This window comes from Rutidosis leptorrhynchoides, chromosome 7 (assembly GCF_046630445.1).
Source record: "Rutidosis leptorrhynchoides isolate AG116_Rl617_1_P2 chromosome 7, CSIRO_AGI_Rlap_v1, whole genome shotgun sequence".
NCBI classification, from domain to species: Eukaryota; Viridiplantae; Streptophyta; class Magnoliopsida; order Asterales; family Asteraceae; genus Rutidosis; species Rutidosis leptorrhynchoides.
In genome coordinates, this window is record NC_092339.1 from 190,987,195 (window position 1) to 191,131,373 (window position 144,179).

Below are 144,179 nucleotides of genomic sequence, written 5' to 3' on the forward strand. Positions count from 1 at the left end.
AAGATTATTGATCGTGTCGGACCAGTAGCTTACCGACTTGAGTTACCTCAACAACTCGCGGCTGTACATAACACTTTCCACGTCTCGAATTTGAAGAAATGTTTTGCTAAAGAAGATCTCACTATTCCGTTAGACAAAATTCAAATCAACGAAAAACTTCAATTCATCGAGGAACCCGTCGAAGTAATGGATCGTGAGGTTAAAAGACTAAAGCAAAACAAGATACCAATTATTAAGGTTCGATGGAATGCTCGTAGAGGACCCGAGTTCACCTGGGAATGAGAAGATCAGATGAAGAAGAAATACCCGCACTTATTTCCAGAAGATACGACAACACCTCCAACTGCTTAAAATTTCGGGACGAAATTTATTTAACGGGTAGGTACTGTAGTGACCCGAACTTTTCCATGATTATATATATTAAATGAAATTGATTTTTACATGATTAAATGTTTCCAACATGTTAAGCAATCAAACTTGTTAAGACTTGATTATTTGAAATGAGTTTCATGAAGACAATTGACCACCCAAGTTGACCGGCGATTCACGAACGTTAAAACTTGTAAAAACGACATGACGATATATATATATGGATATACATATTTTTAACATGAGATTATGATAAATTAGTATCTCCATAAGTATATTAACAATGAGTTATATACATAAAAACAAGACTACTAACTTAAGGATTTCGAAACGAGACATATATGTAACGATTATCATTGTAACGACATTTAAATGTATATATATCATATTAAGATATATTAATATATCATAATATCATGATAAGATAATAATTTAACATCTCATTAGATATAATAAACAATGGGTTAACAACATTAAATGAGATTGTTAACTTAAAGGTTTCAAAACAATACTTACATGTAACGACTAATGATGACTTAACGACTCAGTTAAAAGGTATATACATGTAGTGTATTTAGATGTATTAATATACTTTTGGAAGACTTCAAGACATATATCAAAACACTAATACATAACGAAAATGGGTACAGTTACATTCCCATTCTTTTTTCATCAAGAATTCTAGTCGTATTCATACTCGTATTATACACAGCTTCTAGACGTACTTACTGTGGGTATATACCAATAGGAACTAGCATGGGATTCCACTCTTGATTATGTCATGTATGACTAATCAATTTTAACTTCTACCATGAACTAGTCAACTAACTAGAACTCCTTTTAACCCCACTAACCACTTACCACTCATTATTCACTCCATTTCACTTCCAATTCTCTTTCTAATTCTCTCTCAACACACACACACACTTATGAACGAATTTTTCTAGTATCTAATCATCATCTTCATCAAAAATTACTTTAAAAATCAAGCTATAATCATCTTAGGAAGAACACTTCAAGAACACTTCGAAAATCCTTTCAAGTTTACTAGTTTACATCCAAGCTTTCTAATCCATTCCAAGTAATCATCTAAGATCAAAAAACCTTTGTTATTTACAGTAGGTTATCTTTATTATTCAAGGTAATAATCATATTCAAAAGATTGATTCAATTTCTATAACTATAAACTATCTTAATTCGAGTAAAAATCTTACTTGAACTTGTTTTTGTGTCATGATCCTACTTCAAGAACTTTCAAGCCATCCAAGATCCTTTGAAGCTAGATCATTTCATGTCACTTCTAGTAGGTTTACCTACTAAACTTAAGGTAGTAATGATGTTCATAACATCATTCGATTCATACATATAAAATTATCTTATTCGAAGATTTAAACTTGTAATCACTAGAACATAGTTTAGTTAATTCTAAACTTGTTTGCAAATAAAGTGAATCCTTCTAACTTGACTTTTAAAATCAACTAAACATATGTTCTATATCTATATGATATGCTAACTTAATAATTTAAAACCTGGAAACACGAAAAACACCGTAAAATTGGTCATACGCCGTCGTAGTAACACTGTGGGCTGTTTTGGGTTTGATAATTAAAAACTATGATAAACATTGATTTAAAATTTGTTCTTCTGGGAAAATGAATTTTCTTATGAACATGAAACTATATCCAAAAATCATGGTTAAAATCAAAGTGGAAGTATGTTTTTTCAAAATGGTCATCAAGACGTCGTTCTTTCGACTGAAATGACTACCTCTTAAAAAACAACTTGTAACTTATATTTCCGACTATAAACCTATACCTTTTCTGTATACATTCAGAAAATAGAGTTCAATATGAAACCATAGCAATTTGATTCACTCAAAATGGATTTAAAACGAAGAAGTTATGGGTAAAACAAGATTGGATATTTTTTTTATTGTTGTAGCTACGGGAAATATTGTAACAATTCTATACAAATCATAACTTAACAAACTTATATTGTATTATTCATGTATTCTAATATATATTATGTAATCTTGAGATACCATAGACACGTATACAATGTTTTGACATATCATATCGACCCATCTATATAATATATTTTGGAACAACCATAGACACTCTATATGCAGTAATGTTGGAGTTAGCTATACAGGGTTGAGGTTGATTCCAAAATAATATATATAGTTTGAGTTGTGATTTAGCCTGAGGCTTGTATACACTGGGTCGTGGATTGATCCAAGATAATTTATATTTATTTCTGTACATCTAACTATGAACAACTAGTTGTAGGTTATTAATTGAACAGCTGACTTAATAAGCTTAAAATATTATAACGTATTAAAAAATGTTGTAAATATATTTTGAGCATACTTTGATATATATGTACATATTTGTATAGGTTCGTGAATCGACCAGTGGCCACGTCTTACTTCCCGACGAAGTAAAAATCTGTGAAAGTGAGTTATAGTCTCACTATTAAAATCTAATATTTTGGGATGAGGATACATGTAGTTTTATAAATGTTTTACGAAATAGACACAAGTAAATGAAACTACATTATATGGTTGAATGATCGAAGCCGAATATGCCCCTTTTGCTTGGTAACCTAAGAATTAGTAAACCGATCTACTAATTGACGCGAATCCTAAAGATAGATCTATTGGGACTAACGAACCCCATCCAAAGTATCGGATGCTTTAGTACTTCGAATTCGTTTATATCATGTCCGAAGGATTTCCCGGAATGATAGGGGATATTCTTATATGCAACTTGTTAATGTCGGTTACCAGGTGTTCACCATATGAATGATTTTTATCTCTATGTATGGGATGTATATTGAAATATGAAATCTCGTGGTCTATTATTGCGATTTGATAAATATATAGGTTAAACCTATAACTCACCAACATTTTTGTTGACGTTTTAAGCATGTTTATTCTCAGGTGATTATTAAGAGCTTCCGCTGTTGCATACTAAAATAAGGACAAGATTTGGAGTCCATGCTTGTATGATATTATGTAAAAACTGCATTCAAGAAACTTATTTTTGATGTAATATATTCTTATTGTAAACCATTATGTAATGCTCGTGTGTAAACAGTATATTTTAGATTATCATTATTTGATAATCTACGTAATACTTTTTAAACCTTTATCGATAAAATAAAGGTTATGCTTGTTTTAAAAAATGAATGCAGTCTTTGAAAAACGTCTCATATAGAGGTCAAAACCTCGCGATGAAATCAATTAATATGGAATGTTTATAATCAATATGAACGGGACATTTCATCAGTATCTTATACCCTATTTCTTCCGACACAGCCCCGATCCTATAATTAAACCGCTCTACATTCTCCATAACACGCATTCGACGAAGGAGTTTAGTAACAACGCCCCCCCAAAACCGGCACAACTGTTCTTGCTGAATTCTTATTATTAGTAAAAGCCTGGGCTAGGAGATGTACTACCTGCATATTCTGGTTGTGTATCATGGCGTGCATTAGGCGCATATCGCTAATGGTAACAGCACCGCCATGTTGGGCTTTTAGGTGAAGGGTTTTAGTGATGAGGTGGTTGAGGATTCGGTGTACGGAATTGTTGAATTTTGAAGCCTTTTTACTTGATTTTCACGGCTCATTATCTGTGGTGTACTCATGCCAGAAAGCTTGGTGGTCTATGTTATTCAAGGTGGTGAATCCCCTCTTGAATATTGAACCGGTGAGCTGCGACGGTTTGTACAACTCCAAATACCTTGCAAACCGTGCGAGAGATAGGTGATATGTGTGGTTTTGGTGCCGAAAGTAGATGCACTCTTGATCATTATAATCCTCCTGATCAACATCTGAATCAAAACTCCAAGTAGCCATAAATTCCTCGTATGGCTCATTGTATGTTGTTTCATTCACCTCAAACAAGTGTTGCCAGGCCCTGTGTGTTCTCCTGTTTGCTGGAAAGGTCAAGATTGCCCAAAGTTCGTCGGCCCATCCACACTGTTCCATGATCATCCAGTTGATAAACTTGTTACCCCTTTTGGCCGATTAATCCAAACACTCATAACCGGCTCATTATCTGCCGGATCATCTTGCCCGTGAAGATAATAGGGTAACTCATATTCGTGTGGTAAGCGATTAGCCATCTGCAAAAATCAAGTAACATAGGTTATGTTCTAAAAATTAAGACTTAGAGTCCAAAAATGCATATATTTTTTTGAAAAAAATTCGAAATGAGGGCTTTAAAAATGGCATTTTCTAAATTCCTGTTATAGTCAAATATAGCCAAAATTACCACAAACAATAACTAAACGAACTATAAACTTATTTTTGAGCAAAATTCAAAGTGTACCCGTGATTACCGTAAATAATGCTAAAAATAATAATTATAGCAAGTTATTCGTAATAAGCAATTTTGAACCAAATGTGATGATTTTAAGCATACAATGGTTCTAATGACCATTTTTGATTACCTTAAATATTTTTGATCACCAAACATGAGCTATAACATTTGTAAGTCAAAGTTTAAAGCCGTTTTACCGAAAAATATTCATTTTGTTCAAAACGTACAAAATAAGGAAAATCAAAGAATAAGCTACACTTTCATAAGCAAATCAATGATATCATCATTTGAACTAGTTTTGAGGCAATCCTAAGTTTTAAAAACGTTTTAACTATAAGAAAAACCTTAATCCCAATTACGTGTAGTTTGACCAAAATATCAATATTTAAGCTAACAAGCATAAATTGTTCTAAAATCGGTTTCTAAGCATTTTTAATGAATCACTAAGCCTAACTAAGCTAGCTAAACATCAAATTTCCAAGAATTTCACCAATTTTTACCCTAAAACCTCAACTAATGAATCGAGAGCGAAAAACTATCCAAAATGCTTCAATCAACCCTAAAAACTAACACATAGCAATCACATTATCTATCTAGGCATAAAGGAATTCAAAATTAGGTCAAAAACAAAGATTTTTTTGCAAAAGTCAAAAATTTGACTTTTCGTGAGAATTCAAATTTTAACCAAGAAAGAGTACCTTTTACACCAAATTGACGATGGAAATGCGTTTAGGAGGTACGAGAGAATAAGATTTGAGCTTTGAATCGTTGATTTTGGTCAAGATTTGATGGTGTTGGTGTGTGTGTGTGCTCGTCGACCACGAAGAACAGGGAGGGAAGAAGAGAAAAAAGAAAAGAGAAAAAGAAGAAGAAAAAGGAGAGGAAGGGAAGAAAAGGAGAAGAAAAATGGGCCCGTATGGCTCACGGGCTTATTTTCCCGACCCGACTTGCAAATTTTTATAGTTTTTAGGATTTTAAAATTTTAATGAGGTTAATAAAAGATAAGTAGAATTTTACTTCGGATTTTAATCCGGTTATTTTTATATAATTAACTAAAATAAGAAAAGACAAATGGACGGAGTAAAATTAAATTATCTTATTTTATTAAAAACACAAATTACACAAGTTCTACAACTAAATTCCAGAAATGACGTGGGAAGAAAGAAAAGTTTAAAGCTTCTTTGACCATCCAGAGTAAGTTAGCGGAGTGTACTGAAAATATTTTGAAATCACTTAACATCTTGCACTCGTGCTTTTGTAAATCTCTGATATCGTCCATAAGTTTAACCAAAGCCCTTTTAACTTTTTTAGTATTAGAAATTCCATCCCTTGGTCCAGTATCTCTATAATTAAGTTCAAAAAGAAGTTTTGACACTGTGTCTTGAAATAAAAGATCTTCCGCGCAGTCAGGATTACCGATAGTAAATTTAAAATTTGCAGATATTTCTCGAATGATCTTCCTTTGCGGAGTTGTAAATGAAAATTTTGACATAGTGAGGATTTGTACGAGTTCTGAATATATTTCTTTTCTTTTTGCGAAAAAATTCTGATGTATTCTTTCCTCGGTAGAATTCAGAAAAGCTTCAATCAATCTTTTAATGAGAAATGAGGCTGGATCAAAGTAGAAGAAATCTCGGTTTCCATATTTTCAAATAGGGTTAGGTTTCTTGCTTTCAATCCAAAATTCTAATTCAGAGATCATTGCTGTGACATAACGGTTTATATGAACTGGAGAAATTTCCTTATTGGTAAAGTGAGGGAGAAAAATGACGAATGACTCTAAATCGAATTTGAAATCAATTTCTGTATCCCAATACTTGACGAAAAGGTCATCCCCACATTCTTTTAACAGTTTGTGAAGAGAACGAATCTGAGAACGCGGCTCTTTTAACAGATTGATTTGAAATATTGAAAACGGAAAGTCTGAGGAATAGAGGTGCCTAATGAATACTCTATAGACGTCTAACCTTCTACTAGAATTTAATAGATTTCCAATAAACGGAGCTTTTGTTTTATCAGGGTGTCGTATCTCTTTGGGATTAAATTCGAACAAGTCTGGATAATTGAAAATAGTTGGATATTTTTCCCGTATTTCATCTTCCATAATCAGGAGTTCGTTAAGACTGAGCCTCCCTTTTGGATCGTGAAGAGGGTCGAATCCTGGTTCATTTGAGTAAAACTTATCCAAAAGCAATGAAATCTCTAAGTCAGATGAAATTATCCGGCTTCTTGGACTACAAGGATCAAGAATTAAGTCTTGATGAGATTCATCAGGGTTTAGATTTGTTTTAGGTTTATACAGAAAAATTTCGCCGACTTCTGAAGTTGTGGGAGAGCAACTGCCTTTCGCACTTTCTTCGTAGTCGGTTAAGTTTGAACTGGAATCTACAGAAATTAATACCATAATTAATATTTTGTTTTTATAATTTTGAAAAGGGTTTACTGTAATGATGACTTTAAATCCGATACCGACAAACTCTCTGCTTGTTAAGCATGTGTGATTCTTGTCAAGTTATCTTTTGAAACAAGTGGCCAGGCAGACAACGAAGAGGCGGGATCCTTTTGGTTCCAATATAATTGGAGACTGTTCGAAAAATCCAACAACCAAGTCCGTGTATTATTGTCTTTCTTAGAGACCACTCAAGAATCTCAGATATCTTAACAGAACCAACGATTACCTTAACAAACAGAAAATAAGTCCCCGGCAGTGGCGCCAAAAACTTACTACCTCCCGTGATATGGCCAAAACGAACGGTTTTATTTGTGCGGTGTCGTTAGGCCGCAACACATCAGAGTTAGCTACAACATGGGTGTAATGGTTTTATCATTTATATTTAGCCGGGGTTCCTAGCTATAACTCACCTACTTGTCTTCCTTTTAACGAGTAAGTGGTAAATATAACTCAGGTTCGTATTTTTGTATGTTTGCTCAGTAATGTGGGATAAAAGTGCCTATATAGTTAACCCTAATGACAAGAGGTGATAGATTAAGATTAACTCAATAAAACAGTAATTTGACTATAAAGGTAAAGATAGATAGGTATGGAGAATAGGATTCTGAAGGGGAATTATCGCACGAGTTTAACTTCCTAGGATAAACACTAAACCTCAATCAACTTGGCAATGAACCTAACTGATTTTTCACTAAGAGCTTAGGCCTTAAAGATTCTGGCAAAGACGGATATCTCTACTCCCAACGTTAACCTAAAAGGTTTAAACGACCTTACGGATATCATAACATTATCATGTGCCATGTTATACGACTCTTGTATTCTATTTAACCTCTAAAATATCAAGAAAATATTTCTTGATGATTCGGCCTTTTCCAAGGTATTCTAGTAATTTGACAAGTCAAGATCGTGCCATCACAATTTCCTTCCTAGAACATTAACAATGTTCATTCCGAAATTCATATATGTGAATTCTAGACCATTACAAGCGGTGCTTAATAGCAAGAAGAAGAAACGAAAAGACAAAACTCTGAAATAGAAATTGGGGTATAAATTGCAGCAAATAAAAGAGAGCATTAACTGTGGATGACAATGATTATAGAAGATAGAAACAGAGAGTGTGAAATATAAGGGAAGATATAAAGCCCAACAACAAATCAAAAATTATAAACCATATATATCGATGCATATAGCAATATAAAGACACGGGAGAACTAGAAACACTATAAACCCAAGAGTATAGTAGAAGTAAATAGATTCTTCCGGCGGTAGATGAAAAAGAAGAATGACCGATATGAAAGTTATAAGTATATCGAGAATCAGAACTGGATGGAGCATATTGATGAACACTTTAAAATATGAGTTGATGGAGAAAGAATAGAAGGTGATGAAACATGACTAGGAACATAGAAATCAACAGATTTAACTCACACAATGACGGAATAAGTGAATCAAACCCTCTAGTAAATAGGTTAAGCTTTTTGGGATTCATTTAGTCATACCATAACTAAATCAGGTGTGATTAGATCAACACCTAGAGCTATTATTCACCACCTGAGTGATTTGGGTTGAGAGAGAATCAGAGGAGCTCACCGGATCTGAGTGTGTGTAACAAATGAGAGGCTTAACCTAAAATGAAGAACATAAGACTTTATATACCCCTGCTGTTGACTCACCCGTACGATTCATCCATCACACATACGAGTTGGCTTCATCAGCCGTACGGGTGATCACTCACTCGTGTCTTCTCATTTAGGTTGTAATTGTGACTTAGCTCACCGTGCGTATGAGCCTATCAGCCGTACAAGTGAGGCTTCACTCGGACGTCTGACTAAGTCTAACATAGTCAAACATCCAAATCTTGTTCCTGCAGTTGCTGTAACCACATACAAACACGGATAGGATAATAACGAACGATCATGGTGGCCTGTAAACTGTTGTACCTGCAATGGACGTGGGTAGATGTCTAGGGACTTGCATAAAATGCATCAACAGAAGGTGTGAGTTGTAAGAAAATGAAGGAGGTGAATTTATAAGAAAATCTCCGATAGAACAATTAAAATGGACGATCGCATTTAAAGCGGATCCTAATTCCTTCTGTTACCGGAGAATCAAATCTTATTACAAAGATTTTCTTCAAATCCCTTGAAATCTGGAAATCAATCATATCTACGTCAAATGATAAGATGAATCTACACTTACTCATTTCACTCTTCTATGTTAGCTTCATTCGTACTCTTCATATAAATGGATTGTTTATTCAAATTATTCACTCATGATAAAACTCTAATTTTTAGCCCGTATGCATCATGAAAACATACTTATTATCATTCACGACCTTTCCATGCAAATTTCGGGACGAAATTTCTTTAACGGGTAGGTACTGTGACAACCCAGAAATTTCCAACCAAATTTAAACTTTAATCTTTATATGTTTCCGACACGATAAGCAATATTTGTTAAGTTAAATTTCAAGAATTTTAAACTATGTTCATACATTCATTCAACCTCGACCAAGTTCCAACGATTCACGAACCATTAAACGAATATGATTATATATGTATATGTGTATATATATATTATAACTTGAAACGTAAACAAAATATTAGATTAAATACTTTATATGATTGTATCTGTTTCAAAATGTTTATCAATGGAATTAGAAGATAAGATCAAATGATTGAATTATCAAATATATTGAATTATGATTACAAGTCTCTGTTGAAAGGCGCACGATTGATTTGAGAAATCTTTTCATTTTACAATATTCGAAAAATTGTAAAGTGATTTATAAATAAGAACAAATTGTCAATCATTGAGAACTAGACAAAGGATAGTGGAAGATTGAATCTCATAAAGACTCGATTAATCTATTTAGTTTCAAACGTACAAAAACGTTTTCAGTTTAAAAAGAACTTTATTATTAAAACGTATATATCTTTTTTAAATATCTAGAACCACTTTTGACAACTCATTACTTAACTAGTATGATAAAGATAACGATATTTATATTTTATTTTATTAAATATATATAACGATTTAAATTAATATTATATATTTATACGCGTATTATACGTACATAGTTTTATACTTTTACTACACTTAAACTTTACCTAAATTAATAGGTTTCATTATTTCATAGAAACTTGAAAATATTTTTCTCTAAACTCTCTCAATCGATTTACATATATATATTTACTCCGTATTATTTCAAGATATTATTAGTATACATAAAATATTACGACGGAGTGCTGTCCGAGTGATTTCGAAATTGTTTTTCGAATGGGATAGGATTAAGGAAATTATGGGTTATAGCTATGGAGGTGATTGAGTATGGTTCATGGGTATGCTCGTGAGGTCAATATAGTGTTTATCATTTCCGTTGCGTCTACGTACCTTTCCTGCAATATTGAATCTCAATATTGATACGTGAGTACTCATAATTTAACTTTTACATACTAATAGTTTATCCCTGACTAGTGCTCGAGTATTTAGGATTATGCATGCTTGTACTTTTGATATTTCCCTTAGACAGGTTAGGGTGAATCTTGAATTAGTTACACTTGCGGTTGAGATAAGGTATAAGATATGTATGTCCTTGGAAAGCTAGCGAAAAATTAAGAACTTTTCCTTTAGATATCGAATGGTTTCGATGAACGGATTAGAAGTTATAATCAATTGAATTTTCGATATTTTTATTAAAAATGATTATTATTATCGTCGTTTTTACCGTCGTTATAGTTTTATCTTATTATTATCATTACTATTATCTTTATCAATAAAAGGGATTTATCATTAAAAAAATGTTATTTTTTTATTACTATCGTTATTATCGTTAAAGTTATAATTAGTATTATTATTATTATCCAATTATTATTATTATTATTATTATTATTATTATTGGTATTATTATTATTATCATTATTAATATATATATATCATTATTTAAAAATGGTTATTGTTATTGTTATTATTATTATTACTATATTATCATTAAGATAATTATTAGTATTATCGTTAATAATGTTATAGAAACTATCATTATTAATATTAGTGTAATTAAAATAAATATTTATAACACCTAATTATTTTGATTACTATTATTATCATTATTATGAACACGATATAAAAGACGATTAAAAGCTATTAAACGAAACGATTAGGAAATAATGGGTAAGAGTATCATGATGAAATTAAAATATTATGAGATATTGATTTAGATAAAATTATCGTTCTTATTATTTTTATCATTACTATTATTATTAAAAGTATCGTTAGTATTAAAACTATCATTTTAATAGAAATGTCATTGTTACTATAAAATATTATTATTATTATTATTTTAAATAGAATTATTATTTTAAATAGAATTATTATTTTAAAGATAATATTAAAAAATATTGTAAATATTAAAGTTATCATAATTAGAATTATCGTTTTATCATAATGTTATTTAGTAATTATAAATATTGATATTTTTATAATAATAATTATTATTACAAAATAATACAACTTTTACTTACTAACATTATAGATATTATTTTATCAAATAAATATGTGATACAAACATATTTTACTACATGTAATAACTAACTTTAATAATACCTATCATATTATCTTTATGATATTAAATGAACCTTATAAATTTTATTACTTAATATATATAAAAGTATATTTTATTATATAAATCTAATATAAAATTTTATTTATTAATAAATAAATTATATTATTTACTTTAATAAATCTTTTAAAAATATTTAAAAATATAAAACGACGATATTTAAACTATATATTAATCATGTATAAATTTTTGGAAATTATTTTGAATCAAATTTACTTTTGTTGACTTTTGCATATTAGTCTCGAGCATTAGGATTGTGGTACACTATGACTTGACCTAATTTGTTAGAAAAATATTGACCAACACATAAATATATATAATTAATTTAGGTTCGTGAATCCGAGGCCAACCTTGCACTTGTTCAAAGATGTTATATGTATTTTTACTACGAAATACAGTATGGTGAGTTTCATTTGCCTTTTTACCCTTTATATTTTTGGGACTGAGAATACATGCACTTTTATAAATGTTTGACGAAATAGACACAAGTAATTGAAACTACATTCTATGGTTGAATTATCGAAATCGAATATGCCCCTTTTTATTAAAGTCTGGTAATCTAAGAATTAGGGAACAGACACCCTAATTGACGCGAATCCTAAAGATAGATCTATTGGGCCTAACAAACCCCATCCAAAGTGCCGAATGCTTTAGTACTTCGAAATTTATATCATGTTCGAAGGAGGATCCCGGAATGATAGGGGATATTCTTATATGTATCTAGTTAATGTCGGTTACCAGGTGTTCACCATATGAATGATTATTTTTGTCTCTATGCATGGGACGTATATTTATGAGAACTGGAAATGAAATTCTTGTGGTCTATTAAAATGATGGAAATAAATGATTATGATAAACTAATGAACTCACCAACCTTTTGGTTGACACTTTAAGCCTGTTTATTCTCAGGTGTTAAAGAAATCTTCCGCTGTGCATTTGCTCATTTTAAAGATATTACTTGGAGTCTTTCATAGCATATTTCGAAGAACGTTGCATTCGAGTCATTGAGTTCATCAAAGATTAATATTAAATCAATTTATAGTTAGATAGTGGATATTATAAAATGGTATGAATGCCTGTCAATTTTCGATGTAAAGAAAGATTGTCTTTTAAAAACGAATGCAATGTTTGTAAAATGTATCATATAGAGGTCAAATACCTCGCAATGTAATCAACTATTGTGAATCGTTTATAATGTATATGAATGGGTCCTTTCAGTTGGTATCAGAGCGGTGGTCTTAGCGAACCAGGTCTGCATTGGTGTGTGATTAACAAGTTAAACTTGTTTTACCAACAGCATCAACAGTACCGTCAACGTCACCAGCATCGTCAGTACAGTCAACATCAGAATCAACAACACCTATAATATCACAAACTCCGTCAGTTCAAGAATCATTGTGGACATCATTACGAATCAATAACGTGTATATTGTATCAACAAGTTATGAAGAATTAACTCATTCCCTCTGAAGAAATTATATATATATTTTATATATATATATATATTTTGAAATAAAAAATAAATCTTTCCGTGCTAAGCTATTGTGTGTGAATCTTAACTACTCGGTTAATTCATATTACAAATATGCAATAATGTACGTCCCTCGCCCGCGACTTAACCATCGTTAACTACAATCTCTGTCTCAATTCAACAAATTCCAATTCCTAATAAATCAAGTATATATTTGATTTTACACTTCATCATTAATGTAACCGAAACTTTTCAGATAACATCATTCGTACTTTGCGAAGTTCACAAGAATTTAACGAAAACCAACATCACATCTCAACAAATAACGAAGTATTGATTCATAATTTCAATATTATTGAAGAAATACTTATGTAACCTCTAAAGCCTTCAAGGAATTATTCAATTCTAGTTCCAACTGTAAATCGAATGAGTTTAATTTAGTATTAACTCATTAAAATCTATGTTACATCTGAGGAAAATATGTAAATATATATTTTCATAAAGACTGTAATAAAATTCTTATGTACAAAATATTAATTGTGAAAATTTTTTTAACGGGTAGGTAATACCCGAGAGATATATATAAATTCACAATTAATATGTTACATTCTTCGAATCAGATTAAGCAAATTATCAATTATACTTCCTACTTTCACAATAATATACATTCTTTCATAGAAATCAAAACAACCATACTCATTCAAACCCAATTACATATTCTGATTTTAAAATCTCAGAATTCAATTCGAGATATAACCGGTACCATCACTTTTAGATTCCTACATCTTTCAAAGCTATACTTTGACTTCAAAAGTGTGTTAGAACATCAAATGTATACAAACAATTACAATCTGTGTTCAAACCCTTCAAAAATCTCTGAAGACACTTCAAATAATGAGCAATCGAGATGATGATCCAACCACAAATTACCCACAGTTATGTACTTCAAAAGCTCTCGAAACCAAAGTCATAATTCAACACATATCTGTGTCAGATCTTTTGGCATTTATTAGCAAAAATAACCTTGCAATTCCTTTGCAAAGTAGCAAATTATATCACAGCTCCAGCAAGACAACTTCGATTTTTTCATTCGGAGTAGCCTTATCATAATTTTGATATATGTGATTACCCTTTTGTTACTGGAGAACCTTTCATATTCCACCACATTAGCAATAAACTTACCAACAACTTCACTGATCTTGGGCATTCCGAAGAATCTTTATATTTATCGAAACCTCATCATTTACTCATCTACATCTTGTAACGAGAATTGCCATACGAATCATTGGGAATTAGCAATCAGTATTTTGAAATCTCACAGCATGTTGACGCCAACAGTTATACATAACGTCTATTTCCAAGGCTTACATACTTCGAATGTGAAGTTTCTGAAAAACACTCTGAACCGCGAACTAGTTCTCGAAATGCTGATGAAGCAACAAAAACTGTAAACGACCTTAGCAATAAAAAGTTTGATGATAAAGATTAGTGTATTAACAAAGCTCAGAAATAGAGAAGTTTTGAAACTGGAAAACGGATTGAGCAAAGTATGAAGGAGGCTGTGGACAAATCACAAAGACTGAACCTGCCTTCAAAGAATCCAAATGATTCAGTGTCTGCTGAAGTCATTAACGAATACCTTGCTCCTGACACTAAACCCTTACAGACAATATTCTTCATCATCCTCTGATATTAGAAATTCTAAGATATCATCGTATCTTTCATTATAAATATCCTCCATATTTCTGAAGATATTTCCATAACTATTCTTATCTGGAATCATTTATCTCTTTACGCTATCTGTATTACATCAAAAAGGAAACTGTTTAGTTCCTATACTCTGTAAACCTTTGAGTTTAAAGTATGAATGTTTTTGAAGTAGTGTTGGAAACTGAAGCATGAGTTAGTATAATATAATGACACTTGATCAACGTGATTATATTACAGTAATTCATGCTGAGTTTCTAAATGGAACGTGATGATTCACATATCATAACATTATCATGTGCCATGTTATACGACTCTTGTATTCTATTTAACCTCTAAAATATCAAGAAAATATTTCTTGATGATTCGGCCTTTTCCAAGGTATTCTAGTAATTTGACAAGTCAAGATCGTGCCATCACAATTTCCTTCCTAGAACATTAACAATGTTCATTCCGAAATTCATATATGTAAATTCTGGACCATTACAAGCGGTGCTTAATCGCAAGAAGAAGAAACGAAAGGACAAAACTCCGAAATAGAAATTGGGGTATAAATTGCAGCAAATAAAAGAGAGCATTAACTGTGGATGACAATGATTATAGAAGATAGAAACAGAGAGTGTGAAATATAAGGGAAGATATAAAGCCCAACGACAAACCAAAAATTATAAACCATATATATCGATGCATATAGCAATATAAAGACACGGGAGAACTAGAAACACTATAAACCCAAGAGTATAGTAGAAGTAAATAGATTCTTCCGGCGGTAGATGAAAAAGAAGAATGACCGATATGAAAGTTATAAGTATATCGAGAATCAGAACTGGATGGAGCATGTTGATGAACACTTTAAAATATGAGTTGAGGGGGAAAGAATAGAAGGTGATGAAACATGACTAGGAACTTAGAAATCAACAGATTTAACTCACACAATGATGGAATAAGTGAATCAAACCCTCTAGTAAATAGGTTAAGCTTTTTAGGATTCATTTAGTCATACCATAACTAAATCAGGTGTGATTAGATCAACACCTAGAGCTATTATTCACCACCTGGGTGATTTGGGTTGAGAGGGAATCGGAGGAGCTCACCAGATCTGAGTGTGTGTAACAAATGAGAGGTTTAACCTAAAATGAAGAACATAAGACTTTATATACCCTTGATGTTGACTCACCCGTACGATTCATCCATCACACATACGAGTTGGCTTCATCAGTCATACGGGTGATCACTCACTCGTGTCTTCTCATTTAGGTTGTAATTGTGACTTAGCTCAGTATCAACCGTGCGTATGAGCCTATCAGCCATACAAGTGAGGCTTCACTCGAACGTCTGACTAATTCTAACATAGTCAAACATCCAAATCTTGTTCCTGCAGTTGCTGTAACCACATACAAACACGGATAGGATAATAACGAACGATCATGGTGGCCAGTAAACTGTTGTACCTGCAATGGATGTGGGTAGATGTCTAGGGACTTGCATAAAATGCATCAACAGAAGGTGTGAGTTGTAAGAAAACGAAGGAGATGAATTTATAAGAAAATCTCCGATAGAACAATTAAAATGCACGATCGCATTTAAAGCGGATCCTAATTCCTTTTGTTACCGGAGAATCAAATCTTATTACAAAGATTTTCTTCAAATCCCTTGAAATCTGGAAATCAATCATATCTACGTCAAATGATAAGATGAATCTACACTTACTCATTTCACTCTTCTATGTTAGCTTCATTCGTACTCTTCATATAAATGGATTGTTTATCCAAATTATTCACTGATGATAAAACTCTAATTTTTAGCCCGTATGCATCATGAAAACATACTTATTATCATTCACGACCTTTCCACGCAAATTTCGGGACGAAATTTCTTTAACGGGTAGGTACTGTGACAACCCGGAAATTTCCAACCAAATTTAAACTTTAATCTTTATATGTTTCCGACACGATAAGCAATATTTGTTAAGTTAAATTTCAAGAATTTTAAACTATGTTCATACATTCATTCAACCTCGACCAAGTTCCAACGATTCACGAACCATTAAACGAATATGATTATATATGTATATGTGTATATATATATTATAACTTGAAACGTAAACAAAATATTAGATTAAATACTTTATATGATTGTATCTGTTTCAAAATGTTTATCAATGGAATTAGAAGATAAGATCAAATGATTGAATTATCAGATATATTGAATTATGATTACAAGTCTCTGTTGAAAGGCGCACGATTGATTTGAGAAATCTTTTCATTTTAACAATATTCGAAAAATTGTAAAGTGATTTATAAATAAGAACAAATTGTCAATCATTGAGAACTAGACAAAGGATAGTGGAAGATTGAATCTCATAAAGACTCGATTAATCTATTTAGTTTCAAACGTACAAAAACGTTTTCAGTTTAAAAAGAACTTTATTATTAAAACGTATATAACTTTTATAAATATCTAGAACCACTTTTGACAACTCATTACTTAACTAGTATGATAAAGATAACGATATTTATATTTTATTTTATTAAATATATATAACGATTTAAATTAATATTATATATATTTATACGCGTATTATACGTACATAGTTTTATACTTTTACTACACTTAAACTTTACCTTTACTTTACTTTAACTTTAATAATTCACTTTAATAATTCATACTTTAATAATTTACTTTAATAATTCATACTTTAATAATTCACTTTAATAATTCATACTTTAATAATTCACTTTAATAATTCATACTTTAATAATTCACTTTAATAATTCATACTTTAATAATTCACTTTAATAATTCATACTTTAATAATTCACTTTAATAATTCAAAAATATATTATAAATAGAATTCAATAGGTTTCATTATTTCATAGAAACTTGAAAATATTTTTCTCTAAACTCTCTCAATCGATTTACATATATATATTTATTCCGTATTATTTCAAGATATTATTAGTATACATAAAATATTACGACGGAGTGCTATCCGAGTGATTTCGAAATTGTTTTTCGAGTGGGATAGGATTAAGGAAATTATGGGTTATAGCTATGGAGGTGATTGAGTATGGTTCATGGGTATGCTCGTGAGGTCAATATAGTGTTTATCATTTCCGTTGCGTCTACGTACCTTTCCTGCAATATTGAATCTCAATATTGATACGTGAGTACTCATAATTTAACTTTTACATACTAATAGTGTATCCCTGACTAGTGCTCGAGTATTTAGGATTATGCATGCTTGTACTTTTGATATTGCCCTTAGACAGGTTAGAGTGAATCTTGAATTAGTTACACTTGCGGTTGAGATAAGGTATGAGATATGCATGTCCTTGGAAAGCTAGCGAAAAATTAAGAACTTTTCCTTTAGATATCGAATGGTTTCGATGAACGGATTAGAAGTTATAATCAATTGAATTTTCGATATTTTTATTAAAAATGATTATTATTATCGTCATTTTTATCGTCGTTCTAGTTTTATCTTATTATTATCATTATTATTATCTTTATCAATAAAAGGGATTTATCATTAAAAAAATGTTATTTTTTTATTACTATCGTTATTAGCGTTAAAGTTATAGTTAGTATTATTATTATTATCCAATTATTATTATTATTATTATTATTATTATTATTATTATTATTATTATTGGTATTATTATTATTATCATTATTAATATATATATATATATATATATATATATATATATATATATATATATATATATATATATATATATATATATATATATATATATATATATATATCATTATTTAAAAATGGTTATTGTTATTGTTATTATTATTATTACTATATTATCATTAAGATAATTATTAGTATTATCGTTAATAATGTTATAGTAACTATCATTATTAATATTAGTGTAATTAAAATAAATATTTGTAACACCTAATTATTTTGATTACTATTATTATCATTATTATGAACACGATATAAAAGACGATTAAAAGCTATTAAACGAAATGATTAGGAAATAATGGGTAAGAGTATCATGATGAAATTAAAATATTATGAGATATTGATTTAGATAAAATTATCATTCTTATTATTTTTATCATTACTATTATTATTAAAAGTATCGTTAGTATTAAAATTATCATTTTAACAAACATTATCATTTTAATAGAAATGTCATTGTTACTATAAAATATAATTATTATTATTATTTTAAATAGATTTATTATTTTAAAGATAATATTAAAAATTATTGTAAATATTAAAGTTATCATAATTAGAATTATCGTTTTATCATAATGTCATCTTAGTAATTATAAATATTGATATTTTTATAATAATAATTATTATTACAAAATAATACAACTTTTACCTACTAACATTATAGATATTATTTTATCAAATAAATATGTGATACAAACATATTTTACTACATGTAATAACTTACTTTAATAATACCTATCATATTATCTTTATGATATTAAATGAACCTTATAAATTTTATTACTTAATATATATAAAAGTATATTTTATTATATAAATTTAATATAAAATTTTATTTATTAATAAATAAATTATATTATTTACTCTAATAAATCTTTTAAAAATATTTAAAAATATAAAACGACGATATTTAAACTATATATTAATCATGTATAGATTTTTGGAAATTATTTTGAGTAAAATTTACTTTTGTTGACTTTTGCATATTAGTCTCGAGCATTAGGATTGTGGTACACTATGACTTGACCTAATTTGTTAGAAAAATATTGACCAACACATAAATATATATAATTAATTTAGGTTTGTGAATCCGAGGCCAACCTTGCACTTGTTCAAAGACGTTATACGTATTTTTACTACGAAATACAGTATGGTGAGTTTCATTTGCCTTTTTACCCTTTATATTTTTGGGACTGAGAATACATGCGCTTTTATAAATGTTTGACGAAATAGACACAAGTAATTGAAACTACATTCTATGGTTGAATTATCGAAATCGAATATGCCCCTTTTTATTAAAGTCTGGTAATCTAAGAATTAGGGAACAGACACCCTAATTGACGCGAATCCTAAAGATAGATCTATTGGGCCTAACAAACCTCATCCAAAGTGCCGAATGCTTTAGTACTTCGAAATTTATATCATGTCCGAAGGAGGATCCCGGAATGATAGGGGATATTCTTATATGTATCTAGTTAATGTCGGTTACCAGGTGTTCACCATATGAATGATTATTTTTGTCTCTATGCATGGGACGTATATTTATGAGAACTGGAAATGAAATTCTTGTGGTCTATTAAAATGATGGAAATAAATGATTATGATAAACTAATGAACTCACCAACCTTTTGGTTGACACTTTAAAGCCTGTTTATTCTCAGGTGTTAAAGAAATCTTCCGCTGTGCATTTGCTCATTTTAAAGATATTACTTGGAGTCTTTCATAGCATATTTCGAAGAACGTTGCATTCGAGTCATTGAGTTCATCAAAGATTAATATTAAATCAATTTATAGTTGGATAGTGGATATTATGAAATGGTATGCATGCCTGTCAATTTTCGATGTAAAGAAAGATTGTCTTTTAAAAACGAATGCAATGTTTGTAAAATGTATCATATAGAGGTCAAATACCTCGCAATGTAATCAACTATTGTGAATCGTTTATAATGTATATGAACGGGTCCTTTCAAATAAGCGGAAAGGGTGATCCGTAAATTAAACTTCTAAGCCGTCAAGGTTTTAGCATGACAGTATGATCAGTTTCAGAAAAAGTATTCAACATGTAATAAACATTTGTAACAGATAGATAATCATGCAAGATGAAAGCAACTTAAGATAACAAGATAACTTCATTAAATTAAGGAAAGCGTTCACCGTTTACAGACGAGATCTGGACCATTACAAGTGCTGACATCCTTTAGACCACTCCTATTACAATCTTCGGCGTTCGCCTCCGGGTACTTAATTTTCCGCTCAGAGGTGAGAAGGTCTTGAAAGCTCTAGTGAGAGAAAGTGTATTGTAGTGAGAGAATGAAGAGAGGCGTGTCGAAATTGGATGACAAAAAGCCCTTAAATAGACTTGAAAAATGCCTGCAAACGGCTGGCAAGCCGTTTGGCAGGCCGTTTGCTAGGCAAGCCGTTTATCGAGCCCGTTTGCCTGACCGTTTGGCAGGTCGTTTGCATACTGGCAAGCCGTATGGCAGGCCGTTTTTGTGCCTGGTCAGCCTTGATTCACTGGATCGTAACTTGATTTCTTATCGTTCACCGTTTTTGCTCTAGAATCTTCGTTTTAGCTCCGTTTCTCTTGATTCTTTTTGCATCGTCTTTGTAATTACTTTATCTACAAGTTTAACCGAAAAACGATTATTTTGCTGACAAAATTTTGAACTTTATGCTTTTGGGACTCAATATCGGGGGTAAAAACATGACTTTTTAGACGATATCAATAACAATGTTGTTTTTGTGATAAGGATTCTAGCATTTGCTGTGAATCTTTCAATGGGACAGAAAGATCTTTGCTAGTGTGGCTTGTTGAGGAAGAAATTTATTTTAACCGAACTTCCACCGTGGGTTTGGCCAAGAGCTTAGGGGAGCTAACTCTTGACAACTGTAAAAGGACTGGATTAAAGAGGACTAGTTAACATCCTCCCCAACCACTATAAATCGTTGCGTATATACATTAACAAACACAACCTACTTCACCATCGAAGCTTGACTTGAGTGGTATGGTGGTAGGATCCAATTTGGGATACTACCAACCCATGTTCGATTCTCACTCTAAGAAGAGAGTTTCCAACCTTTGATGGTATGCCAATATCAATGCGATTTGAGAAAGGTATCTGGGGGTTTTTCCCAACCTTCGATTGTACTGCCAATATCATCGCGAATTGGGTTTCCTTATAACGCGTGTGTCGGTGACAAATGAGAGCATTCGATGTCGATATCGACGTTAAAAAAAACACAACCTACTTCCCTATGTCAAGTTCAAGGTCTAACAAAGAAATCAAAGAGATTTTTAAAAAGAAAATTAAAAATTAACTTAAGAACTATTCAACCTTTCCTTAGAGGTCATACAAGTCACTTCACTTATACGAAGTATTTACTGATAAAAAGAAGTAAACGTAATAACTAAGTATATTCATGATCATACTAGCTTTGACTCTTTGAAATATTTCATTAAATTTATAAAAAGTTTCATATAGAACCCACAAAGTCGCATATTATATTATAGTTTTCATTGATAAGATCACTTGTATCTAAACGCCTGATAGTCTTGTCCTCGAAGGGCACCATTGCACCAATGTCATTGCTATGTTTTAACTTTTTCCTCGGGAGGATTGTCCTGGATTATTTCTTAATACAACATATTGCAGCACGAACTAGGTAGGGGTTTTTTGTATGGGGTCATTGCTTTACACCTTGCAAACCAAACTAGAACATGTGATTGTGGTATCGTCAATCACAAACAACCCACGAAAGATAAACGAATAATTAAAGCAAAACGATAAATAAACGACACATGATTTAACGTGGTTATATCCCAACTCCAAAACATGAAGAAGGGTTTAGTCCACGGGTGTTTATATAGACAGTAGGGTGTTTATATAGACAAATCTAAACAAGGAAACAACTTAAAGAGTAAGAAAACGCGTTTTTACTCGTCAAGCTCCCGGATAGGCTTTAGCCGCGCCGTGGATGGAGGATCCGCGTCGTGGCTTAAAGCATGATTTCGAAACTGACAGCATTGTAACCTTCGAACCTCAATCCAAGTGTTAAGCCATGACGCGCCATAATGAGCCACGATGCGCCATAATGAGCCACGATGCGCCTTAAGACTAAAACGCACTTTTCTTGTTGTTTTGATATCCTTCACACATCCAACAATCTCCCACTTAAAGGATGATCTAAACAACCTTCGCCAACCCGTCACTATGTTAAAACAAACCCACGATAACTCTAGACTATACGATTACCATCTCCTTTTGATACCTCCAGATGAGACACCCGAATCACGCCACACTTCACTCGTTAGCCTACGAGCAAGTGAAGTCTTTCAACACCAAAAAATACCGCTGAGTGATAATCCAATCGCATAGTTACTAGCTTAGGCCATCTCAGTTTCTATCTCCACCATCTTCTAACACGAAGATCATCTTCTTACACCAGAAGACCAATTGAAGTATGCGACTCTTCAATTATAGGATTCTTCATGAAACTACACCACCTCACCAATCACTCTAGACATGTCCAATCCCGAACACACATGTCAATGATCAACCTCGTACAGGATTTCATCGTCTATCTATGATTTTCCTTCTCAACAATCAGAAAATCCAACAGATGCCCTGTAGACTCTTCATCAAGGCTCTAGTGAGAACGCAGTCACAACCTCGAAATTTATTAACTTTTCAACTTTCCACTTTCTCGCTGGTTAACTGACCTCCTCAGAGCTATGAATTTCACAAACCCATCTTCTCATCCCAAGCATGCTCCCACTGTACGAGTAAGAAATAAAACCGCGGCTACTCGAGAAGAAACTTGGTTTATACCACCAGTCAGTCGCAAATTAGTTTGCCATCGGAGATTAAAACAAGTACTTGAAGCGCTAGTGTTACCCGGAATCATCACACTATTCTTGAGAACATTGGAGAACAACGACGCATAATCATCTCCATAACTCTACTGGTCGACTAACTCCCACCAGCTCAACAACTTTCGTCGGTTACCAAACTCACACCAAGTTCCCGACACCCTCAACGATCATAGAAAGTTCATGTTCCAGGACTTACACGATTATTCGCTCCCATTCGTCGCCTAAAGACTCCTAACTGATCACCCTCGAAGAAGAACCGATCCCTTTGTTGAAACATCAACTAAGCCCGAGCAACCGTCGAACGCGTTCTATCCTACACCCTTCGAAAACCAATTACCCTTATTGACAAGAAGCTCAAATCAGCCCGCATACTCCATAAACCCTGGAATATTGACCAAACACCATTGGTCATCCTGTTTCCAAACCTCACAAGCACCAAACTTCCCCGAACTATCGACTTTCAACCCGATGCATCTTGTTCGTTATTCAAACGCTCTAACTGATCTGTATGGATCGTACCCGACTCCAAGAAAGAAAGAAAGAAAGAAAGAAAGGAAATTGGGAAAGTCAAAGAAAAGCCACGTTTATCATGTGGTTATTTTTCCATGAAGCCCACTATCCAATTTTCTAGCATGAATATGGGATGTGTGAAGAATGGAGCCTCAATTAGTCATTTACGTATTGATATAAATATGGCAGTAGATGAAAGAATAAAAGCATGCCTTTATTTTACTTCTTTGGTAATATGTAAAATAGGGAGAGAAAATGCCGTCAACTAGCAATCTTTGTAGTTGAAGAGAAATCACTATTAAAAACACAAAAGTCTCTAGTGTACTTTACGAATTTGTAAAGCTAGTGAGAGTAGCTAGACTTTTAATTACTCAATTCTATTTGTATGTAATTGAAAGAAAAAAAGCAACAATAATGTTTACTCATATTGTTAATGCCTCTTTGTTACTAGTAACTTACGAGTTACTCAAAGAGAGAACCAAATAGCCTTTTTGATTACTATTCTCATATATATGCAATTGAAAAGAGAGGAGAATAATAAATTTTTTATTCCCCTACATTTTGAGTTTGTTCTATTTAATGGTTTCCATTGAATACTCCAAACACTAACAAATAGTTACATCCTTGCAAGATCGTTATGTCATTTTCATCTTGTAACGGATCAAAGGTATCAAAGCTGGTCCTTCCTTTGTGTGACAACCGCTAAAGCTTTCGTGAATTTGTTCAAGTTACATTGGAATGGCCAAAAAGAAGAAAAAAACATAGCCTTCTACGTCTACCATGGCGAATGAAGATCAGGCGATGTTCTTCTTCTGCCAGAGAAAGGGAGGAGTGATCTGTATGGATCGTACCCGGCTCCGGAAAAAAAAGGAAATTGGCAAAGTCAAAGAAAAGCAACGTTTATCACGTGGTTATTGTGCCATGAAGCCCAGTATCCTATTTTCTAGCATGAGTATGGGATGTGTGGAGAATGGAGCCTCATTTAGTCATTTACTTATTGATATAAGTATGGCAGTAGTTGAAAGAACAAAAACATGCCTCTATTTTACTTCTTTGATAATATGTAAAATAGGGAGAGAGAAAAAGCCTTCAACTAGCAATCTATTTGTAGTTGAAGAGAAATCACAATTAAAAACACAAAGCCTCTAGTGTACTTTATGAATTTATAAAGCTAGAGAGAGTAGCTAGCCTTTTAATTACTAAATTGTCTTTGTATTATTGATGCCTCTTTGTTACTAGTAACTCACAAGTTACTCAAAGAGAGAAACAAATAGCCTTTTTGATTACTATTCTCATATGTATGCAATTGAAAAGAGAGGAGAATAATAAATCTTTTATTCCCCTACATTTTGAGTTTGTTCTATTTAATGTTTTCCATTGAATACTCCAAACACTCAAAAATAGTTACATCCTTGCATGATCGTTGTGTCATTTTCATCTTGTAGCGGATTACTAACCCGAGAGGCATCAACAAACCCACATCTCTGAAAACATAGCTAGCATCGCTCGAAGTTTCCGAGACAAAACCATTTCGCACTCACGTCATCAAACCCGAAAAACTTCATCCTGAAAAACTGCCCAGATTCAAAAAATCATATCTCAAGATCCAACAATCAGATCAGTCTCAACTTTTTACCACGTGTAGATCAGTAAGTCTACTATCCACACACATAATATCAAGTCCATCCAACGGTTAACGAACCCGCTACGAATTTTCTACTACAACATCTCCTGGAACTCCGAATTTGAAAGTTCAATCATTCTTTCGCACTGGATCGCGAAGAACGAGAACTCAGATCCGACACCCAGACTCCCGAAAAATCTCTCCATAACTAACCCATCGACCCGACCTCTGACTCCGTAACCCTTCGCGAAAAAATCACCATCATGATCCAATCAACGTCCCGATTACAAAATAACTTTCAAGAACCGTTACCCGAATCTTGTGTGATCAACTCTCCCGGATACATAGACATATCCATGAGTTCATCGCGACCAACTAAGTTACCTGGTCTCGATACATGTTGCAAACAAAATCCCTAGCTCGTCGTTTGATCTAACCTTGATGGAAAAAACCGAATCATCAACCATATGGAACATGTTTTCAAATTCACTATCGCTCCCAAAGTCGAAACCTTGAGCTCATGATACCACTTGTTAGGATTTAGGACCCAAACAAGAACATGTGATTGTGATGTCGTCAATCACAAACAACCCACGAACAACAAATGAATAATTAAAAAAAAAACGATAAATAAACGACACAAGATTTAACGTGGTTATATCCCAACTCCAAAACACGGTCCACGGAAACAAACCAGAGATTTTTCACTATTAATCTCGTGCACATAAGTTAGGGTTACAATAAGGTGTTTATATAGGCAAATCTAAACAAGGAAACAACTTAAAGATCGAGAAAACGCGTTTTTCCACGTCAGGCTTCCGGATAGGCTTAAGTCGCGCCGTGGCTGGAGGAGCCGCGTCGTGGCTTAAAGCATGATTTCGAAAGTGACAGCATTGCAACCTTCGAACCTCGATCCAAGTGTTGAGCCACGACGCGCCTTAATGCTAAAACTAGACCTGGCAAAATGGACCCAAAGTCTTAAAAATGGGTCCATTGGGTTTACTTGAAGACCCAAATGGGTCCAAGCATATAACATAACAAATATCTTAAAGACCCAAATGGGTCCAATCACATAATACAAAAATTACTTGAAGACCCAAATGGGTCCAAATGGGTTCACTTCCAAAGATTTGTTTTTCGGCGCGCGTTTTTCGGCGTGCGTTTTCGGGGCGCGATTTCGGGGCCCGTTTTCGGCGCGCGTTTTCGGCGCGCATTTTCGGCGGCCGTTTACGGCGGCCGTTTTCTGAGCTTGTTTTCGGCGCGCGATTTCGGGGCCCGATTTCGGGCGCCGTTTCGGCGCGCGATGTCGGGGCGCGATTTCGGCGCGCGTTTTCGGAGCGCTTTTCGAAGCGCGTTTTCCGTCGCCCTATTTCCGTCGCCCGCTTTCGGCGCCCGCTTTCGGCGCCCGTTTTGGGTGCACGTTTTTGGCGCGCGTACTCGACGCGCGTTCTCGGCGCGCGTACTCGGCGCGCGTTCTCGGCGCGCGTTCTCGGCGCCGATTTCGGGGCCCGTTTTGGGCGCTCGTTTTGGGCGGCTGTTTTCGGGGCGTGTTTTCGGCGCGCGTTTTCCGTTGCCCGTTTTCGGCGACCGTTTTCGGCGCGCGATTTCTGGGCGCGTTTTCCGTCGCCATTTTTCGGCGCACGTTTTCTGCGCGCGTTTTCAGCGCGCGATTTCGGGGCCCGTTTTCGGCGCGCGTTTTCCGTCGCGCGTTTTCTGTCGCCCGTTTTCGGCGCCCATTTTCGGCGCGCGTTTTCTGCGCCCATTTTTGGTGCGCGTTTTCGGCGCGCGATTTCGGCGCCGATTACGAAGCCCGTTTTGGGCGGCCGTTTTCGGCGCGCGTTTTCGGTCGCCCGATTTCGGCGCGCGATTTCGGGGCCCGTTTTCTGCGCGCGTTTTCGGCGGCCGTTTTCGGCACGCGTTTTCGGCGGACGTTTTCGGCGCGTGTTTTTCGGCGCGCGATTTCGACGGGCGTTTTCGGCGCGCAATTTCGGGGCCCGTTTTCGGGGCTCCTGTTCGGAAGAGATACATCAAAAAATACAAACAAGAAAATTTTTACTAACCGACTCAAGCGACCCGGGTCTTGACCCAACCCGACCCGGGTCTCGACCCAACCCGTTCGACCCATTTTAATTCTGACCCGTTTCGACCCATGACCCATTTCGACCCGAACCCATTTGATCTTTGACCCAACCCGACCCATCTCCACCCGTTTGCCAGGTATAGCTAAAACGTACTTTTCTTGTTGTTTTGATATCCTTCATACATCTAACAAAAATATATTATTTTTCTTAGTGGAAATGGGGTAAAAATACTATAGTAAGGAATGATATCAAAGAGTACATCGAAACACGAACATCACATCACTATCTATTCTATATTTGGGTCCAAAATAACATAATAATAAGATACATACAAAAGTTTTATGAATGGATTTGATAGTGCGAACATTGGGATTGCAACTTTAGTTTGTATATATGATTATAAAGTCCTCACACGATATGATATGATATGATATGATAATTAAGCGATTCTAGAAGATAACAGAGCATGCAAACAATGAGGTGTAATGGTTAAAAGAGACGATTACACACCATATATATAAAAAGAAAGATAAGATCATGAAAAGTAAAATATTAACAATCTATACTATTCTAATTAATCTGAACATATGTTTTCTCTTATGATTTATTCGCATAATATGTAATCATAAGTTCCAATTTACATATTATTTCGTTTCATATTAATAGTTCATTTTTTCGTTTGAATTATTCTAAATTAATAATCCACTTTCATATATAGATAAAAAAATAATTGATTAAAGTTCTTGATCCGTTTCATTTAAATAGTTCATCTTTCATTTGAATTATCCTATATTAATAATCCAATTTCGTAAATAAACAAAAATAATTGGTTAAAGTTTTTTTTCATACTTTATTCAGGTAAGATAAAAATATAGGTAAAAAGTAAGGGAAAATAGACAAAAAGTACACGTGATAGTCACTTTTTCTTTTTTAAACTAATTTTTTTTTTTTTTTTTTTTTTGTCTAAAAACTATAATTGAGACGCAAGGAGTATTGATTTATATATCCTAGCGATATGTAGAATGATCGGGGTACGTAACGAGTTGCATATTGTTAAAGGTGATTCAAATGAATATGTTTTAACTGTGTTTGTTGACGCCAACTAAGGAAAGACTATAATATTCAGAAAATAAGTCACCGGAGATGTTGCGTCTTTCTTAATGGGTCATTGAAAAATTGGAAGAGTATAACAGCAGCCATCTATCTCATCAGCTCATCAAAGGTGTACATCGTGGATTGGCAAAGGTTTACGTACATATTGACATATGACATGGTTAATTAATAGGAAGGCGTGTTCCCTCGGATTGGGTCGGGTTTCCTCCTAGGCAGCAGTTGAGAGCGGGTTATGCAACTGCAGGAGATGAACGCGTGGGTGGTTGAGTTCACTGGGTAATCCGATACTGCTATTAAAAAAAAAAGGAAGACGTCTCGTCCTGACGAAAGGAACTGTAAGGGTTCACTCAAAGCCGGCTAAATCGGTCTTTGTTAGTTTATGTTTTATTTGTTTGTTTGTTATTTGGGTGTTAGACTGTTAGTGTATTATATTGTGTTTGTATAGTTCGGTTTTGTTGGTTCGGTTGGGCTCGGTTTGAATTAGCTTGTTCCTAGGTGAGTCTGGTTTGTTACTCTTATCGAGCCTTTTCTTTTTCCTTGCATGATTTGCTTGTATGGGTTTTAGAACCTTCATTTGTTGAAGAAGGTTTCTCAAATAGTTATCGTTATTGTTATTTAAAAGAAGAATAAAAAATATCTCAGCTTAAGATCCACATCAAAAGTTGAGTACGTCAGTTGACAGTTGCTTATGTTTTGTTATTGATAAGGTTATTTAGATTGTAAAAAATGCTGATGATTTTGGAGTTAAGCATGCATCACGTGTTAAAGTTTTAATTGATCATAATTAATATAAACGGATTGATCCGTACACCATCTCAAATTTGCCATACACCATCAAATAAATTATTTAGACATTTTTACTCTTTCTTTTACACCATCAAATTTGTTATACACCACTAAATGAAGGGTATAAATGTCTAAATAATTTATTTGGTGGTGTATGGTAAATTTGAGGTGGTGTACGGATCAATTCCCTTAATATAAGGTTGCTATTCAAATAGCACTCATTTCTGTTTTTCATAAGAGAACACAACAATTTAAAATTGTTTTATACGGAGTACTTTGTAGGGGAAAAGATCAATCAGTAGCAGGGCCGGACTTTGGGTGGGGCTGAAGGGGCAATCGAACCTGAGCAACATAATAGAAAGGGCATCAACATGTTAGTCCATTTTCATATAACCTAGGCTCATTAAGCCCACTATTTTAGCCCAATTACAAAAATTAAAAAAAGGCCACTATTCTGCTTATTATTTCCCATCCGTAATTTATATATTAACTAATAGACAAAAGTTATGAATAGTAATCTGGAGCATTTTCGATTTTTCACCTTTTTTTTTTTAATTTTAACTAAATTTCATTTTACCAACAAAGCCCCCACACTTTTTTGAAAAATTCAAATCGACCCCTCAAACATGGGGGTAAAGTGTCAAATAACCATTTTCATAAAAAATCTTAAATAAACTCCACCCAAATATTCAACGTGTCATATCTTCTCGCTCGCAACGAGTTATATTTTTTCAACACCATCGTTAAACTCGAAATAATTTTAGGAACACAATGTCACTAGCTATACGCAAAACGGACGCTTTTTAAAAACGATAAATATTTGGGGTACTTTTCATACACGTTGATTTTGCGTTAAATTTTTAAAAGTCGACAATTCTATAGCGAAAAGCGGATATGCACATATATTGTTAATTTAAAATAATATTTAAATCTCTCAGGGGTTATACCTTTTAGTTCGACTCGAGTTGCGCTTCAACGACATCATCGTTAGCCACAAAATAATTTTACTAAACGCAATAAAATACATTGAAAATCGAACCCCCGGCGCGAAGCGAGGGTTCGATAACTAGTTGAAGCTAAAAAAATAAATAAAAAATAAATATTGAGTAAAATCATTCGCGTATACAGTTATCGTATCAGTATTTCACTAGGTAATCCAAACGTCTCCCATGTCCTCATCAATTCCACGAATCACGATATCCAATTCGGCATTTCAGATCATCAATCCATTTTTAATCTATTCTCTACAATCACTCGTTGCTTCTTTCATAATTCTGCAACAATCAATCGTTGGTTCTTTCAAAATTCTCGCAACAATCAATCGACCAATTCATCAATTGGGTTTCAATTTTTTCGTTTAGTTATGTGGTTTTACACGCTGGTCGGCTGCAAGCCTGCAACAATCGACATTTAGTCATCATTCAATCTTTCAATTCACAAATTGGGTTTCAATCGGCTGCAACAATCGACAAGACGACAATCATTCATCAATTGGGTTTCAATTTATCACCTGGTATAGTGCTATTAATCTCTAATTATGTATTTACTTCATTTATATTTTCGATTATTAGTTTTGTTAATCTTTGATTATGAGATATTGAGATTACTGTTAATTATTCTGTAATCTGTTAATTTTTGTTTATTAAACGAATATTAAGATTATTGTTAAAAAATTAATTTATTATTATTTGTTTATTAAACAAAAATTTTTCTGTTTGATATTTATTAAATATCACTTTATTGTATGTTTATTTTAAGATTATTGTTATCAAATCTTGTATGCTGAATATTAATTTACTGTTTATCTTTTCTGATTTATATGATTTACTGTTTATGTTTTCTAATTCTATGTTTGAGTTATAAACTCTGATTCAATTTCTTTTTTTGTAGGAAGAAAAAAAGATTTGAAGGGTGCTATAATTGTTATGGTCATAAGGAACTAAGAAAGATTGAAATAAGAAAACTAGAAAGATAAGGTGATATCTTTTCATTCTTTATACTTATCTGTTGCTCGCCTGCTCTGCTTAGTTGTTTATAATTTTGTGTTAATTTTTTTTAATAATTATGCCTCCTCGTATACAACCTTCTGGTGCTCAAAATAGGAAAAAAAAAAAAAAAAAAAAAAAAAAAAAGACAACAACAAGAACTCACTCAATCTTTACAAGGATCTTTGAATAAGTATTTAGTTAAACCTGAAAGTAAAACTAATGCTAATGAAAATTCGATTGAAAATGTTGAACAAAATAATGTTGAACAAAATAATATAGAAGTAAATGATGGTTGTAAAAATTGTGTTGAAGTAAATGATGGTTGTGAAAATAGTGTTGAAGAGAATAACGTTGATGAAAATTTAAACGAAAATGAAAATAAAAATGAAAATATTCGAAGTCCTATTAATGACAATAATCAAAGTCCCGTTAGTGAAAATAATCAAAGTCCTATTAATGAAGATGATAGATTTAATTGCAATATTTTTGATGCGAGAGTTTGGGATAGTTTAAGTCCAAACATAAAAGATTTACTTGTAAGTAAATGGCATGTTAGAGAAACTAATTTAATTTATCCAATAGATAATTCAAATAGACACTTTTCTGATTCATATTATGTACGTACGTTACGAAATAATGACACAATTGATAGAAAAAGGTTAGTTTATTCAAAAGAGCTTGATAAAGTATTTTGTTTTTGTTGCAAGTTATTTAAGACTGCTATATGTAAAAGTAAATTAGGAAATAAGGGTATAAATAATTGGAGAAAACTTAGTGAAAAGTTAAAGAAGCATGAAAGTAGTTCGGAACATATGAAAAATTTAGAAACTTGGGCTGAGTTATGGTTGAGGTTGAATATGAATCAAACAATTGATAAAGAGTTACAAGAGCTTATTAAAAAAGATACCGATCATTGGAAAGAAGTTTTAGTTAGAATAATTGCAACTGTTAAATGTCTAGATGTATATAATTTGCCTTTTCGTGGTACAAATGAAAAGCTTTATGAAAATTCCAATGGAAACTTTTTAGGAATATTTCAAATGATTGCCGAGTTTGATCCTGTAATGAAACAACATTTTCGTAGAATTGAAAATAAAGAAACTCATATTCATTATCTTAGTCATAAAATTCAAAATGAATTAATCGAAATGTTAGCAACCGAGGTAAAAAAGGCAATAATTGAAAAAATCAAAGAATCAAAATATTTTTCAATAACTCTCGATTGCACCCCTGACGTAAGTCACAAAGAACAAATGACTTTAATCAAAAGATATGTTGATGTCTCTAGCTCACCAAGAAAAGTGGAAAAGTTTTTTCTGGAGTTTTTAGTTGTAGAAGATACATCAGGTTTAGGTTTTTTCAAAGTACTACAAGAATGTTTGAAATCCCTTGATTTAGATATTAAATATGTAAGAGGATAAGGATACGATAATGGATCAAACATGAAGGAAAAACATTCGGGTGTAAGTACAAGATTACTTGAAATAAATCCTAGAGCTTTTTTGAGTAAGTTTCAAACCCCTAAAAATTTGTGTTGTGCTATTAATATAATTTGAGGGGGCAGGGGGCATCTTTTTGAGATGTTCGCACCGGGCATCCAAATTCTCAGGACCGGGCATTCAGTGGTGGTGTTATTCAAATTATGATGGATTCATCAACCTATAATGTTGCTTATTTGCTACTATATGTAGAAAGGGTTTTAGATTTCGGGCTAAATCTAGTTCTTTCAGTATCATCTTGGTACAGTATTCATTGATCGTTTGGTGCGCTTGTATGTTTGATTCATATATTTTAGTTCACGTATCATGTTATGTAATTAAGTAACTATATATAAACAAAAACTATAGATTACAACAACAAAAGCTCGGCTCTAGCTCCTTGAATATATTAAAGCAACAGAAAATATACATATACATATACGTAGTCTCATATATATAAAGCTGCATGACACTTCAGTTTTTAAAACCATTTAACTCGACATCGAATTGGGATTCTACTTCAATATCTTCAATCTTGGTCTTGTATTGATATCGAGAAGCAATCAAAAGATAGTAAACCAAATTCAACACCCCCAATCCAGCAATCACATAATAAAAGTAATCGACTCTCCCCTCATTAATATCCGCCGTTAACCAATCTGGTCGTCCATTTTTTCCGGTCACATTATGCACCAAACTCACCAACGCGCTACTCACATAATTCGCACAACCAGCAGTCACAAAAAACATCGCATTAGCCACACTTTTCATGTTATCAGGAAACTCCTTATAATAAAATTCCAACTGTCCTAAAATGTTAAACGCCTCTGCAAACGCCATAAGAATAAGTTGTGGTGCGAGCCACATGACCGATAAGGGTGCAACCCCATCAGGTCGGTTGTGGTACGTTGCTGATTCACGTCTCATTTTTTCAAACATTGCGGCAACAATCATTGATAAGATAGAGAAAACAATACCAATGCCGATACGTTGAAGTAGAGTTATTCCACTTTCTTTTTTTGTGATTTTTCGAAGTGATGGGACGATGATTTTATCGTAAATTGGGAGCCAAATTCCAATAGTGATCATGGATATTACACTAATTGAGCCTGCTGGTATTTGAAAGTTTGGACCTAAATGACGATTCATTTTTAGAGCTTGTGAGACGGTGAAAGTACCTTGTTGTACGATTGCAGTGAAGCAGATTATACCCGAAGCTACTATTGGCACAACTTTTATTATACACTTCACTTCTTCGATCTGTTGTACACTTGATAACCTCCAAGAACTTACTCGAGTTCCTTGTTGATTTATATCACCATCCAACATAATTGCCGCTTTATTCAAGAACCTAAGACACATGTTTAAATGTTAATAATATATAGTTTCGCGTATGGTTATATATAACATGTACAAATTTAATATGTATCTACATATTTACCTAAATCGATCGGTTAAAGGCAACTTTGGGAGTTGATATGTTCCATTACTAGGTGTGGTCGGATCATATAACCTATCTCTAATCATTGTCTTTTCATCATCAAGTTTACGTTTCTTGTAAGCCGCGACAAGTGTTTGTGCAATCCCTGAGAAGATACTTCCTTGCGGCTTGACATAAATATATACGCGCATACCCACAAAGAACAAGACAATAGAGCAAGCCATAAGTGCGGTTGGAATACCGAACCCTAATACCCAACTCACTGAGTCTTGAATGTAGACCACAAGAGTCAAGGCAATGAGCAAGATGACAGTGAAAGTGGTATAGTACCAATTGAAGAAACTATTAATGCCTTTTCTACCTTCATCTGTGGTTGGATCGAATTGGTCCACACCAAAAGGAAGGCTACATGGTCTTATCCCACCGGTTCCTATCACTAGGAACCCGAGGGCCGAGACTAGTATGCCAAATTGTCTATTTGTTGGACCTTTACATTGGTTGAGTAAGGCTTGTTCACGGCTACATGATGGTGGATGCAATATAGGTAATGCTACTATTAAGGTCATCGTTATCATTCCCTGCATGTATAAGAAATAATTTAATAATGTATTAAGTTCCGAGCAAAAATATCATTCTAAATTACTCCGTAAATTAGTTGTAATACTTTTTAGTAATGTATTTTTTTTCAATGAAGTATTTTAGCTGTAATAATATGTGTATCTGTTTTAATTTTTTAAATTCTTTCTATCTTAACTTTGACTTTAAATATATATGTTTGTATTATATAATATTTAATAAAAGTTATATGAGTGTATTGGTATTAAATTTACTTTTTATTTGTATGAGATTTTTATCAACTATTATATAACATAAATAAATATATTTGTAGTCAAAGTTGAAAAAAAAAAAACTTTAAAAAATCATAACAGAGAACACTTATTATGAGACGAAATTAATATTTAAGTATACCTTATTATATTGCAATTAATAATTAATAAATTTAATTCAATTATACATTATTGTATTGTATTTGATAAATTAAATAACTACCCTATCTGTCCCACTATAAATGTTCACATTTGACTTTCAAAGTCTTTTTTTGACAAATTTAACCGTAAATATTTTTATTTATGTTATATATTATTTGATAAAAAATTATATGAATAAATCGCGTTTAAAACATCCAATTCATTCATATAAATTTTATCAAATATTATATAATACAAATAAAGATATTTAGGTCAAAGTTGATCAAAAATACTTTGAAAGTCAAATGTAAACACACTTATAGTGGGATGGACGAAATATGTCTTTATTTATAAGAAAAGAAAATAAAATATTTTTGAGACTACTAGTGGATGACCAAACTAAAGACAACTTCTTTTAATCGATTTATACATGTCGTGATCATGTTGATTTCATATATCTCTTCACTTTATATTATTATAATAATAATAATAATAATAATAATAATAATAATAATAATAATAATAATAATAATAATAATAATAATAATAACTAGTTCGGATCCGGCCCGCGCGATGCGGCGGGGGGCTTTCGGCCTGTGTATTCATATTTAACGTAGCGTTGTGTATTTACAGAGGGGAAAACGACCCATATCTTAAGCGCCGTTTTAGATGTCGTTGTCTTAAGCGTTTTTTTAAAAAGTGTCCGTTTTGAGCGTAGTTAGTTTCGTTTTGTTCATAAAAATTTTTCGAGTGTAACGGTGATGTCGGAAAAATTTAACTTGCGGCGAACAGAAAGATACGGGCTGTCGTTGTGTTAAGCGTTTTTTAAAAAGTGTCCGTTTCGCGTATAGTTAGTCCCGTTGGCTTGTTAAACTGTTTCGAGTTGAACGGTTGTCTTGGAAAAATTTAACTCGCACCGAGCGAGAAGATAGGACTCGTTATAAATTCGGGGGAATTAGTTTATTTTATTTTAATAAAATTATATGTTTACACTTTCTACCCCTGAAAAAGTGTAAACTTGATGGACAGTTGTGTAAATTGAGCCGAATTTGAAGGGCTGATTGTAGTGTGTGAACGCAAACTAAAAACTACAATCTAAATTAACTAAAACTACACATCTATCCATGTCTTTTACTAATAATAATAATAATAATAATAATAATAATAATAATAATAATAATAATAATAATAATAATAATAATAATAATAATTATTATTATTATTATTATTATTATTATTATTATTATTATTATTAATTTAATCGATTTTTATTCTTATTATTATTTATTAACTAATATTAATATAAATTGATGATATAAAAATGAGAAGAATAAGTGAAATATAATTTACATTAATTATTTGGTTCAATAATCATATCATATCATTTTGTAGTAATTCATGTATAATGTTTGAATATATGTGTAGTGGTTAATATAATTGGTCCAATTCATTGTTCTATCATTTGGTTAATTTATAATTTACAACAACAACAACAATAAAATCCAATACCACAATTAGTGGTGTATGAGGAGGTAAGACATAGACAATCCTTTCTAATCCGAGAAAAAAGAAGAGTCACTTCTCCACCTACAGTGAAAACACTCTCAAAAGTAGAGAAAATGATCCATCTCTCTATTCGACGGATAAAGAGATTGCTTCCGAGTGGACTTCCGGTCAAAAAGTATAATTTTTGTTCAAGTAGAATAAAATTAAAATAAAATTGAGATACCATGAAAATGTTATATGTTAGAATCATATTTTCATAGGTTAATTTATAATTTGTTTGTTGAATATTGTATATGAGCCTTACTAGCTACGTACTTTATGATAATATAAAAACTTGTAAACTAATAAATACGGAGTAAGAAACATTTTTGATAGCTTTGAAAATATTTAACAAACGGGAAATAGTCGATGGGTTATGCACTTATGCTTAGTAAAATAAAGTGCCTTAAACGTAGGACTGTGCATGGTCCATACCCGGACCGGACCAACCAATACCCGGACTGGACCGAAACCCAATTTTTTATGAAAATTGGAACCGAGTCGGACCATTCAAATATGGTTCGGTTCGGTCCGGTCCGGTTCTAGTTTCGGTTGAATCGGTTCGGGTAAAAATCCGACCCATATATTTTTTAGTATACAAGAGCAATACTGGGAATGAAAATAAAGATATATTTTCATAAGGTAAACGTAGAAAAATACTAATTAATTTTACTCAATATTTTATAATTCCATTGTAGTTCTATAAAATCATCTTTAACAATACCCTTTTGAAATATGATTTTATATGAATGTTTATAATGTAATATAATACGAGTATCATCTGTTCTCGTGGAATCCGATTTTTACACATAAATTTTTTGAAAATAATTTTAATGCCATCTCTTTGTTGTTAATTGCGTATAAATTTCATTTACACAAACGCACTCCTTGCGTACATATCTTTTTCAAATGTAAGATGAAAATGGAAATCATTATTTCTAAGGAAGATACAACGTACAATAATTCGGTTCGGTCCAAAATATTGGTCTTTTCGGGTTTGGTCCGGACCGGACCGAAACCCGAAATAATGAAAATATATGAACCAACGACCGGACCAAATAATCTCGGGTATTTCGGTTTCGGTCCGGCTCCTAGGTCTTTTTCGGTTCTATCCGAACCATGCACGCGCCCCTACTTAAACCAACTGAGATTAGGAAACTTATTACTCCGTAATAATTATTCATTCAATTTTGGCAGGACGTCATTTTCCAATTAATTAATGTCAGTACGTTTGGACATTTTTTAATAATATAGCTGACCCAAAAAAATGGTTCAAATGATATTGATTTTCAAGTTCCCATTATGTCAATTAGGTATAATTAAAAAATAGAAAAAAATCACTTCACTTCACCCTCATCAATCAAGTAAAAGCGAAAAAAAAAGAAATCAATTAATTAATTACCAGAAGAGTAGCGAATGAAGAGAACGCAATGACCCAAAACTTGCCAAAATAGGAATCGGAGATGAAGGCGCCGATGAGAGGTGCAAAATTGGTAAGGCCAGACCAAATGTTGATTAGGTTTGACGATGATACTTGGCTCATATGAAATACCGTCATTAGAAACACAGTGAAGTTTGCAATTAACCCAATTGATGCTAATCTTTCAAAAGATTCATTTCCTATAAAATCATCAATCAATATTTACGTATGTACATATATACATTAATAACTTTGTACCGTGTTCAAATTTCAACAACTTTTGTAAATGGACATTAAATACCTAAAAGTATGTATAGTAGTTAGATCTTAGGTAATGAAATATTGGATCAAAGAAAGGATTACATATATTATACTCCGTAATTAATATGATGTACTTTTTATGTGTTTTAAATGTGTGACAAAGGTAGTATGGGAAAATGATATAAATAACCTTATAATATAACAGGGAGTGGCATACATATCTTATTAATTAACGATTTATCGAATGGTAAAAGTAAGAATGTTTGGTTAATTGTACCTAAAATATAAGGCATGGACTTCCAACCACCAGGTTTTCGTTGGGAGGGTTTTGGTTGTGGAGAATAGGGGTGGTGGTGACCAACTTTGCCGACTTCATTTTCCAGCAAAGAAGATGGTGGCATTGATGGATGCCTGGGCGGGGGAACAAGTGGAGACGTAGAGAGACGTTTATAAGAGGTATGTAATTGATTGTTGTTCTGTTAAAGCATGTGCTCACAATTAACTCTTCTTTCCCTTTCTACATATGCCATCTATTTATACTTGTAGGCACCACGTACTTGATCCAGGCACTCAATAGTTTCTTATTTATTTATTTTTTAATTTTATTTTATTTTATTTTTTTGGCAAAAAACAAGAAATTAAAATTAATAACAACTTTTCACAAATAGTTTCTTATTTGTATATATATATATATGTAAGCACATTTATTGCATGTGTGTACCTGACATTTTATACAAAGATAAATATCTCTTTGTATAGAGTGGACGTTTTAACATTTGAAAATGTTTATTTAATTTCTTAAATTTGATTTAATATAACTTTTTTGGCATTTTAAAAAAATTATATCAAATGAAATCACATATAAAACTTAATTGATTCTTATAAATTTTATTTCATCAGATATTATATAACAAAAAAATTTATTTAAATTAAAATTCAAAAATAAACACTTTTAGAAGTCAAAGCAGAACTATTATTTTGAGATGTAGGGAAATATCGTAATGAACTTTCAAAATTTGTAGCGATATGTAAACCGGAAGTTAAAGGCTTTTTTTCTTCGGCTGGTGTTAGTTTGAGGAACGAATAATGTATAATTTCTTTTACCTTTACATATCATAAATATTTTATTTTTCCTTATGAATTTCCACGACTTCCTACATCGATCTGCCTCATTACAAGTGTCCACTTATATTTTATACACAGTTTTAGAAAATTTAACTAACTTCATCTTTTACCTATCAAAAATTTGCTCTGTTCAAAATAATCTCTTCTGATTAGTTAAAATACAAAACGAACACTTATAATGAGACATTTGAGAATGAAAACATGGACACTTGAAGTGAGAAGGAGGTAGTACTAAACCATAGAGTACATGTGCTTTTAATTGGGTAACATATATGTTTATCTTGTCGATCCTATTTACAAAAAGTTGTAGCTCGGCAGGGACTTCAAACCAAGTGTTTTTTACAGAACTCTAATAAAATACTTCGTAAGAGTTGGTTATATGTGAAATATCTCGATCAAATACTTATACATAACTGGAACGAGAGTAATTTTACTATGAAAAGATGTCCAAATTCTTGGTAAGGAGTGGCCAAGGCCCGACTCTTGGGACTGAAACTTGGGTCATGGATCAATAAAGCACAACACGCGGGTTCAATTTCTGGTTATGACAAATTGTTCAAAAAGAGAGTGTGAATAGAAGGTGCACATAATGCGCAATTCACCCGGTATCAGGTCTCGCGCTCGGGAGCTTTGATTACCCGAGGTTTTATTTTCTATGGGGGAGCCAATATGCTCGTTAATAAAAGAGTTTCCTCGCTTACAAAAAAAAAATATATAAATAAATAATCCGGCACTTTTTGACAAATATACAAATTATGGAGATAAAAACATTCAATTTTTAAATTGAAATAAAATTGTACCAGAGTAAACATAACTATATACAAAACTAGAAATCGCATTACCTTTATATTGAATACTTTCTCGGAATTTGTCTAATAAATTCTTGCTTTTCGAAAGAAAAAAAATTGTCTAATACACGTCATACTCTAATCAAATTGTTAAAAATTGAGAATAAAAATTATCTTGTACTTGAAAGGGATTTCAACATTGTAGTTGAGAATAATCATCGGTTAAAGTGGATACTCTAAACTAAATTTATTATAATGCAATGATGGTTATTTGAGAATAAACGATTTATTATGATTATTTTAAGAAACTTTTCTATTGATAATCCTTTTAATATTATTATATTTTTATATTATATGTATTAAAAATTTTGTCGTTAATACTATGAAAAACCTACAAAGGAAGTAGTTACCTTAAGATTAGTCAGTTCGCAAAGCGAATCGAATACCTAAGTTAACCAGAAAACATTAATGTTTACATGGCTCTTTTTTATGCTTCGGACATGGCTTTCGGAATCAATGAGATGGTCCTGGATGGGGCTTGAATCCGAGTCCACATTTGGAAAGAGCTTCAACTTAGAGGAACGTGGCTTAGAAGGGAACGCGTATCATTCGAGACGAAACACCTTGTTTTGCTGGTACAATGTGTTTTAACATGTTGCAATTTTGTTGCATGAATCGACACCAAAAATGAAAATCTACTCCGAACATCGAGCAATAGAATTGTATGTCGTGCACATTGCTACAACTTGAAAGTTATTTAAGTTTTTATGTCTTTAACCAAAACTATTAGGTAAGTTTTGTTAATTTCATTTGACTATAACCAGATTTGCAGAGTTAATTACGGATCCTTTATTCAGTAAAAAGTGAAGTATATGTCTCTAAATAAATATCGGTGATATCGAGCTTAGTAAATAGTAATCGATAAGATATTTGGTGAAATATATAAAGCTTTCGTATGTCTTTGTATTGGAAGTAACCATCGAAATAGTTACTAAAACAAAAAGTTCATATACAAAAAGCGTCAGTGCGTCACCGATTACGAATTGATTCTTTGTACTCTTTTAGGTTAATTTAATTCTTACATAAAAAAATCTTTAAAAATGTTTTTTTAACGGCTATTTCAATATCATTCACAAAAATCATGAACCATCTTTGCGATCATCGTCACCCACGCACGCTACGAAGGAAACCCACCCAGATACCAGGAAGGGAAAACCTCTGATGAGATTTAAACCCGAGAAAATTCTCAAAGTTTGTCTCACCTAGGATTCGAACCCAGAAAAAAGTCCTTAAAGTTCAGCCACACATACCACTCAACCAAAGACTCGGTGATAATATATAGAAATATTATTAACACAATATATCTTTTATTAATTTTACAATTTTACAAATTGTTAATTTCTAATTTTTTAATTACATGTATAAACTAAAGGTATAAAATAGTGATAATGTTTAGAATTGTCTGATCTATTCTCACTCAAAACAACCATATATAAACAAGTTACATATCTTGGGCACCAAGCATACCATAAATATCGACATTCTAATTAGGGACTAGATACAATTCTAATTACGTAAGGAAATTTATATCTACACTAATACACCCCGCAGTCGCAGCGGGAGGAGGCTGGATGCTGAGACTGTCTCTGAAATAGTCAAATAATAAACGAAGTAATCATTTGGTGAAAATATCTGCAATTTGATACCGCGACGGAACATGGAGGACTCGGACTTCGCCACACGCAACTTTTTCTCGAACAAAATGTATATCCATCTCAATATGTTTCTTCCGTTGATGTTGAACAGAAAGATAGCAGAAACATTATCGCAAAACACGAGTGTGCACTTAGGCAAAGGACAGTGTAATTACAGCAGTAGTACCCAACAAGAGTCAGAGACAACATTAGCAACCCCACGATATTCAGCTTCGGTACTAGAGCGTGATAAGGTGTGTTGACGCTTGGAAGACCATGAGATAAGGTTATCTTCAAAATAAACATAGTAACCAGAAGTGGAACGTCTCGTGTCTGGACAGCCAGCCCAGTTAGCATCAGTATACGCAATCAAACGATGACTGGATGACTTGTACAAATGTAACCTGTATGTCAAGGTGCCCTGTAAATAACAAATAATGAGGCGTAACGCATGTAAGTCATGTTCTCGCAGATCATGCATATAAAGACAAACCTGATGTACAACATAAGAAATATCAGGACGTGTAAAAGTTAAGTACTACAATGCGCCCGGCAAACTACTATACTCAGTAGGATTAGCAACTGGCGGGCTCGACGATCCGCTTAATTTAGCCGACGTGTCAACAGGAGTACGAACTAAATTACATTGAGACATACCCGCACGTTCGGTAATTTCTTTAGCATAAGTAGTCTGCTGTAGAAAGAGGCTATTCGGTTGACGAGTCACAGCGATACCTAAAAAAGAACTCAATTGAGACGACCCGTCCTAATCCATAAGGACGAATACAATAACATATGATTACATCGCGAGGTACTTGACCTCTATATGATACATTTTACAAACATTGCATTCGTTTTTAAAAGACAAACTTTCATTTACATCGAAAGTTGACGGCATGCATACTATTTCATAATATATCCATCTATAATTGACTTAATAATAATCTTGATGAACTCGACGACTCGAATGCAACGTCTTTTGAAATATGTCATGAATGACTCCAAGTAATATCTCTAAGATGAGCAAATGCACAGCGGAAGATTTCTTTTGTACCTGAGAATAAACATGCTTTCAAGTGTCAAAAAAGGTTGGTGAGTTCATTAGTTTATCATAAATAATCATTTCATAATTTTAATAGACCACAAGATTTCATTTTCAGTTCTCATAAATACGTCCCATGCATAGAGACAAAAATCATTCATATGGGTTGAACACCTGGTAACCGACATTAACAAGATGCATATAAGAATATCCCCTATCATTCCGGGAAATCCTTCGGACATGATATAAAATTTCGAAGTACTAAAGCATCCGCTACAACGGATGGGGTTCGTTAGACCCAATAGATCTATCTTTAGGATTCGCGTCAATTAGTAGATCGGTTTACTAATTCTTAGGTTACCAAGCAAAAGGGGCATATTCGGCTTCGATCATTCACCCATATAATGTAGTTTCAATTACTTGTGTCTATTTCGTAAAACATTTATAAAAATTGCGCATGTATTCTCAGCCCAAAAATATAAAGGGTAAAAAGGTAAATGAAACTTACCATACTGTATTTTGTAGTAAAAATACATATGACGACATTGAATAATGCAGGGTTGCCCTCGGATTCACGAACCTATAACATTTGTATATTTATTAATATACATAGTTGTAATCGAACAATTATATATATAAATTTATTAGTCATATTCTTTTTATATTAATATATATATATATATATATATATATATATATATATATATATATATATATATATATATATATATATATATATATATATATATATATATATATATATATATATATATATATATATATATATGTTTCTTATATTCATTTTGTATACAAAAATATAAATTTTGTGATGTTATATGTATTAAATACCTTTTAATTTATATATATATTTGTTTATCAACACCGCAATTCTATTTATACTAAGTTAATACGAATAATTATAAAAATAATGATTGTAATATTTCTAATATACTTATGTTACTAATAATGGTTCTGAAAATGATAATAATGTTAATATTTACGAGAATACTAATAAATTATAATAATACTTTTGATGATATTAAGAATAATATTACTTAATAATAATATTAGTAGTGACATTTATATAAACTATATTAATGATACTAATTTTTACTAGCCATGTTAATAATAATAATATTGGTACTATTGAACAATACCATAATACTAATCAATAATGATAATAATAATAACAATAATACTAAATAATAATAATACTTGATATTAAAAATAATGTTAGTAATAACAATATTAATGATAAGTATAATTACTAAAATTGTAATAATAATTATTATAATAACAATATTCTTAATTATAATCATAATAACAATAATAAGTTTTATAATAACCATAATAATAATAATCATACTAATATTAATAACAATGATAATGAAATTGCTAATAATAGTTATAGTCTTAATAATAATGATATTAATAATAATAATAATAAAAACTTTGATAGGAAAACTACCTCACAAGACTTTTCCAAAGAAAAAGATTGCAACTAATGCCCAAGCTCGGGCTCGAACCCTCGACCTCTCGCATACCTAATGTGATGCCCCGTACAAAACCATCGTGTACGAATCATCAACAACAGGATCATTACAAGGTTAAGTACTATATGCTGTAATAAAAGAAGTTGCATTCACGATAGAAAGATGACGTCATAATCGACATCCAATGTTTTACACCAACAGTATGCTTCTACGAATAGCAAGCATGAATAAATGTATGTGACCCTTAGGTCGTTACAAAACATAGTTTCAAATGTATTAAAGTTTGAATGCAAGATAAACAATTCATGCGGTGATAACACTAGAGCAGCGGGTGTCTACGGCAAGACTAGTACACAGCGGAAGCAGCTAACCTTAAGCACCTGAGAAAAACATACTTAAAAATGTCAACACAAAGGTTGGTGAGCTATAGTTTAAGTATAACAGTATGTAAGGTTGGCCACGAGATTTCAGTGCTACAAAGAGCGTTTCAAAACAGTATGATAAAGTATATGTTAACCGTGGGCACTTGGTAACTAACTTAACGTTTATACCCCCTGAAAGTACACTTGGCAAGTGCGTATGTTTACGAAGTATTAAACACTCGTTAAATGCTAGCACGACTAGCCCGAGTGGGGATGTCAAACCCTATGGATCCATATCTAAGATTCGCGTTCACGGTTCAAAAACCAATGATTAAACGTTACCGAGCTAAAGGGAATGTTTATGTCGTTGTATAACCCACACATATATAAGTTTAAGTACTCATGCCTAGTATGTAAAACATAAAATCCGCATGTATTCTCAGTTCCCAAAATAAGTTAAAGTAAAAAGGGAATGCTATAACTCACAATGATAAAGTAGCGGTAAAGTTGAGTCGGGAAATAAGCAAGTGTGTAGGTCCGGGAAGTCCTCAACCTAAGTCAAATAGTACTAAGTCAGTAAATCGTCCGAATAGGTTTAAATGTATGTAAATAAGGTCTTAAGGGTCATCATCATTCATCATCAAACAAAAGGTGTAAAGTAAGTTTCGTTCATGAAAAGAGTTTAAAACAAAGGCTGAGTTCGGTCAGTCACCACGGCCTCTATACCTACTGAAATAAGGTAAGACCAGTGGCCATGGCTCCGTATATGAGTCCTTTAGTTGTGGTAAAAATTATAGAAGCAAACTCGTCTTCGTTTGACCGTGGCGACGGTCTAAGTGCGAGTAGGTCAGAATTTTCAGCACAACGTTAAATGGACATAGTGACGATCGGAGGGCCATAAATCCTAAACCGTAACTCGGATTAAGACGAGCCCTATATGAAAAAGTTATCTACTCGAACAGAGATATCTGAAAATCATAGTTACAGTAGCCTAGGTCATACGGGTCAGACATAGAAACAGTAAAACAGTAGGGTCAGTAGGTTCCGGTGGTTCTTGGTGCTCGATGCTTATCATGGTTCTCATCCTTGATGCATATAGCTTCAAGTGTACAACTCGTTGATATGTTTGCATCATTTTCACCAAGGTTTGACCATCATAACCCAAGTGTAAGTCTAAGACATGAAGCACAACTCACTTAAGTGTTGCAAGTGTTTTGATGGACTAAAGTTACATCAAAGTCTCAGATTTAACACATACATGAACTATAAAACTAATATTAAGTTACAACTTGAAAATAAACTTATAAAATCAAGATATTAAGTTGTAGAACATAGTTCTTAGTTAGATCTTGAAGATCCTAGACCCAAAAGTCTAGATCTAACATAAGTGTAGCAAGTTATAATTAAAGAAAGCTTACTTACATGTTCTTGAACTTTTAAAGTTATCTTTAGTTCAAGATTAATGAGATCAAAGTTAACTAGTAACATTTGACCAATATTAACCAACAAAAATAAATTTAAAGTGCATAATATAAAGTAATAAACTAAGTAAACAAGTAAATAAGTTTATGGGTTTCATACTTTAAAGATTCAAGCCTAAGTCTTGATCTTTAAGAAAGTAAACTTTTAAGTTTACAACATGATTCACAAGTATGATTTATACAACCATGAACTTACAATCTTTAAAACTTTAAAGGTAGAACATAAACTAGTAAGTTTATGTTCTTGAGTGTTCTTGTAAATACAAGATAAAAGAAGAACAAACTAGTAAGTTTGATCCTTGATAACATGTAAGTAAATAACAACAACATCAAGTAAGTAAATCATAACAAAGAACAAGTAACTAAACAATAATATGAAACAAGTTATGATGATGATTATGTGATGTTTAGGCCACGGTTTTGCAAGGAGAAAAAGAAGAGAGAAGTCTTGAAAGAAACTCACAAATTGAGAGAAAATTTGAGAGGAAATGAGAAGTATTTTTGTGTGTTTGAAAGATGAAATGAGAACAAGTGATAAGTAAATAAAAAAAAATGAAACTTGAATCCCTCTACTACATAAAAGCCGTCGGTTTTCAAGAGGAAGGGAGGAGAGAAAAGTCCACAAGGTCTCTACATGTATTTAGCTTAAAAGGTGGTTATTAAGGGTGCTTTCATGGGGATAAGATGTGACTAAGTAATAACTAGATTCCATGCACTAAACTAACTAGTTAAGTTGAAAGTAATACTAGCATTTTAGGATGGGCTAATTGAAATGTCCCGTTCTTATTGATTAAAAACGTTCCATATTAATTGATTTCGTTGCGAGGTTTTGACCTCTATATGAGACGTTTTTCAAAGACTGCATTCATTTTTAAAACAAACCATAACCTTTATTTCATAAATAAAGGTTTAATAAGCTTTACGTAGATTATCAAATAATGATAATCTAAAATATCCTGTTTACACACGACCATTACATAATGGTTTACAATACAAATATGTTACATCGAAATCAGTTTCTTGAATGCAGTTTTTACACAATATCATACAAACATGGACTCCAAATCTTGTCCTTATTTTAGTATGCAACAGCGGAAGCTCTTAATATTCACCTGAGAATAAACATGCTTTAAACGTCAACAAAAATGTTGGTGAGTTATAGGTTTAACCTATATATATCAAATCGTAACAATAGACCACAAGATTTCATATTTCAATACACATCCCATACATAGAGATAAAAATCATTCATATGGTGAACACCTGGTAACTGACAATAACAAGATGCATATATAAGAATATCCCCATCATTCCGGGACACCCTTCGGATATGATATAAATTTCGAAGTACTAAAGCATCCGGTACTTTGGATGGGGTTTGTTAGGCCCAATAGATCTATCTTTAGGATTCGCGTCAATTAGGGTGTCTGTTCCCTAATTCTTAGATTACCAGACTTAATAAAAAGGGGCATATTCGATTTCGATAATTCAACCATAGAATGTAGTTTCACGTACTTGTGTCTATTTTGTAAATCATTTATAAAACCTGCATGTATTCTCATCCCAAAAATATTAGATTTTAAAAGTGGGACTATAACTCACTTTCACAGATTTTTACTTCGTCGGGAAGTAAGACTTGGCCACTGTTGATTCACGAACCTATAACAATATATACATATATATCAAAGTATGTTCAAAATATATTTACAACACTTTTAATATATTTTGATGTTTTAAGTTTATTAAGTCAGCTGTCCTCGTTAGTAACCTACAACTAGTTGTCCACAGTTAGATGTACAGAAATAAATCAATAAATATTATCTTGAATCAATCCACGACCCAGTGTATACGTATCTCAGTATAGATCACAACTCAAACTATATATATTTTGGAATCAACCTCAACCCTGTATAGCTAACTCCAACATTCACATATAGAGTGTCTATGGTTGTTCCGAAATATATATAGATGTGTCGACATGATAGGTCGAAACATTGTATACGTGTCTATGGTATCTCAAGATTACATAATATACAATACAAGTTGATTAAGTTATGGTTGGAATAGATTTGTTACCAATTTTCACGTAGCTAAAATGAGAAAAATTATCCAATCTTGTTTTACCCATAACTTCTTCATTTTAAATCCGTTTTGAGTGAATCAAATTGCTATGGTTTCATATTGAACTCTATTTTATGAATCTAAACAGAAAAGGTATAGGTTTATAGTCGGAAAAGTAAGTTACAAGTCGTTTTTGTAAAGGTAGTCATTTCAGTCGAAAGAACGACGTCTAGATGACCATTTTAGAAAACATACTTCCACTTTGAGTTTAACCATAATTTTTGGATATAGTTTCATGTTCATAATAAAAATCATTTTCTCAGAATAACAACTTTTAAATCAAAGTTTATCATAGTTTTTAATTAACTAACCCAAAACAGCCCGCGGTGTTACTACGACGGCGTAAATCCGGTTTTACGGTGTTTTTCGTGTTTCCAGGTTTTAAATCATTAAGTTAGCATATCATATAGATATAGAACATGTGTTTAGTTGATTTTAAAAGTCAAGTTAGAAGGATTAACTTTTATTTGCGAACAAGTTTAGAATTAACTAAACTATGTTCTAGTGATTACAAGTTTAAACCTTCGAATAAGATAGCTTTATATGTATGAATCGAATGATGTTATGAACATCATTACTACCTTAAGTTCCTTGGATAAACCTACTGGAAAAGAGAAAAATGGATCTAGCTTCAATGGATCCTTGGATGGCTCGAAGTTCTTGAAGCAGAATCATGACACGAAAACAAGTTCAAGTAAGATCATCACTTGAAATAAGATTGTTATAGTTATAGAAATTGAACCAAAGTTTTAATATGATTATTACCTTGTATTAGAATGATAACCTACTGTAAGAAACAAAGATTTCTTGAGGTTGGATGATCACCTTACAAGATTGGAAGTGAGCTAGCAAACTTGAAAGTATTCTTGATTTTATGAAACTAGAACTTTTGGAATTTATGAAGAACACTTAGAACTTGAAGATAGAACTTGAGAGAGATCAATTAGATGAAGAAAATTGAAGAATGAAAGTGTTTGTAGGTGTTTTTGGTCGTTGGTGTATGGATTAGATATAAAGGATATGTAATTTTGTTTTCATGTAAATAAGTCATGAATGATTACTCATATTTTTGTAATTTTATGAGATATTTCATGCTAGTTGCCAAATGATGGTTCCCACATGTGTTAGGTGACTCACATGGGCTGCTAAGAGCTAATCATTGGAGTGTATATACCAATAGTACATACATCTAAAAGCTGTGTATTGTACGAGTACGAATACGGGTGCATACGAGTAGAATTGTTGATGAAACTGAACGAGGATGTAATTGTAAGAATTTTTGTTAAGTAGAAGTATTTTGATAAGTGTATTGAAGTCTTTCAAAAGTGTATAAATACATATTAAAACACTACATGTATATACATTTTAACTGAGTCGTTAAGTCATCGTTAGTCGTTACATGTAAGTGTTGTTTTGAAACCTTTAGGTTAACGATCTTGTTAAATGTTGTTAACCCAATGTTTATAATATCAAATGAGATTTTAAATTATTATATTATCATGATATTATCATGTATGAATATCTCTTAATATGATATATATACATTAAATGTCTTTACAACGATAATCGTTACATATATGTCTCGTTTAAAAATCATTAAGTTAGTAGTCTTGTTTTTACATATGTAGTTCATTGTTAATATACTTAATGATATGTTTACTTATCATAGTATCATGTTAACTATATATATATCCATATATATGTCATCATATAGTTTTTACAAGTTTTAATGTTCGTGAATCACCGGTCAACTTGGGTGGTCAATTGTCTATATGAAACATATTTCAATTAATCAAGTCTTAACAAGTTTGATTGCTTAACATGTTGGAAACATTTAATCATGTAAATATCAATCTCAATTAATATATATAAACATGGAAAAGTTCGGGTCACTACAGTACCTACCCGTTAAATAAATTTCGTCCCGAAATTTTAAGCTGTTGAAGGTGTTGACGAATCTTCTGGAAATAGATGCGGGTATTTCTTCTTCATCTGATCTTCACGCTCCCAGGTGAACTCGGGTCCTCTACGAGCATTCCATCGAACCTTAACAATTGGTATCTTGTTTTGCTTAAGTCTTTTAACCTCACGATCCATTATTTCGACGGGTTCTTCGATGAATTGAAGTTTTTCGTTGATTTGGATTTCATCTAACGGAATAGTGAGATCTTCTTTAGCAAAACATTTCTTCAAATTCGAGACGTGGAAAGTGTTATGTACAGCCGCGAGTTGTTGAGGTAACTCAAGTCGGTAAGCTACTGGTCCGACACGATCAATAATCTTGAATTTTCCAATATACCTTGGATTTAATTTCCCTCGTTTACCAAATCGAACAACGCCTTTCCAAGGTGCAACTTTAAGCATGACCATCTCTCCAATTTCAAATTCTATATCTTTTCTTTTAATGTCAGCGTAGCTCTTTTGTCGACTTTGGGCGGTTTTCAACCGTTGTTGAATTTGGATGATCTTCTCGGTAGTTTCTTGTATAATCTCCGGACCCGTAATCTGTCTATCCCCCACTTCACTCCAACAAATCGGAGACCTGCACTTTCTACCATAAAGTGCTTCAAACGGCGCCATCTCAATGCTTGAATGGTAGCTGTTGTTGTAGGAAAATTCTGCTAATGGTAGATGTCGATCCCAACTGTTTCCGAAATCAATAACACATGCTCGTAGCATGTCTTCAAGCGTTTGTATCGTCCTTTCGCTCTACCCATCAGTTTGTGGATGATAGGCAGTACTCATGTCTAGACGAGTTCCTAATGCTTGCTGTAATGTCTGCCAGAATCTTGAAATAAATCTGCCATCCCTATCAGAGATAATAGAGATTGGTATTCCATGTCTGGAGACGACTTCCTTCAAATACAGTCGTGCTAACTTCTCCATCTTGTCATCTTCTCTTATTGGCAGGAAGTGTGCTGATTTGGTGAGACGATCAACTATTACCCAAATAGTATCAAAACCACTTGCAGTCTTTGGCAATTTAGTGATGAAATCCATGGTAATGTTTTCCCATTTCCATTCCGGGATTTCGGGTTGTTGAAGTAGACCTGATGGTTTCTGATGCTCAGCTTTGACCTTAGAACACGTCAAACATTCTCCTACATATTTAGCAACATCGGCTTTCATACCCGGCCACCAAAAATGTTTCTTGAGATCCTTGTACATCTTCCCCGTTCCAGGATGTATTGAGTATCTGGTTTTATGAGCTTCTCTAAGTACCATTTCTCTCATATCTCCAAATTTTGGTACCCAAATCCTTTCAGCCCTATACCGGGTTCCGTCTTCCCGAATATTAAGATGCTTCTCCGATCCTTTGGGTATTTCATCCTTTAAATTTCCCTCTTTTAAAACTCCTTGTTGCGCCTCCTTTATTTGAGTAGTAATGTTATTATGAATCATTATATTCATAGATTTTACTCGAATGGGTTCTCTGTCCTTCCTGCTCAAGGCATCGGCTACCACATTTGCCTTCCCCGGGTGGTAACGAATCTCAAAGTCGTAATCATTCAATAATTCAATCCACCTACGCTGCCTCATATTCAGTTGTTTCTGATTAAATATGTGTTGAAGACTTTTGTGGTCGGTATATATAATACTTTTAACCCCATATAAGTAGTGCCTCCAAGTCTTTAATGCAAAAACAACCGCGCCTAATTCCAAATCATGCGTCGTATAATTTTGTTCGTGAATCTTCAATTGTCTAGACGCATAAGCAATCACCTTCGTTCGTTGCATTAATACACAACCGAGACCTTGCTTTGATGCATCACAATAAATCACAAAATCATCATTCCCTTCAGGCAATGACAATATAGGTGCCGTAGTTAGCTTTTTCTTCAATAACTGAAACGCTTTCTCTTGTTCATCATTCCATTCAAATTTCTTCCCTTTATGCGTTAATGCAGTCAAGGGTTTTGCTATTCTGGAAAAGTCTTGGATGAACCTTCTATAGTAACCAGCTAGTCCTAAAAACTGGCGTATGTGTTTCGGAGTTTTCGGGGTTTCCCACTTTTCAACAGTTTCTATCTTTGCCGGATCCACCTTAATACCTTCTTTGTTCACTATGTGACCGAGGAATTGAACTTCTTCCAACCAAAATGCACACTTTGAAAACTTAGCGTACAATTCTTCCTTCCTCAATACTTCTAACACCTTTCTCAAATGTTCACCGTGTTCTTTGTCATTCTTTGAGTAAATAAGTATGTCATCAATGAAAACAATGACAAACTTGTCAAGGTATGGTCCACACACTCGGTTCATAAGGTCCATGAACACAGCTGGTGCATTAGTTAAACCAAACGGCATGACCATAAACTCGTAATGACCGTAACGTGTTCTGAAAGCAGTCTTTGGAATATCATCTTCTTTCACCCGCATTTGATGATACCCGGAACGTAAGTCAATCTTTGAATAAACAGACGAGCCTTGTAGTTGATCAAATAAGTCATCGATTCTCGGTAGTGGGTAGCGGTTCTTGATGGTAAGTTTGTTCAACTCTCGGTAGTCGATACACAACCTGAATGTACCATCTTTCTTCTTGACAAACAAAACAGGAGCTCCCCACGGTGATGTGCTTGGTCGAATGAAACCACGCTCTAAAAGTTCTTGTAATTGGTTTTGTAGTTCTTTCATCTCGCTGGGTGCGAGTCTGTAAGGAGCACGAGCTATTGGTGCAGCTCCTGGTACAAGATCTATTTGAAATTCAACGGATCGATGTGGGGGTAATCCCGGTAATTCTTTCGGAAATACATCAGGAAATTCTTTTGCGACGGGAACATCATTGATGCTCTTTTCTTCAGTTTGAACTTTCTCGACGTGTGCTAGAACAGCATAGCAACCTTTTCTTATTAGTTTTTGTGCCTTCAAATTACTAATAAGATGTAGCTTCGTGTTGCCCTTTTCTCCGTACACCATTAAGGGTTTTCCTTTTTCTCGTATAATGCGAATTGCATTTTTGTAACAAACGATCTCCGCTTTCACTTCTTTCAACCAGTCCATACCGATTATCACATCAAAACTCCCTAACTCTACTGGTATCAAATCAATCTTAAATGTTTCGCTAACCAGTTTAATTTCTCGATTCCGACATATATTATCTGCTGAAATTAATTTACCATTTGCTAATTCGAGTAAAAATTTACTATCCAAAGGCGTCAATGGACAACTTAATTTAGTACAAAAATCTCTACTCATATAGCTTCTATCCGTACCAGAATCAAATAAAACGTAAGCAGATTTATTGTCAATAAGAAACGTACCCGTAACAAGCTCCGGGTCTTCCTGTGCCTCTGCCGCATTAATATTGAAAACTCTTCCACGGCCTTGTCCATTCGTGTTCTCCTGGTTCGGGCAATTTTTAATAATGTGGACCGGTTTTCCACATTTATAACAAACTACATTGGCATAACTTGCTCCGACACTACTTGCTCCGCCATTACTCGTTCTGACACCATTTGTTCCTTTCGTTCTATTAACCCCTGGTCCGTAGACCTCACACTTCGCCGCGCTATGACCATTTCTTTTACACTTGTTGCAAAATTTGGTGCAGAACCCCGAGTGATTCTTTTCACACCTTTGGCATAGCTGCTTCTGATTGTTGTTGTTGTTGCGGTTATTATTGTTGTTGGGATGATTGTTGTAGTTGCTGTTGTTGTTGTTGTTGTTGTTGTTGTTGTTGGGCCGTTTGTTGTAGTTGCGATTGATGTTGCGATTGTTGGGATAATTATTGCGATTATTGTTGTAATTGCTGTTGTTGTTGTATTGGTGATTCTTATCACCGTCTTCCTCCCACTTTCTTTTGACTTGCTTCACATTGGCCTCTTCAGCAGTCTGTTCTTTAATTCTTTCTTCAATCTGGTTCACGAGTTTGTGAGCCATTCTACATGCCTGTTGTATGGAGGCGGGCTCGTGTGAACTTATATCTTCTTGGATTCTTTCCGGTAATCCTTTCACAAACGCGTCGATCTTCTCTTCCTCATCTTCGAATGCTCCCGGACACAATAGGCACAATTCTGTGAATCGTCTTTCGTACGTGGTAATATCAAATCCTTGGGTTCGTAACCCTCTAAGTTCTGTCTTGAGCTTATTGACCTCGGTTCTGGGACGGTACTTCTCGTTCATCAAGTGCTTGAATGCTGACCACGGTAGTGCGTACGCATCGTCTTGTCCCACTTGCTCTAGATAGGTATTCCACCATGTTAACGCAGAACCTTTGAAGGTATGCGTAGCGTACTTTACTTTGTACTCTTCAGTACACTTACTTATGACAAACACCGATTCGACCTTCTCGGTCCACCGTTTCAATCCGATCGGTCCTTCGGTTCCATCAAATTCCAAAGGTTTGCAGGCAGTGAATTCTTTGTAGGTGCATCCTACACGATTTCCTGTACTGCTAGATCCAAGGTTATTGTTGGTATGTAGCGCAGCCTGTACTGCGGCTATGTTTGAAGCTAGAAAAGTACGGAATTCCTCTTCATTCATATTCACGGTGTGTCGAGTAGTCGGTGCCATTTCCTTCAAAATAGTTAAATGGAACAAGTTAATCATACAGAATATTAAGAGTAGTTAATAGTATTTCGTAGCATAATATGAACTCATTTATAAAAGCTTTTTCTTCATATTAGCGTTTTATAAGTTTAAATTCGGGTAGTACCTACCCGTTAAGTTCATACTTAGTAGCTAATATACAATTCAACTACTACAATTCTATATGAAAAACTGATTATAATAATATTTCGCGTTCAAACTTTTATACAATATTTTACAAACTTACAATACCGCTTATTTTACATAAAACATGAAATATAGCACACAATAACTTTGATACAAGATAGTTGTGAAGATAATTCTAGCTAGTACACAAGTCGTTCAGCAAAGGCAATAAAGACACGTAATTCATACGTCCAGAAACAAGTCATGCATTCTGGTTTTACTAGGACTACTTCCCATCCTTGGTCTTGTGCAACATAACCGTTATGGCCGTTGATAAGACAGCGTGTTGTAACGTCGTCAAAGGGACGAGGGTTACGTAATGTCCAACAGTCCCGTAATAATCTAAAAACCTCATTTCTTACCCCAATTACCGACTCCGTCACTTGTGGGAACGTTTTGTTTAATAGTTGTAGCCCGATGTTCTTGTTCTCACTTTGGTGAGACGCGAACATTACTAATCCGTAAGCATAACATGCTTCTTTATGTTGCATGTTAGCCGCTTTTTCTAAATCACGAAGTCCAATATTCGGATATATTGAGTCAAAATAATTTCTTAACCCATTGCGTAAAATAGCATTTGGGTTCCCCACAATATATGCGTCAAAGTAAACACATCGTAACTTATGGATTTCCCAATGTGATATCCCCCATCTTCCGAACGAAAGTCTCTTATAAACCAAGACATTCTTGGAACGTTCTTCGAATGTCTTACAAACTGATCTCGCCTTAAATAGTTGTGCCGAAGAATTCTGACCGACTCTAGACAAGATTTCATCAATCATGTCTCCGGGTAGGTCTCTTAAAATATTGGGTTGTCTATCCATTTTGTGTTTTTAAACTGTAAAATAGACAAGAGTTAGATTCATAAAAAAAATACTTATTAATACAAGCAATTTTTACATATATCATAAAGCATAAGAACACTATATTACATATATTACACCACACGAATACAACTATCTTATTCCGACTCGCTCGTTTCTTCTTCTTCAGTTTTGGTTCGTTTTGCCAAGTTTCTAGGGATATATGATGTTCCCCTAATACTAACTGTCGTTGTCCACATTGGTTTAGAAAAACCTGGTGGTTTAGAGGTTCCCGGGTCATTGTTACAACTTAAGGACTTCGGGGGTTGACGATACATATAAAGTTCATCGGGGTTGGAATTAGATTTCTCTATTTTTATGCCCTTTCCCTTATTATTTTCTTTTGCCTTTTTAAATTCAGTTGGGGTAATTTCTATAACATCATCGGAATTCTCGTCGGAATCCGATTCATCGGAGAATTGGTAATCCTCCCAATATTTTGCTTCCTTGGCGGAAACACCATTGACCATAATTAACCGTGGTCGGTTGGTTGAGGATTTTCTTTTACTTAACCGTTTTATTATTTCCCCCACCGGTTCTATTTCTTCATCCGGTTCCGATTCTTCTTCCGGTTCCGATTCTTCTTCCGGTTCCGACTCTTCTTCCGGTTCCTCTTCGGGAACTTGTGAATCAGTCCACAAATCATTCCAATTTACATTTGACTCTTCATTATTATTAGATGAGTCAATGGGACTTGTTCTAGAGGTAGAAATCTATCACATAATATCAAACACGTTAAGAGATTAATATATCACATAATATTCATATGTTAAAAATATATAGTTTCCAACAAAAATGTTAAGCAATCATTTTTAAAGAAAACACGGTCGAAGTCCAGACTCACTAATGCATCCTAACAAACTCGATAAGACACACTAATGCAAATTTTCTGGTTCTCTAAGACCAACGCTCTGATACCAACTGAAATGTCCCGTTCTTATTGATTAAAAACGTTCCATATTAATTGATTTCGTTGCGAGGTTTTGACCTCTATATGAGACGTTTTTCAAAGACTGCATTCATTTTTAAAACAAACCATAACCTTTATTTCATAAATAAAGGTTTAATAAGCTTTACGTAGATTATCAAATAATGATAATCTAAAATATCCTGTTTACACACGACCATTACATAATGGTTTACAATACAAATATGTTACATCGAAATCAGTTTCTTGAATGCAGTTTTTACACAATATCATACAAACATAGACTCCAAATCTTGTCCTTATTTTAGTATGCAACAGCGGAAGCTCTTAATATTCACCTGAGAATAAACATGCTTTAAACGTCAACAAAAATGTTGGTGAGTTATAGGTTTAACCTATATATATCAAATCGTAACAATAGACCACAAGATTTCATATTTCAATACACATCCCATACATAGAGATAAAAATCATTCATATGGTGAACACCTGGTAACTGACAATAACAAGATGCATATATAAGAATATCCCCATCATTCCGGGACACCCTTCGGATATGATATAAATTTCGAAGTACTAAAGCATCCGGTACTTTGGATGGGGTTTGTTAGGCCCAATAGATCTATCTTTAGGATTCGCGTCAATTAGGGTGTCTGTTCCCTAATTCTTAGATTACCAGACTTAATAAAAAGGGGCATATTCGATTTCGATAATTCAACCATAGAATGTAGTTTCACGTACTTGTGTCTATTTTGTAAATCATTTATAAAACCTGCATGTATTCTCATCCCAAAAATATTAGATTTTAAAAGTGGGACTATAACTCACTTTCACAGATTTTTACTTCGTCGGGAAGTAAGACTTGGCCACTGTTGATTCACGAACCTATAACAATATATACATATATATCAAAGTATGTTCAAAATATATTTACAACACTTTTAATATATTTTGATGTTTTAAGTTTATTAAGTCAGCTGTCCTCGTTAGTAACCTACAACTAGTTGTCCACAGTTAGATGTACAGAAATAAATCAATAAATATTATCTTGAATCAATCCACGACCCAGTGTATACGTATCTCAGTATAGATCACAACTCAAACTATATATATTTTGGAATCAACCTCAACCCTGTATAGCTAACTCCAACATTCACATATAGAGTGTCTATGGTTGTTCCGAAATATATATAGATGTGTCGACATGATAGGTCGAAACATTGTATACGTGTCTATGGTATCTCAAGATTACATAATATACAATACAAGTTGATTAAGTTATGGTTGGAATAGATTTGTTACCAATTTTCACGTAGCTAAAATGAGAAAAATTATCCAATCTTGTTTTACCCATAACTTCTTCATTTTAAATCCGTTTTGAGTGAATCAAATTGCTATGGTTTCATATTGAACTCTATTTTATGAATCTAAACAGAAAAGGTATAGGTTTATAGTCGGAAAAGTAAGTTACAAGTCGTTTTTGTAAAGGTAGTCATTTCAGTCGAAAGAACGACGTCTAGATGACCATTTTAGAAAACATACTTCCACTTTGAGTTTAACCATAATTTTTGGATATAGTTTCATGTTCATAATAAAAATCATTTTCTCAGAATAACAACTTTTAAATCAAAGTTTATCATAGTTTTTAATTAACTAACCCAAAACAGCCCGCGGTGTTACTACGACGGCGTAAATCCGGTTTTACGGTGTTTTTCGTGTTTCCAGGTTTTAAATCATTAAGTTAGCATATCATATAGATATAGAACATGTGTTTAGTTGATTTTAAAAGTCAAGTTAGAAGGATTAACTTTTATTTGCGAACAAGTTTAGAATTAACTAAACTATGTTCTAGTGATTACAAGTTTAAACCTTCGAATAAGATAGCTTTATATGTATGAATCGAATGATGTTATGAACATCATTACTACCTTAAGTTCCTTGGATAAACCTACTGGAAAAGAGAAAAATGGATCTAGCTTCAATGGATCCTTGGATGGCTCGAAGTTCTTGAAGCAGAATCATGACACGAAAACAAGTTCAAGTAAGATCATCACTTGAAATAAGATTGTTATAGTTATAGAAATTGAACCAAAGTTTTAATATGATTATTACCTTGTATTAGAATGATAACCTACTGTAAGAAACAAAGATTTCTTGAGGTTGGATGATCACCTTACAAGATTGGAAGTGAGCTAGCAAACTTGAAAGTATTCTTGATTTTATGAAACTAGAACTTTTGGAATTTATGAAGAACACTTAGAACTTGAAGATAGAACTTGAGAGAGATCAATTAGATGAAGAAAATTGAAGAATGAAAGTGTTTGTAGGTGTTTTTGGTCGTTGGTGTATGGATTAGATATAAAGGATATGTAATTTTGTTTTCATGTAAATAAGTCATGAATGATTACTCATATTTTTGTAATTTTATGAGATATTTCATGCTAGTTGCCAAATGATGGTTCCCACATGTGTTAGGTGACTCACATGGGCTGCTAAGAGCTGATCATTGGAGTGTATATACCAATAGTACATACATCTAAAAGCTGTGTATTGTACGAGTACGAATACGGGTGCATACGAGTAGAATTGTTGATGAAACTGAACGAGGATGTAATTGTAAGAATTTTTGTTAAGTAGAAGTATTTTGATAAGTGTATTGAAGTCTTTCAAAAGTGTATAAATACATATTAAAACACTACATGTATATACATTTTAACTGAGTCGTTAAGTCATCGTTAGTCGTTACATGTAAGTGTTGTTTTGAAACCTTTAGGTTAACGATCTTGTTAAATGTTGTTAACCCAATGTTTATAATATCAAATGAGATTTTAAATTATTATATTATCATGATATTATCATGTATGAATATCTCTTAATATGATATATATACATTAAATGTCTTTACAACGATAATCGTTACATATATGTCTCGTTTAAAAATCATTAAGTTAGTAGTCTTGTTTTTACATATGTAGTTCATTGTTAATATACTTAATGATATGTTTACTTATCATAGTATCATGTTAACTATATATATATCCATATATATGTCATCATATAGTTTTTACAAGTTTTAATGTTCGTGAATCACCGGTCAACTTGGGTGGTCAATTGTCTATATGAAACATATTTCAATTAATCAAGTCTTAACAAGTTTGATTGCTTAACATGTTGGAAACATTTAATCATGTAAATATCAATCTCAATTAATATATATAAACATGGAAAAGTTCGGGTCACTACACTAATATAATCCATTAAGTGTGGTATTGTGGGCTTCTAAGTCCATGTACAAAAATAAAGCCCAAGTATGTAGGTAATTCACAAGTTAATCCAAATAAATCCCAAGTAATTAACCAACAACCTTAGTTAATTAAAATGATTAATAAACTTAATCATGAATGTAAATAATACTTGAAAATATTATTCGTGCAAGTTTCGTGTGTCACAAAGACGTTTCGGGCAATTAAAGTCAAGTACGGGCAATCATGGCAACATGTAAATGTAATAACATACATTTGTTAAATCACAAGTATTAATAATAATAATTATTAATAAATAAATGTTGGAAAATCCTGGGTCGTTACATTACCCACCTGTTAAAGAAAATTTCGTCCCGAAATTTAAGCTGAGGTAGATGGAGGAGTCGGGAAAAGGTGAGGATACTTCTGCATCATTTGATCCTCTCGCTCCCAAGTAAACTCAGATCCTCATTTGGCATTCCATCGCACTCGGATGATCGGAATCTTGTTGCATTTCAAAGTCTTGACCTCACGGTCCAGAATCTCAACTGGTTCTTCCACAAAGTGGAGTTTGTCGTCAATCGTAAGTTCCTTAAGTGGTATGATAAGTTCAGGTGCAGCAAGACACTTCTTCAAGTTTGACACGTGGAAGGTAGGATGAACTGAGCTCAATTGTGCCGGTAAATCCAAACGGTAAGCAACGAGTCCAACACGTTCCAAAATTTCAAAAGGACCAATGTACCGCGGGTTTAACTTTTCGCGTTTTCCAAAACGAATCACACCCTTACAAGGTGCAACCTTCAACATTACACGGTCCCCAACATTGAATTCAAAGTCCTTACATTTAAGATCAACATAACTCTTTTGGCGATCACGGGCTGTCTTAAGTCTCGCTTGAATCTGATCAATCTTCTCTGTTGTTTCGTGGACTACTTCGGGTCCGGTGATTTGCTTTTCGCCTACTTCGGCCTAACAAATAGGAGATCGGCAATTGCGGCCATACAATGCTTTAAAAGGTGTAGCATTAATGCTCGAGTGATAACTGTTGTTGTACGAGAATTCGGCGAGTGGCAAATGCCTTTCCCAGGCCTTTCCAAAATCAATGAGACATGCACGCAACATGTCCTCCAAGGTCTGAATCGTTCGTTCACTTTACCCGTCGGTCTGTGGGTGATAAGCAGTACTCATGTCGAGACGGGTTCCCATGGCTTCTTGTAAAGAACGCCAAAATCTAGAAGCAAAACGGGGATCGCGATCTGAGATGATCGATAACGGTACACCATGATGAGATACAACCTCTTTGATGTATAATTGAGCAAGTCTCTCCATCGTATCCGTCTCCTTCATCGCTAAGAAGTGTGCAGATTTGGTAAGGCGGTCAACAATAACCCAAATAGTATCATATCCGCCCACCGTCTTTGGTAGCTTGGTGATGAAATCCATTGTGATCCTTTCCCACTTCCATTGTGGGATTTCCGGTTGCTGAAGTAACCCAGAAGGTCTCTGATTCTCGGCTTTAACTTTCGAACAAGTCAAACAGTTACCAACATAGGTTGCAACGTCTTTCTTAAGATTCGGCCACCAATACTGTTCTTTAAGGTCGTGGTACATCTTGCCCGCACCGGGGTGAATCGAATATCTCGATTTGTGTGCTTCATCAAGTATAAGGTTCCGTAGATCTCCATAAAGAGGTACCCAAATTCTTCCGGCATAACATCGGAGTCCAGACTCCCTAACCTCGAATCGAGAGACATGTATGTTCAAATGTTCATGGGATATATTCTCCCCCTTGAGAGCCACATCTTGGGCTACTCGGATCTGACTGTTGAGGTTCGAATGGATGGTGATGTTCAGAGCCCTAACACGAAGAGGTGCCGTCCTATCCTTTCGGCTTAAAGTGTCAGCTACAACATTGGCCTTGCCAGGATGATAACGAAGTTCACAATCGTAGTCGTTGAGCGTCTCGATCCATCGACGCTGTCTCATATTCAGTTACTTCTGATCAAAGATGTGCTGGAGGCTCTTGTGGTCGGTGAAAATAGTGCTCTTAGTTCCATAAAGATAGTGTCTCCACAATTTGAGCGCAAAGACAACGGCTCCAAGTTCGAGATCATGAGTAGTGTAGTTCCGCTCGTGAATCTTCAATTGGCGGGAGGCATAGGCAATAACTTTTGATCGTTGCATCAGTACACAACCAAATCCACTCTTCGATGCATCACAATAAACAACAAAGTCATCACTGCCCTCAGGAAGTGATTGGATAGGTGCGGTGGTTAACTTCTTCTTCAAAGTTTGAAACGCTGATTCGTGTGCGGGTTCCCAAATGAACTTCTTTCCTTTGTGCGTCAGCGCTGTCAAAGGACGCGCAATTAGAGAAAATCCTTCAATGAACCTTCGGTAGTAACCGGCGAGACTTAGGAATTGGCGAATATGCGTCGAAGTATTGGGAGTTTCCCACTTGCTGATAGCTTCAATCTTGGCGGGGTCAACTTTGATACCCTGGTCGCTCACAACATGACCCAGAAACTGGACTTCCTTCAACCAAAATTCACACGTAGAGAATTTGGCGTAAAGTTGCTCTTGTCTCAAGAGTTCAAGTACTAGTCGGAGGTGTTGCTCATGCTCTTCTTCGCTCTTAGAGTAGATGAGGATAGAATCTATGAAGACGATAACCAAATTATCCAAGTACGGCTTGCAGACACGATTCATGAGATCCATGAACACGGCAGGTGCATTGGTTAATCCGAATGGCATCACGAGAAACTCATAATGACCATAACGAGTTCTAAATGCAGTCTTCATTACATTGCTTTCTTTCACCCTCAACTGGTGATAGATGGATCGCAAATCGATCTTTGAGTAAACGCTCGATCCTTGTAGTTGATCAAAAAGATTGTCAATTCGTGGAAGAGGATACCGATTCTTGATCGTCAATTTGTTGAGTTCACGGTAGTCGATACATATACGGAAGGATCCATCCTTCTTCTTCACGAACAGAACAGGTGCGTCCCAAGGCGAGAAACTTGGTTGGATAAATCCTCGGTCTAGTAGTTCTTGTAGTTAACTCTGTAATTCTTGCATCTCGGAAGGTGCGAGTCTATAAGGTGCGCGAGCTACAGGTGCAGCTCCTGGCACTAAATCGATCTGAAACTCTACTGCTCTCTGCGGCGGTAATCCAGGAAATTCTTCAGGGAAGACATCGGAAAATTCGTTCACAACTCGAACATCATTCACGCTCTTCACCTCAGTTTCTACCGCTTTCACATGCGCTAGGACATCAAGACGTCCCTTCTTCATGATCTTTTGCGCTTTCACACAACTAATGAGGTTCAGCTTCGAGGTACATCTCTCTCCGTAGATGATCAGTGGCTCATCGTATTCTTGTGGTATACGAAGGGCTTTATCTCCACAGATAATATCGGCCCTTATCTTGCTCAACCAATCCATACCAACGATCACGTCAAAACTTCCCAGTTTGATGGGTATCAAATCAATTTCGAAATCTGCACCAGCTATGTTGATAATAGCTCCACGACTAATATGGTCAACCTTTTCAAGTTTTCCATTGGCGACCTCGACAAGCATACTTTCTTTTAACGGGACTAATAACCTTATCGAAAAAATGTCTACATACATAACTTCTATCCGCACCAGTATCAAACAAGACATAAGCTAAAAGATTGTTGATAGTGAATAAACCTGTCACCAAGTCGGGATTCTCGCGTACATCCCTTGCATTAACGTTGAAAGCTCTACCATGGGGTGGTCCGCCACTTTTTCGCTTGTTTGGACACGCATTTCTGAAATGGCCCTTCTATCCGCATTCGTAGCACTTTGTCAGTCCATTGGCGTTCGGCTTCCCATTCAAAGTGGTGACCTTGCAGTCCTTCCCGATATGCCCAGTCCGTTGGCACTTTTCACAAACAGCGTTACAATACACAGTATGGTGCTTGTAGCACCGCTTGCATTGTGGTAAGGTTCCTTTGTAGTTCAGGTTTGAGTTGGTGTTCGGATTGGGGTTTCCACCGTTGTTGTTTCCTCTGAAACCCTCATATCGTTTCGCCAGGTTCTGTTCATAGGTCCGTCCCCTGTTGTTATCCCATTTGCGCTTCTCACTAGTACCCGCTTCAGACTTAGTTTTCTCCGGTTCATCGATGGTTATTTGATTCATTAAAGTATGCACCATGCGCATCGCTTCGGGAACATTCGGTGGCTTGGACGAGGTGACGTTTCCCTTAATGCTCTTAGGAAGTCCCCAAAAGTACCTTTCCATACGATTGAATTCTGGGGTGACCATTGTCGGACACATCAGGGCTAGTTCCAAAAATCTCCTGTTGTAACCATCAAGGTCGTTCCCAACGGCCTTTAACTGCATGAATTCCATTTCCATCTTTTGTATCTCAGTTCTCGGACAATACTCCTCAATCATGACACACTTAAATTCTACCCATGGCGTAGCATACGCCTCATCAATGCCTTGTGCCTGTGCCATTGTGTTCCACCACGTGAGCGCGCCGTCAGACAGCGTGCAAGAAGCAAATTTGGTTTTGCTGTCCTCCGAACAGTTGCTAACTCGGAATACTGATTCTAGCTTCTCGAACCATCTAGTGAGACCAACCGGTCCCTCAGTGCCGCTGAAGTTATGTGGTTTACAGCTCTGAAATTCCTTGTACGTACACCCATTACGAATGGGCTGAATAACCGGTGGTGGTGGCGGTGGACGTGGAGCTTGGGGTTGCATTTCCGCAATGGCTGCGGCTACCCTTTGTAACATCCCGCGTTTTTCCGTTAAATTTATTTTTAACACCGTTTTTTTTTTAAATAATATATTTCGCCATTTAAATTCCCAATTTCCGTTGACTAACGTTTATAATCTTCTCGTTATTTAATTATAACATCACTCGTCTACTCGAGCGTTTTAAAAATATTTGTTTGGTTAATTCCCGCACCCGCTCTGAAACTTGAGGGACTAGTTCCGCCACTTGACCAAAGAGGTGGCTAGTAGTTGACTAGTCAACCACTCACCACCTCCACCCCTCATTCATCCATTTTTCTTCTTTCTTTCTTTCTTTTTTTCTCTCAAGAACACAAACATAAATCATCATCTAAATTCGGATCGGGAAGCAAACTTCAAAACAAATTACATATTTGGAATCCTCTCTTCATCCTCTACAATTTGATACCAACTTCATCTCGTTTGGGTAACATTTCTAAAACTCTAGATTTCTCTAAATTCGTGTTTTTGATTTGAAATGGTGTTAGTTAGTGTCTATGGCTCAAGTCTAACATGAATATATGTTTGGTTTGCTCGATTTGTTGTTTTTGGAGTAACTAGCATGAACTTGAAATGGGTTTGCTTAATCCTTGATTTTGGATGAGTTAATGTTGTTAGATTGTTAAAGTGCATGTTTTAATTGTGTTACTAGTATCACTAGCTTCGTTTTGATGCGTAGGTTGATTAAGAAAACTTCAAAAACCCGATTAATGATTTTGTGATGTTTGACTAGGGTTTGATAGTTCTTGACATGAACTTTTGGATGCTTAAATGCCATGGAATGTTAATTGTTAGTGTTTAGTAGTAATGTATACTTCATTACCTTCAAAACGGCATATCATATGTGTGAATTGGATTCCCGAAACTTAAAATGCAATTGATGAACTTGAAACTTTGAAAATGGACTTTTAAATGATCACTTGACGAGAAATCGGTTATGGAAAATGTTATTTTTGTTTGATGATAAGTGCTTAGTTGTGTTCCTTGTCAAAAGAGCTTTCCAACGGTATAAGATACGTCTTCTAGTTGTTTACGGTTTGCGTTTTATGGTTGTTTGAAGTTTTGATCAAGACTTGAACTTTTGAAACTGACCAGGCACCAGACCACGTTATTTGTCGCGCCGCGGAGCAATTTGTCGCGCCGTGGCCCAAAGGGTGATTTTAGAACATGTTTTTCAGGCTTTCTGACCTTCAAAATAGGCATTTGTCGCGCCGCGGAGCAATTTGTCGCGCCGCGACAATTGCCTGTTTCATCCGAACTTCAGCAAACTTGTTTTGGCCATAACTTTTTGACCGTAACTCCGTTTTCGATGAATCAAATATCGTTGGAAACGTAATAAGATTTCCTTTCTAATGGTAAGGTTTTGAAATGTCAACTCAAACTTTATTACAATCGTTCTAACATGTTTTTATACTTGATTCTTGCATGAAACTTGACAACGTGATTCACATGCTATACTATTTGAGTCGTAACGAGCCATAGGACTAATTGAACACATTTCACCCGACCTTGTGTCGTAACCGGTTAATTGATATAACTTACTTGTTTAGGTCAAGGCTAAGCAACTTTCATGCACACGTTTACTTGTTGAAGTACTTTTATACTCGTGCACTCGAGGTGAGATCATAGTCCCACCTTTTCAACAACTTTTTATACTTTAAATTGTGGGCTGAGAAACATATACTTTGTTACATTTGGTGCTACTTACTTTTATACTTTGAACACAAGTACAAGGAAAACAAACATTCCACAGCGAGTTAGAACAAAAATCCTCAATTCGATTATCATTAGTTACACTTGCAGGGTGTAAGCGAGAACTTATATTGTGTGGCCATACGGGTTTGACAAACCCTCACTACGGACGGTTCGCTACCGTCTACGGGTGAAATATATTTTTGAGAAACAGTGTATGTTCTAACACTATAGTGATGGGGTTCAATGGAAGGAAACGTTAAGTCTTGATAATTGGGTGCTCGCGAACAATACTTTTGGAATGCAAACGATTTTGATAATCAACTATGGGAATACTAAATCTTGTGGTTCAAAAACAACGTTTACAAATACATCTATGATTTCACCAACGTTTTTCGTTGACAGTTTTCTATATGTTTCTCAGGTTCATACATGGCTATTTGATACATGCTTCCGCATACACTCTGATTATTTGCTTGGAGTCAAGATACATACATGCATACGCTAGTGATAGCACCTTTGGATTCAAACATATTGTTTACATACTTACGCTATTTATAGCAACTGTGTTTTTCAACTTATATTATGTCGCAAGTTATTTCATTTATACTTTATGACTTTTGTAAACATAGACTTGTTGTCGAACGGTTTTGTAAACTAAACTTGCAAGCCTTGTACCTTTCAAATGAATGCGACATAATTTTGGTCAAACGAGTCTCATATAGGGACTACGACCACGTAACGGGACCTAAGTAGTCGGCGCCGTCAATGACGATTTGGTCGGGTCGCTACAGATGGTATCAGAGCGTTGGTTGTAGGGAACTAGGACGTGCATTAGTGTGTCTAACAGAGTCGTTAGGACGCATTAGTGAGTCTAGACTACAACCGGATAGTTAGCATTTGCATTCTGACATACATTTGCTATAGATAGCACTTACTTGACTACTTGTGCATTATACTTGAATCATTCTTAGGTAAACTTTTTAATGGTACCCAACCTTCATCATACGAACTCTTATTCCGCCAATTTTTGGTAAAACACGTGAATTCAAGATTCATACGCGTACGGATGACCGCGACTTCGTTAGCTACTCTAGCTCGGGAACTCAAATTCTTTGGTTGTTATCCACCCCGTCTTAGCTTACTATCCATGAGTATTGTAAAGTCACTATCACTACTCTAGGTGAGTATCGTCATCACTATTTATCGCTACGGTTGCGTACTACTCGCTATCATGACTCGTTACTCTTTTCATACCTAACTACTTTATTGTCTGATTCGAACCGCATTGACGTGAACAATCACTTATACACTTCCCTCGGGGAACGCATCTTTAGAGTTGCACTAATTCTTTCGATTCAATACGAATCATGTTTGAGACGTCGTTACATTTTGTTCATTTTAGATTTTCACGATGACACGAACTTGAACTCATGGAGTGATGTGGGAATGGAAGTATGATTTGGCGTAATATAACGACACTCGATCAACGTGGTTATATTACGGTAAGACATACCAAAGTTCTAGTGACGCGTGATGGTGGTTAGACTCGATCAACCTAAACACCACCATGTGCCATGTACATGACTTCATCCTTTCATGTTTGGACATCCGAAAACCCCGAGAAAATTGATAACAACCATACCGGGGACACCCCTTCGACTTTTGTCGAACTATACTTATGCTTCCGAATGAATTACCGATTCCTCTCGACTTCAACCGTATGTTACACGTGTATACTATCTCGTCCTCGCACAGTCTTATTGACTAATTACGATTTACTCGTTATGCTCGCACCGAGGCGGAAACTTCTTTTGCATCACCCTCGTACTTCCGGTTCAGGAGGTCCTTATTCTAAATTCCCAATGGAGAGAGACTCTCCACGTTATACTAGTATTCACCTCGAGGGTGAATAGTTCCGACGAATGTCTTTCTTTCAGAAACCGATGAGGACTTGCCCCGACGAACGTTTTTGGAAACTGATAAATCTTTCGCGACGCGAATTTTCTTGAGAAACTTGTCCTAACAAACTTGTCTAAATATACCTTACGGAATGTACCCCGTTTCGGATTGAGATCCTCGTTTCACTTCTAGATTTTGGAGTACCTTACAAAAAGCCTCGGGACCGCGTTTAGACACGAGTACCGCGTACCATCCACAACCCGACGGACCGAACAAACATGCGATTTAAACCTTGGAAACCATAATACAAGTTTGTATTACTAACTTCAAATTTACTTGAGAAAAGTATTTTCCTTTAACCGAATCCTCGTACTACAATGATTTTCATTCGAGTTTTAACGTCACTCCTTTTGAAACCACATGTGACCGGAAACGTCATTCTCCTTTGTCGAACCAAGTAAACGATGACCAATTCACCGGGGCCGAGGTTATTCATGAACAACCGAGAAAATTTATTCATATTCAAGCAAGACCCAACGCGACTCGTAATCACCAAGAGCTACGCCGATGTTAGACGTAAACCTTTCAAATTCCACGTGGGAAACCGCGTCACGTTAAGAGTCGCACCTTGGAAAGGTGCAATCCATTTCGGGAAAACGTAGGAAGCTAAATTCGTGATATTTTAATCCTTTTGAAATCTTGGGGAGTTTTGGACCCGTTGCTAGCCGTTTAGATTTTCCGACCCATTTTGAGTCTCCGTTTATCCTACATTCGATGTATCAACTCAAAGACGTGTTTTGCGAAACGAGAACTTGTTATCTCCTTTGATGAACTCACTATCGACGATAAACCTCACTTCCTAGGAGGACCGATTGAAACCATGAATCATGGAAGCCAAACCTTAAAACAACATATGATCCCGACCGTCAAAATTCGTGGAAATACTCAAGGACGTACCTTCACTTATTCGTAGAATTTACAACGCAAGATCTCGAGTAAGATTCAACAACTACTACTTCCAACTAAATTTCGGGACGAAATTTCTTTTGAGGTGTGGATAATGTAACATCCCGCGTTTTTCCGTTAAATTTATTTTTAACACCGTTTTTTTTTTAAATAATATATTTCGCCATTTAAATTCCCAATTTCCGTTGACTAACGTTTATAATCTTCTCGTTATTTAATTATAACATCACTCGTCTACTCGAGCGTTTTAAAAATATTTGTTTGGTTAATTCCCGCACCCGCTCTGAAACTTGAGGGACTAGTTCCGCCACTTGACCAAAGAGGTGGCTAGTAGTTGACTAGTCAACCACTCACCACCTCCACCCCTCATTCATCCATTTTTCTTCTTTCTTTCTTTCTTTTTTTCTCTCAAGAACACAAACATAAATCATCATCTAAATTCGGATCGGGAAGCAAACTTCAAAACAAATTACATATTTGGAATCCTCTCTTCATCCTCTACAATTTGATACCAACTTCATCTCGTTTGGGTAACATTTCTAAAACTCTAGATTTCTCTAAATTCGTGTTTTTGATTTGAAATGGTGTTAGTTAGTGTCTATGGCTCAAGTCTAACATGAATATATGTTTGGTTTGCTCGATTTGTTGTTTTTGGAGTAACTAGCATGAACTTGAAATGGGTTTGCTTAATCCTTGATTTTGGATGAGTTAATGTTGTTAGATTGTTAAAGTGCATGTTTTAATTGTGTTACTAGTATCACTAGCTTCGTTTTGATGCGTAGGTTGATTAAGAAAACTTCAAAAACCCGATTAATGATTTTGTGATGTTTGACTAGGGTTTGATAGTTCTTGACATGAACTTTTGGATGCTTAAATGCCATGGAATGTTAATTGTTAGTGTTTAGTAGTAATGTATACTTCATTACCTTCAAAACGGCATATCATATGTGTGAATTGGATTCCCGAAACTTAAAATGCAATTGATGAACTTGAAACTTTGAAAATGGACTTTTAAATGATCACTTGACGAGAAATCGGTTATGGAAAATGTTATTTTTGTTTGATGATAAGTGCTTAGTTGTGTTCCTTGTCAAAAGAGCTTTCCAACGGTATAAGATACGTCTTCTAGTTGTTTACGGTTTGCGTTTTATGGTTGTTTGAAGTTTTGATCAAGACTTGAACTTTTGAAACTGACCAGGCACCAGACCACGTTATTTGTCGCGCCGCGGAGCAATTTGTCGCGCCGTGGCCCAAAGGGTGATTTTAGAACATGTTTTTCAGGCTTTCTGACCTTCAAAATAGGCATTTGTCGCGCCGCGGAGCAATTTGTCGCGCCGCGACAATTGCCTGTTTCATCCGAACTTCAGCAAACTTGTTTTGGCCATAACTTTTTGACCGTAACTCCGTTTTCGATGAATCAAATATCGTTGGAAACGTAATAAGATTTCCTTTCTAATGGTAAGGTTTTGAAATGTCAACTCAAACTTTATTACAATCGTTCTAACATGTTTTTATACTTGATTCTTGCATGAAACTTGACAACGTGATTCACATGCTATACTATTTGAGTCGTAACGAGCCATAGGACTAATTGAACACATTTCACCCGACCTTGTGTCGTAACCGGTTAATTGATATAACTTACTTGTTTAGGTCAAGGCTAAGCAACTTTCATGCACACGTTTACTTGTTGAAGTACTTTTATACTCGTGCACTCGAGGTGAGATCATAGTCCCACCTTTTCAACAACTTTTTATACTTTAAATTGTGGGCTGAGAAACATATACTTTGTTACATTTGGTGCTACTTACTTTTATACTTTGAACACAAGTACAAGGAAAACAAACATTCCACAGCGAGTTAGAACAAAAATCCTCAATTCGATTATCATTAGTTACACTTGCAGGGTGTAAGCGAGAACTTATATTGTGTGGCCATACGGGTTTGACAAACCCTCACTACGGACGGTTCGCTACCGTCTACGGGTGAAATATATTTTTGAGAAACAGTGTATGTTCTAACACTATAGTGATGGGGTTCAATGGAAGGAAACGTTAAGTCTTGATAATTGGGTGCTCGCGAACAATACTTTTGGAATGCAAACGATTTTGATAATCAACTATGGGAATACTAAATCTTGTGGTTCAAAAACAACGTTTACAAATACATCTATGATTTCACCAACGTTTTTCGTTGACAGTTTTCTATATGTTTCTCAGGTTCATACATGGCTATTTGATACATGCTTCCGCATACACTCTGATTATTTGCTTGGAGTCAAGATACATACATGCATACGCTAGTGATAGCACCTTTGGATTCAAACATATTGTTTACATACTTACGCTATTTATAGCAACTGTGTTTTTCAACTTATATTATGTCGCAAGTTATTTCATTTATACTTTATGACTTTTGTAAACATAGACTTGTTGTCGAACGGTTTTGTAAACTAAACTTGCAAGCCTTGTACCTTTCAAATGAATGCGACATAATTTTGGTCAAACGAGTCTCATATAGGGACTACGACCACGTAACGGGACCTAAGTAGTCGGCGCCGTCAATGACGATTTGGTCGGGTCGCTACACCCTTTAGGCAATCATCTCTTCGATTTGGGCAGTGGTAGGTGTTGATCGTCCGTTGGCCATGGTGTTCTAAACAAATATTTTGACTCAAGTCAAAATCCAGCATTCAAATAGTAATAATACAGTATATAGTAACCAACATGGTATCAAAACATCACATGTTATTAAATAACGCATCTAGGTACAAATACCACAGAATCATCGTACAGTAATGTAAATAGAACATCGTGCAACAATTAAATAACGCAAAGTTCCATTAATAATAATAAGTTTCATACATCTGAATAAGTTCGTACAATACATAAGTGAAACATAAAACTACAACTAGATTACATAATGAAATCTAAATACAAAAGCCCTACGGTGAAGGTGGGTGAAGGATGTCCATAACATGGGCCATCTGGTCCTCTAGCTCAGCAACTCGAGCTCGGAGGGTCTCCACCTCCCTTGTCAATTCCTCGACAGTGGGGGATGGTGGGGTAGGTGGTGCAGACATTACATAACGGGGTGCAGATGTTCCGGCTCCAAAAATAGTCAGTACGTAACGGGGTGCCTTACGCACTTGTGGGTCGGCAGGGTACGGCACAAGCCGCTTATGAGCAGTAACCCTATGATGCCGACCAAATGCGTCAGTGAAAGCACGACCTCCATTCACCCCTGAAATGACGGTGCCATCAAAACGGTACCGCTTCTTCGGCGGGGTGGAGGGTGCCTGTATAGGTACATCAGCAGGGTCCTCATCATCACTGGAGTAGTCTGAGGAGGTGTCGTCGGATGAAGCATCAGTGGATGACTGGTCGTCCGAATCACGTGGTGGCTGTACGGGTGGCTGAACTGGCCGTCCTTGAGCGGCCATCATCTATCTGTACCTAGTGGGTCCGATCGGAATGAGACGTCGTTCAAGGGCGCGTTGGCACCAATGGCGATACCGGTTACGGAATGGACCTTCCCCGAACTCCGCGGGAATCACAATCTCACCGGAGCGGGGCTGTGATCCTGAGGGTCCGGGGGCAGATGGAGCTGGAATCTCTGAAGGGTCCTGGGCTCCGCTAGAAGTAACCACTGGGGCAGGCGCCTGGCTGCTAGTCCCGAAAGATGAAGCGCCGGGGTCATTCGTGGGTAGCGGGATCGGTGTGTCGGCGGCAGCAGCAGGTGGGGTGGCTGACGAGTCTGAACTGCCCAAAATGATAGCAGGTGGAGTATCCGACATCTGAACAAGGAAAAATAAATTTTTCCATGTCAGTAAGTCATAAAGCAAGCACGTATTAGACCAACAGTTTAAATCATGTATAACAATAAGTAGCATGGCAATAATAACGAATCGTACAGAAGTAGCATGCAATCGAAAGAAAGTAATATCATACAGTAGTGAAATCATGTAATAGCATACAGTATATAACAGTAAAAGTAAGCAGCAGTATGCAGTAAGTCCAGCGGAAACAAGTAAACTAGCAAGTTGTAGATTAGTCTTATTAGTGAATCCTACTCGGGTCAGTCTTAGACTCACTAATGCAACCTAATTCCCTACAACCAATGCTATGATACCAAATGTTATGCCCCGTACAAAACCATCGTGTACGAATCATCAACAACAGGATCATTACAAGGTTAAGTACTATATGCTGTAATAAAAGAAGTTGCATTCACGATAGAAAGATGACGTCATAATCGACATCCAATGTTTTACACCAACAGTATGCTTCTACGAATAGCAAGCATGAATAAATGTATGTGACCCTTAGGTCGTTACAAAACATAGTTTCAAATGTATTAAAGTTTGAATGCAAGATAAACAGTTCATGCGGTGATAACACTAGAGCAGCAGGTGTCTACGGCAAGACTAGTACACAGCGGAAGCAGCTAACCTTAAGCACCTGAGAAAGACATGCTTAAAAATGTCAAGACAAAGGTTGGTGAGCTATAGTTTAAGTATAACAGTATGTAAGGTAGGCCACGAGATTTCAGTGCTACAAAGAGCGTTTCAAAACAGTATGATAAAGTATATGTTAACCGTGGGCACTTGGTAACTAACTTAACGTTTATACCCCCTGAAAGTACACTTGGCAAGTGCGTATGTTTACGAAGTATTAAACACTTGTTAAATGTTAGCGCGACTAGCCCGAGTGGGGATGTCAAACCCTATGGATCCATATCTAAGATTCGCGTTCACGGTTTAAAAACCAATGATTAAACGTTACCGAGCTAAAGGGAATGTTTATGCCGTTGTATAACCCACACATATATAAGTTTAAGTACTCGTGCCTAGTATGTAAAACATAAAATCTGCATGTATTCTCAGTTCCCAAAATAAGTTAAAGTAAAAAGGGAATGCTATAACTCACAATGATAAAGTAGCGGTAAAGTTGAGTCGGGAAATAAGCAAGTGTGTAGGTCCGGGAAGTCCTCAACCTAAGTCAAATAGTACTAAGTCAGTAAATCGTCTGAATAGGTTTAAATGTATGTAAATAAGGTCTTAAGGGTCATCATCATTCATCATCAAACAAAAGGTGTAAAGTAAGTTTCGTTCATGAAAAGAGTTTAAAAAAAAAGCTGAGTTCGGTCAGTCACCACAGCCTCTATACCTACTGAAATAAGGTGAGACCAGTGTCCATGGCTCCGTATTTGAGTCCTTTAGTTGTGGTAAAAACTACAGAAGCAAACTCGTCTTCGTTTGACCGTGGTGACGGTCTAACTGCGAGTAGGTCAGAATCTTCAGCACAACGTTAAATGGACATAGTGACGATCGGAGGGCCATAAATCCTAAACCGTAACTCGGATTAAGACGAGTCCTATATGAAAAAGTTATCTACTCGAACAGAGATATCTGAAAAGTTACAGTAGCCCAGGTCGTACGGGTCAGACACAGAAACAGTAAAACAGTAGGGTCAGTAGGTTCCGGTGGTTCTTGGTGCTCGATGCTTATCATGGTTCTCATCCTTGATGCATATAGCTTCAAGTGTACAACTCGTTGATGTGTTTGCATCATTTTCACCAAGGTTTGACCATCATAACCCAAGTGTAAATCTAAGACATGAAGCACAACTCACTTAAGTGTTGCATGTGTTTTGATGAACCAAAGTTACATCAAAGTCTTAGATTTAACACATACATGAACTATAAAACTAATATTAAGTTACAACTTGAAAATAAACTTATAAAATCAAGATCTTAAGTTGTAGAACATTGTTCTTAGTTAGATCTTGAAGATCCTAGACCCAAAAGTCTAGATCTAACATAAGTGTACCAAGTTATAATTAAAGAAAGCTTACTTACATGTTCTTGAACTTTTAAAGTTATCTTTAGTTCAAGATTAATGAGATCAAAGTTAACTAGTAACATTTGACCAATATTAACCAACAAAAATAAATTTAAAGTGCATAATATGAAGTAATAAACTAAGTAAACAAGTAAATAAGTTCATGGGTTTCATACTTTAAAGATTCAAGCCTAAGTCTTGATCTTTAAGAAAGTAAACTTTTAAGTTTACAACATGATTCACAAGTATGATTTATACAACCATGAACTTACAATCTTTAAAACTTTAAAGGTAGAACATAAACTAGTAAGTTTATGTTCTTGAGTGTTCTTGTAAATACAAGATAAAAGAAGAACAAACTAGTAAGTTTGATCCTTGATAACATGTAAGTAAATAACAACAGCATCAAGTAAGTAAATCATAACAAAGAACAAGTAACTAAACAATAATATGAAACAAGTTATGATGATGATTATGTGATGTTTAGGCCACGGTTTTGCAAGGAGAAAAAGAAGAGAGAAGTCTTGAAAGAAACTCACAAATTGAGAGAAAATTTGAGAGGAAATGAGAAGTATTTTTGTGTGTGTGAAAGATGAAATGAGAACAAGTGATAAGTAAATAAAAAAAATGAAACTTGAATCCCTCTACTACATAAAAGCAGTCGGTATTCAAGAGGAAGGGAGGAGAGAAAAGTCCACAAGGTCTCTACATGTATTTAGCTTAAAAGGTGGTTATTAAGGGTGCTTTCATGGGGATAAGGTGTGACTAAGTAATAACTAGATTCCATGCACTAAACTAACTAGTTAAGTTGAAAGTAATACTAGCATTTTAGGATGGGCTAATATAATCCATTAAGTGTGGTATTGTGGGCTTCTAAGTCCATGTACAAAAATAAAGCCCAAGTATGTAGGTAATTCACAAGTTAATCCAAATAAAGCCCAAGTAATTAACCAACAACCTTAGTTAATTAAAATGATTAATAAACTTAATCATGAATGTAAATAATACTTGAAAATATTATTCGTGCAAGTTTCGTGTGTCACAAAGACGTTTCGGGCAATTAAAGTCAAGTACGGGCAATCATGGCAACATGTAAATGTAATAACATACATTTGTTAAATCACAAGTATTAATAATAATAATTATTAATAAATAAACGTTGGAAAATCCAGGGTCGTTACAACTAAACCACCCATCTACCACTCTTCCAATTCTGTTAATCTTATAATATTCGAACCATAATTTTATTTATCCCGTATTGTTTTTCTCCTTCTATCATCTGATTAGGTTTTGGGCTTTTGGCCCAAATAGAAACCGAATATAGCAACCCAACAGTAGCTCATATGCCCAACCGAATTTTATAGCTCTCGGCCCAATTCATAAGCCGGATTTCTTTTGGCTCAGCAACACAACCCATTTATCGAAAGCCTGGTTACATTATGGAAGCCCAGTTAGCAGCCCAACACTCTATTGTTGTTTTTTTAAAAAAAATGTCTTGACATAGAATCGAACCCCAGACCTCTAGTTTAACCAAACACCCTAAAACCATCGAGCCATCTATTCCTTTTTGTTTTAACACCCAGATTTATTTGTTTTAACCTTTAATTCTGTGTTTTTCTTCTTCTTAAATTAAACAACTGGGGCTAATCACAACCAATTATCATCATCATCTTGATTTGTTAACATCATCTTCTCACCCATTCATCACCTTCATTATTAGCCTAACATCACGTTCACAATCATTATTTAATCATCAACACTTTCTAATCATAATCATTACCTAACTAGCATACTATTCTAATCATCGTCATAATTTATCAAATCATTATCAAAACTAATCAACGCATCAATAATATCATTTTACCATATCCATCGTCACAGACCCATTATCTCACCCTGTTCATCTTCGTTTCTATTTCTTCATTAATGTGTATCATCATCATCATCATCATCATCTAAACTGAATCGTCTTCATCATATCATCACATCATCATCATCAAATCACGTATCATTATCATATCTCTTTGGTTGCAGGTTATTTTTACGAAACAGAAAGAAAGTAAAGAAAGTATACGTAGCAAGAGCAACATTTGCAGGTTAGATATATTGCTCCCGTTCGAAACGGGAATAGGTAACAACAACAAGGAACAATGGCTTGTAGGTTGTTTGATGATGATGGTTTCAAACAGATTCAAAATGAATCATTCCTCGACAGTTGCAGCTGGATAGAAATAAGTTGGCCCCTGGTGGTGTTTAAATATAGTTGCTAATTGATTACTAAAACAAATCAAGATAGAGACTCGCGAGTTGCAGAAGAAAAACATATATATATATATATATATATATATATATATATATATATATATATATATATATATATATATATATATATATATATATATATATATATATATATATATATATATATATATATATATATATATATATATATATATATATATATATATATATATAGAGAGAGAGAGAGAGAGAGAGAGACGGCTTGGTGGTGTTTTTCGGCGACTCATTGGTGGACGATGGGTGGTGTGATTGGCCGTGGATGGTTGTGGTGGAGAGGAAGGAGGTGGCGGCAGTTTTGATGGAGAATAAGAGATGGTGGAAGGATCTACCCATTTATGCATTTCCACACACACACACACACACACACACACACACACATAAATATATATATATATATATATATATATATATATATATATATATATATATATAAATCATATAACTATAAAATTAATAATAATAATAATAATAAATAATATAATATTGATATTAAGGTCAAAGAACGTACAATAATAATTGTCATCGAATTTCAATCAATAATAGTATAGCCGCCTGTCACCTAACTTAATTTACGGACACTATCGCGGTCCGTTGTTAAATCAGTGGCGGATAAAAGTTCACAGAAAAAACCCAAATTTTTAATTTAAGCATTTTATTTATTTAGGTCCTTATGGTATAAAATTCAGTCATTAATTTAATAAATAAATATTACATCAACCGTCCCTCTCATTTATGGGTAAAATATAAAAAGTGTTAAAATTAAATAATTAGATCCTATATATACTTTTAATAAGCCTATAACTTATATAACTCATTTTTGGATAACCTTTTATTTTAAAATTATATAAGTTTGAATTTAATTTACTTAATATCAATCGAAACATCAAACGAGTATTACAATCATTTAATATTTATTTTTAATATACTTTATTTATATATAGAAATATATTTTAAATAATAATTATTATAATATCCTATTTTTAATTTATTAATTTTTTTTATAACAACAACATATAATACATCAAATTATATTATTATTTATATATACATACACACATATCTATTTTCAATTAATTGTTCGTGAATCACCGAGAGTAGTCGAAGGTCAAATGACTCTATGTAAACAGTTCAAAAATTCTTAAGACTCAACTTTACAAACCTTGCTTATCGTGTCGGAATCATATAAAGATTAAGTTTAAATTTGGTCGAAAATCTCCGGGTCGTCACAGTACCTACCCATTAAAGAAATTTTGTCTCGAAATTTGAGTGAGGTGGTCATGGCTAACAATTAAAATGTTTTCATGACGAATATGAGTTGATAAATAGAGTTTTATCATCATCGAGTAATATGGATAACACAATTCGATTATGTGAAGAGTACGAGTGAAGCTATCACAAAAGAGTGAAATGAATAAATAGAGGTTCGTCTTATCTACTGACGTAGTCACTATTGAATTTAGAAAATAAGGTGCATCTTAGCTTGTGACGTTGTCTTGGTCGAATTCCGGAATTCAAGGGGTTTAAAGATAATCTTCGAAATCTTAAAAGGTTTGATTCTTCGGCGAGTAAGGAAATTAAGATCTTTATAATTAAATACGGTGATCTGCGTCGATTAATCTGTTTGACATTTCCATTATAAATTAAACTCTTCCGTTCCATTATTCTCACAATTCCTATACTTTTCTTCTTAGTCCATACATCCAAAAGATTGTGAAAATGCTTAATCCAGTTCTAATCCTTGATATTTTCCTAATTATCATTTTTGTTATCCTTCTTTTCAATCTTCCACCAGAAAAATCTGTTTACTTCTATTATTACCTTGGGGTGATACTATTCTTAATTCTACTGTGTCTTTATATTGCTATTCATATTAATATCCACGGTTTGTAATCTCCGTGTTATTATTGGGCTTTATATTTTCTCTTATATTTTGGAGCTCTTTGCCTTTTTATTATTATATTCTTAGCCTCTAGTAAAGCGAGTAACGGTCTAGAATTCGTAAGTATGGAATTTCGAATGAACTTAATGTTCTAAACAAGAAAGAAAGTAATCGCACGATTTGATTTGTCAAATTTCCTGAATCACTGAGAATAGAACTGTCAAGAATATATTTTTCTTGATATGTTCAGAAGTTAAGCAGAATGAAAGAGTTATGTAACATGGCACATGATGACGTTATGATCCGTGAATCATCACATTCCATTAGAAACTCAGCATGACTTACTGTAATATAATCACGTTGATCCAGTGTCATTATATTATACTAACTCATGCTTCAGTTCCCAACACTACTTCAAAAATATTTAGATTTTAAACTCAAAAGTTTACAGAATATAGAAACTAACAGTTTCTTATATGATGTAACACTGATAGAACGAAGAGGTTAATGATTTCAGACAAGTATAGTTATGAAAATATCTTCAGAAATATGGAGGATATTCATTAATGAACGATAAGATGATGTCTTAGAATTTCAGAATTAAATTGTGATGAAGAAATTTATTCACGATGATTTAGAGCGATTAAGGAGCAAAGTATTCGCTAAAAATTTCATCAGAAACAGAATCATCTGGATTCTTTAAAGGCAGATTCAGTCTTTGTGATTTGTTCATAGCCTCCGTCATGGTTTGCTCAATCCGTTTTCCAGTTCCAACTTTTCTGAGCCTTGCCCACATACTCTTCTTTATCTTTATACCTTCGACTGTTAAAGTCGTGTACAGTTTTTTTTTTGCTGCTGTATTCTGTATTTTTTTCATAATTCAGAGTATTGATTCGTAGACTTGGTGTTTTTCAGAATTTCAGAATGGAAGATCATAATTCTAAGAGATAAATGTTATATATATATATATATATATATATATATATATATATATATATATATATATATATATATATATATATATATATATATATATATATACATATAACTGTTGATGTAGAAACGCTGCAAGATTCGAAATACTAATTGCTAATTCTCGGTAATTAGTATGGCAATTCTCGTTATAAGATGTGGATGAGTATGTGATAGGGTTTTTATGAACATATATAATGGTTTCTTGAAGAGACTTAAGCCATTGAGTAATGAAGTTGCTGGTAAGTTTATTGCTAAGGTGATGGAATATAAACTATCTCCGGTAACGATGATGAATGGGTAATTGTTATAATAAGGCTTATTCGAATGAAAAATTGAAGTTGATTTGCTGAAGCTGTGACAAAATTGACTAATTTGAAAAGGAATTTGCAAAGTTATTTTCGGTAATAACAACGCTAAAGGAGTTAGCACAGACATGTTTTAAACGTTTACTCAGGTTCTGAGTATTTTCAGGTACATAACTATATGCATAAATCTTTCTTTCCGTAGATGAAGTGCGGTTGGTTCATCCTCTCGATTGAGGTGTTTTCAAGAATCATGAAAGGTTTGAACGCAGATTGTAATCGTCAGGATACAAATGAGGTTTAAGATGAAATCAAGTGGCAAACTTGAAGATTTGTTTTAGTTTCATATGTTATAATCAATATTTTAATTCATTTTTAATTGTCCAAACTTGATAGTCCGCAGTCGATAGTCCACAGTTACAGTCCAATAATTCATATATAGTTTAATTTATAATATTCGAATTAACTAATACGTATCGTGACCCATGTACATGTCTCAGACTCGATCACAACCCAAATTATATATATTATTATAGAATCAACCTCAACCCTGTATAGCTAACTCCAGCATTACTGCATATAGAGTGTCTATGGTTATTTCAAATAATATATATAGATGCGTCGATATGACATGTCAAAACATTGTATACGTGTCCCGATATTTAAAGTGCGTAGAATAAATAACAGAAATTAAATGACGATAATTAAAGTGCGTAAAGTAAATAACAGAAATTAAATGACGGTAAATAAAATTGCGATAATTAAATTGTGATAAATAAAATGTAATCAGTTAGCTAGGAACAGTTAGCTAGAATTTTTGTTAGCGTGGATTCTTAATAGAATTTCTCATAGTTAATTTATTTGTTTCTAACAAATTTTATTTTGTCAAATGTTTTCTTCATTATGCCACTTGTCGGATTCTGATAAATCAAAATCCAAATATGAAATTGGATGAATATGGTTATTCTGTGGTGAACGGATTTGTATATTGGTGGATGTAAGTAGGATAGTAAACGACTGTTGAATCAGCTTCGAAGAATGTACAGTGTAACTTATTAATGTGAAATCTGAATATTCCTCGAGTATTACCTACCCGTTAAAATATTTTCACCATTAATACTTTGTACGAAAGAATTTTTAATTACAATCTTTATGAAAACATATATACATATATATTTTCTTCAGATGTAATCATGGATTCATTGAGTTAATATTATATTAAATTCATTTGGTTTACCGTTAGAACTAGAATACATAATCTCTAAAACATTTAGAGATTACTTAATCGCCATGAAGAACGAAGATAATTGATGTAGAACGATAGGTAGAACGATGATTATACTCGAGGTACAGAATGAGATGTTAAGGCATGGATTGTTGATGGTACTGGTGCTGTTATTGATCGTACTGTTAGTGCCGGTGATGTTGCTGAAGCTGGTAAATTTTGCATCATATTTTCCAAATTGATTACTCGAGCGCGAAGTTCGCTAACTTCTTCTATTATTCTGGGATGATTGTCGGTCCGAACGAGCGGATGAATAAGGTTTAGAATTGTGAATAGAATATAATCGTGACGAGCTACCCTGGAAATTAGCGAGAAAATGGTGTCTCGAACAGGTTCGTCGGTAAGTGCTTCAGGTTCTTCGCCAAGAGGGCAATTTGGTTGGTGGAAAGGATCGCCTTCTTCGCATCTCCATTGATTAATTCGACTACAAACCCATCAGATGAATTGAGGATGGCTGATTGATTGATTCATTCTGGTGACACCGCTTTCGGAGCTTAGGTGAATATCCATGTCCGAATAGATGTCGGAATAACTATCGGAATAGCTATCGAAATCTGAGGGACTCGAACTGGTTGAGGGATTCATCTCGTACGATCAGATGAAAGATTTTTGATAAGAAATAGATTTTAGGATGTAGATTAGTACCCTGCAATACATAATTTACATATGCATATATAATACTAAAATCTCAAAAGTAATGGAGGAATCTACGGAAGCTGTCAGACAAAGGTAACAATAACAGATACGCTAAGATATGAATTTATCTATACACTGTCTATGCACTAGAGGCAGTAAGACATGTCTAGACTAAGAATGATAAGAAGATAATTTCCTAAGGATGATAAGCAGATGATTTTCGACTAGAAATGATAAGCAAAACTTTTGACATGCAGACACGGTCGAAGTCCAAACTAACTAATGCATCTAAACAACTATCAGTTAGACACACTAATGCAAGACCTGGTTCGCTAAGAACACCGCTTTGATACCACATGAGATGACCCGTCCTAATCCATAAGGACGAATACAATAACATATGATTACATCGCGAGGTACTTGACCTCTATATGATACATTTTACAAATATTGCATTCATTTTTAAAAGACAAACTTTCATTTACATCGAAAGTTGACGGCATGCATACTATTTCATAATATATCCATCTATAATTGACTTAATAATAATCTTGAAGAACTCGACAACTCGAATGTAACGTCTTTTGAAATATGTCATGAATGATTCCAAGTAATATCTCTAAGATGAGCAAATGCACAGCGGAAGATTTCTTTCGTACCTGAGAATAAACATGCTTTCAAGTGTCAACATAAAAGGTTGGTAAGTTCATTAGTTTATTAAAAATAATCATTTCATAATTTTAATAGACCACAAGATTTCATTTTCAGTTCTAATAAATACGTCCCATGCATAGAGACAAAAATCATTCATATGGGTTGAACACCTGGTAACCGACATTAACAAGATGCATATAAGAATATCCCCTATCATTCGGAGAAATCCTTCGGACAAGATATAAAATTTCGAAGTACTAAAGCATCCGCTACAACGGATGGGGTTCGTTAGGCCTAATAGATCTATCTTTAGGATTCGCGTCAATTAGTAGATCGGTTTACTAATTCTTAGGTTACCAAGCAAAATGGGCATATTCGGCTTCGATTATTCACCCATATAATGTAGTTTCAATTACTTGTGTCTATTTCGTAAAACATTTATAAAAATTGCGCATGTATTCTCAGCCCAAAAATATAAAGGGTAAAAAGGCAAATGAAACTCACCATACTGTATTTTGTAGTAAAAATACATATGACGACATTGAATAATGCAGGGTTGGCCTCGGATTCACGAACCTATAACATTTGTATATTTATTAATATACATAGTTGTAATCAAACAATTATATATATAAATTTATTAGTCATATTCTTTTTATATTAATAATATATATATGTTTCTTATATTCATTTTGTATACAAAAATATAAATTTTGTGATGTTATATGTATTAAATACCTTTTTATTTATATATATATTTGTTTATCAACACCGCAATTCTATTTATACTAAGTTAATACGAATAATTATAAAAATAATGATTGTAATATTCCTAATATACTTATGTTACTAATAATGGTTCTGAAAATGATAATAATGTTAATATTTACGAGAATACTAATAATTTACAATAATACTTTTGATGATATTAAGAATAATATTACTTAATAATAATATTAGTAGTGACATTTATATAAACTATATTAATGATACTAATTTTTAATAGCCATGTTAATAATAATAATATTGGTACTATTGAACAATACCATAATACTAATCAATAATGATAATAATAATAACAATAATACTAAATAATAATAATACTTGATATTGAAAATAATGTTAGTAATAACAATATTAATGATAAATATAATTACTAAAATTGTAATAATAATTATTATAATAACAATATTCTTAATTATAATCATAATAACAATAATAAGTTTTATAATAACCATAATAATAATAATCATACTAATATTAATAACAATGATAATGAAATTGCTAATAATAGTTATAGTCTTAATAATAATGATATTAATAATAATAATAAAAACTTTGATAGGAAAACTACCTCACAAGACTTTTCCAAAGAAAAAGATTGCAACTAATGCCCAAGCTCGGGCTCGGACCCTCGACCTCTCGCACACCTAAACAACCCCTCTACCACTCTTCCAATTCCGTTAATCTTATAATATTCGAACCATAATTTTATTTATCCCGTATTGTTTTTCTCCTTCTATCATCTGATTAGGTTTTGGGCTTTTGGCCCAAATAGAAACCGAATATAGCAACCTAACAGTAGCTCATAAGCCCAACTGAATTTTATAGCTCTCAGCCCAATTCATAAGCCGAATTTCTTTTGGCCCAGCAACACAACCCATTTATCGAAAGCCTGGTTACATTATGGAAGCCCAGTTAGCAACCCATCACTCTATTGTTGTTTTTAAAAAAAAAAATGTCTTGACATAGAATCAAACCCCAGACCTCTAGTTTAACCAAACACCCTAAAACCATCGAGCCATCTATTCCTTTTTGTTTTAACACCCAAATTTATTTGTTTTAACCTTTAATTCTGTGTTTTTCTTCTTCTTAAATTAAACAACCGGGGCTAATTACAACCAATTATCATCATCATCATCTTGATTTGTTAACATCATATTCTCACCCATTCATCACCTTCGTTATTAGCTTAACATCACGTTCACAATCATTATTTAATCATCAACACTTTCTAATCATAATCATTACCTAATTAGCATACTATTCTAATTATTGTCATAATTTATCAAATCATTATCAAAACTAATCAACGCATCAATAATATCATTTTACCATATCCATTGTCACAGACACATAATCTCACCCTGTTCATCTTCGTTTCTGTTTCTTCATCAATGTGTATCATCATCATCATCATCTAAACTGAATCGTCTTCATCATATCATCAAATCACGTATCATTATCATATCTCTTTGGTTGCAGGTTATTTTTACGAAACAGAAAGAAAGTAAAGAAAGTATACGCAGCAAGAGCAACATTTGCAGGTAAGATATATTGCTCCCGTTCAAAACGGGAATAGGTAACAACAACAAGGAACAATGGCTTGTAGGTTGTTTGATGACGATGGTTTCAAACAGATTCAAAATGAATCATTCCTCGACAGTTGCAGCTGGACAGAAATAAGTTGGCTCGTGGTGGTGTTTAAATATAGTTGCTAATTGATTACTAAAACAAATCAAGATAAAGACTCGAGAGTTGCGGAAGAAAAAAAAATATATATATATATAGAGAGAGAGAGACGGCTTGGTGGTGTTTTTCGGCGACTCATTGGTGGACGATGGGTGGTGTGATTGGCCGTGGATGGTTATGGTGGAGAGGAAGGAGGTGGCGGCAGTTTTGATGGAGAAGAAGAGATGGTGGAAGGATCTACCCATTTATGCATTTACACACACACACACACACACATATATATATATATAACTATAATAATAATAATAATAATAATAATAATAATAATAATAATAATAATAATAATAATAATAATAATAATAATAAATAATATAATAATGATATTAAGGTCAAAGAACGCACAATAATAATTGTCATCGAATTGCAATCAATAATAGTATAGCCGCCTGTCACCTAACTTAATTTACGGACACTATCGCGGTCCGTTGTTAAATCAGTGGCGGATAAAAGTTCACAGAAAAAATCCAAAATTTTAATTTAAGCATCTTTATTTATTTAGGTCCTTATGGTATAAAATTCAGTCATTAATTTAATAAATAAATATTACATCAACTGTCCCTCTCATTTATGGGTAAAATATAAAAAGTGTTAAAATTAAATAATTAGATCCTATATATACTTTTAATAAGCCTATAACTTATATAACTCATTTTCGGATCACCTTTTATTTTAAAATTACATAAGTTTGAATTTAATTTACTTAATATCAATCGAAACATCAAACGAGTATTACAGTCATTTAATATTTATTTATAATATACTTTATTTATATATAGAAATATATTTTAAATAATAATTATTATAATATCCTATTTTTAATTTATTAATTTTTTTATAACAACAACATATAATACATCAAATTATATTATTATTTATATATACATACACACATATCTATTTATAATTAATTGTTCGTGAATCGCCGAGAGCAGTCGAAGGTCAAATGACTCTATGTAAACAGTTCAAAAATTCTTAAGACTCAACTTTACAAACCTTGCTTATCGTGTTGAATTCATATAAAGATTAAGTTTAAATTTAGTCGAAAATCTCCGGGTCGTCACATCAATGGTTCGAGATCCTTCATTGCAAATTCACGAGCTAACATGGAGATTGTAAGTAACTAGAGGGGGGTGAATACTTACTTAGTCGATTTTTAAATTTTTTTTTACGTTTTCTTAAACTTGAACTTGATATAGTGTGACTTGAAATTTTTGTTTTCAGATGTAACTTACCAAGATATATGTATGTAAAGATGTAATCAAAAAGTTAAGGGAAGATAGAACAAACACAACGATTTATAGTGGTTCGGGAAGATTTTAACTAATCTTCCTTAATCCACTCCTCAATTCGACGAATTGAGATTTTTCTTCACTATGATACTCCATACTCGGTGGAGTGTCCGGATACAACACTAGTACTTCGATAAGCCGCAACTTGTGAACCCTTACGTCCCGTTGAAGACTTCACAAACACCTATAGCTTTTACCATAAGCTCCTAATGCACTATCCTAGTGAAAAACACAACTACCTTCTAGATCCCTTTAAGAAGATAGTTTATAAGTAAACTTACAACTTAAGCTTACAAGTACTCTTGCTAGAATCACTCTAAAAGATTACAATTTAATTATAAGAATGATATCAGTAAGTATGTGAAAAATATGAGTGCAAGAGGTGAGTCTTCAAATGCTTTAAGGCTTGGCTTTTATAGGTAAGACAAATCTGATTCTTATGGCCGTTTTTGTGGAAGCTACATGGCTCGCTGCACGGTTGACCGTGGTTCGACTGTGTACCTCTGACATCTGATTCTTATGGCCGTTTTTGTCCTTTAAAAATTGACATTTTCCCTTTTTGAATAGCTGCAACTAAAGGCCAATCATCTCTAAATTATCCCCATTACCCCTTTTGTTTTGGACATAAGTATGGAAGTTGACATGTCCATAAAAGAAGAAAGTCTTCAAGCTTTGACCATTTGACATTGATTACCTAAAGAGGTAATTGCAGAATTTTGTCTCTTGACAAACCATTATCTTCCAAAAGCTTCATCAACCTTTCTTATTTACTTGTCATTTTGCTTATGGGAGTATATTATCCTTTGGAACATTGTTGCATCTCAAATGAACTAGTTTGAGTCTAGTTGAAACTTAATGATCTTTGTTACAACCTTGACTAGCTTGGACTAATTACATTTACAAACATATAATGGTACATAAAACTAATGGGAGAGCAACTCTATAATTGGGACTTCAATGATCATTATTATTATGTTTAAATGACATTATGTACTAGGATAAAAAGATATAACACTTGTGTGTTTAATCTAAATTTGGCTTAAAATGTCATTAAAATGTCATTAGGTGTTGTTAGTAAAACTTAACCTCTTTTGGTTCAAAACTCTTTTGAGATAAAAAAGGGCAACTATTATAAGTATGTTTAAAAAGGTTTTGTAAATTATAGATGCCTCAAAGTGGTCTAACTCAAAGTGGATGATTTTGTTAACAGAGAAAACTGCGGTCGGGATCCGGTCGACCGTAAGGTTAGCCGTAGATTGTCAGTTTTAGAAAAACCTAAATTCGTTGGTACTGGACATGCACGGTTAGTTTCACGGTCGACCGTAATGCAGCCGCGTACCATTTTTACCAAGATAATTACTTATGTATTGGTCTTTTGCTAGAGATAGTTTAAACTTATGAACTCATGTCGTCCTACATATGATTAACCACTTATCTCTTGTGTGTCATCATCAAAACAAAGTGATTAACCTTTGAATATTATGATTGGAATCTTAACCAACATTCTCCCCTTTTTGATGATGACAAACATATGAGTAAGTGTTTTACCATACACTTTCTCCCCCTTTTGTCGAAGAAAAAAGGTTAGTCCCACTTGGAACTAAGCGTACCCTAGAGTAATGCTCCCCTTAAATCGTACACACTTATCAATTGTTCCTGTTTATTAGTAGAATGGCTCCCCCTCGAACCAGTATTACACATAAAGAGTAACAAACATAATAAGCATGGCAAGTACATTACAATACATAACAAGTTTTATTCTTAGGACAAGTGGTTTATCTACCCGCCCTCAAAGTTTTTCTTAACCAACATTGATTGTTCAAGGATAAATGCCATTGGTACTAAACACATTAGAGATAGTTGAGCTTTCAATGTCGGAAGAGAGAATGATTAACGGATGAGCTTCCCAATAAGTTAAAGGAATTGTGGACACGGGTTGAGGAATTTGAGAAGAGTTGATGGCATCAACAAATCGAAAAAGTCAATTAAGATGGTAGGAGTATGGAAGTGGGTGAGTTCCTAGTTCTCGAAGGTAACCCATTCTTTGAGTAGTGAGATAAGTGAGATTTATGGGTTCATGAGTAAGAAGAGACCACATGACAACAACTTCGATTCATGAAACGTGAGTAGCGGTAGGTTCCCGACAATAGACATTGTTCTAAATGACGTTTAGAATGAGTTGAAGATCATGGCATATTTCGTCATCTTGAATTCGAAGTCGTCGGTTGAGGTTTCGTTGTACTCCAGGAGTGGTAATGAGATCTAAGATGGGTTGCAACGGAAAGGTAGGGTTAAGAGATCTTAGATTGGTTAAAGGAGTATAGAAGGAACACCCATTGGAAGGAATAGCCATAATGGTTACGAGTTGTTCAAGGTGTAAGGTGTATTGAAAAGTCGAAATGCAACTTGGTCGGGATTTGAAACATCAAGGTGAGCATAAAATTCCCTAATTAACGTTGGGTAAATGACTTCATCAAACTCAAGGAATGAGAAGCAATTGTTTTGGGTGAAAAGTTGAGTTAGTTCGTGAAATTCGGTATGATGAACAACACGCTCTTCATGAAGTGTTCTAGTCTCCATGTGTTTCCTATTGTTCGTGATACGTTGATTTCTCGTATTGGTCATTTCCTAGAAAAGCTACAATTTTTAGCAAAATAATCAAGTTTATATAATTTTGAAAAACTATATGCTAAACATGTGTAGATTAGTCCTTTTCTAGACTCATTTTTGAAAACATAAGTTTTAAAATTAGATTGTGTTATTCTCTTTTTGAAAATTTAGACAAGTTTTATCATTTTTCTCTATGTTTGTCAAGAATAGATACTAGTCATGAGATTTACAAGTATCATAATAATTTGTTCAAACATATGTGTGTGCATGAGTGAGTTTAAAGGTTTAAAACATATATGATGTTTTATGCAAGAAATCACTATTATGACACATTTAAAAAAAATGCTTTTTATAATAATTTTACTCATATATTTAAGGAATTCATGCAAGAAACAAGTGTTCCTATTAGTTTGGAAAGACTATAATATAATTAATCTAGTAAAATTGAAAGTAAATTTTAGATGCTTACCTTGAAGAGAATTGAAAGAGTATGAACCACTTTTTGGAGAGTACTTGAAGGTAAGACAAAAGTGAATCTAGAAATCCAGTAGTTGAGGTTTAAAGAAGAGATGTGGTTGGTGAAAAAGTTGTTTGGATATTAACGAGAGTGAATAAAAGACAAAGAAGATTGTTAGACATCAGGCGGCTGTCAACACGGTCGACCGTGGTTCGATCGTACGTGATCTGAAGGGGATTTTACAGAGTATGTTCCATCATTCCTAACCCATTCCTAAGCAAGTTAAAGGTTTCCTTTTTAAGGGGTTTAGTGAATATGTCAGCTATGTTTTCCGTAGATTCTACCTTTTCTATCACAATATTACCATTTTGGACATGGTCACGAAGGAAATGGTGCCTAATGTCTATGTGTTTAGTCCTAGAGTGTAATATTTGATTTTTAGATAAACCTATAGCACTTTTGTTATCACAACATATGGGTATTTCGGATGAGATGATACCGTAATCAAGGAAGGTTTGCTTCATCCACAACACTTGTGCGCATGCTCTTCCCATGGCTACATATTCGGCTTCGGTGGTAGACAATGCAACGGATGTTTGCTTCTTCGAGAACCACGATGTTAAGCAAAGACCCACGAATGCGCATACTCCACTTGTGCTCTTTCTATCAATCATTGATCCTCCGTGATCGGAATCCGCAAAGCACATAATATCAACCCCGGTAAATTTCATATACCATAACCCTATATGCATTGTCCCCTTTAAGTATCTAAAGTTCCTTTTGACGGCCTCTACATGCGAAGTCTTTGGATTCTCTTGAAATCTTGCACATAAACACACACTAAACATGATGTCGGGTCGACTTGCCGTTAAATATAGAAGGGATCCAATCATTCCCCTATATTTAGTACTATCGAACGATTCTCCTTCTCCTTCCAAAGTAAGTTTCACATTTGTTGCCATAGGAGTCGCCATTGGTTTCGAGTTCTCCATTCTGAACTTTTTGATCATTTCATGAATGTATTTTTGTTGATTGATGAACGTTCCATCTTCTAGTTGCTTGATTTGAAGTCCGAGAAAGAACTTGAGTTCACCCATCATGCTCATTTCAAACTCATCATGCATTAACTTAGAAAACTCATTGCTAAGAGATTCTTTAGTAGGTCCAAATACAATATCATCAACATATATTTGAACTCTAACTAAATCTTTTCATGCCTTTTAATAAAGAGTGTATTATCAAATTTTCCCATTTCATAACCATGATTTATTAAAAAGGTTCTAAGTCTTTCATACCATGCTCTAGGGGCTTGTTTAAGTCCATAGAGAGCTTTTTTAAGTTTAAAGACATGATATGGCTTTTCAAAATCTTCAAACCCCGGAGGTTGTGATACATATACTTCTTCATTTATGACTCCAATTAAAAAGGCACTTTTGATATCCATTTGATAAAGTTTGAAGTTATTGGCACATGCATACGCAAGAAGTATTTTTATTGACTCTAGCCTAGCGACATGAGAAAATGTTTCATCATAATCAATTCCCTCTTGTTGGCTATATCCTTGTGCAACTAGTCTAGCGTTGTTTCTAACTACATTTCCATCTTCATCTAGTTTATTTCTATAGACCATTTGGTACCTATGATATTGCTCTCACTAGGTAAAGGAACCAAATCCCAAACATCGCTCCTTTGGAATTGATTTAATTCCTCTCGCATTGCTTCTACCCAACTTTCATCCAATAGGGCTTCCTTAATATTTTTGGGTTCTATTTGGGAGATGAAGGCGTAGTTGGCAATTAGGCTGAATGCTCGTGAACTAGTGGTTCTAGTATTGATGTCTCCTATGACTTGATCTATGAGATGATCCTTAACATGTTTAAGATCGATTGAGGATACTAAGTTATCCTTACTTGGTTATAAATGAGATCCATCCTCATTTGTGTCATTGGACTTGATTTGAGTTGGCATTATTTCTATAACATCTTGTTCTATCACATCATCATCCTATAAAGGTTTAGTCTTAGGTAGTGGAGGAGTTTCATCAAATGTGACATCTAGGGATTCTTCTATGACATTGGTGTATTTTTTTAGAACCCTATATGCCTTACTTTCTAACGAATATCCTAAGAACACTCATTCGTAAGCTTTAGGTTCAAACTTTGTAAGATATTCCTTTTTGTTTAAGATAAAACATTTGAACCCGAATACTCTAAGATGACTTACGATTGGTTTTCTACCATTTAAGAGTTCATAGGGTGTTTTATCCATTGATGGTCTAATTAAGACTCTATTTTGAATGTAAGTGGAGGTGGCAACAGCTTCACTCCAAAACTTTTGAGGTATAGATTGTTCATTTAACATTGTTCGACTCATTTCTTGAAGAGTTCGGTTTTTCCTTTCAACAACCCCATTAGATTGAGGTGTGCGAGGAGCCGAGAAATTATGGGAAATACCATTTAAATCACAAAAGACTCCAAATTGAGCATCATTATCAAATTCTCTACCATGATCCGTTCTTATTATTACTATAGTACAACCAAACAACTTTTGTATCTTAGTAGAAAAAATTAGAAATCTTTCACACGCTTCATTCTTATGTTTTAGAAATAGTGTCCAGGTATATCTTGAAAAATCATCTACTATTACTAAAGTATAAAAACTTCCTCCATAACTTTGAACGGCCGATGGCCCAAATAAATCCATGTGTAAGAGTTCTAGACATCTTTTAGTAGAGATAAAGTTCTTAGGTATATGACATGCATGAACTTGTTTTCCTAATTTGCATGCATCACAAAAGTGACTTTCATATTTCAATTTAGGCAAGTCTCTAACTATGTCTTTTGAGGATATGTTATGAATTAGTTTTATATTAGCATGCCCTAGTCTCCTATGCCACAAGGTAGTAGTATCATTGATATGGCCAAAATGGACGATTTTATTTGTGCGATGTTGTTAGGTCGCAACACGTCAGAATCAACTACCAAAAGAGGGTAATGGTTTTATTATTTATATTTAGCTGTAGTTTCCTAGCTATAACTCACCTACTTGTCTTCCTTTTAATGAGTAAGTGGTAAATATAACTCAGGTTCATATTTTTGTATGTTTGCTCAGTAACGTGGGACAAAAGTGCCTATATAGTTAACCCTAGTGACAAGAGGTGATAGATCAAGATTAAATAAAACACTAATTGAACTTATAAAGATAGAGATAGATAGGTATAGACAAGGTCGCAAAATTCGCTATTTGGGGATTAATCGGTTGGGACTTTGGAAGGATTAATCGGTGATTCGGGGATTAATCGGAGATTAATCGGATTGTACTGTATACATTTAAATATTATATTTTAAAAATTATATGTATATGTATAGAAAAAACTCATAAATATAAAGATTTTTAACACAATTGTCTAAACTTGTTCATTTTGCTTCAAAACTTTAAAATTCTAGTTTAAATTCATGTTAAAATGTTAACCATTTTTTACTTTGACTGAATTTGATTACCAAATTCGATTTTGATCCATCAATTGAGGTTGACCGTTTAATTAAATGATTTTTTGGAAATCGGAACGGATTTCTTCTAAAAATGATTAATCGGGGATTAATCGGAGATTAATCGGGTTTTTTACACCACTGGGTATAGAGAATAGAATTCTGAAGGGGAATTATCACAAGAGTTTAACTTCCTAGGATAAACACTAAACCTAAATCAACTGGGCTATGAACCTAACTAATTTGTCACTAAGAGTTTAGGCCTTGAAGATTCTGGCTAAGACGGATATCCCTACTCCCAATGATAACCTAAAGGGTTTAAACGACCTTATGGACAGAATCCTAGGTACATGAACAAAGTGGTATACCCATAAAGGAAAGTCTTAGCTTTTCTTAATCTTAGTTGGTCTAACTAAAGCAATATTCCACCACTTAACACTATGCTATGCCTTTACATTAACAGATGTGCAATCTTAGATATTCTAAGGAACAGAAAATTGGGTTAGAGGTCTCTCCTTTGCGATCACTTATTCAACCCCGGATCATCTTACAACATCTCAAGAACGTTGCTTCTAACGCGAATCATGCTTTTGAGCAAGGTAGTGTTCACTGAACTCTATGTTGCCAACTCTAATCACAACCTAAATGGGCAACTCTTCTATGAAGAATAAATGGTTATTCGTACGTAGGTACTATATCCCTATTGTGACGTTAAGCACACATAACTACTTACCTTGTATCCTAGGGTTGATCAGGTCCTAATACAAGATTATAGCCTCGTGAATAAGCGAAAAGGGTGATCCGTAAATTAAACTTCTAAACCGTCAGGGTTTCAGCATAACAATATGATAAGTTTCAGATAAAGTATTCAACATATAATAAGCATTCGTAACAAATAGATAAGCATGCAAGATGAAAGCAACATAAGATAACAACATAACTTCATTAAATTAAGGAAAGCGTTTATCGTTTACAGACGAGATCTGGACCATTACAAGTGCTGACATCCTCTAGACCGCTCCTATTACAATCTTTGCGCATTCGCCTCCGAGTACTTAATTTCCCGCTCGGAGGTGAGAAGGCTTTGAAAGCTCTAGTGAGAGAAAGTGTATTGTAGTGAGAGAGTGAAGAGAGGTGTGTTGACATTGGATGACAAAAAGCCTTTAAATAAGCACAAAATTTGCCTGCAAATGGCTGGCAGGCGGTTTGGCAAACCGTTTGCAGGGCCCGTTTGCTAAGGCAAGCCGTTTAACGAGGCCGTTTGATCTGGGCATTTGGCAGACCATTTGCCATACTGGTAGGCCGTTTGATAGCCCGTTTGGCAAGCCATTTGGCTTACTGATTCCCTGGATCGTAACTTGATTTCTTGTCTTTCACCGTTTTCGCTCTAGAATCTTCGTTTTTGCTCCGTTTCTCTTGATTCTTTTTGCATCATCTTCGTAATTACTTTAACTACAAATTAACCGAAAAAGCGATTATTTTACCGACAAAATTTTGAACTTTATGCTTTTGGGACTCAATATCGGGGGGTAAAAACATGACTTTTTAGCCGATATCAAATATCCCACACTTTGACCTTGCTTGTCCTCAAGTAAACTTCCGAACTTTAAACAATGAGGACTTTTATTCGTAGTGATCAAGTGTTTTTTGTTCCACAAGACGAATGAGTGAAAACTTAGTTTTATTCTTTTTGTTATTCTCAAACCTTTTCCGCAAGCATGAAAGGAAGTTATATAACTGAGGCTATCTCACTCGTGTCGCTCATTTCACTAAAGTGTTTAGGGTGTCCTATAGTTCTAAGAAATGAAATCACTCTTAGCCAGTCATGCTTGCATTCTTCGTTATAGGCTTGATCAAGACTCAAATCTCCATCACTTCTTTTTGAGAGAATTTTCAGTTATCGACTCAGCTTGGATTGTGAAGAGATGGTGATTTGGAGGTTTCTAGGGTGTGAAGGGTTTTGATAGATAGGAGTTTCTTTTGAAAAATCAATTTTAGTGATCCTTTCAGCTTTTTGTCAGGAATTTCATGGTGAGCATCCTTCTTTTTGACTGCCAGGAGTTTCTTTTCTCGTATCTTTTCTGGTTCTGCTCCTTTTTTCAGAACCTTTATTCATCAACATTTTTTATACAAGCATCTTTTGCTTTTCTCTTCGAGGTCTTCTTTTATTGGCGGTCTTCTTTGATAATTGGCTCGAATCCTCGCATTTTTCTAATGCGGTTTTGTAGAGGGTTTTTCGAAAAGAATGATTTTGTCAGGATTTATTTCTTTGTTTATGAAGCGGATAGAATAGATAAGTAGAGGTGAATGGACTTGTGGAATGAAGATGGAAACGAAGATGTGTAGTGGGGGTTGTTTTTATCTTAACGAATAGCTGAGGTTCTAACTTAGTCATCCTTGTCAAAATGTGTGATTCCAAAATGTAGATCAAGAGCAAGTTCTGATTCCGAGATGTTAACATCGGCGCTCTCAACGGAAGTATAGTGAAGCACTAAAAATGAGTGCTTATAAAGCCTTATTTGGGGGTGCCTCACAACAATTATAATGGGTCGAATTGCGCCTTTCATTATGCAATGCTCTTTTGGAAAGTTGGTTTGATTTTCGCAAAAAGTTTTTAACCTCGTTTGACCCTTTTGTCTTTTTTGTAGCAATAACTTTTTGATCTTTTATAGAATTTTATAATCCTTAGTGTTTTTATAGTTCGGAAAGTTTTAAATTTTTATGAAAAATTTAGTTTTACCAACACTTGAAGATTTTACAAGAATCGTTATGTGCAACATTTGCTATCCCACACTTTAATAACATTGTCCTCAATGTTAAGGATACAACGTATCTCACACTTTAGGTTTTAAAAGAGGCGTTATGTTATTAAAAGTTTATGTCAGTGGGGTTGCCAATCCCACACTTAGTTTTTAAAGTGGTATAGTAGTTTGCATATATTCTATTTGAAAAAGTGGTGAAGACGTAGTACTCCCCTATGGTTGCAAGGCGTGCAGTCGGATGGCGTGCCAATTATGGGATCTTCAATTCTTGTGTCGGCGTCATCCTCGTTCAATGCGTCCTTGCTCCAAGTCGTGCTTCCATCTCGTATGGTCTCGATCGTCGTTTGTTTGTGACATTTTATTCATGCAATTGTTATTCTAAATACCATACATACTAAACACATAAAATAGTTATGCCCGAAGTCAGGCATACAAACATAAAGTAATAGAGTATCATAAGTAATTATCCAAATATTCCAGAAATAAGTATAGTCATGGCTAAGGTGGTGGGTACGGAAGGGAGTAAGATACACTGGTGTGCGGCCTCATCGGGTTTCTCAATGCGGACTGACCCTCTTCGGTCATCTCCTCGTCTGTGGCGAATTGTTGTGCCAATTTCGCCATGTTCACACCCGAGGATATCCTGAACTGTATCTCTTCTGAACGTACGATCAACCCTGTAAGCGACGAGGTGCTTGTGTAAACCATAGGCCCTGTACGCCAACCCATACCTTCCTGCAGATCCCTTCCCCACTGTGGGTTAACATCCATACCATCTATACCCTGCGCGATCCCCTCAGTCGTATACCGGTGCGCAGCCTGATCCCATACGGATTCCTGAGCATCGGTGGATGTATCTCTGTTAGTGTGCAAATGGGAGGTGTCGAACAGGTTATCGACAAAACCCGCAACCCCTGTGCTTTGTTCCCTAGGATTAGGTGGAGGTGGGATGAGTGTGCACTGCGTGTAGTAATGCCGAGGTGGAGATGGAGGTCCGGAATACTGGTGGCTCGGGCCTGCGCCTCTGGGATCCCTGTGGGATACTAATACTGGATACTCATGAGGATATAGTGGTACATTGAGTTGTCTGCCCGTATAATGTGTAAAATGATCCAAATTTTGAAAGATCGCATGCTGGGCAAACCAACTCTCGTGTCCTAGTAGATCCCCCATGTGGTAGTGGTATGGCAGAAACTGTGGCCTATCACCTTCCCCAACTGATGAGTGTCGGCGGGTGTCAGTGGGCCATTCCTGTGCGGTGGGATCATCCTCATCCCTTGGTTCCTGAGAACCCCGCCGTCTCCTACCATCTCTCGTCCTAGAATCAGGCCTGAACCCTGTTACTCTCACCCCCCGTACTGTCCGGTCTTCTGAATCAGATATCGCTGGATTAGCTGCAATGATCAACTATTCACCCTCAATACGAATGTATTCTCAAGTGTTCAGTATCTTATACCCTATCTCTTCTGACTCAGCCCCAATCTTATACCCAAACCTCTCGATACTCCCCAAAACACGCATCCGACGAAGGAGTTTGGTAACCACGGTTCCCAAAACTGGCACAACTGTCCTTGCTGAATTCTTTTCATTAGTAAATGCCTGGGCCAGGAGGTGTGCGACTTGCATATTCTGGTTGTGTATCATGGCGTGCATCAGGAGCATATCGTTAATGGTAACGACACCACCATGTTGGGCTTTTGGGTGAAGGGTTTTAGTGATGAGGTGGTGAAGGATGCGGTGTACGGGATTGATGAATTTTGAAGCCTTTTTACTTGATCTCCATGGCTCATCATCGGATATGTATTCGCGCCAGAAAGCTTGGCAGTCTATGTTGTTCAAGGTGGTATACCCTCTCTTGAATATGGAACTGTTGAGCTGTGACGGTTTGTACAGTTCCAAATACCTTGAAAACCGTGCAAGAGATAGGTGGTACGTCTGATTTTGGTGGCGAAAGTGGATACACTCTTGATCACTGTAATCCTCCTGATCAACATTTGAGTCAAACCTCCAAGTTGCCATAAATTCTGCGTATGGCTCATCGTAGGCTTTTTCATTTATCTCAAACAGGTTTTGCCAGGCTCTGTTTGTTCTCCCATTTACTCTAACGTTCAAGATTTCCCTAAGCTCTTCGGCCATCCACACTGTTCCATAATCGTCCTGTTAATATATTTGTTAGCCCCTTTTGGCCGATTAATCCAGGTCCTCATAAATGACTCATTATCTGCTGAATCATCTTGCCCGAGAAGGTAATGGGGCAACTCATATTCTGCTGGTATGCGATTAGCCATCTGCAAAAGTCAAGTAACATAGGTTATGTTCCAAAAGATTGACTTAGAATTTAAAAATGCATATATTTTTCGAAAAAAATTCGAAATGAGGGCTTTAAAAATGGCATTTTCCAAATTCCTGTTATAGTCAAATATAGTCAAAATTACCACAAACAGTATCTAATCCAACTACAAACTTATTTTGAAGCAAAATTCAAAGTATACCCGTGATTACAATAGATAATGCTAAAAATAATAAATATAGCAAGTTAGTCGTAATAAGTAATTTTGATCAAAATGTGATAATTTTTAAGCATACAATGATTCTAATGGCCATTTTTGATTACCTTAAATATTTTTAATCACCAAACTTGAGCTATAACATTCTTAAGTCAAAGATTAAGGTCGTTTTGCCTAAAAATATTCATTTTTTTAAAACGTACAAAATAAGGAAAATCAAAGACTAAGCTACATTTTCATGATCAAACCAATGATATCTTCATTTGTAGTAGTTTTAAGGGAATCCTAAGTTTTAAAAACGTTTTAACTATAGGAAAAACCCTAATCCTAATTAAGTGTAGTTTTACCAAAATGTCAAATTTAAGCAAACAAGCATTCATTGTTTCAAATATTATTTCTAAACACTCTAAATGAATCACTAAGCCTAAATAAGCTAGCAAAACATCAATTTTCCAAGAATTTCACCAATTTCTACCCTAAAACCTCAACTAACGAATCGAGAGCTAAAAACTACCCAAAGTGCCTCAATCGAACCTAAAACCTAACACATAACAATCACATTAACTAACTAAGCATAAATGAATCCAAAATTGGACCTAAAACACAATTTTTCTCAAAAGTCAATAATTTGAGCTTGAGTGAGAATTCGAATTTTGACCAAGAAAGAGTACCTTTTACACCAAATTGACGATGGAAACGTGTTTAGGAGGCACGAGAGAGTCGGATTTGAGCTTCAAATCGTTAAAAAAGGTCAAGAATTGATGATGATGATGATGGTGACGGGGGTGCGTCGGCCGTGGGGTGCACAGGAGGAAGAAGAAGAACAAAAAAAGAAAGAAAAGAAAAAGAGAAGGAGAAAAGGAAAGGAGGAGAAGAAAAAATGGGCCCGTGAGCCCCGACCCGACTCGCAAATTTTTAACTTTCTAAAATTTTAAAATTTTAACTAGGTCAATAAAAGATAAATAAAATTTTACTTCGTATTTTAGTCCGGTTATTTTATTAAATAAAGAAAAAGACAAATGGACGGAGTAAAATCAAAATATTTTATTTTATTAAAAACACAAATTACACAGGTTCCACAACTAAATTCAAGAAATGACGTGAGAAGAAATACAAGCTTAAAGCTTCTTTGACCATCCAGAGTAAATCAGCGAAGCGTACTGAAAATATTTCAAAGTCACTTAACATCTTGCGCTCACGCTTTTGTAAATATCCGATATCATCCATAAGTTTAACCAAAGCCCTTCTAACTTTTTTAATGTTTGAAATTCCATCCCTTGGTCCAGTATCTCGATAATTAAGTTCAAAAAGAAGTTTTGACACTGTGTCTTGAAATAAAAGATCTTCCGTGCAGTCAGGATCACCGATAGTAAATTTAATATTTGTAGATATTTCCCGAATGATCTTCCTTTGCGGAGTTGTAAATGGAAATTTTGACATATTGAGGATTTGTACGAGTTCAGAATATATTTCCTTTCTTTTTGCGAAGAAATTCTGATGTATTCTTTCATCCGTAGAATCCGAAAAAGCTCCAATTAATCTTTTGATGCGAAATGAGGCTGGATCAAAGTAAAAGAAATCTTGTGACGACCCGGAAATTTCCGACCAAATTTAAACTTTAATCTTTATATTATTCCGACACGATAAGCAAAGTTTGTTAAGTTAAATCTCAAGAATTTTAAACTGTGTTCATACATTCATTATAACCTCGCCCAAATTTCGACGATTCACGAACCGTTATATATAAATAGATATGTATATGTATATGTATATATATATATTATAACTTGAGAATATTAATAAAGTATTAAACGTATAATACTTTACACGAACGTATTTGTTTCAATATGATTTTCGACGAAATTAAAAAAATATATATTAAATGATTGAATTATCAGAAACATTGAATTATGATTACAAGTCTCTGTTGAGAGGTCCACTATGATTTGAGAAAATCTATTCCTCTTAACGATATTCAGAATAATTTGTAAAGCTATTTATAAATAAAAATAAAAAGTGTCATTTACGAAAGTTAGACAAAAGTTAGTGGAGAATTGGTTTCCATAATATTCTATTAATCTATTTTCAAACGTACAAAGACGTTTTCAGTTTAAAAAGAATTTTATTATTAAAACGTATATAACTTTTATAAATATCTAGAATCACTTTTGACAACTCATTACTTAACCAGTATAATAATTATAACGATATTTATATTTTATTTTATTAAATATATATAACGATTTAAATTAATATTATATATATTTATACCCGTATTATACATACATAGTTTTTATACTTTTACTATACTTTAACTTTACCTTTACTTTACTTTTACTTTACTTTAACTTTAATAATTCACTTTAATAATTCATACTTTAATAATTCACTTTAATAATTCATACTTTAATAATTCACTTTAATAATTCATACTTTAATAATTCACTTTAATAATTTATACTTTAATAATTCACTTTAATAATTCATACTTTAATAATTCACTTTAATAATTCATACTTTAATAATTCACTTTAATAATTCAAAAATCTATTATAAATAGAATTCAATAGGTTTCATTATTTCATAGAAACTTGAAAATATATTTCTCTAAACTCTCTCAATCGATATATATATATATATATATATATATATATATATATATATATATATATATATATATATATATATATATATATATATATATATATATGTATATATATATATTTGCTCTGTATTATTTCAAGATATTATTAGTATAATACATAAAATATTACGACAGAGTGCTGTCCGAGTGATTTCAAAATAGTTTTTTTGAATGAGTCGAAGCTAAGGAAATTATGGGTTATAGCTATGGAGGTGATGGGTATGGTTCATGGGTATGCTCGTGAGGTCAATCTAGTATTTATCATCTCCGTTGCGTCTACGTACTTTCCTGCAATATTGAATCTCAATATTGATACGTTTGTGAATCCGAGGCCAACCTTGCACTTGTTAAATGACGTTATATGTATTTGTACTACGAAATACAGTATTGTGAGTTTCATTTTCTCCCTTTTTAATTGCTTTTGCAATATATATTTTTGGGCTGAGAATACATGCGCTGTTTTATAAATGTTATACGAAATAGGCACAAGTACTAAAACTAATTCTACGTGGGTTTAAACCAGAAATATACCCTTAGCTTGGTAACATTAAACTACTTGTCTATGTACGGTAGGCGCGAATCCTAAAGATAGATCTATTGGGTCTGACAAACCCCATCCTGACTATGGGATGCTTTAGTACTTCGAGGTTATTTTAAACACACCTGATCTGGTGTACTTCAGAAGGTAAAACATGAACGTTAAGGCTTGTTACCGGGTGCCTACAACTTATAGAATACTTTTATACACTTGCGAGTGTGCGGATATTTATAGAAACTGAAATCTTGTGGTCTATTAATATGTTGAAATGATTGTTATGATAAACCTATGAACTCACCAACCTTTTGGTTGACACTTTAAAGCATGTTTATTCTCAGGTATTGAAGAAATCTTCCGCTGTGCATTAGCTCATTTTAAGGATATTACTTGGAGTCATTCATGGCATATTTTGAAAGACGTTGCATTCGAGTCATTGAGTTCATCAAGATTATTATTATGTCAATTATAGTTGGATGTATTATGAAATGGTGTGCATGCCGTCAACTTTCGTTGTAAAGAAAGTTTGTCTTTTAAAAACGAATGCAATGTTTGTAAAATGTATCATATAGAGGTCAAATACCTCGCGATGTAATCAACTACTGTGAATCGTTTATAATGTATATGAACGGGTCCTTTCAGTTGGTATCAGAGCGGTGGTCTTAGCGAACCAAGTCTGCATTAGTGTGTCTAACTGATAGTCGTTAGGATGCATTAGTGAGTCTGGACTTCGACCGTGTCTGCATGTCAAAATTTTTGCTCATCATTTTTGTCGGAAATTACCTGCTTATCATTCTTAGTCTAGACACATCTTATTGCATTGATTGCATGAATAGTGTATAGAAAAAATTCATATCTTAGCGTATCTGCTTATTCATATCTTAGCGTATCTGTTACTGTAAACTTTGCCTGACATATTCCGTAAATTCCTCCGTAATCTACGAAACCTTTTGCTCTATATAATTAGAATACCACCAGATAGCCGGAAAATCATTTCATATCAAAAAATTCTTTATTCAATCGTACGAAATGGAATTCGTCATTAGTTCAAGTCCCTCGGATTTTGAAATGGAATCCCACTCAAGTTCCGAAAGCAGTGTGACCGGAATGGATCAACCAATTAGTCATCATCTATTCTGGATGAATTGAGGATGGGTTCGTAGCCTCCTTAATCATTGGAGATAAGAAGAAGGTGATCCCTTCCATCCACCACATTGCCCTCTTGGCGAAGAACCTGAAGCACTTACCGGCGAACCTATCCGAAACACCATTTTCTCTCTTATTTCTATAGTATCTCGTCACGATTACATACTACACCAAATTCTAGATTTTATTTATCCACTCGTCCGAACCAACAATCACCCCGGTGTAATAGAAGAAGTCAACGAGCTTCGCGCTCGGGTAGTGGCTTTGGAGAATATGGTGCAAAGGTTACAAACACCAGCAGCAGCACCAGCAGCATAAACAGTACCACCATCAGCAACACCAACAGTACCATCACCACCACCAACAACAACATCCACATCCCACACCGCAACATCACAATCTGTATCTCAAACATCAACGTCATACGCCCTGTAAATATACAGGAATATCAACAACAACAAACGATGAAGTATTAATTCATAAACTTCATTGAAGAAATATCTCTGCGGCAGTTATGTAATCTCCAAAATCTTAGAGATTATTTAATTCTGACCGTAAATCGGATGAGTGAACGGAGATGGTAGAGTAGAAAATTTGATCAAAAATGGTGTACGATTTACAAGCTAGAATTGTTTTACCAACAGCATCAACAGGACCGTAGCATCATCAACACAGTCAGTGCCGTCAGTATCGTCAGAATCAACAGCACCTGTAACATCACAAACTCTGTCAGTTCAAGAATCATTGTGGACATCATTACAAATCAACAACAAATATATTGTATCAACGAGTTACGAAGTATTAACTCATTTCCAATCGAAAGATTTATATGTATATTTTATATGTATAAATTTTTAAACCATAATAAATCTTCCCGTACTAAGCTATTATGTGTGAATCTTAACTACTCAGTTAATTCATATTACAAATATGCAATGATGTACGTCCTTCATCCGCAACTTAACCATCGTTAATTACAATCTCTGTCTCAATTCAATAAAAATCCAATTCATAATAAATCAAGTGTATTATTCGAATATATGTTTGATTTTACACTTTCATCATCGATGTACTCGAAACTTTTCAAATAACATCATTCGTACCTTGCGAAGTTCACAAGAATTTCACGAAAACCAACAAATAACAAAGTAATGATTCATAATTTCAATATTATTGAAGAAATACTTATGCAATTTATAAAGTTTTAGGGATTACTCAATTCTAGTTCCAATCATAAAACAAATGAGTTTAATTTAATATTAACTCATTAAATCTATATTACATCTAAAGAAAATATACACATATATTTTCATAAAGAATGTAATAAACTTCTTTTGTACAAAATATTAATTGTGAATTTTTTTTAACGGGTAGGTAATACCCGAGAGATATATAAATTCACAATTAATATATTACATTTTTCGAAACTGATTCAGCAATCATCAACTATACTCCCTACTTTCACAACAATATCCATTCTTTCATATAAATCAAAACAATCATACTCATTCAAATTCAATTACATATTCTGATTTTGAAATCGCATAATTCAATTCGAAATATAACCAGTATCATCACTCTTAGATTCCTATATCTTTAAAAGCTATACTTTGACTTCAAAACTGTGTTAGAACATCATATGTATTAACGATTACAATATGTGCTCAAACCCTTCGAAATTCCTGAAGACACTTCAACTAAGGAACAATCGAGACGATGATCCAACCACATGTTACCCACAGTTATACACCTGAAAAACTCTCAAAACCCAAGTCATAGTTCGATACGTATCCATGTTAGACCCTTTGGCATTTACTAGCTAAAATAACTTTTCAATTCCGTTTCAAAATAGACAGTTTTGTCACAGCTCCAGCAAATCAACTTCGACTTCTCAATCAAAACAGTCTTATTATAACCTCGATAGATACGTTGCCCTTTCGCCAATGTTACCGGGGAATCGTTTATAATCACCACATTAGCAATAAACTTACCAACAACTTCACTGATCTTTGACTTTCAAAAAAAAAAAATCATTATAATTATCGAAACCCTATCATATACTCATTCGTACCTTATAACAAGAATTGCCATACCAATTATTGAGAATCAGCAATCAGTATTTTGAAACCTCACAGCATGTCTACATCAACAATTACATATACACACAACGTCTACCTCCAAGACTTACATTCTTTGAATGAGAAATTTCTGAAAAACACCCTAAACTGCGAACCAGTTCTCGAAATTTTGAAAAATACTGATGAAGCAGCAAAAACTGTAAACGACCTTAACAGTAAAAAGTTGGATGATAAAGGATGGTATATTGGCAAAGCTCAGTAAAAGAGAAGCTTTGGAACTGGAAAACGGATTGAGCAAAGTTTGAAGGAGGCTGTGGACAAATCACAAAGGCTGAACCTGCCTTCAAAGAATCCAAATGATTCAGTACTTGCTGAAGTCATTAACGAATACCTTGCTCCTGACTCTAAACCCCTGCGGACAATATCCTTCATCATCCTCTGATATTAGACATTCTAAGATATCATCGTATCTTTCATTATAAATATCATCCATACTTCTGAAGATATTTTTATAATTATTCTTATCTGAAATCATTTACCTCTTCGCGCTATCTGTATTATATCATAAAAGAAACTATTTTAGTTTCTAAATTCTGAAACATTCGAGTTTAAAATAGGAATATTCTTGAAGAAGTGTTGGGAGCTGAAGCATGAGTTAGTATAATATAATGACACTTGATCAACGTGATTATATTACAGTAATTCATGCTGAGTTTCTAAATGGAATATGATGATTCACAGATCATAACGTCATCATGTGCTATGTTACATGACTCTTGTATTCTCTTCGATCTCTAAATATCAAGAAAATATTTCTTGATGATTCGGCCTTTTCCGAGGTATTCTGGTAATTTGACAAGTCAAGATCGTGCCATTACAATTTCCTTCCTAGAACATTAACAATGTTCATTCCGAAATTTATATCTGCGAATTCTGGACCATTACAAGCTGTGCTTAATCGCAAGAAGAAGAAACGAAAGGACAAAGCTCCGAACTAGAAATGGGAGTATAAATCATAGCAAATAAAAGAGAGCATTAACTGTGGATGATAATGATTATAGAAAAAGCAAGGACTTTGAAATATAAGGGAAGATATAAAACCCAACAACAACCCAAAAATCACAAACTGTATATATCAATGCATATAGCAATATAAAGACACGGGAGAACTAAAAATACTATAAAACCAAGAGTATAGTAGAAGTAAATAGATTCTTCTAGAGGCAGATGAAAAAGAAGAGCGACAGATATGAAAGTGAGGAGTATATCAAGAATCAGTACTGGATGAAGCATATTGACAAATACTTTAAAATATGAGTTGAGAAGGTGTGAGTTGTAAGAAAACAAATGAGGTGGATTTATAGTGAAATATCCGACCGAGAAATCAAAATGGATTATCGCATTAATTCGAAGAGGATCATAATTTCCTTAATCGCCGAATAATCAAATCCAATATAGATTACAAAGATTTTCTTTTCGGAGATCAATCGTGATGACGTCAAAAGATACGACGAATCACTATTATCTTATTTCATTCATTTACGATAACTTCACTCACGCGCTTCGAGTAATCGAATTATTTTATCCATTCTTCTTGAACATGATAAAACTCGATAATCGTTATAATAACATTCTCATTGTTAGTCATGACGACCTCTATCAAATTTCGGGGACGAAATTTCTTTAACGGGTAGGTACTGTGACGACCCGGAAATTTCCGACCAAATTTAAACTTTAATCTTTATATTATTCCGACACGATAAGCAAAGTTTGTTAAGTTAAATCTCAAGAATTTTAAACTGTGTTCATACATTCATTATAACCTCGACCAAATTCCGACGATTCACGAACCGTTATATATAAATAGATATGTATATGTATATGTATATATATATATATATTATAACTTGAGAATATTAATAAAGTATTAAACGTATAATACTTTACACGAACGTATTTGTTTCAATATGATTTTCGACGAAATTAAAAAAAATATATATTAAATGATTGAATTATCAGAAATATTGAATTATGATTACAAGTCTCTGTTGAGAGGTCCACTATGATTTGAGAAAATCTATTCCTCTTAACGATATTCAGAATAATTTGTAAAGCTATTTATAAATAAAAACAAAAAGTGTCATTTATGAAAGTTAGACAAAAGTTAGTGGAGAATTGGTTTCCATAATATTCTATTAATCTATTTTCAAACGTACAAAGACGTTTTCAGTTTAAAAAGAATTTTATTATTAAAACGTATATAACTTTTATAAATATCTAGAATCACTTTTGACAACTCATTACTTAACCAGTATAATAATTATAACGATATTTATATTTTATTTTATTAAATATATATAACGATTTAAATTAATATTATATATATTTATACGCGTATTATACATACATAGTTTTTATATTTTTACTATACTTTAACTTTACCTTTACTTTACTTTTACTTTACTTTAACTTTAATAATTCACTTTAATAATTCATACTTCAATAATTCACTTTAATAATTCATACTTTAATAATTCACTTTAATAATTCATACTTTAATAATTCACTTTAATAATTCATACTTTAATAATTCACTTTAATAATTCATACTTTAATAATTCACTTTAATAATCCATACTTTAATAATTCACTTTAATAATTCAAAAATCTATTATAAATAGAATTCAATAGGTTTCATTATTTCATAGAAACTTGAAAATATATTTCTCTAAACTCTCTCAATCGATTTATATATATATATATATATATATATTTGCTCTGTATTATTTCAAGATATTATTAGTATACATAAAATATTACGACAGAGTGCTGTCCGAGTGATTTCAAAATAGTTTTTTTGAATGAGTCGAAGCTAAGGAAATTATGGGTTATAGCTATGGAGGTGATGGGTATGGTTCATGGGTATGCTCGTGAGGTCAATCTAGTATTTATCATCTCCGTTGCGTCTACGTACTTTCCTGCAATATTGAATCTCAATATTGATACGTTTGTGAATCCGAGGCCAACCTTGCACTTGTTAAATGACGTTATATGTATTTGTACTACGAAATACAGTATTGTGAGTTTCATTTGCTCCCTTTTTAATTGCTTTTGCAATATATATTTTTGGGCTGAGAATACATGCACTGTTTTATAAATGTTTTACGAAATAGGCACAAGTACTAAAACTAATTCTACGTGGGTTTAAACCAGAAATATACCCTTAGCTTGGTAACATTAAACTACTTGTCTATGTACGGTAGGCGCGAATCCTAAAGATAGATCTATTGGGTCTGACAAACCCCATCCTGACTATGGGATGCTTTAGTACTTCGAGGTTATTTTAAATACACCTGATCTGGTGTACTTCAGAGGGTAAAACATGAACGTTAAGGCTTGTTACCGGGTGCCTACAACTTATAGAATACTTTTATACACTTGCGAGTGTGCGGATATTTATAGAAACTGAAATCTTGTGGTCTATTAATATGTTGAAATGATTGTTATGATAAACCTATGAACTCACCAACCTTTTGGTTGACACTTTAAAGCATGTTTATTCTCAGGTATTGAAGAAATCTTCCGCTGTGCATTAGCTCATTTTAAGGATATTACTTGGAGTCATTCATGGCATATTTTGAAAGACGTTGCATTCGAGTCATTGAGTTCATCAAGATTATTATTATGTCAATTATAGTTGGATGTATTATGAAATGGTGTGCATGCCGTCAACTTTCGTTGTAAAGAAAGTTTGTCTTTTAAAAACGAATGCAATGTTTGTAAAATGTATCATATAGAGGTCAAATACCTCGCGATGTAATCAACTACTGTGAATCGTTTATAATGTATATGAACGGGTCCTTTCAAATCTCGGTTCTCATATTTTGAAATAGGGTTAGGTTTCTTGCTTTCAACCAAAAATTCTAATTCAAAGATCATTGTGGCGACATAACGGTTTATATGAATTGGAGAAACTTCCTTATTAGTGAAATGAGGGAGAAAGCTGACGAATGACTCTAAATCGAATTTGAAATCAATTTCTGCATCCCGATACTTGATAGCAATATCATCCCTACATTATTTTAATTGTTTGTGAAGAGAACGAACTTGAGAACGCAGCTCTTTTAACAGATTGATTTGAAATGTTGAGAACGGGAAGTCTGAGGAATAGAGGTGCTTAATGAATTCTCTATAGACGTCTAACCTTCTACTAGGATTTAACAGATTTCCAGTAAACAGAGCTTTTGTTTTATCAATGTGTCGTTTCTCTTTGTGTAGTGATTAGTGGGTTAGAGTTATTAGTTATTCAAGAACACTTGATCGACCGGTTTGTGTAGTGATTAGTGGGTTAGAGGTATTAGTTATTCAAGAACACTTGAGAGAAACAAGAAAGAATATTTAGGTGCAAAATGGATAACTAGTTACATTAGTTGTGGGGAGGTTGTTTATATATGACAACCTCCCTAATTACAAAAGTTACATTGTCACCATGGTAAAACAGTAAATACATTACATAATAAAGATAAAACCATGCGCTACTAATCTATTACATAAACATATGTTAACAATCTCCCCCTTGGCGTGCAGTTTTCAAAAAATATCACCTCCCAATCATCAGCTTTGGCTTGCACCTTCTGAGGCCTTTTTCTTTGCTTCTTCCTCAGCTTTCATCGCCTTTAGCAGGTCACTTCCTGGTGTGTAGTTCCTTTCATAGTGTTTGGGAATGATGACCTGTTTGAGGCTGGTGATTTTGTATTCAAATCGTGGTACATATTGAGAACCTGTGAAGTAGTTCTTCTTCCTATTAATCCCCAATGAAGTATCAAATTGCCTCATGTATAGCCTGAATTCAAGAAGTTCATTGATGTGATTTGCCATCTCGTTCATCATCAGCTTTGGATAGTTCCCTATGTTCTCTATTCGTTGTAAAGAAAGTTTGTCTTTTAAAAACGAATGCAATGTTTGTAAAATGTATCATATAGAGGTCAAATACCTCGCGATGTAATCAACTACTGTGAATCGTTTATAATGTATATGAACGGGTCCTTTCAAATCTCGGTTCTAATATTTTGAAATAGGGTTAGGTTTCTTGCTTTCAACCAAAAATTCTAATTCAAAGATCATTGTGGCGACATAACGGTTTATATGAATTGGAGAAACTTCCTTATTAGTGAAATGAGGGAGAAAGCTGACGAATGACTCTAAATCGAATTTGAAATCAATTTCTGCATCCCGATACTTGATAGCAATATCATCCCTACATTATTTTAATTGTTTGTGAAGAGAACGAACTTGAGAACGCAGCTCTTTTAACAGATTGATTTGAAATGTTGAGAACGGGAAGTCTGAGGAATAGAGGTGCTTAATGAATTCTCTATAGACGTCTAACCTTCTACTAGGATTTAACAGATTTCCAGTAAACAGAGCTTTTGTTTTATCAATGTGTCGTTTCTCTTTGTGTAGTGATTAGTGGGTTAGAGTTATTAGTTATTCAAGAACACTTGATCGACCGGTTTGTGTAGTGATTAGTGGGTTAGAGGTATTAGTTATTCAAGAACACTTGAGAGAAACAAGAAAGAATATTTAGGTGCAAAATGGATAACTAGTTACATTAGTTGTGGGGAGGTTGTTTATATATGACAACCTCCCTAATTACAAAAGTTACATTGTCACCATGGTAAAACAGTAAATACATTACATAATAAAGATAAAACCATGCGCTACTAATCTATTACATAAACATATGTTAACAATCTCCCCCTTGGCGTGCAGTTTTCAAAAAATATCACCTCCCAATCATCAGCTTTGGCTTGCACCTTCTGAGGCCTTTTTCTTTGCTTCTTCCTCAGCTTTCATCGCCTTTAGCAGGTCACTTCCTGGTGTGTAGTTCCTTTCATAGTGTTTGGGAATGATGACCTGTTTGAGGCTGGTGATTTTGTATTCAAATCGTGGTACATATTGAGAACCTGTGAAGTAGTTCTTCTTCCTATTAATCCCCAATGAAGTATCAAATTGCCTCATGTATAGCCTGAATTCAAGAAGTTCATTGATGTGATTTGCCATCTCGTTCATCATCAGCTTTGGATAGTTCCCTATGTTCTCTATTCGTTTGCAAATGTCAAAGAACTTTAGAGCACGCTTGAGGGTTCCATCGGAGTATTTTGGCAGCTCGGATTTGCGAATGAATATGGGCTTTTTGATTTTGTTACGAAATATGAAGCCTTCTTCAGGGGCGTCCAAGCAATAGCATATCTTAAATTGAGATAAATCCAGAGTGTCGATGGTTTGATTTGGCATAGAGAGCAGGATTTTCTTTCGAATCGATTCGACACCTAGCTGAAGATCATATTGAGAGGCAAGTTTAATTCCGTCTTTCATGAACCTTTTCACCCTTTCGATTGCCATTTCGATAACCCAAGTCTTTCTTATTTTGTCCCTTAACCAATTGTATAGGAATAACACATCAATCGGATTGAGTTCAATCAGATCATACTCCGAGAATGTGTACTCTTGGTCGTTTGAACGAATCACTCTAAAAAATGGGGTAAACACTCTATTTGACAATGACCTGCAGAACACACTGTTTATGACAATAATCAGATACTCTTTCTGGTCTTCCATGTCAAACTCATCCCAGTTCTTATAAACCCGCCTTTGTTAACGGTACATTATCAACTTGTCCTTGTCATTAAGAAAATCATAGCACCCAATTGGCTTGAACCTTTCAGCTACTGGCAAGTTTTTAAGTTTGTCTTCACTCACAAAGATCCTGTATGCTTGCTCTTCGATCCAACAGCCCTGTAGTACCTCTTCAGATTGAGGTTCACCAATTTTGATTGGCAGTGCTCTATGTTTGTTGAATTCTCCATGTTGTAGATCAGATGACGTGAATTGTTCACGAATCGATTGAGTGGTAGGTTTGGGAAATCTAGGAGCAGGTTCACCGGTGTATTCTTGAGTGAAAAACGATCAAATTCATTGAGCTCTTCCTCGTCAGGAGCTTCTAAGTTCACGTAATTCTCTTTTGAGAATTCTCCTTCAATGGTAACAATTGGTTGGGGTTTTAGGTTTCTGAAGTACTCTTCTTCTTCTTCTTCTTCTTCTTCAGATTTTGGAATGATAAGTTGTGGTGCAGATGTGATGGTTGTTTCAAAATGTGAGGTGATGGCTTCTATTTCGGGACTTGTGTACACCACCATAGCAAGAGTGGTTTCTGCTGAGGTAACCACTGCTTCAGACATTTCGATTTCAGTTTCTACTTCTTCTTTGACATCAACAAACAAAACTTCATCAAAGTCATCTTCATCATCAGAGTTATTGTAATTACATCATGTCCTTCGGGGGCAACATCATCTTCTTCTACTGTGAACTAAATCCCTTCGACCATTCCTTCAGGCACATCAGAGTCATCGACAATTTCTTTCCCTTTTCTGGAAGAGCTGGGTGGAGTTTGTGTTTGACTGGGAGTTTGAGTGATATGCGCAGTGGATCTTCCTTCAATATTCTCCCCCTCATGTTGGCCGCCGGCATCGGGGTCATCATGTCGCCGGGAGGAAGATGGTTGATCAACACGACACGGAATCGGTTCAAGTACAGGAGGATAATTCGGGATGAGTTGAAGAGAGTTGAGAAGGCCAAGGATTGCTTTTCTGATGTAGTCATCCTCCGAAATATTAACAGAGAGAAGGTGAGCATGAAATTCGTTCTCCCGTTGAAGATAAATAAGGTTCGGTTGAATTCAAACAAGTCTGGATAATTAAAAGTAGTTGGATATTCTTCCCGTATTTCATCTTCCATAATCAGGAGTTTGTTAAGACCGAGCCTCCCTTTTGGATCGTGAAGAGGGTTGAATCCTGGTTCATTTGGGTAAAACTTATCCAAAAGCAATGAAATCTCTAAGTCAGATGAAATTATCCGGCTTCTTGGACTACAAGGATCAAGAACTAATTCTTGATGAGATTCATCAGGGTTTAGATTTGTTTTAGGTTTATAAAGAAAAACTTCGCCGGTTTCTGAAGTTGTGGGAGAGCAACTGCCTTTCGTACTTTCTTTGTAGTCGGTTAAGTTGGAATCTACAGAAATTAATACCATAATTAATATTTTATTTTTATAGTTTTGAAAAGGGTTTACTGTAATGGCAACTTTAAATCCTATACCGACAAACTCCCTGCTTGTTAAGCATGTGTGTTTCTTGTCAATTTATCTTTGAAACAAGTGGCCAGGCCGACAACGGAGAGGCAGGATCATTATGGTTCCAATATAATTGGAGACTGTTCCGAAAATCCAACAACCAAGTCCGTGTATAATTTTCTTTCTTAGACACCACTCAAGAGTCTTAGATATTTTGTCAGAATCAACGATTATCTTAACAGACAGAAAATAAGTCCCCGGCAGCGGCGTTAAAAACTTACACCCCTTATGATATGGCTAAAACGGACCGTTTATTTGTGCGATGTCGTTAGGTCGCAACACGTCATAATCAGCTACAAAAAGAGGGTAATGGTTTTATTATTTATATTTAGCTGGGGTTTCCTAGCTATAACTCACCTACTTATCTTCCTTTTAATGAGTTAATGGTAAGTATAACTCAGGTTTGTATATTTGTATGTTTGCTCAGTAACGTGGGACAAAAGTGCCTATATAGTTAACCCTAGTGACAAGAGGTGATAAATTAAGATTAAATAAAACAGTAATTTAACTTATAAAGATAAAGATAGATATGTATGGAGAATAGAATTCTGAAGGAGAATTATCACAAGAGTTTAACTTCCTATGATAAACACTAAACCTCAATCAACTGGGCTATGAACTTAACTGATTTGTCACTAAGAGTTTAAGCCTTGAAGATTCTGGCTAAGACGAATATCCCTACTCCCAACGTTAACCTAAAGGGTTTAAATGACCTTATGGATAGAATTCTAGGTACATGAACAAAGTGGTATACCCATAAAGGAAAGTCTCAGCTTTTCTTAATCCTAGTTGGTCTAACTAAAGCAATATTCCACCACTTAACACTATGCTATGCCTTAACATAACAGATGTGCAATCTTAGATATTCTAAGGAACTGCTAATTGGGTTAGAGGTCTCTCCTTTGCGATCACTTATTCAACCCCGGATCATCTTACAACATCTCAAGAACATTGCTTCTGACGCGAATCATGCTTTTGAGCAAGCTAGTGTTCACTGAACTCTATGTTGCCAACTCTAATCACAACCTAAATGGGTAGCTCTTCTCTGACGAATAAATGGTTATTCGTACGTAAGTACTATATCCCTATTGTGACGTTAAGCACACATAACTACTTACCTTGTATCCTAGGGTTGATCAGGTCTTAATACTAGGTTATAGCCACGTGAATAAGCGGAAAGGGTGATCCGTAAATTAAATTTCTAAACCGTCAGGGTTTTAGCATAACAGTATGATAAGTTTTAGATAAAGTATTCAACATATAATAAACATTCGTAACAAACAGATAAGCATGCAAGATGAAAGCAACTTAAGATAACAACATAACTTCATTAAATTAAGGAAAGCGTTCACCGTTTACAGACGAGATCTGGACCATTACAAGTGCTGACATCCTCTAGACCACTCCTATTACAATCTTCGGCGTTCGCCTCCGGGTACTTAATTTCCCGCTCGGAGGGGAGAAGGCCTTGAAAGCTCTAGTGAAAGAAAGTGTATTGTAGTGAGAGAGTGAAGAGAGGTGTTTGAAATTGAATGACAAAAAGCCTTTAAATAAGCACAAAATTTGCCTGCAAACTGCTGGCAGACCGTTTGGCAAGCCATTTGCAGGGCCCGTTCGCTAAGGCAAGCCGTTTAACGAGGACGTTTGATCTGGGCATTTGGAAGGCCGTTTTCCATACTGGCAGGTCATTTGGTAGCCCGTTTGGCAAGCCGTTTGGCTTGCTGATTCCCTGGATCGTAACTTGATTTCTTGTCTTTCACCGTTTTCGCTCTAGAATCTTCGTTTTAGCTCCGTTTATCTTGATTCTTTTTGCATCGTCTTCGTAATTACTTTATCTACGAATTTAACTGAAAAGCGATTATTTTTCCGACAAAGTTTTGAGCTTTATGCTTTTGGGACTCACTATCGGGGGTAAAAACATGACTTTTTAGCCGATATCAATCATGTATAGATGTGAGACAAATATCTACATGTTTAAAATCATCTAATTTGCATGTATAAAGACCTTTCTTTCTAATTTCATTTATGACACTTTTACCATCTTTTATTACGTGTGATGAATTTTTAGTAAATGTCATGTTATATCCTTTGTCACATATTCTTCCTACACTTAGCAAGTTAAAACTTAGATTTTTAATGTGTAACACATTATCAAGTGTAATCTTTTGATTAGTAATGTTACCTTTACCGATGATTTTTCCTTTTACATCGCCACCAAAGATTACATCACCTCCATTATGCTCCGTATACTTTGTGAAAAACTCTTTGTTGCCCGTCATTTGTGTTGTACATCCACTATCAATTATCCATTCTTCACTTTGTAAAACACCATTGAGACAAACCTATATTTAATTAATCAATAATTTTGGTACCCAATGTTTGTTGGGTCCGGGATGATTAGCACTAAAGACTCCTACTCTAACCCATCTTTTCACAATATTAACATTGTTCTTCCTTTTAGTTTCGGCCTTTCTTCTTCCAAAGTTTTGATTGGTTATTCTTCTTGAAGGATTTTTCACAAGTGACTTAACTTCTTTTCTAGTTGTTTTAACTTGATTAATTATGGAAGCCTTAGGTTTTGGTATTTCCACTAGTTTGGTTTAACAAACATGATTGGCTTATGTTTGGATGTTTTTACCTCAAAAGTATTCTCCTTATATCCTAGCCCTTGTTTGTTACTTGTTGGTCTTTGAACACTCAAAATGTTTTCTAACACTTTACTACTTCCATCATATTTTGAAAACTTAATTTTGTTTTCAAGTAGTTTGTTAGTTTTGTTTAAAACATGATTTTCATGTTTTAAGTCATCACATGTAAGACATTCTTGTGAGTAAGATATTCTTTCTTTAAGTTGTAAGATTTCTAACCTAAGCAAGCTATTTTCTTCCTTTAGACTTGTGTTTTTGTTACTTACTTAGCTACTCAAGACACATAATTTAGCAAAGTTGTCAAAACTAAACTCGAAAGAATTTGAAAGTACCTCATCGTCGGTTTGTCCGACTTGCGATGACTTGTCATCATTACTTGGAATATCAATGGCCATGAGACACATTTCCTTTCCTTCTTATTGTGTGTCGTTTTCTTCATCATCCCATGCACCTCCAAGAAATGCCTTTTTATTCTTTCTCTTAGGACATTCAGTTATCAAGTGGTTTGGATCACCACACCCGAAGCATTTTTGTACAAACTTTTTCATGCGATCGAATGACGTTTTCTTTTGTTCCATTGGAGGACGAACATGGTTTCCCGGCCTTCGATAAATTTTCTTGAATGAGCGAACAATGAATGCAAGTTGTTCATCATCATTTAGAATATCGTCATCGTCATCATCGATGTCATATCATCATGAATCTTAGCCTTTAGAGCGATTGACTTGTTATTTTTTCTCTTGGCCTTTTCTACTTCATCATCTTTGTCTAGTATGACCTCATGTACTTTGAAATTTCCAATGAGTTCATCTAGAGTTAACTTTTCTGCATTCTTCGATTCGTCAATAGCCGTCACTTTTGGTCTCCATCTTGATGGTAGAGCTCTCAAGAATTTTCGAACATATTGCTTATCCGTATAGATTGTACCTAGAGCTTTCAAACTTGAACAAATATTGTTAAATCTAGTATAAGCACTATCTATTTTCTCATAATCTTCAATAGCAAATTGTTTATTTTTCGTTATAAGCAATTCTACTTTATTTTCTATGACTTGCGGGTTTCCATGATGAGTAACCATGATACTATCCCAAATTTCTTTAGCACTACCCATCATAAAAAATCTCTCGTATTCTTTCCTAGGCAAAGCATTAAAAATGGTCATTTTTGCTTCATAGTTTTTTCCTACTTCTACTTTGTGTTCTTTGGTCCACTCTTCCTCGGGTATAAAGATTTTAGTCTTTTTATCATCACTAAGCTTAAATGGAACATGATCACCTTTAGTAATTATGTTCCAATAGTGCATGTCTTTGGAGCGGACATACGTTTCAAATCGATGCTTCCAATAACAAAATCCTTCGCTCTCAAGAAGTGGAGGCCTTTGCATGGAGCATCCCTCACTATAGTTCAAGTTCTCAAATTTTTGTTCCATGATCTTAAACTCTTGGATTTGCAAAAAATTAGCCTTAATTTCAAATTATTAATTTTTGACAAAACGTTTAGAGCAACCGCTCTGATACCAATTATAAGTAACTAGAAGATGGGGGGGAAGTGAATAGTTACTTAGTCGATTTTTTAAAATTTTCTTTACGTTTTCTTAAACTTGAACTTGATATAGTGTGACTTGAAATGTTTGTTCTCAAATGTAACTAAACAAGATATATGTATGTAAAGATATAATCAAAAAGATAAGGGAAGAGAGAACAAACACAATGATTTATAGTAGTTCGGGAAGATGTTAACTAATCTTCCTTAATCCACTCCTCAATTCTACGAATTGAGATTTTTCTTCACTATGATACTCCAAACTCGGTGAAGTATCCGGATACAACACTAGTACTACGATAAGCCGCAACATGTGAACCCGTACGTCCCGTTGAAGACTTCAAAAACACCTATAGCTCTTACCACAAGCTCCTAATGCACTATCCTAGTGAAAAACACAACTACCTTCTAGCTCCCTTTAAGAAGATAGTTTACAAGTAAACTTACAACTTAAGCTTACAAGTACTCTTGCTAGAATCACTATAAAAGATTACAATTTAATTATAAGAATGATATCAGTAAGTATGTGAAAAATATGAGTGCCAGAGGTGAGTCTTCAAATGCTTCAAGGCTTGGCTTTTATAGGTAAGAGAAATCTACCTGGAAGCTACACGGCTCGCTGCACGGTCGACCATGGTTCGACCGTGTACCTCTGACATCTAATTTTTATGGCCGTTTTTGTCCTTTGAAAATTGTCATTTTTCCTTATTGAATAGCTGCAACTAAAGGCCAATCATCTCTGAAATTATCCCCATTACCCTTTTTGTTTTGGACATAAGTATTGAAGTTGACATGTCCATAAAAGAAGAAAGTCTTCAAGCTTTGACCATTTGTCATTGATTACCTAAAGAGGTATGCAAAATTTTATCTCTTGACAAACCAATATCTTCCAAAAGCTTCGTCAACCTTTCTTAATTACTTGTCATTTTGATTATGGGAGTATATTGTCCTTTGAAACATTGTTGCATCTCAAATGAACTAGTTTGAGTCTAGTTGAAAATTAATGATCTTTGTTACAACCTTGACTAGCTTGGACTAATTACATTTACAAACATACATTGGTACATAAAACTAATGGGAGAGAAACTCTTTAATTGGGACTTCAATGACCATTATTAGTATGTTTAAATGACATTATGTACTAGGATGAAAAGATATAACACTTGTGTTTTTAATCTAAATTTGGCTTCAAATGTCATTAAAATGTCATTAGGTGTTGTTAGTAAAACTTAACCTCTTTTGGTTCAAAACTCTTTTGAGATCAAAAAGGGCAACTATTATAAGTATGTTTAAAAAGGTTTTGTAAATTATAGATGCCGCAAAGTGGTCTAACTCAAAGTGGATGATTTTGTTAACAGAGAAAACTGCGATCGGGATGCGGTCGACTGTAAGGTTAGCCGTAGATTGTCAGTTTTAGAAAAACCTGAATTCGTTGGTACTGGACATGCACAGTTAGTTTCACGGTCGACCGTAATGCAGCTGCGTACCATTTTTACCAAGATAATTACTTATGTATTGGTCTTTTCCTAGAGATAGTTTAGGCTTACGAACTCATGCCATCCTACATATGATTAACCACTTATCTCTTGTGTGTCATCATCAAAACAAAGTGATTAACCTTTGAATATTATGATTGGAATCTTAACCAACAGAGATGATCATGTTGCGAAGAGAATCACTAGACGATGCAAGAATAATATCATCTACATATAATAAAAGATACGCCATATCAGAGCCTCTGCGATAAATAAAAAGGGAATTGTCGCATTTACTAATCTGAAACCTAATAGTAGTAACAAAATCAGCAAAATGTTGGTACTATGCTCGAGGTGCCTGTTTTAAACTATAAAGAGATTTTTGTAGAAGACATATATGATACGGAAATTTTGGATCACGAAAACCCGTTGGCTGATGCATATATACTGTTTCCCAAAGAGATCCATGAAGAAAAGCATTCCTAACGTCTAACTGATTAATAGACCAAGAATGTGAAACAGCGAGACTCAGTATAGTATGTATAGTAGTCGGTTTAACCACCGGACTGAATGTTTCATAGCAATCCACACAACCTGTTGTGACCTGCCATCACCTACCAAACGAGCCTTATAGCGCTCAAACGATCCATCGGATTTTATTTTATGTTTGATAACCTACATAGAATGAATTATACGCATATCAGTGGTGTGTAGTATCAAAACCCATGTCTTATTATCAATTAAAGCATTAAATTCGTAGGTCATGGCCATTTTTCAATTAAGAACAAGTAACGCATCCTTAGGGTTGCGTGGAATTGGGGAAAGTGTAGTAGAAACAGAAAGATTGAAAGGAACCTTTGGTTTAAAAATACCAGACATACTACGAGTGTGAACTGTGCGGGGTGGAGAGACAAGTACCACGGGTGGTGGTTGAGGTGATGGGCTAGGAGAATAAGTTGTGGAATGAATTGTTTTTATATTCGGTGCCATTATCGCATTGAAAATACTTAATTGGCATATTAAATTGCGTTTGTATATATTTTATAAATGCAAGAAAGGTAGAAAAGACTTGAGATTTATTAGACAAAGGGAAAGTCCATAAAAAATTAGAAAAATCATCGAGAAAGAGAACATAATAATGATGTCCTCCTGTACTTAGTACGGGTGAAGTCCATACATCACTATGAATAATATCAAAAGGTAACAAAGTAGATGTATTTGAAGAAAACAAAGGCAATTTTATTTGTTTACCAAACACGCAAGATTGACAAATATGTGTCTTTTTATTCTTAGTATAATAAAGTAAACTTTTATTGTTAAGAGAAGATAAAATACGGTTGCCTGGATGTCACAAACGATGATGCCATAAGTCTTGAGACACCGTTAAAAATGTAGAAGGTAAGCTAAGACGTCGAAATATAGATGGTGAAAGAGGATAAAGGTCGCCAGAACTATTGCATCGCATGATTGGTGTGCCCTTCGGAAAGTCCTTTATAGTAAAACCAAAAGGATCAAACTCAAGAGAAATATGGTTATCATTAGATAATCGACGAACAGAAATAAGATTATTTATTAATTGAGGAGAGTATAGTATATTATGTAGAATAAGTGGCATGGTTGAGGTAGGAAAGGATGTGTTACCATAGCCTTTTATTGAAATATAATTACCATTACCAATAACAATATGTTTAGTAATGCTTAATGGATAAAAATACATAAATTTATTTGAAGAGGATGCCATATGAGAAGTTGCGCCCGTATCTATATACCAATTTCCATCTGATTGATGTGAAGCACTGGTAGCGATGAGTACCTAAACAGATGACAAATGTTTTTTTATTTAATTTTTTTCTGAGAATAGCAGAAGTTATTCGAAGAATAAGAGCAGAAATCGGAGAAGAAAAGAAATCGAGGGTAGATCGATTACGAAAAAAATAAAACCAACTGTGAGATCCGTAAGGCTTTTTTTAATATGAGTTTACTTCCAACAAAACCAAAGAAGGTTCCTGTCAATATATTTTGTAATAGTCGATGAGAATAATGGTCCTACTTTTTTCAATTATTTGATATTCTTCACGTGCAGCAATCTAACTGAATAGCCTTTGTGCGATAAGCAAAGAAAAAAAGATTCAGAGACATGAAAAGAAATTAAATATTGCAATCTTCAAAAGTGGGTGTTTAGACTCACCCAAGAAACATTACCGACGATTGATAAAGAAACAAATCGTGTTTTTTTTTTTTTTTTTGTTGATTGAGAGGATCAAGAAATTAGGCTGATACCATGATAGTGTTTAGAATTGTCTCATCTATTCTCAATCCAAACAACCTTATATATACAAATTACATATCTTGGGCACCAAACATACCATAAATATCGACATTCTGATTGGTGACCAGATACAATTCTAAGAGTTGTAATCACTTGCATCCATAAATTTGCTTGAAAACAAAGGGACCAATGAGAACGCGACATGTGGCGCGAAAATCACATTTGATTGAAAAAAAATTCAAAAATTTTTTTTTTTAAAATTTTTTTTTTCGAAATTTTTTTTGATATTTTTTTTTCAAATTTTTTTTTTTTTAAAATCATATGTGATTATGCATGTCAATCACATGTAATTGTAAACTCAATCACATGTGATTATGCATGGCAAATCCAATCACATGTGATTGTACCATTCAATCACATGTGATTGTGTAGGTAAATCACATATGATTGTAAAAAAAAAAATTTTAAAAAAAATTTTCGAAAAAAAAAATTTAAAAATTTTTAAAAAAAAAAAAAATTTTTGAATTTTTTTTTCCAATCACATGTGATTTTCGCGACACATGTCACGCTCTCATTGGTCCCTTGAATCTCAACTTAATTTATGGACTCAAATGAATATTCCTCACAATTCTAATTACGTAAGGAAATTTATATCTACGCTAATAAATAGCATTAGAAGTTATTCTTATGTACTGTATTTACATATTAATTTGAGGCAACTCAAAACGGAATACTTTTTTTTTGAAAAGCAAGAAACTATTATTATTAATAATGGAATATCATAATTACAATGGACCTATGATCGACTATACATTTCATATAAATCAGGAAAGCAAAGTAATGTGATGATGAGCCTTATAAACCCTTTAGAGCACATGAAGAACAACGAACTTGGACAAACCAAGCCGATGGCAAGAAGCTAATAGTTCCGATCAAGCGACTACAAAGTTAGCATAACAAACCACCCGATTAATCGATTCAACATAAGCAAAAAAGGAGACAAAGGCCATCATAGACATCGCGGAGAAAATTAGCCGACGCCAACTCTTTGGTTTGGAGAGAAAACATACGAGGAAGGGTTAATGATCCATTGTTGCCATTTGATACATTTCTTCTTTCTAGAGCGCTTGGAGATCCAACTATAACTTTGAGCATGGATTTCGGAGATGGTAGTAGTGGGAGACCATTCTTTTTTTTGAAAAAACCTTTAAATTTCTATATTTCCAAATAGTGTAGCATATTATCCATTTGGTAGCTTGCCATAAATTAGAACCAATAACGTTAGAAGTGAAACTTTGATTTGTGATAATTGAATCATCGAGATTGGAGATGGATGTGTTGGTTTAATTCCACCATATTAAAATGAGTTTCCAAATATGAGATGATTTCGGGCAAGTAATGAACATGTGATCAATTGATTCGATGTCCGTGTCACATAGAAGACATAAAATAGCATCAGGTCAATGCCTCGTTTATCGAGTTCAAGTCGAACCGGAATTTTTCTTTGAAGGATTCTCCATGCGAAAACATGAATTTTTAGTGGAGTGAATTTTTTTCGCTGTATCGTAAGGTTAGAAGCGTGTATACCAAGTTTTAAATTGTTAATCAATAGTGATAGCGACTTGGTGGTGTACAAACTCGTGGGGTCAAGATCAAATTTCCATGAATTCGGTGGGTTGTGAGTGCTACGGATGAAATAATGTTGTTGAGTTGCAAAAGTTCATTAAGAGCACGCCCATTAGGTGGTCGAATCCAATGCGAATTACCGATGGATGATGAGTTAGCGTGTATAATTCTATCCGCAACGGTTGCTTATTTGTTTGATTCGAGCATATATAATCTATGGAACATGGTACAAAGGCATTCGGTACCACACCAACTGTCGAACCAGAACTTTATAGATTTACCATTACCGATCTTTTTGGTGAAAGATGAGGAGAAGGAAGTTCCTGAAGGAATTTAACATAACAACATGTTTATAATGTCAACATAATCACAAATCCATTTTATGATAGTAAAGCAAGCGGAAGCAAGATGATTAATAAAACAAGTTTGTATGTTAAACCATTTTAGATGAATTCCATATAGTTATCAAGTTATGAAATTATGATTACATATAAAACAAGTGAAAGAAGAATATTATACCTCCTTTCTATGTTGAGTAGTGGGCTGAATTTGGACAGCAGAATGCTCCAAGGAATGATGGTGAATGAAAGCTCCAAAACTATGAAACCTCAAGAGATAATACCCCAAACTCTTCACCAACACCTTATACAATGGTTAGGGTTTATTGACACTTGAAGATAAGCTTCCAAACAAGCTCAAGAACTCTCTCTTCTAGCTCAAAGTTTCGGCCAGAATGCAGTAAGTCAAGGAAGAGAGTGTTTTTGCATGTATATTACTTGAACTTTGAATGCATGTTCACTTTATTAGGTCAAGCATCAAAACCTAAGGACTTATGACATATATTGGAAGTAACATCAAGCATGGGGTGGTCACCTTGGGCCTCCCAAAACCGTCCCCCATGAGGGATTAATAAAAAAAATGTAACTTCCAATTTTTTTTATAAAACTTGTTACAAATAATGCCATGCATTTGTTACTTACATTTTATAAATCCTTTTATACAACATAACTATTTAATCTTATAAATAATTAAATCCTTATCATATAAATTATCCAAATAATTTATCTCAAGTGATAATATTTTAGAAAATTGATTTTCTAAAGTTCAAGTGTCGCGTATTTATTTAATGATCCAATCATTAAGATTAAATACGTTTAAGGTGTCAGTAAGCTTGTTATTGGGTATCACCCGACTTGGATCATAACACATTAGCCACATTAATTAAATATGTCTCTCGGGCATACGAAAAACCATCAATCTCCCACTTGCACGAGAAACATAAGAAATTAATGCAAGTGACGGATACCACCTAACGACCGTCCATCACCCCCAATATGTTATGACTTTATGCCATTCAATAACATCATCCCTTTCGAGTTCCCATCTCGAATATGAATAGGTGAATCTTTCATCACATCCTTTCGTCCTAGATGTCATGTTAAATCTAAGAGATACAGAGTGATCACTCTCTTTTAGATTTAACTTTATCAGGCCTTAGACATCTGACACTCAACGAATAAGAGGGACAAATTCCTTCTTGACTACATACGTCCTAGATATATACTTTGTATTATACCTGAGCTCTTCCTTATGAACTACCATATTTCAGAAAAGCGAAGGAAAGAGTCAAGACACGATACTTGGTAAATATCTGAACCCAATATGTATCTCAGGTCAGAGGATACAATGATATCCGCCTTCACTCAAGATTACATGTGATCAACTACAAAGGCTCCATTTAGTAAGTCTTGAGGGCGGGTCTTCCAATATTTGTATCCCACAAATATTTATGAACCTTGGTTGCAACCTTGCACCACATTCATCCTGTGAATGTATACCAATCCAAGTTCATAATAGTCTAAACCTCACATTTGTTCCCACAAATGTAATCGACTACGGAATTTAGAATAATTACTTATTCATGGATAAAATATGCAAAATAGGAACATGACTCAAGATTAATAAATTAATACCATAATTATATTAATGAGTTTGAACAAATTTCGTTCCGTTACAATACTTAAAACAGATCATGACCAATCACTAGAATATCGAAGCCCTAATGTACAAACATGTCCTGCATGTTTTGCTCCATGTAAGAGCTTCGTGAGAGGATCCGCTATATTAAGATCTGTGTGAACTTTGCGAATACATATCTTTCCTTTTTCAACTTCATCCCTTATGTAGTTGAATCTCTGCTCAATGTGACGGGTATTTTGGTGAGCACGAGGTTCCTTGATTTGAGCAATCGCACCCTCGTTGTTACAAAAGATCTCAAGAGGGTCCTGAATGGAAGGGACTACTCCTAAGTTGTCGATGAATTTCTTCATCCATGCAGCTTCCTGAGCTGCCAATGAGGCGGCAATGTACTCCGACTCTGTAGTGGGTAATGCAACAACATCCTGTTTTGAACTCTTCCAAGAGACCGCACCTCCATTTAATGTGAAGACATAACCAGATTGTGATCGAGAATCATCTCGATCAGTTTGGAAACTCGCGCCCACGTAACCTTTTACAGCGAGTTCTTCCTCACCAGACCCATATATTAGAAACATATCCTTAGTCCTCCTAAGGTATTTCAATATATTTTTAACCGCAATCCAATGGCTGTTACCTGGGTTGTTCTGGTATCTACTTGTCAAGCTAAGAGCGCATGACACATCCGGTTTAGTGCATATCATTGCATACATGATTGACCCAATAGCAGATACGTATGGGACCCTTTTCATTCTCTCTTGCTCATCTTTCGTGGCAGGGCACTGAGATGAACTGAGAAGCGTTCCTTTTTGAATAGGTACCAAACCTTTCTTAGAGTTCACCATCTTGAACCTTTTCAAGATCTTTTCAATGTATGCACTTTGATTCAAACCTATCAGTTTTTTGGATCTATCCATGTAGATCCTAATCCCCAAAACGTATTGTGCTTCTCCAAAATCCTTAATGGAGAAGCATTTACTTAGCCAAGTTTTAACACCTTCCATTGCCGGAATATCATTTCCAAATAACAATATATCATTCACATATAGTACAAGGAACATGATAGTGCTCCCACTAGCTTTCTTATATATACAAGCTTCATCACCATTTTTAATGAAGCCAAATTTCTCGGCCTCCTCATTAAAATGATGATTCCACATTCTTGATGCTTGTTTCAATCTGTAGATTGACTTCTTTAACGTGCATACCTTTTTAGGATATTTCGGATCAACAAAACCTTCAGGCTGAACCATATCGACATCTTCCACAATATATCCATTTAGGAAAGCGGTTTTGACATCCATTTGCCATATTTTGTAATCATAATGAGCAGCAATGGCAAATAATATCCTAATAGACTTTAGCATTGCCACAGGCGAAAAAGTTTCATCATAGTCAACCCCTTGAGTTTGAGTGAAACCTTTTGCTACAAGTCTAGCTTTATATGTATCCAAGTTTCCATGTATGTCGGTTTTCATTTTGAAAAGCCATTTACAATCAACTAGCCTTGAGCCAGTAGGTTGTGCAACAAGTTCCCAAACTTGGTTGTCATACATGGATTGCATCATAGCGTTCATGGCTTCCTGCCATTTATCTTTATCAATCCTTGATAAAGCATCTTGGTAGTTTGTTGGTTCATCCAAATCAACCACATAGCAACCATCCATGAGAAACCCATATCTCTCAGGAGGATTACTAATCCTACCAGATCTGCGAACGTCTTGTGTATTTTGATCATCCATTTGATCATTCTTAACATTTTCACGTTGAATGCTAGTATCAACCAATTGTGTATCATCTGTTTGATCTTGAACCTCTTCAAGATCTATCTTCCTTTCACTTTCACCTTCCATTAGGAACTTAGTTTCAAGGAATTCAGCCTTTCGAGCAACAAATACATTTTGCTCGGTTGGATCATAGAAATAGTATCCCATATCATCCTTGGGATATCCTATGAAGATACACTTCGTGGATCGAGCATTCAACTTATTAGGGATGTAACCCTTAGGATAAGCTTCACATCCCCATACCTTTAAGTATGATAGAGATGGAGGTTTTCCAAACCACATCTCATGAGGAGTTCGTTCCACTTTCTTGGTTGGGGCCATATTTAGAATACGAGCCGTGGAGCATAGACAATAACTCCAAAATGATAGAGGCAACGAGCTTCTAGCCATCATAGATCGAACCATATCCATTAGGGTTCGGTTCCTCCTTTCGGAAACTCCATTAAGTTGGGGTGTTTCCAGGAGGAGTGAGTTGCGAGATAATCCCACAACTTTTAAGATGATCTTGGAAAGCATCGCTTAGGTATTCACCTCCTCTATCGATACGAAGTAGCTTGATTGTCTTATTGAGTTGATTTTGTACTTCGTTTTGATATTCCTTGAATGCTTCAAAAGTTTCGTCCTTGTGTCTCAATAAGTAGACATATCCAAAAAGACTGAAGTCATCAATGAAAGTAACGAAGTATCTTTCACCATTCCTAGTTATGGGCTTAAAGGGTCCACATACATCCGAATGTATTAGTCCCAATAAGTCTTTAGCCCTTTCATAGGTCCCTTTGAAAGGTGCTTTACTCATTTTGCCTTGTAAACAAGATTCACATACATCAAATGAGTCTAGTTCATTTGATTTCAAAAGTCCATTCTTTTGAAGTGTATGCATTCGATTCTTGTTTATGTGACCAAGGCGACAATGCCATAAGTAGGAATCACTCAAATCCCTTTTGAGTTTCTTGGTGTTTGCATGGTATATTGAGCTATTGTATGATGTGTCATCATGAACCAATTCATAAATACCATTCGAAGGCAAAGCCTTAAAATAGAACACATTATCTAAAGAAACTTGGATATCATCATTAATGAAATTAAGATTAAAACCATATTGTTTCAAACGGGATACAAAAATAATGTTTCGAGATAAATCGGGTGCGTACAAAACATTTTTCAATATAAGCTCCAAACCACTTGGTAGCTTCAAAACAAAGTCTCCCTGAGCTTTCACTTGCACCCTTGCTCCATTTCCCATGAAGAGACTTGTTGTTCCCGCATCTTGATCACTTCTTTTGAACCCCTGCAAAGAATTGCAAATGTGAGTTCCACATCCTGTGTCTAATACCCATGTATTAGAAGAAGTAATACTAAGCTCAATGTATACCATATATACATTACCTGAGGTTTGCCCTGCATCCCTCTTCTCTTTCAACTCCTTTAGGTAGACCGGGCAGTTGCGTTTCTAGTGACCCATTTCACCGTAACTGAAGCACGGATCTTCCTTAGGGTTAGCTTTACCGGCAACCTTTTGCTTCTTATTGTTGTTGGTTGGGGTAACCATCTTCCCCTTTCCCGTGCCCTTGCCTTGGTAGGCGGGTCCTTTCCTCTTAGCCACCTTTAGCTTAAAAGTGTTATTGGTTTTGGACCCGCCTTCATTGATCATAAACATGGGTGAAGCCCTTTTACCCATGCTCGCTTCGGCCGTCTTAAGCATGGCATGTAATTCGCCAATGCTCTTATCCCAACCATTTATATTGTAATTCATTACAAATGTGTCAAACCTTTTTGACAATGAGTTGAGAATAAGTTCCGTGGCTAATTCATTAGACACGTTGCAATTTAAACGGTTCGCTCAATTAATAAGGCTTTTCATCTTAAGGACATAAGATGAAATGGATTGGGAGTCGTCCATCCGACATGCATGATGCGCTCGGACCGTTTCAAAGCGCTCAACACGAGCTTGTTGAAGGAACATCTCCTTCAATTGTGTGATCATGTCATATGCACTATGATGCTCGAATTCCTTTTGGAGTTCGGGTACCATAGTCCCAAGCATGAGGTAAGAAACTTGCACCGAGTCGGTGCAGTATTTCTCCCAATAAGCCATGCCTTCCGTATCATCCTCGTCCGGTTGATCGGGAATGGGGTCTTCCAACACATACGCCCTATCCTCTAGTTTGAGGACAATTCTTAGATTGCGAAACCAATCCATGAAGTTCGTATGGTTGAGGTTTTCCTTTTCGAGGATTGACCTCAACGATAGGTTGTTAAAGTTTATTGGTGCATTTGGGATGTTGTTGTTATTGGCGGCCATCTACAAAATTTAACAAAGTTGTTTAAGCATCAATTTTAATTTAACAATCAATACCCTTTAAATCCAATTGATATTTATTAAATTTTAGAATCCAACGGTAAACCAAATTTCGGTTAGGTGATCTTTATCCCGTCATTTGATTTAGCTAGGTAGTCATTATATGACAATTGCAATCCTTTTACAACTTCTAAGTTATGGAATCATGCAACCCTTTTGCATGGCATATTTATTCCATCAACGCCTATTTGTTCCTCATGCTTCGGTGGCCCTAAGTTCATGATTCCCAAATCAAGTCGTCCTACTTGTGCTAACGTGTAAATTCAACATACAAGTGGTTAGGTGACCTTTATCCCACAAGCATGCGAAATTCACCTTAATCATATTAGTTTGCTCATAACGGTTAGGTGACCTTTATCCCATTATGAGTTCCCTAATATTTTTAAATGTCACACAAAAGGATGGCGTTTAACTTGTTTGCCTTGTTAATAAGGGATTTTAAGTTTTCATTAATTCTAGTTTGAGAAAACTTTTACACCATACACCAACATGCATTTAGTGTATGGTTTATTTGAAAATCCATTTTTCATGTTGTGTAATAAAGCCAATTCATTACTTTGATATAAACCATTTTATATGTGTTTCAATAACCAATTATTATAATCCTTTTAGTGTTCTTAATAACCATTTATTAATGTCCTTTTGCCATTTCAATTTAATCATTTAAATTGTCATTTTGCATGTTGTTAAAATGTCTAATTTAACCAATTAAATTTCTAGTTTGTTTGTTGTTAACTTGTGTGATTAACTTGTAGCATACAAACATACAATCCACAATCATACAATAAACAACCAAGCATGCAAAACAATATGTTCACAATCAAGCCAATTTGGTAGACATTTGTTTAGTCGAAAACAAATGCCACCGGTTAAGGGGTTATAACACAAAGTAAGAGATTTCAAAATCTCCCACTTAATCTTGCATCCTTCCTTGTGTTCTTCATAGTCACCTTCTTATATCTTCATTTTTACAAAATATATCCTAATACATTTTTCTCTAAAAAATGAAAATACAACCTAATCTATTTTACATGCCAAATATAAAATAAATTACATGACTAAATGAATAATATTACAAACCAATTGAATAAATATAATTACAAACCAAATTGAATGAATAACAAATCAACCAAACATCCAACCAAACACAAGGCCAAGGCTTAGATTGTGAACATTAACATACAACCAAAATATGACCAAATGGAAGAATCCAAAAACCCATTTTGGGTCTCTAATAATTCGGCCAACATGAAGAACCCACCCAAATCCATTAATTTTGCACTTTACTTTCTTGCATGTTAGTAGAATGCAAAGTTGATGGGATTTAAAGACCATAAATAAGAAGCATATTTCATCGACTTCGGCTCAAGATACCATTGGTTCCTGTATCGTCTACAATTTTACCTAATTTAATAATTTCTTTCCAAATCGTCCGACCCTGAAACTTTCTACAAGAAACGTTTGTATCGATCTCCCCCTCCCCGTAAATACTAGTGATAGATTTTACCCATAATGCATTTTTTTGGTTTTTAAAATGCCACCACCATTTGCATAGTAGTGAGATGTTTTTAGCAAACAGGGAACCAACATTTAAACCATATTTTTCATATGTAAGTATTTGATCCCATTTTACCCAATTGATTTTATTTTCGTTTATGGACCACCCCCCCCCCCCCCCCCCCCCCAAAAATTCGTCTTTTTGATTCAAGATTTTTAATAAAAGAATTAGGTGCGAGAAATAGTGAGAAGTAATATAGAGGGATGCTACTTAGAATAGATTTGACTAGTGTGAGGCGTCCTCCGAATGAGATGGATTTTGTCGTCCAATCTGAGAGCCTTTTGTCGAATTTTTCAATTATCGGATTCCATGAGGAGGCATGGGAAATGGGGATGCCAATGGGTAGGCTGAGGTAAGTAAAAGGAGTGGAGTCAACGGAGTAGTTAATATATGAAGCCATTTGTTCCGTTTCGAGATGAGATGCTCTAATGCCGTAAAGTTTACTCTTTTTAAAGTTCACTTTGAGGCCTGATATTTTTTCGAAGCATTTTAGCAGTTTAGAGATGCATTTGGCATTTCTTTTGCTCCACTCTTCGAAGAAGATGGTTTCATTCGCTTATTGGAGATGAGTGATCGTGATGTTGTCATTTCCAACATTAACGCCTTGAAGGTTTCCGTTAGCCAACGCCCTTTTGGTAAGGATGTTGAGACCTTCGGCAACAATGATGAATAAGAAAGGGGATACATGGTCTCCTTGATGGATACCCCTTTCGGGAATGAATTCTCTTGTGGAGACCCATTAACGAGGACAGAAATGGAGGATGACGAAAGACATGCACAGATGAGACTAATACATTTGGAGCCAAAACCCATATATTTCACGGTATTTAAAAGAAACTCTCATTCGATGCAGTCAAAACCCTTTTCAAAATTGACTTTGAAAATAAGTCCTTTTCGTTTTTTACGTTTAAGTTCATCAATTATTTCATTAGCAATGAGAACACTATCGAGGATGTGTCGACCTTTAAGGAAAGCGGTTTGTTCAAAACCGATAACCTTATGGATGACTTTTGCAAGTCGGTTTGAAAGGATCTTAGTGAGAATTTTTTAATAACTACCTATAAGGCATATAGGTAGATATTCGTGTAGTCCAATTGGGTTAGGTTTTTAAGGGATGAGAGTAAAGAATGATGCGTTGCATCCTTTGGAAATTTCAGAGTTGGTCCAAAACCAGATAAGTGCATTGATAAGGTCAGGTTTGATAAGTTCCCAATATTTTTTTTAAAAATTTCATGTTGAACCCATCAGGGCTCGGAGCTTTGGAACTTTCACAGTCATTGAGTGCATCCCAAATTTCTTTTTCAATGAAAATTGATTCAAGTAAAAGATTATCTTGAGGATAGATTAATTCAAGAGGTGGCGCGTTATCGAGAGGGCAAGTATTATTAAGATGTTTAGATTTAAAAATAGAATTAAACTATTGGTAAGTTTCTTCTTTAATGATGTGAGGATCTTCGGACCATGTTCCATTAATTGTAATGTCTTGGATGTTATTTTTCTTTGTTCGTCTATTTATAAAGTTATGGAAGTATTCAGAATTTTCATCCCCTTCGAGTGCACATTTAATGCGTGACTTTTGTTTTAACATGTTAGATTTCTTTTTTTCTTTGTCAATGTGTAGCATTTTTTCTTCGATCCATTTGTTTTGTTCAGTTTCGGAAAGGGGTCTGAGTTCTGCTATTGTTTCACATTCGTTAATGGCATTAAGATGGTTAAGGATTTTAGAGTCTAGGTTTTCAAGTTGGGAGCTATGTTTTTTAATTTCCATTTTAACATTTTTAAGTCTGTTACAGAATATACAATCAGGACGATTACCGTTTGTAGGAATAGACCAAGCCCTTTTAATGACACTATCAGCATCCTTTAGTTCAAGCCACGTGTTGAAAACCCGAATAGGCTTTAGACCAGAATCAACGAAGGTGTTTCTTAGGATTATAGGGCAGTGGTCGGAAAGGTCACGGTTAAGAGTTTTGGAGGTGATGTTGGGCCAAATCTTAAGAATATCATCGGAAATCAGAAATCTATCTAGCTTACTAAATTGCATTCTTTTTATCGCATATTCTCGTGAATTTTTTGCCGTTGAGAGGTAAATCAATGAGACCGTTATGGCTAATAAAGTTATTAAAATAATCAGCCCAAAGTTGATTGAATTCACAATTTAAACGTTCAGACATGTTTCTAACTTCATTAAAGTAGCCAAAGATAATGAATGGAATATTGAGGGAGTTTACGAGTGATGATAAGTCATTCTAAAGTATTTGTTTGTTGTTGTTGGAGTGGGGACCGTAAACATTAATAAAAGCAATTTCAGAATCATATCCCGCCCATGCTCCTTTAATAGCCAAAAAGAATTCACCTTCGATTGCAAAGTCAACGAAAAAGTATTGGGATTCCAAATAGTCATAATACCGCCCGAAGCACCAATAGAATCCTTTTAGACGAATTTGAAGTTCGAATTACCCCAGAAGGATTCAATTGTGCTATCACATGTATGCCCGCATCTACTTTCTTGGAGGCCTAAAATTATAGGGTTTTCTTTATTGCAAATAAGTTTTAGCCAATTTATTTTACCCATTTTCCCAATTTCCCGAATATTAAGTGAGATTGTACATATTAAGAAAACTTACAGTGAATGATAAAATGGAGGAAGAGATCACTTGTTGCTCCAGCGGATTCCAATGGATTGGCCGAAGTTGGCCGTATTGATGCTAATGGTGTTGGATGTGCCAGCTGAAGATTTTGATTTGTTACCAATGGTTGTGTTCCTAGACCCGTTCTTAGTTCTCGAGTTTCCACCAGAAAAGGATGAGGATTTACCTTGTTTTGAAAGTTTTGAGAACCTTAGTTTTTGACCGCTTCGTGCTAAATGTTTCATGTAAAGCATATTGGATCTAGGTCTTTTTTTTTGGGTTTTGTTGGGGATCAATAGGAAGTCGTGATGCATGCTTGGTGTTAAGTATGTCGTCTTTCGATGTTCTTTTGAATGGAATTGATTTATTCTTCGGTTTTGAGGTGTTTTTGTCGTTGGATTTAGACAAGTGTTTCTTGTTAGCTTTTGCTTTGCCAATAGATAAAAGTGCATCGAGTTGAAAGGGTCGGAAGATGTTGGTGGTGTGTTGCACGGGTTAGGGTCGGGTATGAAGTTAATAGGGATTTAGCATACATTTGTTTTATATCAGAATTGGTTGCGGGTGTGTTGTTATTGAATATGTTTATAATTGGGCTAGTAGTAGGAGTATGATGTGGATTGGTTTCAGTAACATTGGTCTGTCAACCTTGAAAAGATGCTGAATGATGCTATTTTACGTAATGTGTATCGTATGTGATGGTTACGTAATGTGCCGTGTTCGGTGAATGATGATTAGGGTTTGTATTTATAGGCAAACCCTAATTCTAGAACCGTCCCAGATCATGATAATCTCATCCATAACTGACTCCCCCGAATCACGGATATAATTATGGAAAAGATATTTACTTGACAGCTAAGCAACCGCCGTACCGGAAACAAAGGCAATCGCACGCCGCATACCGCACTCAAGAACACGCATATGCACAATAATGATTGCCCGCATACATATGTGGTGCGCCTGCGGGTTGCGATATCATTAAGTAGCATGCTCAGGTGGGGGTGTAATGGGTGACGTGGGTTGGGTAAATTCAATAGTGGGTTCGACAGTTAATGGGCTTGTATGAGATGAAGGATCAGGGATAGCGACATTGGGCTCATAAGTGTCAACAGTGGGTTTACTATTAAGTGGTGTATGGTGTGAACAAATGGGCTCGTTCAGGTCATGGAAACTGGACACTTCAACATTTTTAGGTTGTTCATGGGAAATTGGTTCATCAGTATGACTATTTTCAACATTAATGGGATTAGAGAAATACGAACCATCATTAAGATCAGCGCTATTGATGTTTGGTTGGTGAAAATATGTAGTTTCTCTGAGCTTAGAGTAGCGTGACAGAGAGTGGTTACAGTCCTGAATGTTACCAGCTTCTATTGGTTCTTCATCATTCATGTGTGATTCTTCATCCGAAATTGGATCTTCGTATTGAGAATCGTCCACCCAATTAGAATTAATGTCGTCCTTAAAATTGAACATAGAAAGTTGTGCTTTTCTTTAATGTATAATTCGGTTTTTTTGGATTCATCGTGAGTGACCGTAGCGTAGGAGTTGTGATATGGCCGAAACGGACAGTTTTTGTTCGTGCGGTGTCGTTAGGCCGCAGGACGTCAGATTCAGTTGATCAAGGTAGCATACAGTGGTTTTGTTTATTTATATTGCGCAGTGCCTAAATTTACTTTTACTTTCTAAGGTGTAGAAGGTGTAAGTTAACCTAGTGTCGTATTTTTGAATGGATTAACGAATTGAAAATCAAGTGGATAATTGTCTTTTACTTACATTACCTAGATAAAGGATAATAGTTGGTTTAAGCTAATGGTCCTAAGTGTGGAAAAGTAAATAAAGTGGAAGGATATTCGGATGAGCCAATTACACAGACCTACTTATCTCTAGACTCTCAGAGTTCTCTTTGAGCAGTGAAAACTATGTCACTTGGTTGTATAATTGAAATGCAGCTATACCTTGGAGGTTATCCTCAGTAAAGTACTAGGTTTATTAGTGAGTTGAGCTCTAATCCTAACCCTCGTTATCCGTTTAGTTAACTGAATAACAATGTGCCATGTTGATTGAACACTGATCACAAATGGAAGGAGTTCGTCAGTTTAAGTTGGCAAAACCTTAAATGAAAACTAACAACCATTTCATCATACTAATGAGATCATATCAATTCAAACATTATACAACATTTCAGTTGATATACTGAAAGTAAAGCAGATAGAAACCTAATAGATACCTAGACAGTTGATATGACTTATTCTTAAGGCAACAATCAAACAAGAACATGCAATAGGCTTTGGTCACACAATAATGGTACTAACTAGATCTTAATAGCATCTAAGAGCTCTCTTTGGAACAATCAATAAGCATACTAGGTCATTCATGTCTCAATTCCTAAGTTTCGTGTCCTAAAAGCGCATTAATTGCCTCTCGGGAACTCCGGCCATACCGAGTTCATAGAATCTTCAGATACAGTATAACCAGGGGTCTTAATCCTATGAAGTAGCTAAGTTCATATAGGTGGACAAGTCCTGATCACAACCTAGGTTGGTCAATCCTTAAGATGCTAGCATACAAATCTATTAGACTCACAAGTTCAGCATAACAGTGTTAACCGTACTAAATTAACATAATTACGCTAACCCAAACTTCTATCATGGCGACAAACAGACTAATTAAGCTATCATGGTAATATCGAAACGCATTATTAAACATAAAAAGTATGAATACATGTTTAATAAAAAAGACAAGCGTTTCGAATAAAAACCTGAAAATGCTGAAGAAATCTGCCCGAGATTGCAGGGACTCGCCGGGATATCCTTCGGAAAACTAAAGCTAAGCTACCTACTACTAAAAACTAACTAAAACTTGAAAATATAAAATGATTTTGTAAATTGAGTGTAAATTGAAATGGATGGAGAGAGCCCTTTAAATAGACTTGATTTTTGCCTGCAAATGGCTGGCAGGCCGTTTGGCAAGCCGTTTGCAGGGGCCGTTTGCTTGTTTTGCCCGTTTGCTGTGGCCATTTGACTTGGGCGTGTGGCAGGCCATTTGCAAGCCAAGCAAGCCATTTGGTAGGCCGTTTGGCAGGCCATTTGCCTTGCCTGGTAAGCTAAAATTCACTGGATCGTAACTTGATTTCTTGTCTTTCACCATTTTCACTCTAGAATCTTCGTTTTAGCTCCATTTTGCTTGATTCTTTTTGCCTTACCATCGTAACTACTTAATCTACAAAACCAACTGAAAAAGTGATAATTTTTCTGACAAAGTTTGAAACTTTATTGATTTAGGGCTTAATATCGGGGGTAAAAACGTGACGTTTTGGCTGATATCAAATACCCCACACTTAGCTTTGCTTGTCCTCAAGCAAAAAGCGGGTATATAAGGTTCTTTCTAATAGATTCTCCCTTGCCCACCCGTGGATCCTTTTATTATGCCTTTATCAGAAGTCGTCACATCTTTCGAAAGTATTAGAAAAAGTTTCGAACTTCGATGATTTTGGTCTTTAGATTTCAATCGCGTCCATGGTGAAAAATGCGTACTTTTGAACTCTCAGATGTAGAGTATACATGACCAGGATCCTTACTAGTGGATCACTCATATCACTCAAGTGTTTAGGGTGCCCTAATATAATTATATTGTCGCTCAGAAGCCAGTCGTGTAACAGTTCTCATCATAGGCTTGGTAAAGCATCGATATCTCCACCGATTAAGTAAGGACGGCACTGATCTTCTTCCAAGGCATTCTTTCAAGAGGAAAATGGGTTGTAGGATTTGGTTGGGAAATTTTTATGGAATGGTAAAATGTATCCAGATCTTTTGATTTAGAGAGAGAGTTGATTGATTTCTATTCTTCAGAGTATCCTTTTTTGGATAGAGAATGGCTTGGATTCCGTAAAAAGTTTCTTCGGAAGAGGCGGATTTTGCTAAGACTTTGTCTAGAATTTTCTTTGGCTCTTCCAGTAATTCTTCTCTAGGGCAACTTCTCGAGTTTTTCTTTGCCTTTATTCTAGAGAATTTGCTCTTTCATCATCATTTTTTTTTCGGCATACCCCTTCTTCATAACTTTTGTCTTTTGTTCCTGGTGCTCAGAGAGGAAATGATAATCCACTGAAAATAGGTCTTTGACCTATTAAAAACAATCAGGGGTTCGAAATCTTTTAAAAAGTGCTTTTGAAGCGAATTTGATCGATCTATCTCTTCACTATTCTCTGGATCATTTGATAAGTGGAAAGGGGAATGAAGGTGAATGGTTAGTGTATTTTTAGGAGTGAATTTGGGGTGAATATTTCTGATTCATCAACTCTTTATGTGAGTTGGTCGGTTTACATTGCGTGGAGTGGAAACAGAAACAGATGGCTTTTTGTCTTTTCTATTCAGAATGATTTCAGAAGGAGTATCGAACATGCACCACGTATGGTGCTTACTAACCATTGGCCTTGAAACGTATGTCAAAACTAAGTTCTAACTTGAACCGTACACCGGCATGCTCATCAATTGAATTGAGAAAGTTCTGTAGAGTTAATGGGTCGTACAGATACTTTGCGTCCAAGAGTCCTCACTTTTTGGGTGTAGGGGCCGCGCTTGGTCATGCGTAACCTTTTTACATATTTTCTTGAAAGAAATCTTTTTACACAAAACATGAGTTTCAGCTTAATCATTCCGTTCTAGTGAATGTTCCAAAAAACCGATTTCTAGCAACTTTATAGAATCTTTTGGGCTAAACAAGGTAAGAATTTTTCGAAATTACCCAATATTCATTGCTAAGTACTTTTAGACAAAAGAATTTTTCAAAACTTGGCATTTTACGATTACTTTTCCTTTGAACCTTTACCCAATACCCCACACTTAGAAGAATATTGTCCCTAATGTTCGCTGAAAAAGAATATTTTATATATTAATTAAGGACAGTGTCTTCTAAAATTTCTAAGTTGGTTGAGGGGTTACCCCACACTTATAGATTTTAGTGTATGATAATTGAAATAGGTTTAAGGAAGGATTACTTCCCTATAGTCAGGTTACTTTCCTAGTGCCGAGCCTTCCTACGGTCAAGCTCCTAATTACTGGAAAAGACTAGTCGCTTTTGATAATGTTTCTGCATGAAGGACAAAAAGAGAAAGGCAGCATTTCCACTATATAACTTTTTAGTACAATGCTTCAAAAAGATAAAACTAAAAGTAAATAAAGTAAAGTAGTCTACGGAATACTATCCTGGCCAATGTGCTGAGCGGTGTCTACGAAGTATCCATGAAGTTCGAAAGGATCATCATCATTCTCTAGTCTCGGCAAATACTCAAGTGGCTGTCCTGCGTCCAACTCAGGGCCTAGCAGTGAATCCAGACAAAGGTCTGATGGCAACTCTAGGTGTGAAAGGCTCGGGAAAGGATCCTCATCAGGGATGTTACCGGTAATCTCAAAGACCTGGGCCATGGGTGGCTCAACTGATATGGGAACTATGACTAGGTGACAGCCTTCAGGTAGCTCAGGGACTAGGTCTGCCTCGGTGACAAAAGAAGGCGAAAAGGCTAAGACAGGTGGCGTGATGGGGTCGAGAGTAGCATGAACTGGGATGGCAGCTGAAGTAACCAAGTGAACTGAGACCGGTGTGGAATGCCTGGGGGTAGCTTTTCGTGTCAGCTGAACACGGCGTGCTAGTCTGAATGACGATGGGCCCAGAGTACTATGTGGCATCCCCTCACACTGAAGTTATGCTCTAAGGGCTCGATAAAGTCTCTGCTGCTCTTTGAGTAATGCCCGTGCAACATCTGGGTCATGCAAGGTGGCTCTATAGTGTATCACTGTCTGTGGCTCATGTGTCTCTTGTGGCTGTGTATACTCAGCAGGTCTCGATGCTAAACTTCTAGAGCGTCGCACAGGAGGGGCTGGCGGTGCTGTACTAATATCCTCCTCAACACTCTCCAGTATCAATCGCCTTGGGCCTAACTACCCTGTTAATGGCCTGTTCTAATCAGCGCTGCTTTCCGATGAGTAAATTCTCGGAGTCCCCCTCCTGCGAACTGGGTTGTAAACTGAAGCCCCTGAACTTGGCATTCTGCCTAAATACATTCAATTAATTCGTAAGTACTAAGCGCAAGTATGCACTTAGTTGTTAGTGCACAGAGATAATATTTTTGTAAATTGAAATTTAAATAAAAATAAAGAAAATAAAAGGATAAGCAAGGGGTGCCTCCAAAGAGCGCTTTGTTTATCAAGTCATTACAGCTCGACTTTTCTTGTCAGATCTTCAGAATGGATCAAAGGAGAAGAGGTGCCTCCCTTATCATGGTCTTCTAGATAAACTTTTAACCAGTCGCTGTTGACTTTGAAGTTGCTAGTGGGTCGTTCTCGTTCCATGGCTCCGTGTGGAAAAGCATGTATAACTTTGTATGGCCCACTCGATCTTGATCTAAATTTTCCAGCAAACTTCTTGAATCGAGAATTAAAGAGCAGAACTTTATCTCCAGGAGCGGACTTTGTAGGTATCAGTTTTGCATCGTGTGTCAGCTTCATTCATTCCTTGTAGATATATGATGTTTCGTACGCTTGGTCTCTTAATTCTGCGAGTTCATTCATCTGCATCTTCTGATGCCTTGTGGTTTCTGAGGGGTCGAGGTTGCAGGTCTTTTGTGCCCAGAGAGCTTTGTACTCTAGTTCCAGCGGAAGGTGACAGGCTTTCCCATAGATCATCCGGTATGGTGTAGTTCCTAGAGGATTCTTGTAAGCAGTCCGGAATGTCCACAGAGCATCGTCTAGTTTCTCGACCCATTTATTTCCATGATAGCCGACGGTGCATTCTAGGATTCTCTTGAGTGCCCTGTTAGTGACCTCCGCTTGTCCGTTAGTCTGCGGATGATAGGTAGTGGACATTTTATGGGTAACTCCATATTGTTGCATCACCTTCATAAATTGGGTATTGGAGAAGTGTGTGCCTCTATCACTTATTATAGAGCTAGGAGCTCCAAATCGGCAGAAGAGTCTCTTCAGGAAGTTAGTGACGACCTTGGCATCATTGGTTGGAAATGCTTGGGCTTCGACCCATCTCGAGACGTAATCTACTGCTACGAGGACATATTCTTTCCCATTAGACTTCGAGAATGGCCCGATAAAGTCTAATCCCCCTATATCAAAGATCTCGCAAGCTTGAATATTAGTCAGAGGAATCTCATTCTTCATAGAGATAGTACCTTTCCTTTGGCATGCGTCGCAACACTTTACAAGATCTTGCGCATCTCGGAATATAGACGGCCAGTAAATCCTGATTCGTAGACTTTTCTTGCAGTTAAGTTTGCTCAATGATGACCTCCAGTTAGTCCTTGGTGACATTGGTGAAGAATCTGTTGGTCCCTTGATTAACAACAGGAGTATTGTGGGGGGGGGGGGGGTGAATACAATTCTTTTCAATTAACTTAATAGTTAAACACAATTTAGTATTCAAGCAAGTAATTAAAAAGAGTCAAAGGTAATTTTTTAACGGTTATTCGTTATTGATTAAATCACAAAGAATTACAACTATCCTTGGCGAAATGATAGTTGGTTGATACATATTTACCTAAGTATAGCTACAGAGTGTGTTCTAAGCTATTACACGTTTTGGACTCTAAATAAACAAACCCACACTACTAGTTGTTACAATAGTGGATACAAAAATTTATAGTAGTCCTTTTATCTGTGTAATTGTTCCATTGTCCATTGGTACATAGGATGTCTGTACTTATGGGGAGAACTGCATCAAAGAGCGTGCTCTCCTCTTTCCTCTTTGGTAGCTATTTGAAGGAACATCCCAATTAGGTTTGGCACCACCATTTGTTTAAACAAATAGAATGTTGTGTTCCCTAGGCGTTGACAAAGTATAGCACATGTCTGCACATGCGTTAAACTTTTGCATTCCCACGTGGTCTTGTAAGGTCACTTGTCAGCCGCCGACGCGTGTCCTTTTCTGTTCAACTTTGTCTTTGACTTCTGTTGAATAGTACGATTGATGTAGACCACTCAGGAAACTACTATGCTTGTAATGGAGCATAGATGTCTTGTGTAGTAAGCTGCATTCCAGCTATGCTGGTTCTTCATTGCTGAATCACTTGATATTATTGAATTGCTGAGTATACATCCTTTGTTGATTGAAGAATACTGTCTACCTTGTGCTGGTAGACTAAGCAGCAAACTAAACACTCGACACGACAATATCTGCTATCTATACATAAACAAACATGTGCTGGCTGCACATAACATTTTAGTGCAAATAAATTACAGTTTTGTCATAATTAAATCCTTAATTATTATGGGGACTCAACAATCTCCCCCTATTTGATGATGATAAAACCTATGACATTAAGAGAAAACACTAAAGCCAGCATTAAGGGACTTAATGAAAAATAGGCAGTAAGTTTGTCCCTTTTTGGTTTGGTTTGGGATCTTCTGCTGAGTTATCTATATCTTATAAATTGATATGATTTTGAAGATAAACTCATTTCACTTTCATTACAGCAGAGTATATACAGACATTTACAAAATAGTATAACGAAAAATGAAATAACAAAAGATACAATTATATCACAAGAAGGCTATTTGTCTTTATCTTTATCTTTTTCATCTTCAGACAACTCTTCTTCTTTCACTTTGAGGGCTGCCCAGGCTTCAGGAAACAAGTAAGGCACTTCAACAGGGTCGAATACTGGAATCTAAGAGGTAGAATGATGTTATCTCTTCTATGTGGGCCTTCACCAGTAGATTTCCTACCTTTAGGCTTTTGAGAAAGAAATTCTTCTACATTCACTACTGGTGCATTCCCATACTTTACTGCTTTGTTGAAGAGCTCTTGAAGTTCAGGTTTTAGTGTATCTTTAATACCACTTTTACCTTTGCCAATAAAGTACTGCAGTATCTCCATCCATTCAATGAACCCTAAGGTTCTCAGTTCAGTGTAATCTATTCTTTCTTGAACATTACCTTCCCTGCTGACAGAGAAAGCCCTTTTTGAGCCTTTGTCCACCTTGATGATCTTGCTTGGATTTGATCTTCTGGTTAGCACATCACCATATTTGCTCCTATAGTAATGATCAGATAATTCTATTGTTCGTTCAGTTTCTATAGGGGCAGCAGCAGGTACTTTCTTAGTAGTTTCTAGTTCATCGAATGCCTTATCTTGTTCTTTAACAATGGCTTTAGCTAACTTGAGGGACTCAACCTCTTGTTTTCTATCAGTAGCCAACTTAGCTTCTTCTTCCTGAAGCCTCAGCCTCTCAGCATATTCAGCATCAGCATCCTCCCTCCTTTGCCTGTCAAGTTGAACACTTAATAGATAATCATTGGCAGTGATGTTGAGGGTTTTTGTTGTAGCAATCATCTGTCTGCCTTCATCAGTAGTCATGGCATCACAGTATTGCTTTAGATCCATGTCCAGCTACAAAGCTTCATAAAAGAGAGCTTTTTCAGCATCAGTATGTAGCCTTTGACCACTGTTATATAGATAAACACCAACTTCAATGCCGAATTCCAGAGCATTGATGTAGAATTGCTGATCAAGTAGATGGTGCAGCAATCTGATGTGGCGTATCCTTTTAGGTATAGCTGCTGATCATTGTTCAAGCAGTTCTGGAACAGTGATCTCCAGCTTGTAAGCCTCTCTTTCATCTGGATTCATCTTTCTTATGTCTGGCTCACCCTGTGCAACTGGATCATCTTCCCAAGTAGTGTGTTTATCATGATGTTTTGGGGAAGATGGAGGATACATACATGATTCTGCTATGCCAGAAGAACCCAATGAATAAAAGTTAATACGTTCATCCAGTGTCATGTCAAAGTAAGTAAGAGTCCGGCAGGAATAGGTGATTGAATAAATGTTGAACTCCCTCTGCCCCAGACTGTGAAATCAGCAGCATCAATAGAATCAGTATCTTTGTTAGCACCCAGCTCATCCACCTCTGCTGGGTCTTCATCACTTGTTACACCCAGCCACACACTTCTGGCTGGGTCTTCAATCACAGAACTCCTTGCTGTGTCTTCGGTACCAGCTGACTGTTTAGTATTAGCTGGCATAACTACCATAGTATCTTCATCAGCTGCCTCAAATAGGGGTCCTTTTCTTAAGGGCTGGTTGTCCCTAGGAGCAGATTTTACCCTTTGTTTATCGATAGGTGAAAGGACCCGTCCTAATCCACCTGGACGAAGTCATCAACATTTGGTTCCATTGCGATGATCGGCTCCAAGTAATGTCCTTATATTGAGCAAATGCACAGCGGAAGACTTAATTCGTACCTGAGAATAAACATGCTTTAAAGTGTC

The 144,179-nt window shown here is 34.8% G+C and overlaps 3 protein-coding genes across 3 annotated transcripts; all 3 read right to left on the bottom strand.

Moving 5' to 3' along the window:
• Positions 1-33,478: 33,478 nt before the first annotated feature.
• Positions 33,479-39,221, bottom strand: LOC139857567 (protein NRT1/ PTR FAMILY 2.13). Its single transcript, XM_071846380.1, has 4 exons — positions 39,016-39,221; positions 38,460-38,677; positions 34,545-35,122; positions 33,479-34,454 (listed from the first exon to the last, which is right to left on the bottom strand). The coding sequence occupies exons 1-4, from the start codon at positions 39,137-39,139 to the stop codon at positions 33,578-33,580; spliced, it is 1,797 nt and encodes a 598-aa protein (XP_071702481.1). The 5' UTR covers positions 39,140-39,221; the 3' UTR covers positions 33,479-33,577.
• Positions 39,222-42,517: 3,296 nt separating this feature from the next.
• Positions 42,518-91,679, bottom strand: LOC139859843 (uncharacterized mitochondrial protein AtMg00810-like). Its single transcript, XM_071848612.1, has 3 exons — positions 91,554-91,679; positions 42,888-43,111; positions 42,518-42,749 (listed from the first exon to the last, which is right to left on the bottom strand). Exons 1-3 carry the CDS (start codon positions 91,677-91,679, stop codon positions 42,518-42,520), a joined length of 582 nt encoding a protein of 193 aa, XP_071704713.1.
• A 41,016-nt stretch (positions 91,680-132,695) lies between these two features.
• Positions 132,696-133,322, bottom strand: LOC139859844 (uncharacterized). The gene has a single exon (XM_071848614.1). It carries the CDS (start codon positions 133,320-133,322, stop codon positions 132,696-132,698), a length of 627 nt encoding a protein of 208 aa, XP_071704715.1.
• Positions 133,323-144,179: the final 10,857 nt, after the last annotated feature.

Coding starts and splice junctions, on each gene's coding strand:
- LOC139857567 (XM_071846380.1), bottom strand. CDS start 39,139: ATGCCACCATCTTCTTTGCTGGAAAATGAAGTCGGCAAAGTTGGTCAC. Junction 38,678..39,015: donor GTCCATGCCTTATATTTTAG/GTACAATTAACC, acceptor ATGATTTTATAG/GAAATGAATCTTTTGAAAGA. Junction 34,455..34,544: donor CCTTTAACCGATCGATTTAG/GTAAATATGTAG, acceptor CATGTGTCTTAG/GTTCTTGAATAAAGCGGCAA.
- LOC139859843 (XM_071848612.1), bottom strand. CDS start 91,679: ATGGAGAACTCGAAACCAATGGCGACTCCTATGGCAACAAATGTGAAA. Junction 43,112..91,553: donor GATCCCTTCTATATTTAACG/GCAAGTCGACCC, acceptor CTTATGGATTAG/GACGGGTCGTCTCAATTGAG. Junction 42,750..42,887: donor AGTAGTTTGCCGGGCGCATT/GTAGTACTTAAC, acceptor CTTGACATACAG/GTTACATTTGTACAAGTCAT.
- LOC139859844 (XM_071848614.1), bottom strand. CDS start 133,322: ATGCAATTTAGTAAGCTAGATAGATTTCTGATTTCCGATGATATTCTT.